Source organism: Littorina saxatilis, linkage group LG8 (assembly GCF_037325665.1).
Source record: "Littorina saxatilis isolate snail1 linkage group LG8, US_GU_Lsax_2.0, whole genome shotgun sequence".
NCBI lineage: Eukaryota > Metazoa > Mollusca > Gastropoda > Littorinimorpha > Littorinidae > Littorina > Littorina saxatilis.
This window is the reverse complement of record NC_090252.1, coordinates 64,343,026-64,487,204: the sequence shown is the minus strand read 5'-3', so window position 1 is coordinate 64,487,204 and position 144,179 is coordinate 64,343,026. Positions and strand designations below refer to the sequence as shown.

General features: G+C 44.3%; 6 protein-coding genes and 2 long non-coding RNA genes across 11 annotated transcripts in view; 7 read left to right on the top strand and 1 right to left on the bottom strand.

The window, feature by feature from the left end:
- Window positions 1-14,167, top strand: part of LOC138974137 (uncharacterized) — a 17,424-nt gene extending 3,257 nt beyond the window's left edge. The window contains exons 3-6 of one of the 4 annotated variants that reach the window (XR_011458328.1): window positions 2,578-2,696; window positions 6,618-6,873; window positions 9,826-11,699; window positions 13,356-14,167. Coding sequence is in view for 1 of the 4 variants with exons in the window: in XM_070346827.1 (XP_070202928.1) it covers window positions 2,578-2,696; window positions 6,618-6,873; window positions 9,826-10,136 (686 nt within the window). In the remaining 3 variants the exon portion in view is untranslated. Of the gene's footprint in view, window positions 1-2,577; window positions 2,697-6,617; window positions 6,874-9,825 lie in introns of all 4 variants that reach the window. The other 3 variants (XR_011458327.1, XR_011458326.1, XM_070346827.1) reach the window with 3 other exon arrangements.
- A 4,637-nt stretch (window positions 14,168-18,804) lies between these two features.
- On the top strand, window positions 18,805-46,272 carry LOC138974810 (uncharacterized). Its single transcript, XM_070347537.1, has 5 exons — window positions 18,805-18,903; window positions 23,215-23,631; window positions 37,041-37,162; window positions 41,851-42,112; window positions 45,911-46,272. The coding sequence occupies exons 1-5, from the start codon at window positions 18,846-18,848 to the stop codon at window positions 46,270-46,272; spliced, it is 1,221 nt and encodes a 406-aa protein (XP_070203638.1). The 5' UTR covers window positions 18,805-18,845.
- A 6,308-nt stretch (window positions 46,273-52,580) lies between these two features.
- On the top strand, window positions 52,581-66,817 carry LOC138972437 (uncharacterized). Its single transcript, XM_070345090.1, has 4 exons — window positions 52,581-52,621; window positions 57,810-57,931; window positions 59,984-60,245; window positions 65,324-66,817. The coding sequence occupies exons 2-4, from the start codon at window positions 57,887-57,889 to the stop codon at window positions 65,683-65,685; spliced, it is 669 nt and encodes a 222-aa protein (XP_070201191.1). The 5' UTR covers window positions 52,581-52,621; window positions 57,810-57,886; the 3' UTR covers window positions 65,686-66,817.
- Window positions 66,818-68,995: 2,178 nt separating this feature from the next.
- LOC138974134 (uncharacterized) lies at window positions 68,996-105,575 on the top strand. Its single transcript, XM_070346823.1, has 5 exons — window positions 68,996-69,102; window positions 71,426-71,839; window positions 75,888-76,009; window positions 82,244-82,502; window positions 105,009-105,575. Exons 1-5 carry the CDS (start codon window positions 69,045-69,047, stop codon window positions 105,368-105,370), a joined length of 1,215 nt encoding a protein of 404 aa, XP_070202924.1. The 5' UTR covers window positions 68,996-69,044; the 3' UTR covers window positions 105,371-105,575.
- LOC138974132 (uncharacterized) lies at window positions 97,773-102,259 on the top strand. Its single transcript, XR_011458324.1, has 2 exons — window positions 97,773-97,873; window positions 100,355-102,259. It is a non-coding gene; the product is annotated as an uncharacterized lncRNA (long non-coding RNA).
- Window positions 97,862-104,487, bottom strand: LOC138974133 (uncharacterized). Its single transcript, XR_011458325.1, has 3 exons — window positions 103,968-104,487; window positions 102,471-102,530; window positions 97,862-99,694 (listed from the first exon to the last, which is right to left on the bottom strand). It is a non-coding gene; the product is annotated as an uncharacterized lncRNA (long non-coding RNA).
- A 5,250-nt stretch (window positions 105,576-110,825) lies between the features above and the next one.
- LOC138974807 (serine-rich adhesin for platelets-like) lies at window positions 110,826-116,707 on the top strand. Its single transcript, XM_070347535.1, has 6 exons — window positions 110,826-110,886; window positions 113,266-113,676; window positions 114,477-115,579; window positions 115,928-115,980; window positions 116,261-116,519; window positions 116,648-116,707. The coding sequence occupies exons 1-6, from the start codon at window positions 110,826-110,828 to the stop codon at window positions 116,705-116,707; spliced, it is 1,947 nt and encodes a 648-aa protein (XP_070203636.1).
- A 6,560-nt stretch (window positions 116,708-123,267) lies between these two features.
- On the top strand, window positions 123,268-142,128 carry LOC138974135 (uncharacterized). Its single transcript, XM_070346825.1, has 3 exons — window positions 123,268-123,399; window positions 135,299-135,557; window positions 141,701-142,128. The coding sequence occupies exons 1-3, from the start codon at window positions 123,292-123,294 to the stop codon at window positions 142,060-142,062; spliced, it is 729 nt and encodes a 242-aa protein (XP_070202926.1). The 5' UTR covers window positions 123,268-123,291; the 3' UTR covers window positions 142,063-142,128.
- The last annotated feature ends 2,051 nt before the right edge of the window (window positions 142,129-144,179 follow it).

Here is a 144,179-nt window from a genome sequence, read left to right as displayed (position 1 = left end):
GAAAGCACGAAAATGAGATCACGCAACACCACTTCTTCACACACTGCACTGGTTACCTATTCAAGCCCGCATTGACTACAAACTGTCCACCCTCTGCTTTAACTTCTTTTCTGGCTCGTCTCCTGCTTACTTCTCTGAACTCATCACCGTCTATTCCCCAGCAAGACAACTCCGTGCCTCTTCTGACTGTCGCATCCTCACCATTCCACACACCAAAACCAAAACATACGGACAACGCACTTTTACTTTCTGCGCACCCACACAATGGAATTCTCTCCCCTTTCACATCCGCCACTCTCAGTCACCCCAAGCATTCAAACGAGCACTTAAAACGCACCTCTTCAAGAAATACAACCCCTGATTTTGTTTTCTCAGTCCATCAGTAGGCTACATGTAGTGTATTTGTTGTTTTAGTGATAATGTGATAATGTATATAAACATCTTGGGCTGTTTTCAGTATTGTTGATAACATGTTCTGTTTGATTAAGGGTATTCAGCTGGTATTTCCTTGTTTTCACTACCTATTTTATTCATGTTTTTATTACTTAGTTAGTGGAATAATCTTTTGTAATGTATGTTTGATGGTGTATGCTTTTAATTAGGCGTTGCTGACTATGAATGTAAATGTAAATGCTTGTATAACTGTGTTTTAATTTCAAATGTGTCATGCGCAAAGAGCATACTTGTAAAGTTATGATGTTGCGCTATATAATAGCTCATTTATTATTATTATTATTATTATTATTATTATTATTATTTCAGCTGAAATTGCCGCTAGCAGACTGGCCTCGGATAGCTTATTCTATTCAGCTAACATGCATGGTTAAAAGTGTACAATCCAAGGACTGTTGTAACCCCGTCCTGTGTGTAATGTGTGCAGTGAACGCAGGGCCCATCACAACAGGGCCATCCAATGTACCTCTCAGAGAAAAACAAATGTGGACTTTGGACCCCTGCCTTCAGTTGGAACCCCCCCCCCCCCCTCAAACGAACTTGGTGCGGCCCTGCACCATGACCCTGTTGTAACCCTGTCCTGTGTGTAATGTGTGCAGTGAACACAGGGCCCATCACTATGACCCTGTTGTAACCCTGTCCTGTGTGTAATGTGTGTAGTGAACCCAGGGCCCATCACCATGACCCTGTTGTAACCCCGTCCTGTGTGTAATGTGTGCAGTGAACCCAGGGCCCATCACCATGACCCTGTTGTAACCCCGTCCTGTGTGTAATGTGTGCAGTGAACCCAGGGCCCATCACCATGACCCTGTTGTAACCCCGTCCTGTGTGTAATGTGTGCAGTGAGCCCAGGGCCCATCACTATGACCCTGTTGTAACCCCGGCATGTGTGTAATGTGTGCAGTGAGCCCAGGGCCCATCACTATGACCCTGTTGTAACCCCGTCCTGTGTGTAATGTGTGCAGTAAACACAGGGCCCATCACCATGACCCTGTTGTAACCCCGTCCTGTGTGTAATGTGTGCAGTGAGCCCAGGGCCCATCACTATGACCCTGTTGTAACCCTGTCCTGTGTGTAATGTGTGCAGTGAGCCCAGAGCCCATCACCATGACTCTGTTGTAACCCTGTCCTGTGTGTAATGTGTGCAGTGAGCCCAGGGCCTATCACCATGACCCTGTTGTAACCCTGTCCTGTGTGTAATGTGTGCAGTGAACCCAGGGCCCATCACCATGACCCTGTTGTAACCCCGTCCTGTGTGTAATGTGTGCAGTGAACCCAGGGCCCATCACCATGACCCTGTTGTAACACTGTCCTGTGTGTAATGTGTACAGTGAACCCAGGGCCCATCACCATGACCCTGTTGTAACCCCGTCCTGTGTGCAATGTGTACAGTGAACCCAGGGCCCATCACCATGACCCTGTTGTAAAACTGTCCTGTGTGTAATGTGTGCAGTGAACCCAGGGCCCATCACCATGACCCTGTTGTAACCCCGTCCTGTGTGTAATGTGTGCAGTGAACCCAGGGTCCATCACCATGACCCTGTTGTAACCCTGTCCTGTGTGTAATGTGTGCAGTGAACCCAGGGCCCATCACTATGGCCCTGTTGTAACCCCGTCCTGTATGTAATGTGTGCAGTGAACCCAGGGCCCATCACTATGACCCTGTTGTAACCCTGTCCTGTGTGTAATGTGTGTAGTGAACCCAGGGCCCATCACTATGACCCTGTTGTAACCCAGTCCTGTGTGTAATGTGTGCAGTGAACCCAGGGACCATCACCATGACCCTGTTGTAACCCCGTCCTGTGTGTAATGTGTGCAGTGAACCCAGGACCCATCACCATGACCCTGTTGTAACCCCGTCATGTGTGTAATGTGTGCAGTGAAACCAGGACCCATCACCATGACCCTGTTGTAACCCCGTCATGTGTGTAATGTGTGCAGTGAACCCAGGGCCCATCACCATGACCCTCTTGTAACCCCGTCATGTGTGTAATGTGTGCAGTGAACACAGGGCCCATCACCATGACCCTGTTGTAACCCCGTCCTGTGTGTAATGTGTGCAGTGAACCCAGGGCCCATCACTATGACCCTGTTGTAACCCTGTCCTGTGTGTAATGTGTGCAGTGAACCCAGGACCCATCACAAAAAAACTGTTGAACACGTCAGGAACTGGATGCAAGGTGGGGCAGACACTTACAATGACCTGTGGCCAGTTTGTTGGAGCAGAAGACAATTCCTCGCAGGTAAAATCGACAGTTGTGACCTACAGACACATGTATTGACAGACAGATATATATAGAGAGAGATGTATAGGCAGACAGATATAAATACCGACAGATGTATAGAGAGACAGATGTATAGAGAGACAGATGTATAGAGAGACAGATGTATAGAGAGACAGATGTATAGAGAGACAGATGTATAGAGAGACAGATGTATAGAGAGACAGATGTATAGGTAGACAGATGTATAGGTAGACAGATGTATAGAGAGACAGATGTATAGGTAGACAGATGTATAGAGAGACAGATGTATAGAGAGACAGATGCTTAGAGAGACAGATGTATAGAGAGACAGATGTATAGGTAGACAGATGTATAGAGAGACAGATGTATAGAGAGACAGATGTATAGAGAGACAGATGTATAGAGAGACAGATGTATAGGTAGACAGATGTATAGAGAGACAGATGTATAGAGAGACAGATGTATAGAGAGACAGATGTATAGAGAGACAGATGTATAGGTAGACAGATGTATAGGTAGACAGATGTATAGAGAGACAGATGTATAGAGAGACAGGTGTATAGAGAGACAGATGTATAGGTAGACACATGTATAGGTAGACAGATGTATAGATAGACAGATGTATAGAGAGACAGATGTATAGGTAGACAGATGGTTAGGTAGACAGATGTATAGATAGACAGATGTATAGAGAGACAGATGTATAAGTAGACAGATGTATAGAGAGACAGATGTATAGAGAGACAGATGCTTAGAGAGACAGATGTATAGAGAGACAGATGTATAGGTAGACAGATGTATAGAGAGACAGATGTATAGAGAGACAGATGTATAGAGAGACAGATGTATAGAGAGACAGATGTATAGGTAGACAGATGTATAGAGAGACAGATGTATAGAGAGACAGATGTATAGAGAGACAGATGTATAGAGAGACAGATGTATAGGTAGACAGATGTATAGAGAGACAGATGTATAGAGAGACAGATGTATAGAGAGACAGATGTATAGAGAGACAGATGTATAGGCAGACAGATGTATAGAGAGACAGATGTATAGGTAGACAGATGGTTAGGTAGACAGATGTATTGGTAGACAGATGTATAGAGAGACAGATGTATAGAGAGACAGATGTATAGGTAGACAGATGTATAGAGAGACAGATGTATAGGTAGACAGATGTATAGGTAGACAGATGTATAGAGAGACAGATGTATAGAGAGACAGATGTATAGAGAGACAGATGTATAGAGAGACAGATGTATAGGTAGACACATGTATAGGTAGACAGATGTATAGATAGACAGATGTATAGGTAGACAGATGTATAGGTAGACAGATGTATAGGCAGACAGATGTATAGAGAGACAGATGTATAGAGAGACAGATGTATAGAGAGACAGATGTATAGAGAGACAGATGTATAGAGAGACAGATGTATAGAGAGACAGATGTATAGGTAGACAGATGTATAGGTAGACAGATGTATAGGTAGACAGATGTATAGAGAGACAGATGTATAGGTAGACAGATGTATAGGTAGACAGATGTATAGAGAGACAGATGTATAGGTAGACAGATGTATAGAGAGACAGATGTATAGAGAGACAGATGTATAGAGAGACAGATGTATAGAGAGACAGATGTATAGAGAGACAGATGTATAGAGAGACAGATGTATAAGTAGACAGATGTATAGAGAGACAGATGTATAGGTAGACAGATGTATAGGTAGACAGATGTATAGAGAGACAGATGTATAGAGAGACAGATGTATTGAGAGACAGATGTATAGAGAGACAGATGTATAGGCAGACAGATGTATAGGTAGACAGATGTATAGGTAGACAGATGTATAGAGAGACAGATGTATAGAGAGACAGATGTATAGAGAGACAGATGTATAGAGAGACAGATGTATAGAGAGACAGATGTATAGAGAGACAGATGTATAGGTAGACAGATGTATATGTAGACAGATGTATAGAGAGACAGATGTATAGGTAGACAGATGTATATGTAGACAGATGTATAGAGAGACAGATGTATAGAGAGACAGATGTATAGAGAGACAGATGTATAGAGAGACAGATGTATAGAGAGACAGATGTATAGAGAGACAGATGTATAGAGAGACAGATGTATAGAGAGACAGATGTATAGAGAGACAGATTCTTAGAGAGACAGATGTATAGAGAGACAGACGTATAGAGAGACAGATGCTTTGAGAGACAGATATATGGGTCATTCTCAGAGTCATGGCCCAAAAGCGTGACATTCTCACATTGTCATTGAAAAATAAAGTTCAAAGAAAATCGTTGAAAACTTCATGTGCAATATAATAGGGTGTGATAAAACTATAAGTGGACAAAAACCTCAAAGACACGAGTTGGTTTCCCTTATTTGGAGCGGCAAAGTACGTAACCGTCCAAAACCATGTTCGGTCGAGGCATTGACAATTATTTTGACAGACACGGAAGTTAAACTGCAAGTCTCGCGCTCAATAATAACCAACCATTTCGACTGTTGTGAGCATTTCTGGTTCCAGGCTCATGACAGTATGAAATTGTGTTCAAGTAGTTAAAAAAAAAAGTTCATTATTTAATTAAATGCAAAACCGTCTTGTTCGGTCGAGGCCAAAATGTGTGACACCAAGACCTCCCCTGAGATTCGTGTTGCAATTACCGGCAAACAAAACTATATATTTTGTAACAAAAGCTGTGTTTGTGTAGCAGTAATGTGTACAAATAAAGTGTCCCTGCAAGGTAGATCCAACACATTGTTATTGTGTGCCCATGAGTGGTTATCTGGGCCGGATAATTTGTGACACGATGCCTCGACCGAACAGCATTTTGGGCCCTGTCAAATTACTGTGTAGACGACGATTTTTTTAAACGCATATTGTGGTCATAAACATGCACATAATCTCTTTACACCTGTACACTTTGTTTGCACTCTTCACTCTTAGTTTACTGGAGATAAACGTCTGTTTTTCGTCAAGAGAGGAATGTCACAAAATGGCGGCTTTCAATCAGCCGATTTTGAGCAAACTAATATGTCAAACAAATTTGCAATGAAAAAGTCAAATTTGCGTTGAAAACATATAATTGTATTCCTTGAGACACAATACAGATACAGCATGTAGTTGATTTGATGGAAAATGATGGCTGTAAACCTTTCACGAATTAGGTCACCCCCCTCTGGGACAGTAATCTGAGAATGACCCATATAGGCACACAGATGCATAGGCAGACAGATGTATAGAGAGACAGATGTATAGGCAGACATAATTATATATAGAGAGACATATGTATAGAGAGACACATATATAGGCAGGCAGATGTATAGAGAGACATATGTATAGAGAGACACATATATATAGGCAGGCAGATGTATAGAGAGACAGACACACGTATAAGCTGACAGTTATAGGGGTATTGTAATGGTTTGTTGAGTAATTAGGATTACAACCCAAAGACAAGTTCGACGGCGTCAATCTCATCCAGTGTGACAGGAGCAATTTTAGAATAAGCAATTTACGAAGTTTCTGCTAGTCTATCTTCTGTGTTGTAAAACACACTAAGGGTTGTCTCTCGTTCACAGCACAACTGGGTCTGGGACACACTAAGGGTTGTCTCTCGTTTACAGCACAACTGGGTCTGGGACACACTAAGGGTTGTCTCTCGTTCACAGCACAACTGGGTCTGGGACACACTAAGGGTTGTCTCTCGTTCACAGCACAACTGGGTCTGGGACACACTAAAGGTTGTCTCTCGTTCACAGCACAACTGGGTCTGGGACACACTAAAGGTTGTCTCTCGTTCACAGCACAACTGGGTCTGGGACACACTAAAGGTTGTCTCTCGTTCACAGCACAACTGGGTCTGGGACACACTAAAGGTTGTCTCTCGTTCACAGCACAACTGGGTCTGGGAATTCAAGGACAAGAACGATACAGACTGGCAGTCCTACGCCGTCATAGGAAACCCCACAGCGGACATCACGGAAAGTCAACCGCCATCAACACACCCGACGTGCTACAAACATCATTCCAGTTCACTGTCACGACGGGTGACCCCTGAGGACTCTGAACGACAGTACCGGTGTTATGTGAACGGCAAAGTGACTGGCCAAGGCGTAGACAAGGCAAAGATTCACTCTGTGCAGGTCTCAGGTAGGCTGACACGTTTATCATAACCCTGTAGTCAATGCGAGTACAAGGCAAAGGTTCACACTGTTGTCTCTGTTCAGGCCCCAGGTAGGCTGACACGTTTATCATAACCCTGTAGTCAGGGCAAGTACATGCATAGCGTCATGAACTAGCAGTCAAGGCCAGTACCATTAGAACGTCATGAACTAGCAGTCAAGGCCAGTACATGTATAGCGTCATTAACTAGCAGTGAAGGCGAGTACATGTAAAGCGTCGTTAACTAGCAGTCAAGGTCAGTACAATTAGAACGTCATGAACTAGCAGTCAAGGCCAGTACATATAAAGCGTCATTAAATAGCAGTCAAGGCGAGTACATGTAAAGCGTCATTAACTAGCAGCCAAGGCGAGTACAATTAGAACGTCATGAACTAGCAGTCAAGGCGAGTACATGTAAAGTGTCATTAACTAGCAGTCAAGACGAGTACGTGTATAGCGTCATCAACTAGCAGTCAATGCAGTGAATGTACAGCGTCATTAACTAGCAGTCTAGGCCAGTACATGAACAGCGTCATTAACTAGCAGTCAAGGCGAGTACATGTACAGCGTCATTAACTATCAGTCAAGGAGAGTACATGAACAGCGTTACTAACTAGCAGTCAAGGCGAGTACATGTGCAGCGTCATGAACTAGCAGTCTAGGCGAGTACATGTGCAGCGTCATTAACTAGCAGTCTAGGCGAGTACATGTATAGCGTCACTGATTAACTAGCAAGTTCAAGTTTTATAAGTCCATAACCCATGGGGGCATTTTGAACAATAAATACAATCAATACAATCATGATACATGCTAATATAGTAAATAAAAAAATAAAGAAATACAAAAAATATGAAAAACTGTTACAAATTCTATTGATAAAGTCCAAAATATTCTTCAGCAATTTCTTTTTCTTAGTAGCAAACAACTTTTTAAATTTAAGTGCATTAGGTTTTTTTCCAATAGTAAGGTGGTAACAACTCAGCTCTTTCTTCCTTGAAAACATCACAGACAAATAAATAATGGAATTCATCACCTATGTCTTGTGATACACATTTGGTGCAAGTTCTTTCTGACCTCGGGATGTTAAGATAACGTTCTTTCTATACAGGCAAATTGTTGTTTAATGTTTTGAACTTCATCATTGAAACACATTGCTGATATGGCAGCATATTCTTCACATGCAAAAATATCTTTAAACATTTGATAATTCCAAAACATTTTTTTTTTCCAATTTCTGTAAACCATCTATGGATATACTGGTCATACAAGCTTCTTTATACTTTCTTTTTAAACCATGCGCTTGAGTATTGAACATTTTCTTGAAAAGTCCAAAGGCCAGAGAGACCAATTTAATTTAAGTTTTTTTCAATAAAACATAAGTAATTAGATTCAATCATCTTGTTGATATACAATTTATAAGTAAAAGTATATCAATTTATACCAATAGCAAAGCATTCTACATTTCATATTAACATCTAGTGGATATCTTCCAAGTTCACCAAATATCATAGCATTTGGAGTAGATTTTTTTAGTTTGAAAACAATTTTATAAAAACGCAATTGAAGTTTAGTAGAATGTTCCCAGGAACCAAAACCCCATACTTCACATCCGTACAGTAAAATTGGAGCAATCATTTTATCGAACAGGTCAACTTGTATGTCCACAAGCAGTGACAATTGTCTACTAGTACGCAAAAGATCAAACATTGCCCTTGAGGCACGATCATATAGATTCTTCTGTGCGACTGAACATTTATTATTATAATTAATCTTAAGGCCCAAGTACATTACACCAAATACTATCGATTAAATTGCCATTATACGTAAACAAAGGTTTATTTCTAATTTTACCTCCGGAAAAACTATAACTTTCGTTTTGTTTACATTAATATTTAGACGCCATTTTAAACAGTATTCGTGCATTTTGTTTAAACATTCTTGCAGTTTTTTTTTTCAGACTCTGAGCAGATCACAGTATCATCCGCATACAGTAATAAAAACATTTGAAACAAAGCATTTACATCAGTATCATCCATTCCAACCACAATAGCCTCTCTTGACATAGCAGTCAAGGCAAGTACATGTGCAGCGTCGTTAACTAGCAGTCAAGGCGAGTACATGTAGAGCGTCACTAACTAGCAGTCGAGGCCAATACATTTAGAGCATAATTAAATAGCAGTCAAGGCGAGTACATGTAGAGCGTCACTAACTAGCAGTCAAGGCGAGTACATGTATAGCGTTATTAACTAGCAGTCAAGGCGAGTACATGTAGAGCGTCACTAACTAACAGTCAAGGCGAGTATGTGTAGAGCGTCACTAACTAGCAGTCAAGGCGAGTACATGAACAGCGTCACTAACTAGCAGTCAAGGCGAGTACATTTAGAGCCTAATTAAATAGCAGTCAAGGCCTGTACATTTAGAGCACCACTAACTAGCAGTCAAGGCGAGTACATAAACAGCGTCATTAACTAGCAGTCAACGTGAGTACATTTAGAGCCTAATTAAAACATTTAGAGCGCCACTAACTAGCAGTCAAGGCGAGTACATAAACAGCGTCATTAACTAGCAGTCAACGTGAGTACATTTAGAGCGTCACTAAATAGCAGTCAAGGCACGTACATGAACAGCGTCATTAACTAGCAGTCAAGGCGAGTACATGTACATCGTCGTTAACCAGCCCGCCAATTTACTTAATGTAGCGCCAAAAAGTAGACATGAAACCATGTAGGTATAACTTTGCCTTTACGTCTGCTATAGAGTCACATCTTAGAAGGTGAACATAAAGCAATTATGCCGACAGATTACCATTTGTAGTTTGTTTCTGTTTTGTTTTTATCAATATTATAAGCCTTTACATGATTTGTCATCAATTTATCGTTTTTAAAGTCTTTCGTTTGGCAACATTCTAAAAATAAGGATTTTAATTGAAATATTCAACAGGCAACACAGGCAAGGCGACTGATTCACAAGTCAGCGCTACGAACTGGCTGGCAGTCGGTCTTGGTGTGGCGGGAGCTGTTGCCTGTCTCGGTGTCGGTCTCGGCGTCGCGCTCCACAGCAAGAGGAAAGAGAGCGGTCAACAGAGCATGACACCAGCCAGCTCATCCGCCCCTCCTCCTCCTCCTCCCGCTGGCGGGAACATGAAGACCGCCATGAACACCGGTGACACTGCACACGTCGGTCAGTCTGGACAAGACCCGAACGACGATATATACGATGATGCTAGCGAGGCCACATCCGATGCAACTTAATGCTGAACCTATTCCGGCTTGTCTTGACATTTAGTTTCAACTCACATGCATAATCAACAGATTCATAGCACTGCAGACTTAGCTAATCCAGCTGTAAACGAAAGAATCACCTTGAAGTTTTCTCTGATATTTTGTTAAATTAGAACTTACAAACTTTACAGACTTTCACAGTGCGATGACTCCAAGACAAGATGTACAGCTGGCTTACCCTCACAAGATATCAAGGTCAGTATAGGATCGAGCTGACATACAACACACACCTGTAGGATTGATTGATAACGTCCAGACACAGTGAAGGTACATTGGATCCTAGTCGGATAGTTCAGGTCACATTGGAACTATTCCACTTTGCACGAGAAAAAGGTCACGTGCTGCAAATTTAAAATACAATGAGTCTTTAATCCAATGACAAAAAAAGAAAGGGTACTGCGTAACATGCAACTAACACGTGCAATCATGTTTTCCTTAAAAATCTCAGATTGCCTGGGGGATAATTTGCTTTTAATCCATGTTTGTACAAAAACACATTCAAAAACAAAACAGCAATAAAAACAACGTAATAAGCAAAGAAATCAGTTTTGACCAACAACGAAGCTACAAGAGATCAGAACAGCTCACGGCACCAAAAAGACCTCCGACATGACGAGATGCTGCCTGGTTGGGAATGTCCACAGTTCACGTGTATAAGTTGATACATTGACAGTGCTGTCCGTCGTTCGTCTCGTCCTGTGGGGACGACCAACATAGCTACGGCTCTACGAATACCAAGAGAGATGAGAGTGAGAGAAAGGTCACAGCTACGGCTCTACGAATACCAAGAGAGATGAGAGTGAGAGAAAGGTCACAGCTACGGCTCTACGAATACCAAGAGAGATGAGAGTGAGAGAAAGGTCACAGCTACGGCTCTACGAATACCAAGAGAGATGAGAGTGAGAGAAAGGTCACAGCTACGGCTCTACGAATACCAAGAGAGATGAGAGTGAGAGAAAGGTCACAGCTACGGCTCTACGAACACCAAGAGATATGAGAGTGAGAGAAAGGTCACAGCTAAGGCTCTACGAACACCAAGAGATATGAGAGTGAGAGAACGGTCACAGCTAAGGCTCTACGAACACCAATAGATATGAGAGTGAGAGAAAGGTCACAGCTAAGGCTCTACGAATACCAAGAGATATGAGAGTGAGAGAAAGGACACAGCTAAGGCTCTACGAACACAAAGTGATATGAGAGTGAGAAAGGTCACGGCTAAGGCTCAACCAATACCAAGAGATATGAGAGTGAGAGAAATGTCACAGCTAAGGCTCTACGAACACCAAGAGAGATGCGAGAGAAAGGTCACAGCTAAGGCTCTACGCATACCCAGAGATATGAGAGTGAGAGAAAGGTCACAACTAAGGCTCTACGAATGCCAAGAGATGTGAGAGAAAGGTCACAGCTAAGGCTCTACGAACACCAAGAGAGATGAAAGAGAAAGGTCACAGCTAAGGCTCTACGAACACCAAGAGAGATCGGAGTGAGAGAAAGGTCACAGCTCAGGCTCTACGAATACCAAGAGAGATGAGAGTGAGAGAAAGGTCACAGCTAATGCTCTACGAACACCAGTAGATAATTATGAGAGTGAGAGAAAGGTCACAGCTAAAGCTCAAAGAATACCAAGAGAGATGAAAGTGAGAGAAAGGTCACAGCTTAGGCTCTACCCTGACAGCACCAGGTAATGATTGATTGCACCCTGACAGCACCAGGTCATGATTGATTGCACCCTGACAGCACCTGGTCATGATTGATTGCACCCTGACAGCCCCAGGTAATGTGTTATTGCACCCTGGCAGCACCAGGAAATAATTGATTGCACCCTGACAGCACCAGGTCATAATTAATTGCACCCTGACAGCACCAGGTAATGATTGAGTGCACCCGGGCAGCACCAGGTAATGATTGATTGCACCCTGACAGCACCAGTTCATGATTGATTGCACCCTGACCACACCAGTTAATGATTGATTGCACCCTGACAGCACAAGGTCATGATTGATTGCACACTGACAACACCAGGTCATGATTGATTGCACCCTGACAGCCCCAGGTAATGATTGATTGCATCTGACAGCACAAGGTACCCTGACAGCACCAGGTAATGATTGATTGCACCCTGACAGCACCAGGTAATGATTAATTGCACCCTGACAGGACACGGTAATGATTCATTGCACCCTGACAACACCAGGTAATGATTGATTGCACCCTGACAGCACCAGGTAATGATTGATTGCACCCTGACAGCACCAGGCAATGACTGATTGCACTCTGGCAGCACCAGGTAATGATTGATTGCACCCTGACAGCACCAGGTAATGATTGATTGCACCCTGACAGCACCAGGTAATGATTGATTGCACCCTGACAGCACCAGGTAATGATTGATTGCACCCTGACAGCACCAGGTAATGATTGATTGCACCCTGACAGCAACAGGTAATGATTGATTGCACCCTGACAGGACACGGTAATGATTGATTGCACCCTGACAACACCAGGTAATGATTGATTGCATCCTGACAGCACCAGGTAATGATTGATTGCACCCTGACAAGACAAGGTAATGATTGATTGCACCCTGGCAACACCAGGTAATGATTGATTGCACCCTGACAGCAACAGGTAATGATTGATTGCACCCTGACAGCAACAGGTAATGATTGATTGCACCCTGACAGGAACAGGTAATGATTGATTGCACCCTGACAGCACTAGGTAATGATTGATTGCACCCTGACAGGACAAGGTAATGATTGATTGCACCCTGGCAACACCAGGTAATGATTGATTGCATCCTGACAGCACCAGGTGATTGATTGCACCCTGACAGCACCAGGTAATGATTCATTGCACCCTGACAGCACCTGGTAATGATTGATTGCACCCTGACAACACCAGGTAATGCTTAATTGCACCCTGACAACACCAGGTAATGATTGATTGCACCCTGACAGCACCAGGTAATGATTGATTGCACCCTGACAGCACCAGGTAATGATTGATTGCACCCTGACAGCACCAGGTAATGATTGATTGCACCCTGACAGCACCAGGTAATGATTGATTGCACTCTGGCAGCACCAAGTAATAATTGATTGCACCGTGTACAACACATTAGTCATGACAAGGAGAACTGGTCGACTGTTTGAAATGAAATATTGCAGAATGTGTTTCTTCTTGCAGAAAATCCCAACACTGACGATGGACTGATCATGAGAGATATGGGTGTGGCTTCACTGTACTCACTATCCCAATAATATTGACCTGTACATATTTTACTCGTCAAACGAAACTAGGCTAAATCTTTGATGTGGGGGTATGTTTGTCAGAACCACTGATTCCGTAATGGAAGCGATTCATACCCCTACCAACTGAATGTTGTCCAGTTTAAGTCAGTGTGATTTTATTGCCGAATCTCGTGTGCCAAAGTAAACTGCTATTTAGAGTTTTAGGAGTATATGCAGTTTCTGTCTCAGTGTATTTACACTACCTGATGAAAATCAAGCTGTTGCTTGCACTGGTTTGAGATATAATATAAATGTGTACAATGTAGTATAATTAATGTCTTGTTCTTTTGGCAAGTAGTACGTATAATAAAACATGGAGGTTGATGCACTTTTTGTAGAACTGTTTTCAGTGTGCAGATCAGAGTCAGTAAGACATAAGTATCTTGAGATTTTGAGGATGTATTAAGAATTGTGAATGTTTTTTTCGTTTTTTAGATTTATACATTTAATGGAGTGTTTAAATCTGTTTAAAAAAAGGTATTTGAAGTAATGTCGAACCCCAGACACAGCCTGCCGTTGAACAACGTCCAACAAGTGTTAAGCCTCAAAGGAAAGTCGATTAAGGACGAAAATAAGATTTGAGTTTTGCAGTTTTAAAAACACTGTTTCAGCGTGCAGTGTATAATCCGAACACTGTAATTATATATATACCCGTTGGCGCCGTTTTCTTTTACACATGGGGACATCTAATAAAACTGTCAGAACAAGTCTCTAGCTGTATTGGTTTCCCTGTGTGTAATGCTTATTTCACAAATATCTATCTTTCTGGTGTTTCTGTCTGTTTGACATTAAAGCTCCTCTGTCTCTGTTTGTCCTGTCTGTCTGCCTAACTGCCTGCCTGTCTGTCTGCCTATCTGTCTGCCTGTCTGTCTGCCTATCTGCCTGCCTGTCTGTCTGCCTAACTGCCTGCCTGTCTGTCTGCCTAACTGCCTGCCTGTCTGTCTGCCTAACTGCCTCCGGTCTCGATTTTGATATCACTGTCTCAACAGACCATAGCAGAAGATATCATCACACAGTCCGTCAATATTGGGTACTGTCTGCCTTTACCGCCACAGCAGAATAACAACATAACTGTAGTTAAAAAAACAAAGGATTACTGTACTCACCGATACAAAGACGACACTAAAATTTTCGCTTCTGGAAGCTTCATCAGGAAAAACAAGAACACAAAAGACAACAAAAAGCAGACGCAACACGGAACGAACAAGGTTTGAAAGAAAATGGAGGGGAAACACGCAAAAGGGGGAAGAAACTCTAGGAACGGAAATGAGTGAAAGGGAAGAGAAGTGGTTGGATGACGTCAAGGGCACAGGCATACAGACTAAAAGTAATACACATTCATAAAAGGGGGGGGGGGGGGGGGGGACTTGATTTTAGTCCAACTCAGAGAAACTGACAAGAAGTGTTACAAAATGGAATGATTTTCCCTGAACTATATAACCGCACATTATTTAATCGCCTGCGCAGGTAGACTGGTGGAGTGAATAGGATTCGATCAAACTTTCGCACAAAAAAACTCCTCTTTTCTTTGAATAACTGAAGAAAGGAGGAATAAAGAGGTTACAAACCTCGTCTCAGTGATTATTATAAATAATGGTCTCAGTTCGCGGTCATGGAAAAGCTCGCTGAAACTCGCATTTTTCATGATCCGCTAACTTCGACCATTATTTTTAATAATCACTGAGCATGTAACCTCTACTTCTCGAATCACTGTAAAATGCCCCATATACTTCAACATAACATGATACAATTTAGTGTGCAAGTCAGACTAATCAAAATATGCTTTAGATTTATCTGTTTCGAATTGGTGAGAGCATTATTTGAAGCACACCAGGAAACTAAAGAAGCTTATCAAAAACAGATTGAAAATAAGTGAAATTATCAACTTCCACGAAAAGAAAACTTGTGATATTTTTTTTTAAATCTCGAAGGCTAGTTATAGGTTATTTTCAGCAAGCTTCTGAATGTATGAATGAAAATATAATTTAGCTTTAATTTTCTTCGATATGTTGAAGGTGGTCCATATCAGGGGACTCGCACATACTTTGAGATGTTGCTATTATATTTTGTTTGCAGTAGAAACTCGGGGTCAACACTGCTAAAATGTAACAAATACGATCTTAGCTGTCATATGTTGCAATATGTTATAAAAGCTCTGGCTGTGGACAGAAACGAGTCTGTTTTAGGCGGCAAATTTAGAGTGGACCCTGCCAAAAGTGAAAAAAGAGAAAAAGCCTAACTGTTTTGAGGTTTGTGTTTCTGCAACTGTTTTGACATGTGAAAGTTATCCAGAGAGGGTGAATACAGCCAATGAAATTGTTTTGAGCACTATAGCGCCGTTAGTTTGTCAGAACAGGAGGTGGTCCTTATTAGGAGCCGGTCCATATTAGAAGCCCTTCCCCTACTAACCACCGATGGGCACTGACGTTATTTCTCAAACATGAATTGCCCTGAATGAGAAAAGAAAGATTAGGGTATGAAATAGATTTCTAAGTCAAAAGACAACTTTTCATCACGAATAAGACTCTATGCGTTACTTTATTTGGTGTTTAACGTCGTTTTCAACCACGAAGGTTATATCGCGACGGGGAAAGGGGGGAGATGGGATAGAGTCACTTGTCAATTGTTTCTTGTTCACAAAAGCACTAATCAAAAATTTGCTCCAGGGGCTTGCAACGTAGTACAATATATTACCTTACTGGGAGAATGCAAGTTTCCAGTACAAAGGACTTAACATTTCTTACATACTGCTTGACTAAAATCTTTACAAAAATTGACTATATTCTATACAAGAAACACTTAACAAGGGTTAAAAGGAGAAACATAATCCGTTAGTCGCCTCTTACGACATACTGGGGAGCATCGGGTAAATTCTTCCCCCTAACCCGCGGGGGGGGGGGGGGGGGGGGGGGGGGAGTTCAAAGTTCAATCAGCAGTACTTTGGATCACAGGCACTCGTCACGAGGTGGGCGGGGCCTATGTCTTGGATGTCACTTGTGATGGACAGGGGGTCTTTTCTTATGGTTTATACAGGGCCGGACCAAATGAGTTGTAAGGGGGGGTTCCTCCATTTTTGGGGGGGCAAATCAACGAAGTGGCGAAGCCACAAGCGCGCGCCTGCAAAGCAGGCGCGCGAACTAGGGGGGTCCGGGGGCATGCTCCCCCGGAAAATTTTTGAAAAACGGTTAAAATCTGTGCAATCTGGTGCATTCTGGGCCTTGTTTTGAGGGTTAAGAGCAGCATTGTTTTGGTGCTAAAACTAGTAAAAAAAAAAAATACTCAAAGCAAGGTACATGCTTTTTCCAGGGGTGGGGTTCCGGAACCCCTGGAACCCCCCCCCCCCCCTGGGTCCGGCCCTGTTTATACAAGGTATGACACTGAGTCTCTCGACCTCGTCGGCAAACTTCGCATTCCTTAGCAAAGCAAAACAACGGCTATGATAAAATCAAGCAGACATTAAACTATCGGACATTGACAGATTTATACCAAATAGACGTTGCTACTGCTGTCATTTTGCAAAACGGCACGGATTTTGACAAACAAAAACCCACGTTGCTCTAGACGGAACGGAAGTTACTAATGAATTATTTCCCGCGTCTTCAGCAGAACTTGGTCACAACCATCGCTCATATGTTTCGTGACGTTCAACAACAGGCTTTGAATTAGTTCATCGCGGCAGTAAACACACAATTCTTTCATCTCTGCTCGTGGTTGTGAAACAAATCTACAACCCCTGACAAAACAGACTTTCCAGTTTTCGAAAACCATACGAAGACTTGATGCACTGGTCACATTGGCCGAATCAGCTATATATTTTCTCTGGTGAATCCATGGTTCCCAACTCGATCACAAGGATAAGACAATCTAAAGTTTTGTCATCATTTTCACGAGTTTTCATTCACAAACACCTGGGAAATAAATCTCATGTTCCCAATGCAATAAATCGAGGTGGTGAATGGGTTTGAGCTTTCAGGTGAAACGTGGATTGTCAAAGTAAAAGCCAATCAGGCTGATTGTTTGATGTGTGGAACCATCGCGGCTTTGGATTTGTGTTTCCGAGGACAACGATTGTAAGCATTCACTCTCAAAGACCCAATCAATGTTGATAATTACCGCGGCGACTCATGGTCAATTTGCAACTTATCTCTGTAATCGCAAAAATCCACAACGAAAAGTCATAAACACTTGAAAAGAAAAGAAATATGCTCAACACTTACTGAACTCACACGTATGATCGCAGCTCTGTACATTTTCAGACTGGAAGAAAAGCGTCAACAAGCTGCGTTTGACGTCACATACAAGGTTGACGTGTTATCTCGAGCTACTGTGACGATGCTTTGTGGCCCGGAGTTGGATTCTAAAAATTCGTCTCCCTGTGGGTTATTGTGCATATTGTTTCACAACCAAAATGATGACAAAAACGATGTTTGGTGGGTTGTCGTCAGACCAGCATTTTGTTGTTGGTCCTCGGGGAGCATATCGCCTTTTGTCTCATATTTATCAACCGCGGCCTTCGGCCTTGGTCGATAAAGATGAAACAAAAGACGATATGGTCCCCTTGGACCAACAAAAAAGCTGGTCTGTCCACAAGCCATCAGACATCTTATAATGTTTGCATCCCATTATCTGAAAGTTGCAAGAAGAATCAAGGAATAGGAAAGTTGGCGGTGAACAGACTGACGACCGCCGCTGACAACTTTTTAATTATGCCTGGTCACGGGGTCACATGCGCAAGAAGCATGCGCAACCTGTCTGTCGTCTGCTGCAATCTCGGTTTCTGATAACTCCACGACTTCCGTTCCGTCTAGAGCAACGAAGAGAGTTTTACCTTGTAATAGTAGTAGTCTTGAGAGCGCACAGGCCTTGCCCACTTTGATCCCGACCCGCTCGTGACGAGTGCCTGTGCTTTGGGTGGGAGGGGGGATACTTTAGTTTACTTTATTTGGTGTTTAACGTCGTTTTCAACCACGAAGGTTATATCGCGACGGGGGGAGGGGGGATAGTCAGTATGGAGTTTATGTGAGATAAACAAGGCCGGCTGACGTCCTACCCATAGCCGCATGTCTTCTTCTCTTCAGTGCGAATAGATCCACCAACACTCACTCATTTCATGAAAACAGCTCATGTTATTCCGCTATTGCATCTATAGGCCTACCCTAAAACTAGTCATGTTATTTTACTATGCTGAAATGGAACAGACATTTTTGCAGAAGCCAACGCATTCCTCTTCATCACGATCGCTCTCCAGAATCCAATTAGGTGGCGTCTTGGCTAGCGCGACGTGTACAACTTGGAAAATGTATGACGTAAAACCTCAAGCTGATGACGTTATAGGTACAGGATGTCGTACACGTTCTACAAAAAAAAGTCTCAACTAGTAACACAAATGGCACCGCACGTTTTTCATGTCTTGTTGACAGCCCTGCTGTGTTTCCTGCAAACGGGTAAGCATTTTGTATTCTCAGTGATTCTAAACCTATGCTGCTGTTCTTATGCCACTGTTCTTTGCTGTTGTGTTTCAGCGAGGATGACCAAACTGAGCTGTTCATGCAAAATGTGCAAAGTAGCGTTTTGTAATTTAAGGGAAAGCTGTCAGTAGGCCTATTCTTTAATCTATAAAGCTGCTTTGTGTGTGTGTGTGTGTGTGTGTATATATATATGTGTGTGTGTATGTGTGTGTGTGTGTGTGTGTGTTTGTGTGTGTGTTTGTGTGTGTGTGTGTGTAACACCGCGCACAGACCGAACACACCTGGAGACGTCTCAGTGGTACAACGTAGAAGACTCGTATTAGCTTCCCCGTTGTTTGCTGCTAGATTTGATCAACAAATAGATAGCAGGCGACGCTTGTTAAGGGATGCGATTTTGCAGGTGCTAGATCTAGACAATCCTTACGATCTTAATAACATAGACCAGGATCATCAGGATTGTGCAGACAAGCGCAGTCTTTTTCGCCACATGAAAGCGACGAAAGCAGTATTAGCAATGCGCAAGCAGCAAGTGTACTAAACTGAGCAAAAAAGTGATTGCACCCATTTTTGTACCCCAACTAAAACATTCAACCCCGTGTCATTTTCTTCAAACTTTATATGCCATTTAAGACGCTTCACTTGGCTACCTTGCACACTTTTCGGATCAAAGATGTCTGTTCAAAGTATCACGTGACCACCACCGAAGTAAGGGTACCCCCCAAATCGACCTGACAAAAACGTCAGATACCAAGTCAGATACCAATTAAAAAAATCGACACAAATTTTAATTCAGAATAGGCGCAACTTGGCAACTTTTACATACAAGAGGAAAGAAAAATCATGTAGCTATCCAGAACATGTTGTTTTGTTTTGCTATATTGCGTATCTCTTGTGTTATGGCATTTCTACTGATGCAGGTGTGGAACGCACGAGCAGTAGAAAACAAGAGGATTTTGCGTCCATTTTGACGAGTATCATGATAAAAAGCGCTTTATTTCAGCAAAGCCTAAATGGATTGATTCGAAACTTTCAGGAGCTGAAGTCTACAGGCGAGACTTACCCTGGGTGAAAAGTTGGATCACTACATGCTTGTTCTCAGATGTTATGCACTCTTCAGAAAAAAAAGGTTTTTAAACCCGTCACAGGTTTGAGAATTTACATCCTAAAAATTAATGACTTTGCATGCATAAAGACAAATGGTTGTTACAAGAACTGTCAAAGTTTCATTTGAGTATGACGACTGACGGACATTTACTAGCCATGTAAACACACGAGAAAAAAAATGGAACGTTCAGGCTGTTTGCTATTGACTGGGGTTATCGCTGAATGCCTCTCAAAACATGCTGCAGTCACGGATGACTGGACATGGCTGTCGCACTGTGATCCTTCAAAAATATTTGATCGTGTTTACAGGACTAGGAAACGTAAACTAGTGATTGTATTTATATGAAACTTTGGCAGTATTTGTAACATGTATTTTGTCTGCACGCCTGCAAAGTCATGATTTGTTTTATGTAAACTTAAAACTTATGACACGTTTTAAAATATTTTCCGGAAGATTGCATATCATCTCAACAAATATTTGTAACGATGCGACATTTTACCGGACGTACGTCTCGTATGTAGACTTAAGATCCTGAAATTTTTGAAGCAATCCATTCCGGTGTCACGAAATTCTCTTTCGCCGAAATATTTTGTTCTCCCCCACCAACACGTTTCACTGATTTTTGTACCGAAAACAATTCTTATGCAAAATCATCCTCTGACTACGGGTTGGGTAAGTTTGGGAATGGGCTAGGTATGTAAACAGTTTTAAAATGCGTCAATTTCTGGCGATGTTTGTGAACGAAGATTTCGAATTTCCGCGGACGGCGTCGATTGAATTCTTAGTTCACAAACATCGCCAGAAATTGACGCATTTTAAAACTGTTTACATGTACCTAACCCATTCCCAAACTTAATTACAGTGAAGTCCGGATGTAGTGATAGCCCTCGGGACCAAATTTTTTTATCACTACATCCGGACTATCATTACACCAGGACGTCCGGTTATAGTGATATTTTTGTAGGTTTTATCACTACATCCGGACGTCCGGTTATAGTTCTATTTTTGTAGGTTTTATTACTACATCCGGCCAATCGCTTGTAGTTGTAGTGATATCTTCAAAGCTTTTATTGCTACATGCGGCGGCACATTTGGTAAACTAGCCTCAAGGCAGTAACAAGGTGATTTTGGAACCACTATTGATTTCGTTGTGTGACGTTTCTTCTGTCGTCTTTGTCAGGCTTGCAAATGTCCTGTGTTAACCTACCCCCGTCCTGGCAGTTCAACAGCCGGTGTGTGTGTGTGTGTGTGCGTGCGTGCGTGCGTGTGTGTGTGTGTGTGTGTGTTTTAGAGAGAAAGAGAGAGAGAGAGAGAGAGAGAGAGAGAGAGAGGGGGCCACTTAGAAATAAGCGTTAAATGAAAATTTGTCAGATTGTCACCATTTTTCACAATAGCGCATACTGTTGACTGTGCAACCTTGTACTTCTTTGCAATTTCCGTCTGTGTACCTTGTTTTCTTTCAATGTCTTTCAAGAGATCAATTTTCCGCTTCAGGGTAAGCACAGTGCGTGGCTGGCTTTTGCTCGCCATTTTGGTAAAGGGAGATTACTCTCGAACATTATCACTACAGCCGGACTTTAGCTTCCCCGGGACGTGAAAATAGTATCACTACAAGCGGACTATCACTATATCCGGACTGAAAACTATCACTACAACCGGACTAAGTTAACAAAGAACATGAACAACTGGGACCGGGACCCAGAAATTCTATTGCTACAGCCGGACTATCACTATATGGGTCTATCACTACAGCCGGACTTCACTGTACCCCTAACCCGAAGTCAGAGGATGGTTTTGTCGAAGAACTGTTTTTGGTACTTCTTCTTCTTCTTCGTCGTCGTTCGCTCAGACAATTTTTGGTACAAAAATGAGTGAAACGTGTTGGTGGGGGAGAAAAACATATTTCGGCGAAAGAAAATGTCGTGACACCGGCACTGCTGACATAGAGCGCTTTTTGTCCTGGTACCCCCAAAACTGACGCAAAAACCTCTCGTTATCTACTGCTCGTTTCCTGTGCAGTGTTAACACTATGGTGTTGCAATGTTTCCTGTGTGGTGTTTACACTATGGTGTTGCAATGTTTCTTGTGTGGTGTTAACACCATGGTGTTGCAATGTTTCCTGTGTGGTGTTAACACCATGGTGTTGCAATGTTTCCTGTATGGTGTTAACACCATGGTGTTGCAATGGCAGTGTGTACCTAAAGGCTTTCGTGCTGTGATTTAGATTGTATTGTGTTGTACTTGTTATTAGGTTTTTAGGTGTTAGTGTACATCGCGGAGATCAGAACAAGAAAAGACGGCATTTCATTTCCGTGTACACGCATTATTCCAATATAATAGCTACTTGTGCAGCTTTGCCTAATTAGGTTACCATTTAAAAAGCAATTGAACGAAGCCTGGTCTATGCATATTTGACTTCTGAAAATACATGAGTGGGCGCCTTTTAAGTTTACCTGGGGCAGTCGCACTAATTGCTTGACAAACGCAGGCGCGCACAGCGATTGTCGACACGACTGCAATAGTAAACAGTCTAGCGTATAGTGATACTTCAAGCGATTGTCGACACGACTGTAATAGTAAACAGTCTAGCGTATAGTGATACTTCAAGCGATTGTCGACACGACTGTAATAGTAAACAGTCTAGCGTATAGTGATACTTCAAGCGATTGTCGACACGACTGTAATAGTAAACAGTCTAGCGTATAGTGATACTTCAAGCGATTGTCGACACGACTGTAATAGTAAACAGTCTAGCGTATAGTGATACTTCAAGCGATTGTCGACACGACTGTAATAGTAAACAGTCTAGCGTATAGTGATGCTTCAAGCGATTGTCGACACGACTGTAATAGTAAACAGTCTAGCGTATAGTGATACTTCAAGCGATTGTCGACACGACTGTAATAGTAAACAGTCTAGCGTATAGTGATACTTCACTGTCGAAGACTTCCCTCTGATGCGTAGCTGTAGTGAAGATGTTAATATGTAGTTTTCCGTGATGTGTTTGGGTGTGTCAAAGTGCTTGGCACTTGTAGAATCGAATAAACACTTTAACAGTACGAACAACAACACTGACATGTTGCCGCACTGTTAATCCGTCAAAAACATTGTCTGTTTAAACATATAGAACACAAAGTTACTAAGCTAACTCAACATGTCCCTCTTGGTGTGTATTATTGCAGGTGATTGTGGAAATATTGCCGGCCTCACTACGATCATTACCACCCCAAATCCACCAAGAGTGACCTTGACCCCAAATGTGTCTCACAGCATTATTATCGCATGTATAGCATCTTCGGTTGATACGAATCAGGAGGTGTTTGCCATAAACATTCAGCGAGTGCTGCATGCCAATCCCAATGCTGACCCTGTGGTGCTAGCAGCAGCATTATCAACTCGTCACCAAGGCAATGCAGAATTGCAAGCTTCGGCACCTCAGGGATCCAATGTAACTGGCAGTCTAGGGGAGAAAACCGTCACCCTGACCTTGAACAGAGCAAACTGTTGTGATTCTGGAAAGTACATCTGCACTGCTTCTTCATTGGACAACGCCACTAAAACTAGATATTACGCGAGTGATACAAATATTTCGATCCAAGGTGAGTGGATTTGTTTTAGCAAATCTTTACGGTAGTAAAGCACATCCATTACAAACGACTTGAACTAAGCAGGAAAAATAACTTACCACTTGCTCAAATTTAAACAAACAATGGATCAAGATATTATCTTCTTATTTCTCGTATTTTACATGCACGTGTCTTATAAAGTCTTTTTTGGACAGTACAAAGTCAGTGAAACATTTAGAGTTCATTCATTAACAATTTTGATTTTTGATTTTATTGCATTTCAGTTGAAATTAATGGCCGCTAGCAGACTGGCCTCGGGCAGCTTATTCTATTCAGCTATCATGCATGGTTTAGGGTGTACAATCCAAGGGGACATTTGGGGATTTTTTTCTTGCGAATTGGACCTTAAACAGCTCAAGGGGCATTTTCTGTACTGTAATGTAGATTAATCTATAAGGATTTGCGCGAAAATGCCAAGAACCTATTCTCAAATAAACAAATACATTTTAATCGGCGAGCGGTTTTCTTGTTCCACTTTTCTGTGGCAGTTAGTCATGACTTCTGTTCCTAATCATTTTGTTTAGTCCTGGGTGGCCGAGTGGTAACGCACTTGCGCTCGGAAGCGAGAGGTTGCGAGTTCGACCCTGGGTCAGGGCGTTAGCAATTTTCTCCCCCCTTTCCTAACCTAGGTGGTGGGTTCAAGTGCTAGTCTTTCGGATGAGACGAAAAACCGAGGTCTCTTCGTGTACACTACATTGGGGTGTGCACGTTAAAGATCCCACGATTGACAAAAGGGTCTTTCCTGGCAAAATTGTATAGGCATAGATAAAAATGTCCACCAAAATACCCGTGTGACTTGGAATAATAGGCCGTGAAAAGTAGGATATGCGCCGAAATGGCTGCGATCTGCTGGCCGATGTGAATGCGTGATGTATTGTGTAAAAAAATTCCATCTCACACGGCATAAATAAATCCCTGCGCCTTGAATATGTGCGCGATATAAATTGCATAAAAATAAAAAAATAAAAAATAAATCCCTGCGCTTAGAACTGTACCCACGGAATACGCGCGATATAAGCCTCAAATTGATTGATTGATTGATTGATGGGTAAGCATTTGTCGAAGCAGATAAAAGTCGTTGGATTCAGGAAGTAAGACCTGTAATGTATCAAACGCATGCAATGTCCGTGTTGCACGGAGCTAGATGACATATGGAAAAGCAGAAACAAACACAGTGTCATTAGAATAATACACATGGTCTCGAAAGACTACCAAACACAACATTTTGATTTGTAAAATGGAACGCTCAAACACAAAGTTTAAGATACTCCTTGTGTGTGTTGTAATCTTTACCAAACCCCGAACTGATATATGTCGCTCTTTGGGCGATTCCAAATCTCTACCTCAAGCAACAGTGCGTGAAACGCAAGCTCCTCTCAGGACTGAAAAACGAGACAGTAACAAAACAGAGACTGCGGCAAAAGTGAAGTCTCAGTTAGAAAACGCTACCTTTTTTTTTTTTTTTTAATTTTTTTTGGACCTCAGTTGCATGCAGGATGCTTCAACCCATATTTTTTGACCGATTTTTTTTGTTTTTTTTTTGAGGCGGGGAGCATCCTTCTACCTTGGTCTTTTTCTTTATAACATAATCAACTTTATATTATACAAAACATAAACTTCTGTCTAATGTTTAACTCTAATTCCAATAAAATACGTAAGTCTAACTTCTTCCCATACTTACATTTTCCTATGGTCATTTTTATATTTAGTCAAGTTTTGACTAAATATTTTAACATCGAGGGGGAATCGAAACGAGGGTCGTGGTGTATGTGTGTGTGTATGTGTGTGTGTGTGTGTGCGTGCGTGTAGAGCGATTCAGACCAAACTACTGGACCGATCTTTATGAAATTTGACATGAGAGTTCCTGGGATTGATATCCCCATACGTTTTTTTCATTTTTTTGATAAATGTCTTTGATGACGTCATATCCGGCTTTTCGTGAAAGTTGAGGCGGCACTGTCACGCCCTCATTTTTCAACCAAATTGGTTGAAATTTTGGTCAAGTAATCTTCGACGAAGCCCGGGGTTCGGTATTGCATTTCAGCTTGGTGGCTTAAAAATTAATTAATGACTTTGGTCATTAAAAATCTGAAAATTGTAAAAAAAAATAAAAATTTATAAAACGATCCAAATTTACGTTTATCTTATTCTCCATCATTTGCTGATTCCAAAAACATATAAATATGTTATATTCGGATTAAAAACAAGCTCTGAAAATTAAATATATAAAAATTATTATCAAAATTAAATTGTCCAAATCAATTTAAAAACACTTTCATCTTATTCCTTGTCGGTTCCTGATTCCAAAAACATATAGATATGATATGTTTGGATTAAAAACACGCTCAGAAAGTTAAAACAAAGAGAGGTACAGAAAAGCGTGCTATCCTTCTTAGCGCAACTACTACCCCGCTCTTCTTGTCAATTTCACTGTCTTTGCCATGAGCGGTGGACTGACGATGCTACGAGTATACGGTCTTGCTGAAAAATGGCAGCTACTTGACTAAATATTGTATTTTCGCCTTACGCGACTTGTTATATTTAGTCAAGTTTTGACTAAATATTTTAACATCGAGGGGGAATCGAAACGAGGGTCGTGGTGTATGTGCGTCTGTCTGTCTGTGTGTGTGTGTGTGTGTAGAGCGATTCAGACTAAACTACTGGACCGATCTTTATGAAATTTGACATGAGAGTTCCTGGGTATGAAATCCCCGAACGTTTTTTTCATTTTTTTGATAAATGTCTTTGATGACGTCATATCCGGCTTTTCGTGAAAGTTGAGGCGGCACTGTCACGCCCTCATTTTTCAACCAAATTGGTTCAAATTTTGGTCAAGTACTCTTCGACGAAGCCCGGGGTTCGGTATTGCATTTCAGCTTGGTGGCTTAAAAATTAATTAATGACTTTGGTCATTAAAAATCTGAAAATTGTAAAAAAAATAAAAAAAATATAAAACGATCCAAATTTACGTTTATCTTATTCTCCATCATTTGCTGATTCCAAAAACATATAAATATGTTATATTCGGATTAAAAACAAGCTCTGAAAATTAAATATATCAAAATTATTATCAACATTTTTTTTTCGAAATCAATTCAAAAACACTTTCATCTTATTCCTTGTCGGTTCCTGATTCCAAAAATATATAGATATGATATGTTTGGATTAAAAACACGCTCAGAAAGTTAAAACGAAGAGAGGTACAGAAAAGCGTGCTATCCTTCTTAACGCAACGAATACCCCGCTCTTCTTGTCAATGCCACGGGCGGTGGAGTGACGATGCTACGAGTATACGGTCTTGCTGCGTTGCGTTGCGTTCAGTTTCATTCTGTGAGTTCGACAGCTACTTGACTAAATATTGTATTTTCGCCTTACGCGACTTGTTGTTATTAAAATACAATAATTTATAAAATAAATTTGATTGTTTTTTAAATTTTCATTCCAAAAACCAAATAATATATCTGTTTCATTCAAAGTTATATTATAATAAATTTGCTTATAAATAAAGTCTTTACATAGTTTCCAAACGTTCCTCACCTCTTGACAATGAAAAAAGAAGTGCTCAAGTGTATCCGGTTCATTACAAACTTCACAATTATTAGTTTGACATAAACCCATCTTGTTTAGTAAAATATTCGTTGGGTAAATTCTGTGTAAAATTTTCCAATGAAGCAGACGCAGTCGTTCTTCTTTTGTACAATTAACAGCTAACAGCCAGTATCTTGATTCCAGAACAACATTATGCTTTCTTTGCCAAAAAGAACAGGCGCTCGGAGTTTGTACCTCGAAATTAACCAAAACAGTTCTTATTTCCCTTGGTGTAATATTACCAATACGAGTCAAACCCTGCAACAGAACATATCGGTATGGCAATGCGTTAATCAAGTTTTGTTTTAAGTGCTGTACATAACGCATTATACTCAAATTGTCTGGCTGGTTTATAACCAACCTTTTGACATAATTCTTCAAATGAAATCATGTCACGATTTCATTCACGACATCCTTTACATGATAAATATGACATTTAATAAAATCTTTGAAAAAGAGGCATTTATGTTTATATTGTATATTCATGTTGTTCCATATACATTAATTCATCAATGGAACAGGTGTGGCATCATACTTTTCATACAACATGTGTTTGTTGTCTAGCCAGGTTAACAATACTTGTCTCCAAAAGACCGATCTGCAGTTAACAACGCCAACCAGCTTCTTGGAGGATGCATTAGAGTCAAAACAGGACAAACCATTACCCAAACTTGAAAAAACATATCTACGAATGACAGACCAGTAATTGTCTGTAGAGTTCTGCAGACCAATAGCCCACGACATCATAATGAGTTGTGCATATCCACAACATTTATCATATTTGATCCACCATTATCTTTTAATTTACACATAATTGTTCGTTTTACTTTTTCAAACGCCCGTGTATTTAAATGTTTTTTCTTCCAAATAAACGTGAACAAAATGGAATTAATTTGATGTAAAACATGATAAGGCACTGCTAGAGACTGGAAAATATAAACGAAACTGACATATAAGAAAGGTTTTAACAATGCAAATTTTACCTTGCAGTGATGTTGTTACAAATTCACACCTATAGGACAAATGTCCTGAGCTCTTCGGCAGCAATAGGACATTTGGCCGCTTTCAGAAATATCAATAGGACATCATAGTGTTGTGGAAAACACTGTACATGGCTCCAAAATCATGTGCACACACACATATATGCACCGAACATGTTGGCATACATTGTTTTATTAATTTAGTTTCAAATAGGACACACACAAAAAGAAACAAACTAAAAAGCAACCAAAACGGTCAGCACTCTTTTTGTGATTGTCTCACAAACTGCATGATTTGACTAGAACATGAAATACTGAGAACATTTTAAAAAGTCCGTTTCAACACAGATTTGACAAAGCAGTATGGTCTCTTTGCTGTCAAGGTCTAACCAACCAAACAGGGTCAGCCATAAATAGTTAAAAGACCGTTTCTGCGAATTTCCTGCTGTGCCGACACCATGTCCTGTACAACAGACAAAACTTCTCTTTCCGTGGTTGTGTCACGTTTCAGCGGCGACACTGTCATTTTCAAGAATGACGCTCGCCGTGTTTTCACCTGTTATTGACCCAAACGGAGCACAGGATGCCGTTGAAAAGCCAAAGGTGTTCAGCTTTTGTTAAACTTTGGCAGGCCTTCGTTTTTATTTCAGTGGCATAATTGAATGCGCTTCGTGAAAATGTCTCGAACTGAAACCAAAAGCAGACGCAAGACTTATAGTTGTTGCGACCCATCTCGTCATCGGCGCTTTTCCGGAAATGACCTGCGCTTTGTTGGAATTCTAACAATGGCCGCCATTGCAGGAATTCCAACTTTGCGCTACGCGATTCTAGAAATGTACCGCGCGCATAGTGAGAATTCTGCTCTTTCTTAGAATGCGATGTAAAATGATACAAGTCATGATGGCCTATGATGATCCTTGTGTTTTAATGTGACCAATGCTTAGTCTTGAAAAAACAGATGCATTGTATAACGCACCAAACCAACCGAATTACAAAAAGCAAAAACACTTTTTTTTTCTTTTTTTTTTTTTTTTCCGGAGATCAGACATTGTTAATCACACATGTGCGTGCGTTATCGGAAGTTTTTTTTAATTCTTATTAAGTTATTATTGCTTTCCTTCCGTCTCACTCTTTCTCTCGGCTTCACACTCAATGGACAGTAAACAGATCATGGACAATTTTTTTTTTTTTTTACATTTACCCTCTCTCTCTCTCTCTCTCTCTCTCTCTCTCTCTCTCTCTCTCTCTCTCTCTCTCTCCCTCTCTTACTCCACTTGTCCACGCACCAGCTCTCTCTCTCTCTCTCTCTCTCTCTCTCTCTCTTTCTCACACTTGTCCACACAACATCTCTCTCTCTCTCACTCTCTCTCTCTCTCTCTCTCTCTCTCTCTCTCTCTCTCACTCACTCCCTAGTCTGTCTTTCTCTGCATCCACTTTCTTTCTCTTCGACTTGTCTGTTTTTTTCTGAATTTTGTTCTTCGGATTCTTCTGTCTTCTTCTTTGTTCTTCTTTTTTGTTTCGTCTCTCTCTCTCTCTCTCTCTCTCTCTCTCTCTCTCTCTCACTCTCTCACTCTCTCTCTCTCTCCCTCTCTCTCTCTCTCCTCTCCCCCATACTCTGTCGGTCTCTCTCACCCTCTCTCCTATAGTCTGCCAAACTCTCTCTCTTTCTCTCTCCCTCTCTCTCTCCCTCTCTCTCTCTCACTGTCTCCTCTCGTTCTATCTTCTCTCTCTCCACTTACTATTTTTAATACATTTTGTCCTATATTTTCTTCCGTCATCATTTCTCCTTTTGTTACCTAACGTTTCTTTATTTCAATTTCACGGATAGCAACACATATGCGAGTCACAAGTCAATTATTTTTCTTAAACTTAACTCTTTTTCAAAAATACATCCGATCTCTAAAGGGGTACCGTATCTATAAATACCTATGCACATTTTTGCAATCAAGATCAGCAAATTGACATAGTTTGCTTCAGCGGATCGATGAAATAGAATTCCTTTTAACTAGGCCAAATAGGGCATCCCGCACATCAACATGAATTCTTTTTGAAAATGTGTATCTTGAAAGGAAAATATCGAATATCGCCCTGTCCGAAGGAATGGAGTTCTTATCGGACAATGACCGCGCTCAGTTCAAAACGATAGGACATCTGACCGCCATGCGGCTATGTGAATCGGACATTTGTGACCCTCCACCACGGAATGAGTCGCATGTCACCTTTGCATGGTTTTCATATTTTTACATTTTTCTAAAGAGTTTTTTATGCTCTATCCAGTGGTGAAAACCGTTTTAGAAAAGAGCGAAAACTGTTTGAGTTATAAGCCTGTGACTTAGGTGACCCTCACACCGTTACCAGACACTCCCCGGACTTGTCTTAAGCCTAGCGCAGAACCGCGCGAGGTGACATGCGACTCATTCCGTGGTGGAGGGTCACACTTGAGCCTTTCAATCGGTCTATGTCCGATGTCCGACGCCTAACGACATCCCTGCCTTGTATACTTAAGTTTCTTCTGGACCAATTAAAAATTATTTGTTGCATACGTTGAATTTTCTTAGACCAGTTGTCTTCAATTGATGAAAAAACAATTCCAACGATTTTTACTTTCCGTTTCCATTTAAGACCAAAATATTGGTCAGTACAGTATTTGTTTGACCCAATCCACATGGCTTCAGTTTTATTTACATTCACTTCTAAATTGGAAACAGTTTTAAACATGTTTAAAATATGTAATGCTCTTTCTAAATCTCTTTGATCATGTAAAAAAAAGGGTGACATCATCGGCATATAAGAGCAGTTTTAGGACCCTCATTGGTGATACCTCAAAAGGTGACATGGGTAGCCGGATACCCTCAACATCTTCATCTGAACGAATCTTAATTGCTAACAATTCAAGGGCTATAATAAATGCCATCAGCGAGAATGGACATCCTTGACGGATGCCTGATTCCACAGGGAAATGCTCAGAAATCCACCCTGTATAATTAATACAACTTTGACTGTTATTCATGATAACCGAAGACCATTTCTTAAAATTGTCTCCAAAACCAAACTTATCAAAAGCAAACAAAATAAAGTCTTTGGATATGCTATCAAAAGCGCGTCGAAAATCAACTGCCAATAAAACTCCAGGTTTATCCATTGTATTCATAATATCTATGGTCTCATCAATAAGTCTAATCATTGTGCTAATTTTCCTACCTGATTTTCATGAATAATATCACCAATTACAGTTGAAAGTCTTCTTGCCAGACATTTTGCGAGGATCTTGTAATCTGTGTTAGTCAGAGATATGGGTCTCCAATTCCCGAGATCATCTCTGGGTAGTTCTTTCCCTTTATGGATTAATGTCAGGACAGCTTGTTTTTGAGTGGTCGATAACTCGCCATTAGCAAAGGATGATATAAAGGAAGCATGAACTACATCCCTAATCTTCAGCTAAAATACTTTATAAAAACAGGTAGTGAGGCCATCTAGACCTGGGGCTGAATCGTTATTTAATAGTTTCAGAGCAACTGTTAATTCCTCTTTGGTAATATCAGAATCTAGATTGCCTTTTTGGTCATTGGAGAGAAACGGTATATTCAAATCTTGTACAAATTCCAGTGCACTCACTTCGTTAAATTCAGATCGTTTTTCATATGCATCTTTAAAAAAAACGTACCTGTTCTTTCATAATTTCTTGCTGTGTATTTACTACCCTGCCATCTTTTGTTTGCAACCGGTCCATAATTTTCATATTGGCTTTACTTTTTTCCAAGTTCAAAAAATATTTGGTGTTTTTCTCCCCTTCTTCTATAAACTGGACACGGGAACAAACTTGGGCACTTTTGGCTTTTTCCAGTGACAGTACCTCAAGCTCTGATTTAATATTTTCTCTCTTTATCAAAAGCGTCTCATCCTGTGGTTTATTGGCTAATAGTGTATCAGATTCATCTAATTCCCTCTGAAGAGAAACACAATAATTAGTTTGTTTTCGTTTCCTTCCTGCTGCATAGGCTGTACACAAATCACGCATTCGTACTTTCAATAATTCCCATTTTAAGTGAGCATTCGTATCCATATTTTCTAATCAAAAGGCATCAATCAAATCATTCATCAAATCAACAAAAAATGTGTCACTCAATAATCGGTTATTGAATTTCCAATAAGAGGGACCACGTTTGATATTTACAAACTGAATTTTGAGTTCAAGCAAACGATGATCTGTGTGTGGTACTGACAAAATATTACAAAAAAGGGTTTTATCAAATAAATGATCAGAAATGAAAATATAATCGAGACGACGGGCTATAAAGGGATTCTTCCTACTCCAGGAAAACTCCTTTTCATCTGTGTGAAACAGGCGCCATACATCATTTAAGACATAGCTCAGGGGATATAGCTCAGTTGGTAGCGCGCTGGATTTGTATTCAGTTGGCCGCTGTCAGCGTGAGTTCGATCCCAGGTTCGGTGGAAATTTATTTCACAGAGTCAACTTTGTGTGCAGACTCTCTTTGGTGTCCGAACCTCCCCCCGTGTACACTACATTGGGTGTGCACGTTAAAGATCCCACGATTGACAAAAGGGTCTTTCCTGGCAAAATTGCTTAGGCACAGTTAATAATTGTCTACCTATACCCGTGTGACTTGGAATAATAGGCCGTGAAAGGTAAATATGCGCCGAAATGGCTGCAATCTACTGGCCGTATAAAATTTCATCTCACACGGCATCACTGCAGAGTGCCTAGAACTGTACCCACGGAATATGCGCGATATAAGACTTAATAATAATGGACATTTGCTATAGCGCATAATCATGTATATGCTCAATGCGCTTTACAATAACTAGAATTAACATAACTAATAATAAAACCATACACAATGAACAAGACCCACAATCTACATAACATAGCATACTCAGCATACTCCATGCAAGCAAACACAAAAGCTTAACACACTCCAAGCACGCAAGACCAAGCAAACAGGGTAAAGACAAAACAAAGTCATACAAGCAAAACCATACAAGCAAAATTAATACCGAACTCCATGCAAACAATACTCAAAACTCAAAAGAAAAAACATGACAAAGCAACGGAATGAGAAAAAGCCATATATATACATACAAATTCAAAACACTCCATGCACGCAGGGGGGGGGGGGGGGGGGGTATCATGTGTATGCAAGTGAAAAAAGATGCGTTTTCAGGCCTGTGCGGAAAGAGCCAGAGGAGGCAGAGTGACGAAGAGTGACAGGGAGAGAGTTCCAGACGAGAGGAGCAGAAACAGAAAAAGAGCGCTCACCAAAAGATTTAGTGTTGACTCTCGGAGTGGAAAGGATAGAGGTGTCTGCTGAGGAGCGGAGTGTCCTGCCCGGTGTGTATGTCTGAGTCATGTCTGTGAGGTATGCGGGTCCTGTCTGTGTGAGTGCACCATAGGATAGGCATGCGATTTTATACTTGATGCGTGACTCTATTGGAAGCCAGTGCAGTGCTTGGAGATGAGGGGAAATGTGTTTGGACTTGCGGACTCTGAGGACCAGGCGTGCAGCATTGTTCTGAAATTTCTGTAACCTGTTTAGGAGGTACTGGGGGCAGCCATACAGCAGTGCATTACAATAGTCCAGTCTGGAAAGAATGAATGCAGAGACTAGAGTCAGAGCTGCTTCTTCAGAAAGGTAATGGCGTATCGAGCCAATGCGGCGGAGTTCAAAGTTGACGGCACGAGTGATGTTTTGTACCTGTGCGTTCATAGTTAGGTGGGAGTCTAGTGTGACACCCAAGTTCTTCACTGAAACCGAGAAGGGGACAACTGCATTGCCTATTGTGATGGACTCTGGGAGCTGGATGGAGGTAGACATGCGTGGAGAGGAGGCAGCCATGACTTCCGTTTTCTCATCATTTAATTTTAGCTTGTTAAATGTCATCCAGGATTTAACGTCCAGGATGCATTCTTGCATTGAGTGCATCAGAGTGTCGAAACTCTTGAGATCAGCAGACTTCTGAAGTTGCGTATCATCTGCATAAGAATGACGGAGAACTGAGTGTGAGGCCATGATGTCAGCGAGGGGTGTGGTGTATAACACAAACAATACCGGCCCTAGGACTTATTGATTGATTGATTGATTATTATTGAAGAATTGCTGGAAATTTACCACACCAACCGTTTTATGCTTTTCTCCACTTACAATATCTAAATCGTTATTGAAAACAAAATTAAAATCACCACAGATTATTTTCTCACCATCTAAATTTTCTAAATACTCATTTACTTGTTTCCACAATTGACTTTTTTCCAAAGAATTATTAGGAAAATAAACGTTCACCACGTAAAAACAATTGTTATCCGAATTAATTTTCACACATAATATTCTTTCTGTTTTAAACATTATTTCCACATCACAACTGTAACTCTTTTTCATTAGGATCATGTGTCCCATTCTTTGACATGTAAGTGATGAGTGATACACTTTTCCACCCCATTCTCTCTCCCACTGGTCTTTTACATCGTCAGTAATGTACGATTCTTGCAAACATATTAAATCATACTTTCTTTTTTTAAATAAATCAAATACTTATCTTCTTTTTCTTTTGTTGCACAATCCTCTCACATTAAGAGAGCATATTGAAACGCCATTCATTACACAAGTCTATCATAATGTCGCAAAAAACATATCGTTGTCCTTTAACATAGCCAAGTCGCGAGGCACGTGAAAGCACACGTAAACACGGGGGCGCGGTCACGGGTTACGGGTCAGCATAGCGAACTGTCCGCACCCTGTGAGTTGCTGAGTTCGTTTTCAGGCCTGATGCACGTGTCATTGTTTGCATCGCTAGTGTTGTCGGATGTGCGTGACACTGACAGCCTCGCATGTTTCGTGTTCTGCGTTGTCGGGCTCATGTTTTGTTGTGGAGATCCGGAGCGTGATCGTTGTCGCTTCGCTGAGCTGCCGTCTCTTTTACTAAATCCGTGCAGGGTGCGCTTCCCAGAGATATGTTTAGGCTTCGTCGTCCTAGAACGACCTCTGTCTCTGCTGGGAGAGGTACTGGGAAAACGCTACCTGAAACACACATAACAGAGCACAAACACGCTTATTGTAAGACATTCCTGGTGTGTCGTGATCCCCAACGGGAACTGGATAGCACGATTAGAGATTTGTTTTGTGTCTATTATACCCCTTTAAGATGTTGAGCCATTTCCAAGTAAAGCGACCTACCCAATGAGCCCGTCTGACGCAGGACAGACCTGGATTGCAGAACGTCTCTTTGGGAGTCACTTAAATGACAACGCTGTATCTCAACAAGTAACAGACCTTGATTTTCAACTTTGATCATACAGTATGTACATGTTCTAAGGACATTGCAGTCTTATTCTCGTTGTGTAATTGTAGTCTTTGCGCCCTAACTCTCATTTGGATTCCGTCTGTTAAAATAAGCCAATATTTGATAGGTACAGTGTTGACCCAAGGCTGTTCGTGTGTTATTACGAGAGAGTCGGCATTCGATGCAGCACTCATGCCTTATTTACTTTGAAAGTTGCTCTCATTTCAGACAAATGACGCGACCACCTGCCCAATTTTGAGGATGCACTGCAAGAGTGATGCAAAAGACCATATCTATCTATCTATTTATCTATCTATCTATCTATCTATCTATCTATCTATCTATCTATCTATCTATCTATCTATCTATCTATCTATCTACCTACTTACCTACATATCTAGCTATCTATCTACCTACCTATCTATCTATCTATCTATCTACCTACCTATCTATCTATCTATCTATCGATATATCAATTTATACTCTCAATTAATACTTTATCTATATATCTATCTAGCTGGATCTCGCATTGTTTATGATCTGCTAACTTCAACCAATATTTTTAATATTCAATGCGACTTGAGTTTCAGACCGATAGATTGAACCCAGGGCTAAATACCATGACCCTGTTGTAACCCCGTCCTGTGTGTAATGTGTGCAGTGAACCGAGGACCCATCACCATGACCCTGTTGTAACCCTGTCCTGTGTGTAATGTGTGCAGTGAACCCAGGGCCCATCACCATGACCCTGTGGTAACCCTGTCATGTGTGTAATGTGTGCAGTGAACCCAGGGCCCATCACCATGACCCTGTTGTAACCCCGTCATGTGTGTAATGTGTGCAGTGAACCCAGGGCCCATAACCATGACCCTGTTGTAACCCCGTCCTGTGTGTAATGTGTGCAGTGAACCCAGTGCCCATCACTATGACCCTGTTGTAACCCCGTCCTGTGTGTAATGTGTGCAGTGAACCCAGGACCCATCACTATGACCCTGTTGTAACCCCGTCCTGTGTGTAATGTGTGCAGTGAACCCAGGACCCATCACTATGACCCTGTTGTAACCCCGTCCTGTGTGTAATGTGTGCAGTGAACCCAGGGCCCATTACTATGACCCTGTTGTAACCCTGTCCTGTGTGTAATGTGTGCAGTGAACCCAGGACCCATCACTATGACCCTGTTGTAACCCTGTCCTGTGTGTAATGTGTGCAGTGAACCCAGGGCCCATCACTATGACCCTGTTGTAACCCCGTCCTGTGTGTAATGTGTGCAGTGAACCCAGGGCCCATAACCATGACCCTGTTGTAACCCCGTCCTGTGTGTAATGTGTGCAGTGAACCCAGGGCCCATCACCATGACCCTGTTGTAACCCCGTCCTGTGTGTAATGTGTGCAGTGAACCCAGGACCCATCACTATGACCCTGTTGTAACCCCGTCCTGTGTGTAATGTGTGTAGGGAACCCAGGACCCATCACTATGACACTGTTGTAACCCCGTCCTGTGTGTAATGTGTGCAGTGAACCCAGGGCCCATCACAATAAAACCGTTGATCACGTCAGAAACTGGATGTTGCTCTGTTGGACAGACGCTTAGAATGACCTGTGGCCAGTTTGTTGGAATAGACGACAACTCCTCGCAGGTAAGATCGACAGCTGCGACCTTCAGACACATGTATGAAGAGACAGATACATAGGCAGACAAATGTACAGACAGACATATATATAGAGAGACAGATAATATAATATAGACAGACAGATGAATAGGCAGACAGATGCATAGAGATGTATAGGTAGACAGATGTATAGGTAGACAGATGTATAGGTAGACAGATGTATAGGTAGACAGATGTATAGCTGGACAGATGTATAGAGAGACAGATGTACAGAGAGACAGATGTATAGAGAGACAGATGTTTAGGTAGACAGATGTATAGGTAGACAGATGTATACGTAGACAGATGTATAGGTAGACAGATGTATAGATAAACAGATGTATAGAGAGACAGATGTATAGGTAGACAGATGTATATGTGGACAGATGTATAGGTAGACAGATGTATAGGTAGACAGATGTATAGGTAGACATATGTATACGTAGACAGATGTATAGAGAGACAGATGTATAGATAGACAGATGCTTAAAGAGACAGATGTATAGAGAGACAGATGTATAGGCAGACAGATGCATAGAGAGACAGATGTATAGAGAGACAGATGTATAGAGAGACAGATGTATAGAGAGACAGATGTATAGAGAGACAGATGTATAGAGAGACAGATGTATAGGTAGACAGATGTATAGAGAGACAGATGCTTAGAGAGACAGATGTATAGAGAGACAGATGTATAGGTAGACAGATGTATAGAGAGACAGATGTATAGAGAGACAGATGTATAGAGAGACAGATGTATAGAGAGACAGATGTATAGAGAGACAGATGTATAGGTAGACAGATGTATAGAGAGACAGATGTATAGGTAGACAGATGTATAGAGAGACAGATGTATAGAGAGACAGATGTATAGAGAGACAGATGTATAGAGAGACAGATGTATAGAGAGACAGATATATAGGTAGACAGATGTATAGAGAGACAGATGCTTAGAGAGACAGATGTATAGAGAGACAGATGTATAGGTAGACAGATGTATAGAGAGACAGATGCTTAGAGAGACAGATGTATAGAGAGACAGATGTATAGGTAGACAGATGTATAGGTAGACAGATGTATAGAGAGACAGATGTATAGAGAGACAGATGTATAGGTAGACAGATGTATAGAGAGACAGATGTATAGAGAGACAGATGTATAGAGAGACAGATGTATAGAGAGACAGATGTATAGAGAGACAGATGTATAGGTAGACTGTATAGAGAGACAGATGTATAGGTAGACTGTATAGAGAGACAGATGTATAGGTAGACTGTATAGAGAGACAGATGTATAGGTAGACTGTATAGAGAGACAGATGTATAGGCAGACAAGTGTGAGGGAGAACTCAGAACTGTGTTACCAACGGATAAAGGTTGAAGGCTTAGCCTTATCTTTCAACCTGTCCTTTAAACATGTACTGGCAACGCTTGTCAAACCTCTGTGGTGTGAGATACACTAAGGGTTGTCTCTCGTTCACAGCACAACTCGGTCTGGGACACACTAAAGGTTGTCTCTCGTTCACATCACAACTGGGTCTGGGACACACTAAAGGTTGGCTCTCGTTCACAGCACAACTGGGTCTGGGACACACTAAAGGTTGGCTCTCGTTCACAGCACAACTCGGTCTGGGACACACTAAAGGTTGGCTCTCGTTCACAGCACAACTTGGTCTGGGACACACTAAAGGTTGTCTTTCGTTCACAGCACAACTGGGTCTGGGACACACTAAAGGTTGTCTCTCGTTCACAGCACAACTGGGTCTGGGACACACTAATTTTGTCTCTCGTTCACAGCACAACTGGTTCTGGGACACACTAAAGGTTGTCTCTCGTTCACAGCACAACTGGGTCTGGGACACACTAAAGGTTGTCTGTCGTTCACAGCACAACTGGGTCTGGGACACACTAAAGGTTGTCTCTCGTTCACAGCACAACTGGATCTGGGACACACTAAAGGTTGTCTCTCGTTCACAGCACAACTGGGTCTGGGACACACTAAAGGTTGTCTCTCGTTCACAGTACAACTGGGCCTGGGACACACTAAAGGTTGTCTCTCGTTCACAGCACAACTGGGTCTGGGACACACTAAAGGTTGTCTCTCGTTTACAGCACAACTGGGTCTGGGACACACTAAAGGTTGTCTCTCGTTCACAGCACAACTGGGTCTGGGACACTCTAAAGGTTGTCTCTCGTTCACATCACAACTGGGTCTGGGGATAACTATAGGTTGTCTCTCGTTCACAGCACAGCTGGGACTGGGACACACTAAAGGTTGTCTCTCGTTTACAGCACAACTGGGTCTGGGACACACTAAAGGTTGTCTCTCGTTCACAGCACAACTGGGTCGGGGACACACTAAAGGTTGTCTCTCGTTCACAGCACAACTGGGTCTGGGACACACTAAAGGTTGTCTCTCGTTCACAGCACAACTGGGTCTGGGACACACTAAAGGTTGTCTCTCGTCCACAGCACAACTGGGTCTGGGGCACACTAAAGGTTGTCTGTCGTTCACAGCACAACTGGGTCTGGGACACACTAAAGGTTGTCTCTCGTTCACAGCACAACTGGGTCTGGGACACACTAAAGGTTGTTTCTCGTTCACAGCACAACTGGGTCTGGGACACACTAAAGGTTGTCTCTCGTTCACAGCACAACTGGATCTGGGACACACTAAAGGTTTTCTCTCGTTCACAGCACAACTGGGTCTGGGACACACTAAAGGTTGTCTCTCGTTCAGAGCACAACTGGATCTGGGACACACTAAAGGTTGTCTCTCGTTCACAGCACAACTGGGTCTGGGACACACTAAAGGTTGTCTCTCGTTCACAGTACAACTGGGCCTGGGACACACTAAAGGTTGTCTCTCGTTCACAGCACAACTGGGTCTGGGACACACTAAAGGTTGTCTCTCGTTTACAGCACAACTGGGTCTGGGACACACTAAAGGTTGTCTCTCGTTCACAGCACAACTGGGTCTGGGACACTCTAAAGGTTGTCTCTCGTTCACATCACAACTGGGTCTGGGGATAACTATAGGTTGTCTCTCGTTCACAGCACAGCTGGGACTGGGACACACTAAAGGTTGTCTCTCGTTTACAGCACAACTGGGTCTGGGACACACTAAAGGTTGTCTCTCGTTCACAGCACAACTGGGTCGGGGACACACTAAAGGTTGTCTCTCGTTCACAGCACAACTGGGTCTGGGACACACTAAAGGTTGTCTCTCGTTCACAGCACAACTGGGTCTGGGACACACTAAAGGTTGTCTCTCGTCCACAGCACAACTGGGTCTGGGGCACACTAAAGGTTGTCTCTCGTTCACAGCACAACTGGGTCTGGGACACACTAAAGGTTGTCTCTCGTTCACAGCACAACTGGGTCTGGGACACACTAAAGGTTGTCTCGCGTTCACAGCACAACTGGGTCTGGGACACACTAAAGGTTGTCTCTCGTTCACAGCACAACTGGGTCTGGGACACACTAAAGGTTTTCTCTCGTTCACAGCACAACTGGGTCTGGGACACACTAAAGGTTGTCTCTCGTTCACAGCACAACTGGATCTGGGACACACTAAAGGTTGTCTCTCGTTCACAGCACAACTGGGTCTGGGACACACTAAAGGTTGTCTCTCGTTCACAGTACAACTGGGCCTGGGACACACTAAAGGTTGTCTGTCGTTCACAGCACAACTGGGTCTGGGACACACTAAAGGTTGTCTCTCGTTTACAGCACAACTGGGTCTGGGACACACTAAAGGTTGTCTCTCGTTCACAGCACAACTGGGTCTGGGACACTCTAAAGGTTGTCTCTCGTTCACATCACAACTGGGTCTGGGGATAACTATAGGTTGTCTCTCGTTCACAGCACAGCTGGGACTGGGACACACTAAAGGTTGTCTCTCGTTTACAGCACAAATGGGTCTGGGACACACTAAAGGTTGTCTCTCGTTCACAGCACAACTGGGTCTGGGACACACTAAAGGTTGTCTCTCGTTCACAGCACAACTGGGTCTGGGACACACTAAAGGTTGTCTCTCGTTCACAGCACAACTGGGTCTGGGACACACTAAAGGTTGTCTCTCGTCCACAGCACAACTGGGTCTGGGGCACACTAAAGGTTGTCTCTCGTTCACAGCACAACTGGGTCTGGGACACACTAAAGGTTGTCTCTCGTTCACAGCACAACTGGGTCTGGGACACACTAAAGGTTGTCTCTCTTTCACAGCTCAACTGGGTCTGGGACACACTAAAGGTTGTCTCTCGTTCACAGCACAACTGGGTCTGGGACACACTAAAGGTTGTCTCTCGTTCACAGCACAACTGGGTCTGGGACACACTAAAGGTTGTCTCTCGTTCACAGCACAACTGGGTCTGGGACACACTAAAGGTTGTCTCTCGTTCACAGCACACCCGGGTCTGGGACACACTTAGGGTTGTCTCTCGTTCACAGCACAACTGGGTCTGGGACACACTAAAGGTCGTCTCTCGTTCACAGCACAACTGGGTCTGGGACACACTAAAGGTTGTCTCTCGTCCACAGCACAACTGGGTCTGGGACACACTATTGGTTGTCTCTCGTTCACAGCACAACTGGGTCTGCGACACACTAAAGGTTGTCTCTCGTTCACAGCACAACTGGGTCTGGGACACACTAAAGGTTTTCTCTCGTTCACAGCACAACTGGGTCTGGGAATTCAAGGACAAGAACGCTGCGGACTGGCAGTCCTACGCCGTCATAGGAAACCCCACAGCGGACATCACACAACGTCAACCGCCATCAACAGACCCGTGCTACAAACATTATTCCAGTTCACTGTCACGACGGCTGACCCTTGAGGACTCTGAACGACAGTACCGGTGTTATGTGAACGGCAGGGTGACTGGCCAAGGCGTGGACAAGGCAAAGGTTCACCCTGTCGGCACTTTACAGGCCCGAGGTAGGCTGACATGTTTATCATAACACTGTAGTCTAGGCGAGTACATGACAAAGGTTCACCATGTCGGCACTTTACAGGCCCCAGGTAGGCTGACATGTTTATCATAACATTGTAGTCAAGGCTAGTACATGACAAAGGTTCACCATGTCGGCACTTTACAGGCCCCAGGTAGGCTGACATGTTTATCATAACATTGTAGTCAAGGCTAGTACATGACAAAGGTTCACCATGTCGGCACTTTACAGGCCCCAGGTAGGCTGGCATGTTTATCATAACATTGTAGTCAAGGCTAGTACATGACAAAGGTTCACCATGTCGGCACTTTACAGGCCCCAGGTAGGCTGACATGTTTATCATAACATTGTAGTCAAGGCTAGTACATGACAAAGGTTCACCATGTCGGCACTTTACAGGCCCCAGGTAGGCTGCCATGTTTATCATAACCCTGTAGTCAAGGCGAGTACATGACAAAGGTTCACCATGTCGGCACTTTACAGGCCTCAGGTAGGCAGACATGTTTATCATAACCCTGTAGTCAAGGCTAGTACATGACAAAGGTTCACCATGTCGGCACTTTACAGGCCTCAGGTAGGCAGACATGTTTATCATAACACTGTAGTCAAGGCGAGTACATGACAAAGGTTCACCATGTCGGCACTTTACAAGCCCCAGGTAGACTGACATGTTTATCATAACCCTGTAGTCAAGGCTAGTACATGACAAAGGTTCACCATGTCGGCACTTTACAGGCCCCAGGTAGGCTGACACGTTTATCATAACATTGTAGTCAAGGCTAGTATCATAACATTGTAGTCAAGGCTAGTACATGACAAAGGTTCACCATGTCGGCACTTTACAGGCCCCAGGTAGGCTGACATGTTTATCATAACATTGTAGTCAAGGCTAGTACATGACAAAGGTTCACCATGTCGGCACTTTACAGGCCCCAGGTAGGCTGACATGTTTATCATAACATTGTAGTCAAGGCTAGTACATGACAAAGGTTCACCATGTCGGCACTTTACAGGCCCCAGGTAGGCTGACATGTTTATCATAACATTGTAGTCAAGGCTAGTACATGACAAAGGTTCACCATGTCGACACTTTACAGGCCCCAGGTAGGCTGGCATGTTTATCATAACATTGTAGTCAAGGCTAGTACATGACAAAGGTTCACCATATCGGCACTTTACAGGCCCCAGGTAGGCTGACATGTTTATCATAACATTGTAGTCAAGGCTAGTACATGACAAAGGTTCACCATGTCGGCACTTTACAGGCCCCAGGTAGGCTGCCATGTTTATCATAACCCTGTAGTCAAGGCGAGTACATGACAAAGGTTCACCATGTCGGCACTTTACAGGCCTCAGGTAGGCAGACATGTTTATCATAACCCTGTAGTCAAGGCTAGTACATGACAAAGGTTCACCATGTCGGCACTTTACAGGCCTCAGGTAGGCAGACATGTTTATCATAACACTGTAGTCAAGGCGAGTACATGACAAAGGTTCACCATGTCGGCACTTTACAAGCCCCAGGTAGACTGACATGTTTATCATAACCCTGTAGTCAAGGCTAGTACATGACAAAGGTTCACCATGTCGGCACTTTACAGGCCCCAGGTAGGCTGACACGTTTATCATAACATTGTAGTCAAGGCTAGTATCATAACATTGTAGTCAAGGCTAGTACATGACAAAGGTTCACCATGTCGGCACTTTACAGGCCCCAGGTAGGCTGACATGTTTATCATAACATTGTAGTCAAGGCTTGTACATGACAAAGGTTCACCATGTCGGCACTTTACAGGCCCCAGGTAGGCTGACATGTTTATCATAACATTGTAGTCAAGGCTAGTACATGACAAAGGTTCACCATGTCGGCACTTTACAGGCCCCAGGTAGGCTGACATGTTTATCATAACATTGTAGTCAAGGCTAGTACATGACAAAGGTTCACCATGTCGGCACTTTACAGGCCCCAGGTAGGCTGACATGTTTATCATAACCCTGTAGTCAAGGAGAGTACATGACAAAGGTTCACCATGTCGGCACTTTACAGGCCTCAGGTAGGCAGACATGTTTATCATAACCCTGTAGTCAAGGCTAGTACATGACAAAGGTTCACCATGTCGGCACTTTACAGGCCTCAGGTAGGCAGACATGTTTATCATAACCCTGTAGTCAAGGCGAGTACATGACAAAGGTTTACCATGTCGGCACTTTACAGGCCCCAGGTAGACTGACATGTTTATCATAACCCTGTAGTCAAGGCTAGTACATGACAAAGGTTCACCATGTCGGCACTTTACAGGCCTCAGGTAGGCAGACATGTTTATCATAACCCTGTAGTCAAGGCGAGTACATGACAAAGGTTCACCATGTCGGCACTTTACAGGCCCCAGGTAGGCTGACATGTGTATCATAACATTGTAGTCAAGGCGAGTACATGTTGTGTGTTTTCCGTCCTTCGTGGTTCAAGATGACTGCAGTCTCAAGGTTCGCTTGGATGCCTGGTTCAATTAATCCTGAGGTGTTTGATGAGGTCTATCTTTGCCAGGAAACCACTATGACAAGGGAAGGTTCAGCTATTGGGGTACTGGCAGCTGTGGCTTTGTGGAGTGTACGCTTTTACTCTGCAACAGCAGTTGTGTATTCAGCTCTCTGGGCATCACAGCAAATCAGATTGTGCCGATTCGGTGTGATCTGGGCAAGCCGCTAGCTCTCCGGGCATCACAGCAAATCAGATTGTGCCGATTCGGTGTGATCTGGGCAAGCTGCTTTCTGGAGTCAACCTGAATGTCGAAGTCGTTCAGGGACGCGTTTAGGGTGTCTTTAAATGTACCTTTTGTTTTTCCCTCCAACAGCACGATATGGGATGCAGTGATCTGGCATGCAGCAGGCATGCCCAACTGACATGTCTTTTCCCCAGCGTTGGTTCCTAAGTCAGTGTCAAGGCACACTACTCATCAAAATCTGTTTCCCAGCGTTGGTTGTTAAGTCAGTGTCAAGGCACACTACTACTCTAAGTCTCTTTCCCAGCGTTGGTTCTTAAGTCAGTGTCAAGACACACTACTGCTCAAAGTCTCTTTCCCAGCGTTGGTTCTAAGTCAGTGACGGGCGCAGTGGCGTGGTGGTAAGACGTCGGCCTCCTAATCGGGAGGTCGTGAGTTCGAATCCCGGTCGCTGCCGCCTGGTGGGTTAAGAGTGGAGATTTGTCCGTTCTCCCAGGTCAACTTATGTGCAGACCTGCAAGTGACTTAACCCCATTCGTGTGTACACGCAAGCACAAAACCAAGGGCGCACGGAAAAGATCCTGTAGTCCATGTCAGAGTTCGGTGGGATATAGAAACACGAAAATACCCAGCATGCTTCCTCCGAAAGCGGCGTATGGCTTCCCAAAAGGCGGGGTAAAAACGGCCAGTCATACACGTAAAATTCCACTCGTGCAAAAACACGAGTGTACGAGGGAGTTTCAGCCCACGAACGCAGAAGAAGAAGAAGAAGGTTCTAAGTCAGTGTTAAGGCACACTACTGCTTAAAGTCTCTTTCCCAGAGTTGGTTCTTAAGTCAGTGTTAAGGTACACTTCCACAACTGCTCAAAGTCTCTTTCCCAGAGTTGGTTCTTAAGTCGGTGTTAAGGTACACTTCCACTACTGCTCTAAGTCTCTTTCCCAGCGTTGGTTCTTAATTAAGTCAGTGTCAAGGAAGACTACCGAAGTTTAGATCTGAAGATTGAATTGAAACAATCTGAGCAGTTATACAAATACAAATAAAAGTATTTCATTTTCTTTCCAAGGCGACGAGGAGAACGGCAAGAGCGAGACAGGCGACAAGGACAACAAAGAAAAGACCGAGACAGAGGTCAAGGCCAACAAAGAAAATGCATCACAAGCCAGCGCTACGAACTGGCTGGCGATCGGTCTTGGTGTGGCGGGAGCTGTTGCCTGTCTCGGTGTCGGTCTCGGCGTCGCGCTCCACTGCAGGAGGAAAGCGAGCGGTCAACAGAGCAGCCCCGGGACCGCTATGAACACCGGTGACACCGCACTCGTCGGTCAGTCTGGTCAAGAACCATACGACGCTATAGACGATAATGTCAGCGAGGCCAGTACAGCGTCTGACGCCGACACGGCCAGTGATGCCTCGTCCGATGTAGATTAATGCTGAACCCATTCCGGCTTATGTTGACATTTAATATCAAGTCACATGCGCAATCAAAAGCTTCATATTACTGTAGGCTGTCCATCTGTAAACGAAACAATCACCTTGATGTTGTTTAATCTAGAACTTATAAACTTTAAATTTACAGATGTTCGCAATGCAATGATTCCAAGACAAGATGTACAGCTGGCTTACCCTCACAAGATATCAAGGTCACTATAGGATCGAGCTGACATACATCACACACCTGCAGGATTGATTGATAACGTCCCGTTATAGTGAACTGATATTTGAGCGAGAGCGGGAGATCATGTGTTTGTTATTTATATTGCACATACCGGGGGTGCGTCGTATTAGCATTTTCATTTCTTGTTTAGTTAGAGCGTTGGAATTTATTACACTTCCATGATTTGGTGACGTCCAGCTATGATCCAAGTCTGATAAACCCACGTTAAAATGCGATGTGGGGTTATGTTCCGGACATAACATCAAAAGAAATGCTTGTAGGGTCCAACGTTTTGGAATCTATAGTTTTTCCCCTTCACACACTTTCGGGGTTCGATGAACTCGAGACGTGACCCAAGTCTGGCTGATCCTGGTATAATGTTAGGTCACAGTGACGCCCCTGGTATAATGTTAGGTCACAGTGACGCCCCTGGTGTAATGTTAGGTCACAGTGACGCCCCTGGTATAATGTTAGGTCACAGTGACGCCCCTGGTATAATGTTAGGTCACAGTGACGCCCCTGGTGTAATGTTTGGTCACAGTGACGCCCCTGGTGTAATGTTAGGTCACAGTGACGCCCCTGGTATAATGTTAGGTCACAGTGACGCCCCTGGTGTAATGTTAGGTCACAGTGACGCCCCTGGTATAATGTTGGGTCACAGTGACGCCCCTGGTATAATGTTAGGTCACAGTGACGCCCTTGGTAGGACATTATCATTTGCTTGAAAGTTTGGCAGTAGATCAGCAGTCAGTTTGCGTCAGGTTGATACTTTTTGTGACGAAGGTGAGGCATACGAGCGGGTGGTCTTCTTGTTAGCTGTGGCACCATACATGTTGCAATCAGTGTTGGGACTGTGTTAATTCAACTTAACAGGCTTGAACAGAAAAGCACTTTTTATAAATTTTTGTTTTACTTATAGTAAACTTTTATAATATATAAAAGCTGCAATTATAAGCGGCGTTATTGTTTAGGCCTTTCTATTGTTTTTGTGGCTATTATATTAGTGCAAACCTGTTTATATCAGATGTATTCATTGAACAGATTATTACTCGGTATTTCAATGCCGTGATTTGTCATAACACAATGTCGTCGTCTTTCAGTCGAAAAAACCCACACAGAAACTACTTTTGATGTTTTCACTGTCCGTGCTTGCGTGAGTTCGTGCGGGACTGTTTTCGTGCGTGCGCACGTGCTTGGGTGCTCGCGCGGGTGCGTGCGCGCGTGTGTATTGTGTGTGTGTGTGTGTGTCAGGGGCGGATCAGTTGCTTTGCAAGGGGGGGTGCACTTTGAATCGAAAGTGAATGTGATGGGCGCGAAGCGCCCCAATTTGCTAGGGGGGTCCGGGGGCATGCTCCCCCGGAAAAAATGTTGGCCCAAAGAAGCAAAATGGTGCCATCTGGTGCCATTTGAACTTAGAAATGGTCAAAGAATCAGCTTTCTAAAAAATTTTAAAAAAATTTCACATTTCGTCGGTTCCTGAGCAGCTCTGTTCGTGTTCGTGTGGTCTGCGTTCTATCGATTTTAATGTTAGAGATGCGTTAACTTGACAACTGCCCTTGTTCTTCCGTTCACTTTGTATCCGTTTAGAAAGGTCAGTCAAATGTCACCGTAATCAAATGTATTCGAAATCATGTTGACACTCCTAACACGGATACGCATTGACCAACCACTGAATGAATGGCACCGAAGTCATTTCTCAACAAAAAAAAAGATTTCCCTGGATTCCCTCCGATTTAGAGAATTTGAAGGCTCCTTTTGTAAGATGACGGCCTATAAACGGTTAATTGATGAAAGGAAGTAACGGTTGCAAGTTGGTGCCGATATAGTTTTAGCTAAGACGTGTACCTGTACATCTATCTATGACGTCACCATACAAGTACTGGAAACTTGGTCCAACAGATTCTCCTTACCTGGAAAAGCAACGCGAGGCAAACGATGTACGATTCACTCTGAGAGAGAAATGTGTGCTGGAATACTTTCTCTCTTCATGTAGTTATATAGGTATGACGTCAGCCGGGCGGCAGCATAAATAAACTCCAGACTGAATGCTTACCCGCCAATTTCATAACAAGTTACAATTATATTTTATCTCGAGAGAAAAAAGCATGTCAAGGTCTTGCAAGTGAAGCTAATTTGTGATAACGTTTGGTAGATTTTACCCCAAAATACGATTCATTAGAAAACGCACCGAATGGTTATTACGTCCCTTGAATGAGAAACGAAAGACTAGGCAATGAAGGAGATTTCTAAGTCAAAAGACAACTTTTCATCACGAAGAAAGACTCCATGAGTGGAATACGGGGTCCAAAGTTAGATCAGCAGTACTTTGGATGGGAGGGGGGATAGTCAGTATGGAGTTTATGTGAGATAAACAAGGCCGGCTGACGTCCTACCCATAGCCGCATGTCTTCTTCTCTTCAGTGCGAATAGATCCACCAACACTCACTCATTTCATGAAAACAGCGCATGTTAATCCGATATTGCATAGCCTAGGCCTACCCTAGAACTAGTCATGTTATTTTACTATGCTGAAACGGAACAGACATTATACAGAAACCAACGCATTCGTCTTTATCACGATCGCTCTCCAGAATCGAACTACATGTCGTCTTGGCTAGCGCGACGTGTACAACTTGGCAAACGTATGACGTAAAAGCTGAAGTTGATGACGTTATACGTACAGGATGTCCTACAGGTTCTACAAAAACAGTGTTATCTGGAAAACAATGTCACCGCACATTTCTCATGTCTTGTTGACAGCCCTGCTGTGCTTGCTGCAAACGGGTAAGCATTTATATTGTCTGTACTTCCAAACTTACGCTGACGTTCTTATGCCTGTGTCCATATGCTGCCGTGTTTCAGGGAGGATTACCGAACTGAGCTCTGCATATCTGGAGCGAGTGTTTGTGTAAGTGTTTGCGTTTGTGCAGGCGGGGGGGGGGGGGGTGCATGCTTGTTCGTGCGTGTGTTTGTGTGTGAGCGTGCGTGTATGTGTGTGTGTGTGTGTGTGTGTGTGTGTGTGTGTGTGTGTGTGTGTGTGTGTGTGTGTGTGTGTATGCGACTGATTTTCTGTGCGTGCGTGCATGCGCGAATGTGTGTGTGTGTGTGTGTGTGTGTGTATGTGTGGGTTTGAGTGTGTGTGTGTGTGTGTGTGTGTGTGTGTGTGTGTGTGTGCGAGTGATTGTCTGTGCAAGTGATTGTCTGTTTGTGCGAAATTATTGTAAAGGTTTTAGAAAAACACAGGTACAGCTAGTCTTACCTATAAACCTGGTTTCTGTGTGTGTGTGTGTGTGTGTGTGTGTGTGTGTGTGTGTGTGTGTGTGTGTGTGTGTGTGTGTGTGTGTGTGTGTGTGTGTGTGTGAATGATAACGAAAGGCTTCGAAACGGCTACACCGAACGAGACGGGAATTTCAGGGTATGTTCCTTGCCACTTGAGTCGTGTCATGGGGTACTTTTGGAAAACCAAACCTGAAAGGAGTCGTTAAAAACAACGAATAACAGTGTATCCTAAGATCATGCCAGTCTGAGCTGACCAAACTTGGGTCACATCTCCTTACAATGTCGTCAATTTATTTCGTCACTGTCTTGCTGCGTCATGTCAACACAAGACTGAATTGGTACGCGAAATGTTCCATTCTTCAAATCAGCTTTCGTAATCCCTGATCGTTTGACTGTTGAGAAAAGCATCGTCATACATTGCGGTCAGCTGAATATGAAAAGAAAAGGAAGCCTGCAGAAGGAGATTTTGCTCTTTCAAAACACTCTGAAAAAAAATTCTTCCTTGAAAAAAAGGGGCAGAACACACGTCGCGTTAATAAGCTTATTGAGGGTATTCTTTCTTTGAATTCCATTTTTGAATTGCCGTGGATCTGTTTGCGACTATTTTTAGAGCTGTGCCTTAAAAGGAAACGGTACACTCTCGAAGAAGTCTGGATCGTTTGCTCCGGAACTGCAACGACGATATGGCAAAACCAAAACATCTGGATCAATGTGCGGAAACAGGCTGGTAGAGTCACATTTTTTTGTATAGGGTTTGGAAGAACTGCTCATAATTTACATAGCGCTCCGGCCCAGTTTTGTTTTTGTCGTTATTTGTTTTGAGCGACGCATGAGTAGCACGCCGGAGGAAGGAGTACGAGATGCCAACATATAATGCACTATGCATGCACTTTTCTTGTCGGTCGGATATAAACAATAGAAGCTCCAGTCGGAAGAGTTTCAGACGGAAACATTGTTCCTCTGTCACCAGATCATTGCCTCTGGGACAGAACTGACCCTTATGTACATCCCCTCACACACAGGGATCAGAGGCAATGATATGGCTGACTGAGCAGCAAAAGAGGCTGTCACAGATCAAGCAGCATTTCATGACCTAAAATTAACAAAGACGGAAGCAAAACACAAAATGGCCAAAGTTGCCTGGTGTAACTGGGACACAGAACTAAAAACAGAAGGCAATTGATGCCCATGGTTGGCTGATTCTGCCCCGACAAACAAAACAAAACAGGCCTACACTCCCCACCCCCCTCCTTAAAATACTTCGCAGAATTCACACGGATGGATGCGCTTACAAGTTCTTTCCCCGTTTCTGTGAATGTGGACAGTTGCTATCTATTTTACACCTCTTTGACCGCTGCCAATCACTCCAACAAGATTTCCGCAACCCTTGTCAACGAACACAAACTGAAACCCCATGAGGTTTTAGATAAACATTGCACGCTTCAATGGAAGCCAGCATACACCCTGTGTCACTCAATATATAAGGCCGAAATAGGACATCTGTTCTGAAAACCTCATCCCCTTTCCTCCTTCCCACCCCTCAATCCTCTCTCCCACCGACCCCCCCCCCCCCTCCCCTCCCACGCCCAACAACTAAAGCGCCTAAAACACAAAGCATAGCTCTACTCCATTGATCAAACAAGGTTTAAGCACATACTGCCCTCCTACCTAAACTTAAGTTCTCCATTCTGATATATTATTTTAGCAAGTTATTTCAATATTTTCCTTTGGCTAAATTAAGATTCGTTTAAAAAAAAAAACAAAAAAAAACTTACTCAGCCACAAATATAAACATATTCTACATACATAAAAAGCAAATAAGCCTACAAAACCGCTCCAGTCCAACCATATTCCGCGTACACAATCATTACTTCCATCCCCATTTTGAAATATCGCAACAACAGACTTCCAGATATATAACACGATCATATGTGTTCTCTGTTTGCATGTTTGTCCAGTGTCTTGTCCCCACATAAAGCACATTAACTCTACCTGTCCCACGATAGGCCAAATGGTTCTAAGAGGACGTTACAACTAATTATCATCATCAAGCTACAGTCACTGAAGGCCCACAGGAGCAAGATAGTGAAAGATCGGCCACAGTTCTCTGCAGCGCGTGCAGGTCCATCACGTGACACAGTGTTGGTAAGAAAATAACTTTGCTGTGACGTGTGTGTTACCTCATTCATTGACAAGATTAGCAAAATCATACTCTTTTTTCCCCTCATCCTTGAACAGTGGGTCAGTTGCTTTATCTTTGAACCCTTCAGTTTTCTTGCTTTGTTAATCAAGCGATAGCAATTAGTTTACACACGTACGTGTGTGTTAATAATCCGTGCATTGGCAGCTGTATCAAAGGCTTGTATCACTAACTCAACATGTCCCACTCGGTGTGTATGATTGCAGGTGATTGTCAAATTGCCGGCCCCACCTCGATCAGAACCACCCCAAGTCCACCACAGCTGACCTTGACTCCCAATGTGTCTGACGATGATGGAGAACAATTTATTTTTGAATGTAAGGCATCTATCATTGGATCAGGAGAAAATGTGGTGTTATTAAACATTCAGCGAGTGCTGCACGCCAATCCCAATGCTGACCCTGTTACGATAGCAGGAGCATCATGCTTAGCAAACGGGGGACAGGCAGGTTTGCCACCCAGGGCACCTCAAGGAGCCAGTGTGACTGGCGGTCTCGGTCAGAGTCAGGCCCAGAAGTCCGTGACACTGACCCTGAACAGAGTAGGCTGTGGTGATGCCGGGACGTACTACTGTAAAGCTTACACACAGGATACCAGCTTTAATTCCAAGAGATATGAGAGTCAGATAAATTTTACAGTTCAAGGTGAGTGGTTTTCTATCATACCTTTACTTGTGCCAATCATTTCTCATGATACCGGCTATTCAGACTTGGTCGTGTAACGGACGTTTTCTTCCACACGAGATTACGTTGATCGTCTAACGAAGCCGTTAGGCCGAATAGGTATCAGCTATTCGAGTGTGGGAGAACGCGTCTGTCACACGACCAAGTCTGAATAGCATTTCATGTGTCACAGCTTCAACAGAGGAATTTGTGAACAGAAAAAACGAGTAACAGCGGGAGGAATGAAAGCCATGTGTGCATTTTTGGTCTTTTGGAGGAACGAGTGCGAGTTTGATTCCGTTCTTGCCATGCCCCAAAGCGTGTAAAGGCCCAAGCTACACGATCGGTTTCGCACGTACGTTTGAGGCGGACGGCTCAGACCTGATCGTCTCAGAGGAACGGAACGCTTGCCACACCATGCTCCTGAGACGTACGAGGTGAAGGTCCCACATTTGACGTCTGCTGCATAGACAGCAGGAACAGGTCTCGATGTTGCTGGTTTTTATAATTTTTACTTCCATGGTTCCATAGATTCCAAATCGTCGCCAAGATTCAGGTTGATGAGATATTTTGGTTCCGAATCGGCAAGTTTTGATGCTGAGCTGACCGCCATTTGCAAAGTGGGTGTCGACTGAAAGACGTGCGCTCAATGGCCGGAGGATGCTTGCCATCCGTTCGGATTAGATCCAGCTGTATTTCGAACGGACAGGCCGAGCCGGATGCTGTCAAGCGTGTGAGACGTACGGTTCGGATGCCACACGATCGGTTTGTGGTCAGTTTCGGGCGGTCGGTCTCAAACGTAGGGGCGAAACCGATCGTGTATCTTGGCCTTAACATACAATCTTGCACACGTTTGTTATTGTAGGGGAAAAGAAGTAAAGCGTGAGAAAAAGCACATATGTTGCAGACGACTTGAACTAAACATGAAAAGTTACAAACCATTTAATAAAATGCATATAAAAAATGGAAAATATGACGTCATTAATCATCATCACAATTTATTGCACTGTAGATCATGTGCCGTCATTCCATGCTTTCATTCAGGAAGGCAGTTTATCTGCCGAAATATTGATAAATAAAAGTACCCAACCTGGTTACTGTTTTTTGTATTTTATTTAAACAATGGAACAATCAGATGTTTGGTGGCTTAGTGTAAGACCAGCTTTTGTTGTTGGTTAGAGGGGAGCATATAGCATTAAGTCTTCAGTTTCATTTTTATCGACCAAGGCCGAACTCTAACCAAGACTTCTTGCATATGTAGTCTCTGTGATGACTCTTTTTCAGTGATGTTTGACGTCCAGGCCGACAGATTGAACCCAGTGCCATTCACCATGACCCTGTTGTAACCCCGTCCTGTGTGTAATGTGTGCAGTGAACCCATGACCCATCACCATGACAATGTTGTAACCCCGTCCTGTGTGTAATGTGTGCAGTGAACCCAGGGCCCATCACTATGACCCTGTTGTAACCCCGTCCTGTGTGTAATGTGTGCAGTGAACCCAGTGCCATTCACCATGACCCTGTTGTAACCCCGTCCTGTGTGTAATGTGTGCAGTGAACCCAGGGCCCATCACCATGACCCTGTTGTAACCCCGTGCTGTGTGTAATGTGTGCAGTGAACCCAGGGCCCATCACTATGACCCTGTTGTAACCCCGTCCTGTGTGTAATGTGTGCAGTGAACCCATGACCCATCACCATGACCCTGTTGTAACCCCGTCCTGTGTGTAATGTGTGCAGTGAACCCAGGGCCAATCTCCATGACCCTGTTGTAACCCAGTCATGTGTGTAATGTGTACAGTGAACCCAGGGCCCATCACCATGACCCTGTTGTAACCCCGTCCTGTGTGTAATGTGTGCAGTGAACCCAGGGCCCATCACCATGACCCTGTTGTAACCCCGTCCTGTGTGTAATGTGTGCAGTGAACCCATGACCCATCACCATGACCCTGTTGTAACCCCGTGCTGTGTGTAATGTGTGCAGTGAACCCAGGGCCCATCACTATGACCCTGTTGTAACCCCGTCCTGTGTGTAATGTGTGCAGTGAACCCAGGACCCATCACCACGACCCTGGTGTAACCCCGTCCTGTGTGTAATGTGTGCAGTGAACCCAGGGCCCATCACCATGACCCTGTTGTAACCCTGTCCTGTGTTTAATGTGTGCAGTGAACCCAGGGCCCATCACCATGACCCTGTTATAACCCCGTCATGTGTGTAATGTGTACAGTGAACCCAGGGCCCATCACCATGACCCTGTTGTAACCCCGTCCTGTGTGTAATGTGTGCAGTGAACCCAGGGCCAATCTCCATGACCCTGTTGTAACCCAGTCCTGTGTGTAATGTGTGCAGTGAACCCAGGGCCAATATCCATGACCCTGTTGTAACCCTGTCCTGTGTTTAATGTGTGCAGTGAACCCAGGGCCCATCACCATGACCCTGTTGTAACCCCGTCGTGTGTGTAATGTGTACAGTGAACCCAGGGCCCATCACCATGACCCTGTTGTAACCCCGTCCTGTGTGTAATGTGTGCAGTGAACCCAGGGCCAATCTCCATGACCCTGTTGTAACCCAGTCCTGTGTGTAATGTGTGCAGTGAACCCAGGGCCAATATCCATGACCCTGTTGTAACCCCGTCCTGTGTGTAATGTGTGCAGTGAACCCAAGGGGAATCTCCATGAACCTGTTGTAACCCCGTCCTGTGTGTAATGTGCGCAGTGAACCCAGGGCCAATTTCAATTACCCTGTTGTAACCCCGTCCTGTGTGTAATGTGTGCAGTGAACCCAGGGCCCATCACCATGACCCTGTTGTAACCCTGTCCTGTGTGTAATGTGTGCAGTGAACCCAGGGCCCATCACTATGACCCTGTTGTAACCCCGTCATGTGTGTAATGTGTACAGTGAACCCAGGGCCCATCTCCATGACCCTGTTGTAACCCCGTCCTGTGTGTAATGTGCGCAGTGAACCCAGGGCCCATCTCCATGACCCTGTTGTAACCCCGTCATGTGTGTAATGTGTGAAGTGAACCCAGGGCCCATCTCCATGACCCTGTTGTAACCCAGTCCTGTGTGTAATGTGTGCAGTGAACCCAGGGCCAATATCCATGACCCTGTTGTAACCGCGTCCTGTGTGTAATGTGTGCAGTGAACCCAGGGGCAATCTCCATGACCCTGTTGTAACCCCGTCCAGTGTGTAATGTGCGCAGTGAAACCAGGGCCCATCACCATGACCCTGTTGTAACCCAGTCCTGTGTGTAATGTGTGCAGTGAACCCAGGGCCCATCACCATGACCCTGTTGTAACCCCGTCCTGTGTGTAATGTGTGCAGTGAACCCAGGGCCCATCACCATGACCCTGTTGTAACCCCGTCATGTGTGTAATGTGTGCAGTGAACCCAGGACCCATCACCACAACCCTGTTGTAACCCCGTCCTGTGAGTAATGTGTGCAGTGAACCCAGGGCCAATTTCAATGACCCTGTTGTAACCCCGTCCTGTAGGTAATGTGTGCAGTGAACCCAGGGCCCAGCACCATGACCCTGTTGTAACCCTGTCCTGTGTGTAATGTGTGCAGTGAACCCAGGGCCCATCACTATGACCCTGTTGTAACCCCGTTCTGTGTGTAATGTGTACAGTGAACCCAGGGCCCATCACCATGACCCTGTTGTAACCCTGTCCTGTGTGTAATGTGTGCAGTGAACCCAGGGCCCATCACTATGACGTATTGACCCTGTTGTAACCCCGTCCTGTGTGTAATGTGTACAGTGAACCCAGGGCCCATCACCATGACCCTGTTGTAACCCCGTCCTGTGTGTAATGTGTGCAGGGAGCCCAGGGCCCATCACCATGACCCTGTTGTAACCCCGTCCTGTGTGTAATGTGTACAGTGAACCCAGGGCCCATCACCATGACCCTGTTGTAACCCCGTCCTGTGTGTAATGTGTGCAGGGAGCCCAGGGCCCATCACCATGACCCTGTTGTGACCCTGTCCTGTGTGTAATGTGTGCAGTGAACCCAGGGCCCATCACCATGACCCTGTTGTAACCCCGTCCTGTGTGTAATGTGTGCAGTGAACCCAGGGCCCATCACTATGACCCTGTTGTAACCCCGTCCTGTGTGTAATGTGTACAGTGAACCCAGGGCCCATCACCATGACCCTGTTGTAACCCTGTCCTGTGTGTAATGTGTGCAGTGAACCCAGGGCCCATCACTATGACGTATTGACCCTGTTGTAACCCCGTCCTGTGTGTAATGTGTACAGTGAACCCAGGGCCCATCACCATGACCCTGTTGTAACCCCGTCCTGTGTGTATTGTGTGCAGGGAGCCCAGGGCCCATCACTATGACCCTGTTATAACCCCGTCATGTGTGTAATGTGTACAGTGAACCCAGGGCCCATCACCATGACCCTGTTGTAACCCCGTCCTGTGTGTAATGTGTGCAGGGAGCCCAGGGCCCATCACCATGACCCTGTTGTGACCCTGTCCTGTGTGTAATGTGTGCAGTGAACCCAGGGCCCATAACCATGACCCTGTTGTAACCCCGTCCTGTGTGTAATGTGTGCAGTGAACCCAGGGCCCATCACCATGACCCTGTTGTAACCCCGTCCTGTGTGTAGTGTGTGTAGTGAACCCAGGGCCCATCACTATGACCCTGTTGTAACCCCGTCCTGTGTGTAATATGTGCAGTGAACCCAGGGCCCATCACCATGACCCTGTTGTAACCCCGTCCTGTGTGGAATGTGTGCAGTGAACCCAGGGCCCATCACTATGACCCTGTTGTAACCCCGTCCTGTGTGTAATGTGTGCAGGGAGCCCAGGGCCCATCACCATGACCCTGTTGTAACCCCGTCCTGTGTGTAATGTGTGCAGTGAACCCAGGGCCCATCACCATGACCCTGTTGTAACCCCGTCATGTGTGTAATGTGTACAGGGAGCCCAGGGCCCATCACTATGACCCTGTTGTAACCCTGTCCTGTGTGTAATGTGTGCAGTGAACCCAGGGCCCATCACTATGACCCTGTTGTAACCCCGTCCTGTGTGTAATGTGTGCAGGGAACCCAGGGCCCATCACCATGACCCTGTTGTAACCCCGCCCTGTGTGTAATGTGTGCAGTGAACACAGGGCCAATCTCCATGACCCTGTTGTAACCCCGTCCTGTGTGTAATGTGTGCAGGGAGCCCAGGGCCCATCACAATAACACCGCTGATCACGTCAGGTACTGGATGTTGCTCTGTTGGACAGACACTTAGAATGACCTGTGGCCAGTTTGTTGGAGTAGACGACAACTCGTCGCAGGTAAGATCGACAGCTGCGATCTTCAGACACATGTATGAAGAGACAGATACATAGACAGACAGATGAATAGGCAGACATATGTATAGGCAGACAGATGTATAGAGATGTATATGTAGACAGATGTAAATTTGGATGTTTCAATTTAAAATCGTTATATGACAACCCATCGACTCTCATCAAGTGACCGACTGTAATAATGCCGTTTTCCATCCAATTTCTGTTAAAAAATAACCTTTTTATCAATGCAAATAATTATGTACATTATAATACAGACGCTCTGAAGCAAAATCACCCAAGGAGATGGGGACACATTTGCATGCAAAATGCTTATAATGTTTGAAAACATCTCTCCAGAAAGGATTCTGAACTCTTTGCATCAATATGTTTCCAAACTCACCTCCTCTCTTGTAAATGTTATGTACAAGTGGACACAGAGCTTGTAGAAGTTTAGTTACTTTTCCTTCACTACAAAGGACTCGCTGTAACCATGATATCTTCAGAGCTGACAAAAAGCATTTCAAATCCACCATTTTAAGCCCCCCCTCTTCAAACGACTGATATACTGTTGTTCTCTTTATTCTATCTTTCTTACCATCCCATAGAAATGAAAATAATAACCTATTCAAATCAAACAAAAACTTATCATCAGGGTCTGGTAAACTCATACACAGATGAGTTAACTTAGACAGCGCCAAACTCCTAATAACTGTTATTTTTCCAAAGGGGGTTAAATTTCTTCTGGACCAGGACCTGAACAAATTCTCAATTTCTACCAATTTATCTTCATAATTAAGGGGTATAATGTCATCTAAGTTGACTGAAAAAACAATGCCAAGAGTTTTAAATGTTACAGGGTTCCAACTGAGCATAAGTTTCGGCATGAATTTAATATTACAATTTTTATGTGAGCCTATCCAGACTGCCGTGGTTTTCTCATAATTCATTTTAAGACCGGATATAGAGGCAAATTGCTTCAAAACGTTCATACATGCACATGAAGGTTGAAGGCTTAGCCGTATCTTCCAACCTGTCCTTTAAACATGTACTGGTAACGCTTGTCAAACCTCTGTGGTGTGAGACACACTAAGGGTTGTCTCTCGTTCACAGCACAACTGGGTCTGGGGCACACTAAAGGTTGTCTCTCGTTCACAGCACAACTGGGTCTGGGACACACTAAAGGTTGTCTCTCGTTCACAGCACAACTGGGTCTGGGACACACTAAAGGTTGTCTCTCGTTTACAGCACAACTGGGTCTGGGGCACACTAAAGGTTGTCTCTCGTTCACAGCACAACTGGGTCTGGGGCACACTAAAGGTTGTCTCTCGTTCACAGCACAACTGGGTCTGGGACACACTAAAGGTTGTCTCTCGTTCACAGCACAACTGGGTCTGGGACACACTAAAGGTTGTCTCTCGTTCACAGCACAACTGGGTCTGGGACACACTAAAGGTTGTCTCTCGTTCACAGCACAACTGGGTCTGGGACACACTAAAGGTTGTCTCTCGTTCACAGCACAACTGGGTCTGGGACACACTAAAGGTTGTCTCTCGTTCACAGCACAACTGAGTCTGGGACACACTAAAGGTTGTCTCTCGTTCACAGCACAACTGGGTCTGGGACACACTAAAGGTTGTCTCTCGTTCACAGCACAACTGGGTCTGGGACACACTAAAGGTTGTCTCTCGTTCACAGCACAACTGGGTCTGGGACACACTAAAGGTTGTCTCTCGTTCACAGCACAACTGGGTCTGGGACACACTAAAGGTTGTCTCTCGTTCACAGCACAACTGGGTCTGGGACACACTAAAGGTTGTCTCTCGTTCACAGCACAACTGGGTCTGGGACACACTAAAGGTTGTCTCTCGTTCACAGCATAACTGGGTCTGGGACACACTAAAGGTTGTCTCTCGTTCACAGCACAACTGGGTCTGGGACACACTAAAGGTTGTCTCTCGTTCACAGCACAACTGGGTCTGGGACACACTAAAGGTTGTCTCTCGTTCACAGCACAACAGGGTCTGGGACACACTAAAGGTTGTCTCTCGTTCACAGCACAACTGGGTCTGGAAATTCAAGGACAAGAACGATACAGACTGGCAGTCCTACGCCGTCATAGGAAACCCCACATCGGACATCACACAACGTATACCGCCATCAACAGACCCGTGCTACAAACATCATTCCAGTTCACTGTCACGACGGCTGACCCTTGAGGACTCTGAACGACAGTACCGGTGTTATGTGAACGGCAGGGTGACTGGCCAAGGCGTGGACAAGGCAAAGGTTCACCCTCTCGGCACTTTACAGGCCCCAGGTAGGCTGACATGTTTATCATAACATTGTATTCAAGGCGAGTACATGACAAAGGTTCACCATGTCGGCACTTTACAGGCCCCAGGTAGGCTGACATGTTTATCATAACCCTGTAGTCAAGACGAGTACATGACAAAGGTTCACCATGTCGGCACTTTACAGGCCCCAGGTAGGCTGACATGTTTATCATAACCCTGTAGTCAAGGCGAGTACATGACAAAGGTTCACGATGTCGGCTTTTTACAGGCCCGAGGTAGGCTGACATGTTTATCATAACATTGTAGTCAAGGCAAGCACATGACAAAGGTTCACCATGTCGGCACTTTACAGGCCCCAGGTAGGCTGACATGTTTATCATAAACCTGTAGTAAAGGCGAGTACATGACAAAGGTTCACCATGTTGGCACTTTACAGGCCCCAGGTAGGCTGACATGTGTATCATAACCCTGTAGTCAAGACGAGTACATGACAAAGGTTCACCATGTCGGCACTTTACAGGCCCCAGGTAGGCTGACATGTTTATCATAACCCTGTAGTCAAGGCGAGTACATGACAAAGGTTCACCATGTCGGCACTTTACAGGCCCCAGGTAGGCTGACATGTTTATCATAACCCTGTAGTCAAGGCGAGTACATGACAAAGGTTCACCATGTCGGCACTTTACAGGCCCCAGGTAGGCTCACATGTTTATCATAACCCTGTAGTCAAGACGAGTACATGACACAGGTTCACCATGTTGGCACTTTACAGGCCCCAGGTAGGCTGACATGTTTATCATAACCCTGTAGTCAAGACGAGTACATGACAAAGGTTCACCATGTTGGCACTTTACAGGCCCCAGGTAGGCTGACATGTGTATCATAACCCTGTAGTCAAGGCGAGTACATGACAAAGGTTCACCATGTCGGCACTTTACAGGCCCCAGGTAGGCTGACATGTTTATCATAACCCTGTAGTCAAGACGAGTACATGACAAAGGTTCACCATGTTGGCACTTTACAGGCCCCAGGTAGGCTGGCATGTGTATCATAACCCTGTAGTCAAGACGAGTACATGACAAAGGTTCACCATGTCGGTACTTTACAGGCCCCAGGTAGGCTGACATGTTTATCATAACATTGTAGTCAAGGCGAGTACATGACAAAGGTTCACCATGTCGGTACTTTGCAGGCCCCAGATATGCTGACACGTTTATCATAACATTGTAGTCAAGGCGAGTACATGACAAAGGTTCACCATGTCGGTACTTTACAGGCCCCAGGTAGGCTGGTGCACTTACCTTGATCGTGGTGTGGAGGCTTGCGTGCCTTGACAACCTCCGGAGCTATGTCGGCGGGGACCTCGTGTCCCTGGTAGGTCCAACCATGCCGAACAGATCCGCGTGAGGTAGAGGCCAGACTAAAATGTGTACCCTGGTCCTCCAGGTTGGGGGTTCAGCTTAGGGCCAACAACTCTAACTGGTAAAACCGAGTGAGTTACAGAAACAGCGACACGCTGCCCGACACGCCACCAGGCGTGAAAGGCAGTAAGTAAGTAAGTAAGGTAGGCTGACATGTTTATCATAACCCTGTAGTCAAGACGAGTACATGACAAAGGTTCACCATGTCGGTACTTTACAGGCCCCAGGTAGGCTGACATGTTTATCATAACCCTGTAGTCAAGACGAGTACATGACAAAGGTTCACCATGTCGGTACTTTACAGGCCCCAGGTAGGCTGACATGTGTATCATAACACTGTAGTCAAGACGAGTACATGACAAAGGTTCACCATGTCGGCACTTTACAGGCCCCAGGTAGGCTGACATGTGTATCATAACACTGTAGTCAAGGCGAGTACATGACAAAGGTTCACCATGTCGGCACTGTACAGGCCCCAGGTAGGCTGACATGTTTATCATAACATTGTAGTCAAGACGAGTACATGATAAAGGTTCACCATGTCGGCACTGTACAGGCCCCAGGTAGGCTGACATGTGTATCATAACATTGTAGTCAAGGCGAGTACATGCTGTGTGTTGTCCGTCCTTCGTGGTTCAAGATGACTGCAGTCTCAAGGTACGCTGGGATGCCTGGTTCAATGAATCATGAGGTGTTTTATGAGGTCTATCTTTGCCAGGAAACCACTATGACATGCAGGGCGCACAATGGAAGGTTCAGCTATTGGGGTACTGGCAGCTGTGGCTTTGTGGAGTGTACGCTTTTACTCTGCAACAGCAGTTGTGTATTCAGCTCTCTGGGCATCACAGCAAATCAGATTGTGCCGATTCGGTGTGATCTGGGCAAGCCGCTAGCTCTCTGGGCATCACAGCAAATCAGATTGTGCCGATTCAGTGTGATCTGGGCAAGCTGCTAACTCTCTGGGCATCACAGCAAATCAGATTGTGCCGATTCGGTGTGATCTGGGCAAGCTGCTAGATCTCTGGGCATCACAGCAAATCAGATTGTGCCGATTCGGTGTGATCTGGGCAAGCTGCTAACTCTCTGGGCATCACAACAAATCAGATTGTGCCGATTCGGTGTGATCTGGGCAAGCTGCTAGATCTCTGGGCATCACAGCAAATCAGATTGTGCCGATTCGGTGTGATCTGGGCAAGCTGCTAGATCTCTGGGCATCACAGCAAATCAGATTGTGCCGATTCGGTGTGATCTGGGCAAGCTGCTTTCTGGAGTCAACCTGAATGTCGAAGTCGTAAACGGTTGAGTATGTTAGACATATTTCACTTCATGTGATTAACAGCAAATTTGGCGTAAATGGACATTTGCTTTTGCTTAACAAAACCTGATACAGAGCCACCGTGAAAAAAATAAGAAATCATTAGTTTTTTTTAACAATTTTCAAAATGGCCGCCAATGAAAAGGGTATTTAGGCATTTTTGATGCTACAAGACATTCTCTTGCAATAGAAACTAACACAGAAACATTTTTAAACAAAATAATACATGTATTGTTGGTTCAGAGAATGATTGGACGGTGTGGGTGGCAGGGTTGAAGAATTTGTGGATTACCTAAACTGTGCAAAAAAAATATATTGCACCAATTTTCATACCAAAACGAAAACATTCATTCCTGTGCCGTTGTATTCAATGTATGCTATTGAGGGCACTCAACTTGGCTATCTGGAACACTTTTAAGATAAAAGGTGGCCTTTACATGGGTTATTTGACCGCCACCCAAATAAGGGTACCGCCAAAATAAAACTGATAAAAATGTAATGTATCAACTCAAAAGTCGACTAAAATTCATAATCGCTGTATTTAGAAAACGTTGTTTGTTCTCATGTGTTTACACAAAACTAGCACATTCCGGCAAGTGGCCATACTAAAAAAACAACTTTGGCAGTACTTGAAACAACCATCTGTCATAAATACATGCGAAGTCAAAAATATGTGGGATGTAAGTCAACAAACCTGTGGCAGTTTTAAAATTATTATTTCATGAAGATTCGAAAGTGTACTCAAACGGTTGAACTACGCCTCGTGTGTAGACACACATTCCTGCTTTTGAAAGTTTGATCACAACACTGTAAAGACATCGGGAGTGGTGTTTTTGTCGGGCGGGGATATAGCTCAGTTGGTAGCGCGCTGGATTTGTATTCAGTTGGCCGCTGTCAGCGCGAGTTCGATCCCAGGTTCGGCGGAAATTTATTTCACAGAGTCAACTTTGTGTGCAGAATCTCTTTGGTGTCCGAACCACCCCCCGTGTATACTACATTGGGTGTGCACGTTAAAGATCCCACGATTGACAAAAGGGTCTTTCCTGGCAAAATTGCTTAGGCACAGTTAATATATAATTGTCTACCATACCCGTGTGACTTGGAATAAGGCCGTGAAAGGTAAATATGCGCCGACATGGCTGCAATCTACTGGCCGTATACAATTTCATCTCACACGGCATCACTGCAGAGCGCCTAGAACTGTACCCACGGAATATGCGCGATATAAGCCTCATTGATTGATTGATTGATTGAGTTAATAATTGTCTACCTATACCTGTGTGACTTGGAATAATAGGCCGTGAAAGGTAAATATGCGCCAAAATGGCTGCAATCTACTGGCCGCATAAAATTCCATCTCACACGGCATCATTGCAGAGCGCCTGGAACTGTACCCACGGAATATGCGCGATATAAGCCTCATATTGATTTTTATTTCCAGCTGGTCATCCTACTATTTGGGCTACCCTCTCTCAGTTTTTGACTCTACCCCTCCCCACCTCAGCCGTTTAGAGACTTGTGGAAGTCCTTAACGTAGGCAGGACTAATTATCATGCCATGAACAATCTCTTTCTCCTCGCCTTTTATTCAAAGTTCGTTTAATCTGTTTAAAATCACCAGCGTGGCGATCATGATTTCCTTACTTGTAATCAACAGATAGATCTAGATCTATCAGTATCAAAATCCAGCTAATGAGCTATTGCAAGATTAAACAAAGTCTCTGCATTTCAGCGTTTCACCCGATGAATAACAGACCCCAGGGGAGAATTAAACATTAATATGATGTGACATTGGTGAATGAATGCGTATTCTTGAAAACTTACCTTCAGAAACGTTGTTTTCGCTCAAATCAAAACACGCAATGTTGCGGAGGCCGCCATCTTGTATGTTCATGCTGCGGATATAAAACATTCTAAAAACGATTAAATTAAATACCAGAACACAAACATACCCATAAGAGTATTTATTTCATGCATGTGTTATCAGCAGACAACTTCTGGTGCATGGTGAACCATTGAATTTTACATTTGCTGAGTTGGGAATATTTACTGCTGAGCGCTTTTGGTACGAACTTCGTCTGCTGTAAATGCAGCCTTTTATTCACTATCAAAAACAAAAAAACTGATTTCTGAAGTGGCTCTGTATCTGAAATCCCTTAAATAATTATAAGGAACAATATCACAAAGTATGATGTTTGTTGCAAGATGTGAATGATTGATTAGTGCGTCTGCAACATACGAGCCCCACTATCAGTGTTAAGGTACACTTCCAAGGTAGACTACCGAAGTTTAGATCTGAAGATTGAATTGAAACAATCTGAGCAGTTATACAAATACAAATAAAAATATGTCATTTTCTGTCCAAGGCGACGAGGAGAACGGCAAGAGCGAGACAGGGGTCAAGGACAACAAAGAAAAGACCGAGACAGAGGTCAAGGCCAACAAAGAAAATGCATCACAAACCAGCGCTACGAACTGGCTGGCGATCGGTCTTGGTGTGGCGGGAGCTGTTGCCTGTCTCGGTGTCGGTCTCGGCGTCGCGCTCCACTGCAAGAGGAAAGCGAGCGGTCAACAGAGCAGCCCCGAGACCGCCATGAACACCGGTGACACCGCACTCGTCGGTCAGTCTGGCCAAGACCCATACGACGCTATAGACGATAATGCCAGCGAGGCCAGTGCAGCGTCTGACGCCAACACGGCCAGTGTTGCCTCGTCCGATGTAGAATAATGCTGAACCCATTCCGGTTTATGTTGACATTTAATATCAAGTCACATGCGCAATCAAAAGATTCATATTACTGCAGACTGTCCATCTGTAAACGAAACAATCACCTTGAAGTTTTCTCTGATGTTGTTTAATCTAGAACTTACAAACTTTAAATTTACAGATTTTCACAATGCGATGATTCCAAGACAAGATGTACAGCTGGCTTACCCTCACAAGATATCAAGGTCACTATAGGATCGAGCTGACATACACCACACACCTGCAGGATTGATTGATAACGTCCCGTTATAGTGAACTGATATTTGAGCTAGAGCGGGAGATCATGTGTTTGTTATTTTTATTGCACATACCGGGGGTGCGTCGTATTAGCATTTGCATTTCTGGTATAATGTTAGGTCACAGTGACGCCCCTGGTATAATGTTAGGTCACAGTGACGCCCCTGGTATAATGTTAGGTCACAGTGACGCCCCTGGTGTAATGTTAGGTCACAGTGACGCCCCTGGTATAATGTTAGGTCACAGTGACGCCCCTGGTATAATGTTAGGTCACAGTGACGCCCCTGGTGTAATGTTAGGTCACAGTGACGCCCCTGGTGTAATGTTAAGTCACAGTGACGCCCCTGGTATAATGTTAGGTCACAGTGACGCCCCTGGTGTAATGTTAGGTCACAGTGACGCCCCTGGTATAATGTTAGGTCATAGTGACGCCCCTGGTGTAATGTTAGGTCACAGTGACGCCCCTGGTGTAATGTTAGGTCACAGTGACGCCCCTGGTATAATGTTAGGTGACAGTGACGCCCCTGGTGTAATGGTAGGTCACAGTGACGCCCCTGATATAATGTTAGGTCACAGTGACGCCCCTGGTATAATGTTAGGTCACAGTGACGCCCCTGGTGTAATGTTAGGTCACAGTGACGCCCCTGGTATAATGTTAGGTCGCAGTGACGCCCCTGGTATAATGTTAGGTCACAGTGACGCCCTTGGTAGGACATTATCATTTGCTTGAAAGTTTGGCAGTAGATCAGCAGTCAATTTGCGTCAGGTTGATACTTTGTGTGACGAAGGTGAGGCATACGAGCGGGTGGTCTTCTTGTTAGGTGTGGCACCATACATGTCGCAATCAGTGTTGGACTGTGTTAATTCAACTTAACAGGCTTGAACAGAAAAACACTTGTTTTAATTTTGTTTTTACTTATAGTAAACTTTTATACTATATAAAAGCTGCATTTATAAGCGGCGTTATTGTTTAGGTCTATTGTTTTTGTGGCTATTATATTAGTGCAAACCTGTTTATATCAGATGTATTCATTGAACAGATTATTACTCGGTATTTCAATGCCGTGATTTGTCATAACACAATGTCGTCGTCTTTCAGTCGAAAAAACCCACACAAAAACTACTTTCGATGTTTTCACTGTCCGTGCTTGCGTGAGTTCGTGCGTTCGTGCGCACGTGCTTGGGTGCTCGCGCGGGTGCGTGCGCGCGTGTGTATTGTGTGTGTGTGTGTGTGTGTGAGGGGCGGATCAGTTGCTTTGTAAGGGGGGGTGCACTTTGAATCGAAAGTGAATGTGATGGGAGCGAAGCGCCCAAATTTGCTAGGGGGGTCCGGGGGCATGCTCTCCCGGAAAAAATGTTGGCCCAAAGAAGCAAAATGGTGCCATCTGGTGCCATTTGAACTTAGAAATGGTCAAAGAATCAGCTTTCTAAAAAAAATTAAAAAAAATTTCACATTTCGTCGGTTCTTGAGCAGCTCTGTTCGTGTTCGTGTGGTCTGCGTTCTATCGATTTTAATGTTAGAGATGCGTTAACTTGACAACTGCCCTTGTTCTTCCGTTCACTTTGTATCCGTTTAGAAAGGTCAGTCAAATGTCACCGTAATCAAATGTATTCGAAATCATGTTGACACTCCTAACACGGATACGCATTGACCAACCACTGAATGGCACCGAAGTCATTTCTCAACAAAAAAAAGATTTCCCTGGATTCCCTCCGATTTAGAGAATTTGAAGGCTCCTTTTGTAAGATGACGGCCTAAAAACGGTTAATTGATGAAAGGAAGTAACGGTTGCAAGTTGGTGCCGATATAGTTTTAGCTAAGACGTGTACCTGTACATCTATCTATGACGTCACCATACAAGTACTGGAAACTTGGTCCAACAGATTCTCCTTACCTGGAAAAGCAACGCGAGGCAAACGATGTACGATTCACTCTGAGAGAGAAATGTGTGCTGGAATACTTTCTCTCTTAATGCAGTTATATAGGTATGACGTCAGCCGGGCGGCAGCATAAATAAACTCCAGACTGAATGCTTACCCGCCAATTTCATAATAAGTTACAATTATATTTTATCTAGAGAGAAAAAAGCATGTCAAGATCTTGCAAGTGAAGCTAATTTGTGGTAACGTTTGGTAGATTTTGCCCCAAAATACGATTCATTAGAAAACGCACCGAATGGTTATTACGTCCCTTGAATGAGAAACGAAAGACTAGGCAATGAAGGAGATTTCTAAGTCAGAAGACAACATTTCATCACGACTAAGACTCCCTGAGTGGAATCTGGGGTCCAAAGTTCGATCAGCAGTACTTTAGATGGGAGGGGGGATAGAGGGCCCCAAAGGGGGGGGGGGGGGGGGGGTATCATCACGATCACGGGAAGGGAAATTTTAGCTTTCACGATCACAGTTACCTTGAGTTTTGTTTTCACGATCACAAACACCTTGACGAATAGAGGATCATAGAGTGATACAGCTGTGAAAAATGTACGTTGAAAATAAAATGCTTTGCAATAATGCCCATCACGATCACGAAAACAAATGACGATCATGATCACGAGACTTGATTTTTTTGTCATCATAGTCACGGATCACGGGCGAAGTCCCATCACGATCACAGAAATGGAAATTTCGGCAATCACGGTCACAGAAAGATCAAAAAACGCCAATCACGATCACGATTTTAAACCCTTTGGGGCCCTCGGGATAGTCAGTATGGAGTTTATGTGAGATAAACAAGGCCGGCTGACGTCCTACCCATAGCCGCATGTCTTCTTCTCTTCAGTGCGAATAGATCCACCAACACTCACTCGTTTCATGAAAACAGCTCATGTTAATCCGATATTGCATAGGCCTACCCTAAAACTAGTCATGTTATTTTACTATGCTGAAACGGAACAGACATTCTACAGAAGCCAACGCATTCGTCTTTATCACGATCGCTCTCCAGAATCGAACTACATGTCGTCTTGGCTAGCGCGACGTGTACAACTTGGCAAACGTATGACGTAAAAGCTGAAGTTGATGACGTTATACGTACAGGATGTCCTACAGGTTCTAAAAAAAAAAGTGTTATCTGGAAAACAATGTCACCGCACATTTCTCATGTCTTGTTGACAGCCCTGCTGTGCTTGCTGCAAACGGGTAAGAATTTATATTGTCTGTACTTCCAAACTTACGCTGACGTTCTTATGCCTCTGTCCATATGCTGCCGTGTTTCAGGGAGGATTACCTAACTGAGCTCTGCATATCTGTCTGCCTGTCTGTCTGTCTGTCTGTGTATCTCTCTCTGTAGCTCTCTCTATCGCTTCATCTCTCTTTTTCTCTCTCTCTCGCTTTCTCTCTCTTTCTCTGTCTGTCTCTCTCTTTCTATCTCTGTCTCTGGCTCTCTCTCTTTCTTTCTTTCTCTCTGTCTCTCTCTCGCTCTGTCTCTGTCTCTCTCGCTCTCCTCTCTCTCTCTCTCTCTCTCTCTCTCTCTCTCTCTATCTATCTCTCTCTCTATCTCTCTTTGTTCCAAGCAAAATCGCCCGAGCGTTTCTCGAGTATTGGTTCTAAATTATGGACAGCACTTGAAGGACAGCATCTTTGTAAGATAACTCTATGAGCCTATGACAGTCACATGAAAACGCGGGTATAACCGACGCGATGACATCATACGATGATAGTTAATACGTACACGTTTTATTTTACGGCCTCAGGGTCAAACCATTATTAGCGGCAAAGTCTATACCGAGTTATGCTGATGAAAAAACCCAATGCCGACCGCCCCAAAGGAGGAAATCACACCTTATCGAGATACCCTTTATCACCCGAGCGTGACTGTCTGTAACATGTTACAACCCACTTGCCAGAACAACTGAAGCAAAACCTTTACTCGCCAGTGGTGCGGAACTTCACACAATAAAAGACTGCTTCAGTGGTCTGGTCGTAAAACACTCACTCCTTGCATGCGAGGTCGTATCTTCGCTTTTCATTAGTTTAAGCAGCTTTTGATAAGAACGAAAATAGAAAACCCGATCATTTAATGATCTTCAACCTTCCACATGTAACTTTCATGTAACTGAGTCATTTAGACACATCTTGTTTTATGATAATTATGAGAAATAAAGGGATGTAGGTTCTCTGAATATATTCAAAATGTGCATCAAGAGCAGTTGAGAATTTTTTTTAATTTTTTTTTTACTGCCTTTCACGCCTGGTGGCGTGTAGGGCAGCGACGTTGAGAATTATGAGAAACCAAAACTCCGGCACCTGGGAGAATAAAAAGCATTGAAATACAAAACAATTAACAAAGCAAATTTGAAAGCGATTTGTGTAAAGTCACTTGTTCATTTCAATGCTTGTTGTTCTCTCAGGTGCCTGTTGCTTGTTGTTCTCTCAGGTGCCTGTTGATTGTTGTTCTCTCAGGTGCCTGTTGCTTGTTGTTCTCTCAGGTGCCTGTTGATTGGTTCTGCGTAACTCTCACCTAGTCTCGTTGCACGTTTTTAGAGCACTTACGTCCCTTTGTTACTAAGATTACGGCGCGCTGGCTCATTTGATGAGAAAAAGGCAAGTTTGGGAATGTGTTATGATATATTGCATATCTAGCAGACAGATTTACACAAACTGAACATGCTAGATCCGTATATTTGCACACATTAAGAGTATGACACACAAACTGAAGGATACAGAACCCACGGGAAATGGGAGCGTACACCAAGTTTTATTAAGGAGGGTTTGGCACCGTATCCCAAAATGTGAGGGTACTGTTATAAAAGGCCGTATTGTGCCGCAGTACGTCATAGTACAACAAACCCCAAATAACAAAACATAGGGGAGATATAGTTTAACGCTTTGAATATAAAATTGCTTCGTCTAGTGCAGTGTACATTTACAGGCAAAGGCAAATGGCCGAAATGTAATCCATAATGCCGCACTTCCTACCAGAAAACACAATCTACATTCCCGTAAAGGCAAAGAATACACATGTATATTGTGTTACGTAGCTGCATTGAGGAGTATCGACTCATTATATTTCATGTTACTGTTAATCGATTTACTTGCAATTTAGCCAACCAAACATGTCTTTAATGCAGCAACATACATGCATCTGTTGAAGAATTGCTGCAAGACCCAGCGAAAATGGCGATATAGGCATTAAACCGGGTGTACCCCTTCCTCAGGCGTGAGTTATGTTTGAGCAAGGATTGAGAATATTACCCACTTTGACACTGTAATCACAATAGCACACGGCAACACAATTTCCATTACGTGTTGTCGGTCTAATGCTTTTAAACAAATGCTGGCGTATTGAGCAAACTCTCAATGAATGATGCATGTGTTGTTGATGAAAAGAGTGACGAAGATTCGCATCGACAGTTCTATTCATTGTTCATGTAAGTTTGTGTCAGCGATCAGTGCGTTTGCATTTGAATTAAATGCATGTGTCACTTAATCAACAGTTCCCTCTGGTTGTGTTATGTTGCAGGTAATGGTCAAGACGACCCCACTACCATCACAGTCACCCCGGCAACACTGACCATGAGGCCCAATGTGTCAGACAGTACTGGGGGACAGGTCACAATATCGTGCAGGGCATCTTCAGTGGGTGATGGTGATTTACTGACAGTCATCAACATTAAGCGAGTGCTACCCGCCAGTCCTAACGCTGCCCCTGTCTTGGTAGCGGCAGCTTCTCTGCCAGATGATACGGATGCAGTGTTGAAGCTGACGTCACTTCAAGGCTCTGCCACTGTGACTGGCGGTCTCACTGACAAGACCATCACGCTGATCCTGAACAGAGCCAACTGTGGTGATGCTGGCATGTACATCTGTACTGATACTATAGTATCTGGCGGTATAGCTAAGACGTACACAGCTTCCGGAAATCTGACAATTGAAGGTAACTATATTTGTCATCAAATGAAAATTTAGAAAGTGGGACACTTAAAACACAGGATATCTTGAGGTCCTACACTGACACACGTATTTCAAACATTGTAATATAAATGCTGTGTAACCATAGTTTTAGTTTTATTCAGTTTATAACCAATTGTATGTCTCTCTCTCTCCGTCTCTCGGTCTCGAATAGCATTAACTGCTGAAGAGACGATAAACAATAATAACCGTCTCTCTCTATCTCTCAGTTTATGTTTATTTGCGTGTTTGCTTACTTGTCGATTGTTTGCTGGTTCGTTCGTTTACTTTGTTTATTTGAGTAGACATTTGTATTAGAAGTAAGGATCGGTTGTAAGAAAATGCGTCACCTTTAAATCTCTATCCTTGAAAAATAAAGTTCCTTCATCATCATCATCATCATCATCATCATCATCATCATCATCATCATCATCATCATCATCATCATCATCGTCGTCATCATCATCATCATCATCATCATCATCATCATCATCTCTCCCCTCCTCTCTCTCTCTCTCTCTCTCTCCTCTCTCTCTCTCTCTCTCTCTCTCTATCTCTCTCTCTCCTCTTGCTCTCGCTCTCTCTCTCTGATTTCATTATATTATGTTGGTTATATGCGTGCGGATGTGTTAGTGTGAATGTAAAGGGCACGTTGTAAGATTAGGCCCTTGGCTTAAAATGTTTACCCTTTATGTCAATAAAATGTTCTAAGTCTAAGTCTAAGTCTCTCTCTCTCTCATATCTTATACAACTCTTCAAATCATCTCCGTCATATTATTCAAACACTCGAAATAATCTTGCCTTGTCAAGGCCCCGCATCGATTTGTTTAAAACGAGTTTTTCTTATTCTGGTGCGTTCCTTTGGAATTCACTACCTGTAAATATCAAGTCATGTCTGTCATTATCTTCTTTTAAAAGACAGCTCCGAAAGCACCTCTCTAACGACTAAGTCGGTGTACAGTTTGTGCGAATGTGTGTGAGGATGTGTGAAAGAGAAAGTGTATAGTATGCTTCCATTAACAAGCACACTTTTGAATTTTTTTTAAATATTTTTACTTTGTTATACTTTTCCCTACATAATTTTGTTTTATTTGATTTTTTGTGTGTGATTTATTTTTTATTTTTTATTCTTCAATGTGTTCTTTGTTTCATGTGTGTATCATAGTAGGGACTAGCTGTAAGAAAGGACCATATGGACCTAATGCTATCATCCCTCGGTAATAAAGTTTTCGAGTTCGAGTTCGAGTTCTTTCTCTCTCTCTCTCTCTCTCTCTCTCTCTCTCTCGCGCTCTCTCTCTCTCTCTCTCTCTCTCTCTCTCTCTCTCTCTCTCTTTCTCTCTCTCTCTCGTTGACATTCACACCCGCACTCAACAACGCATATATACCAACGCACACACACACGGTCCCCATGCAAGTATGCAAATGCACGCATGTACACAGGGGGAGGGGGAGGGGCCTGGAAGGATTAAGGGAACAAAAAGTGTCAGAACCAGCTGCTGTAGAACAAATAACTGTTGAACACGGTCTATTAGTATCGTCTTTAATACACTAATTAAGGGAATTTCACAATATTGTGTGTGAAGAGAGACACCGTATATGCATTCGAGTTGCTAAACTGAGAAAACATGACCTGTAATCACGTCAACAAAGCAGCAAGGGAGTAAACTCTAAACTTTTAGCCAATGCTCCGCTGTGGGTAATTACCTCCTCTGCCTTTAATTGCCCAGATATGGATGCGCTTCCGCTAAATCCCAAGTCCAATTCTCGCTTCTAAAAAAGCTAAACCAGCCACTGGAAATTCACCTTCTCTCCAAGAATCACGCTTTTGGTTTTCCTTTTATATGTATAAGCTTTCGACTTTATTGTCCTTCAGACTGTGTACATATGACTTACGCTCAAAAATAATTCCTTTTAAGTATATGACCCTGTTGTAACCATGTCCTGTGTGTAATGTGTGCAGTGAACCCAGGGCCTATCACCATGACCCTGTGGTAACCCCGTCCTGTGTGTAATGTGTGCAGTGAACCCAGGCCCCATCACCATGACCCTGTTGTAACCCCGTCCTGTGTGTAATGTGTGCAGTGAACCCAGGGCCTATCACCATGACCCTGTGGTAACCCCGTCCTGTGTGTAATGTGTGCAGTGAACCCAGGGCCCATCACTATGACCCTGTTGTAACCCCGTCCTGTGTGTAATGTGTGCAGTGAACCCAGGCCCCATCACCATGACCCTGTTGTAACCCCGTCCTGTGTGTAATGTGTGCAGTGAACCCAGGCCCCATCACCATGACCCTGTGGTAACCCCGTCCTGTGTGTAATGTGTGCAGTGAACCCAGGCCCCATCACCATGACCCTGTTGTAACCCCGTCCTGTGTGTAATGTGTGCAGTGAACCCAGGACCCATCACCATGACCCTGCTGTAACCCCGTCCTGTGTGTAATGTGTGCAGTGAACCCAGGACCCATCACCATGACCCTGTTGTAACCCCGTCCTGTGTGTAATGTGTGCAGTGAACCCAGGGCCCATCACCATGACCCTGTTGTAACCCTGTCCTGTGTGTAATGTGTGCAGTGAACCCAGGGCCCATCACCATGATCCTGTTGTAACCCAGTCCTGTGTGTAATGTGTGCAGTGAACCCAGGGCCCATCACCATGACCCTGTTGTAACCCTGTCCTGTGTGTAATGTGTGCAGTGAACCCAGGGCCCATCACCATGACCCTGTTGTAACCCCGTCCTGTGTGCAATGTGTGCAGTGAACCCAGGGCCCATCACCATGACCCTGTTGTAACCCCGTCCTGTGTGTAATGTGTGCAGTGAACCCAGGGCCCATCACCATGACCCTGTGGTAACCCCGTCCTGTGTGTAATGTGTGCAGTGAACCCAGGGCCCATCACCATGACCCTGTGGTAACCCCGTCCTGTGTGTAATGTGTGCAGTGAACCAAGGGCCCATCACCATGACCCTGTTGTAACCCTGTCCTGTGTGTAATGTGTGCAGTGAACCCAGTGCCCATAACCATGACCCTGTTGTAACCCCGTCCTGTGTGTAATGTGTGCAGTGAACCCAGGGCCCATCACCATGACCCTGTTGTAACCCCGTCCTGTGTGCAATGTGTGCAGTGAACCCAGGACCCATCACTATGACCCTGTTGTAACCCCGTCCTGTGTGTAATGTGTGCAGTGAACCCAGGGCCCATCACCATGACCCTGTGGTAACCCCGTCCTGTGTGTAATGTGTGCAGTGAACCAAGGGCCCATCACCATGACCCTGTTGTAACCCTGTCCTGTGTGTAATGTGTGCAGTGAACCCAGGGCCCATAACCATGACCCTGTTGTAACCCCGTCCTGTGTGTAATGTGTGCAGTGAACCCAGGGCCCATCACCATGACCCTGTTGTAACCCCGTCCTGTGTGCAATGTGTGCAGTGAACCCAGGACCCATCACTATGACCCTGTTGTAACCCCGTCCTGTGTGTAATGTGTGCAGTGAACCAAGGGCCCATAACCATGACCCTGTTGTAACCCAGTCCTGTGTGTAATGTGTACAGTGAACCCTGGGCCCATCACTATGACCCTGTTGTAACCCAGTCCTGTGTGTAATGTGTGCAGTGAACCCAGGGCCCATCACCATGACCCTGTTGTAACCCCGCCCTGTGTGTAATGTGTGCAGTGAACACAGGGCCCATCACCATGACCCTGTTGTAACCCAGTCCTGTGTGTAATGTGTGCAGTGAACACAGGGCCCATCAATATGACCCTGTTGTAACCCTGTCCTGTGTGTAATGTGTGCAGTGAACCCAGGGCCCATCACCATGACCCTGTTGTAACTCCGTCCTGTGTGTAATGTGTGCAGTGAACCCAGGGCCCATCACCATGACCCTGTTGTAACCCCGTCCTGTGTGTAATGTGTGCAGTGAACCCAGGGCCCATCTCCATGACCCTGTTGTAACCCCGTCATGTGTGTAATATGTGCAGTGAACCCAGGGCCCATCACCAAGACCCTGTTGTAACCCCGTCCTGGGTGTAATGTGTGCAGTGAACCCAGGGCCCATCACAATAAAACCGTTGATCACGTCAGGAACTGGATGTTACTCTGTTGGACAGACACTTAGAATGACCTGTGGCCAGTTTGTTGGAGTAGACGACAACTCCTCGCAGGTAAGATCGACAGCTGCGACCTTCAGACACATGTATGAAGAGACAGATTCATAGACAGACAAATGTACAGACAGACATATATATAGAGAGACAGATAATATAATATAGACAGAAAAATGAATAGGCAGAAATATGTATAGGCAGACAGATGCATTGAGATGTATAGGTTGACAGATGTATAGGCAGACAGATGTATAGGCAGACAGATGTATAGGCAGACAGATGTATAGGTAGACAGATGTATAGGCAGACAGATGTATAGGTAGACAGATGTATAGGTAGACAGATGTATAGGCAGACAGATGTATAGGTAGACAGATGTATAGGTAGACACATGTATAGGTAGACAGATGTATAGGTAGACACATGTATAGGTAGACAGATGTATAGATAGACAGATGTATAGGTAGACAGATGTATAGGTAGACAGATGTATAGGCAGACAGATGTATAGGCAGACAGATGTATAGAGAGACAGATGTATAGGTAGACAGATGTATAGAGAGACAGATGTATAGGTAGACAGATGTATAGATAGACAGATGTATAGGTAGACAGATGTATAGGTAGACAGATGTATAGGCAGACAGATGTATAGGCAGACAGATGTATAGAGAGACAGATGTATGGGTAGACAGATGTATAGAGAGACAGATGTATAAGTAGACAGATGTATAGGTAGACTGATGTATAAGTAGACATATGTATATGTAGACAGATGTATAGGTAGACAGATGTATAGAGAGACAGATGTTTAGATAGACAGATGTATAGATAGACAGATGTATAGAGAGACAGATGTATAGAGAGACAGATGTATAGGTAGACAGAGGTATAGGTAGACAGATGTATAGACAGACAGATGTATAGGCAGACAGATGTATAGAGATACAGATGTATAGGTAGACAGATGTATAGGTAGACAGATGTATAGAGAGACAGATGTATAGAGAGACAGATGTATAAGTAGACAGATGTATAGAGAGACAGATGTATAGAGAGACAGATGTATAGAGAGACAGATGTATAGAGAGACAGATGTATAGGCAGACAGATGTATAGATAGACAGATGTATAGAGAGACAGATGTATAGGCAGACAGATGTATAGAGATACAGATGTATAGGTAGACAGATGGTTAGGTAGACAGATGTATAGAGAGACAGATGTATAGAGAGACAGATGTATTGGAAGATAGATGTATGGGTAGACAGATGTATAGGTAGACAGATGTATAGAGAGACAGATGTATAGAGAGACAGATATATAGGTAGACATATGTATAGAGAGACAGATGTATAGAGAGACAGATGTATAGGTAGACAGATGTATAGAGAGACAGATGTATAGAGAGACAGATGTATAGAGAGACAGATGTATAGAGAGACAGATGTATAAGTAGACAGATGTATAGAGAGACAGATGTATAGGTAGACAGATGTATAGAGAGACAGATGTATAGAGAGACAGATGTATAGGCAGACAGATGTATAGGTAGACAGATGTATAGAGAGACAGATGTATAGGTAGACAGATGTATAGAGAGACAGATGTATAGGTAGACAGATGTATAGATAGACAGATGTATAGGTAGACAGATGTATAGGTAGACAGATGTATAGGTAGACAGATGTATAGGCAGACAGATGTATAGAGAGACAGATGTATAGGTAGACAGATGTATAGAGAGACAGATGTATAGAGAGACAGATGTATAGGTAGACAGATGTATAGGTAGACAGATGTATAGGTAGACAGATATATAGAGAGACAGATGTATAAGTAGACAGATGTATAGAGAGACAGATGTATAGAGAGACAGATGTATAGAGAGACAGATGTATAGGTAGACAGATGTATAGAGAGACAGATGTATAGAGAGACAGATGTATAGGTAGACAGATGTATAGAGAGACAGATGTATAGGTAGACAGATGTATAGGTAGACAGATGTATAGGTAGACAGATGTATAGGTAGACAGATGTATAGAGAGACAGATGTATAGAGAGACAGATGTATAAGTAGACAGATGTATAGAGAGACAGATGTATAGGTAGACAGATGTATAGAGAGACAGATGTATAGAGATACAGATGTATAGGTAGACAGATGGTTAGGTAGACAGATGTATAGAGAGACAGATGTATAGAGAGACAGATGTAAAGGTAGACAGATGTATAGAGAGACAGATGTATAGGTAGACAGATGTATAGGTAGACAGATGTATAGAGAGACAGATGTATAGGTAGACAGATGGTTAGGTGGACAGATGTATAGGTAGACAGATGTATAGGCAGACAGATGTATAGGTAGACAGATGTATAGAGAGACAGATGTATAGAGAGACAGATGTATAGGTAGACAGATGATTAGGTAGACAGATGTATAGGTAGAGAGATGTATAGAGAGACAGATGTATAGAGAGACAGATGTATAGGTAGACAGATGTATAGGTAGACAGATGTATAGGCAGACAGATGTATAGAGAAACAGATGTATAGATAGACAGATGTATAGAGAGACAGATGTATAGAGAGACAGATGTATAGAGAGACAGATGTATAGGCAGACAGATGTATAGAGAGACAGATGTATAGGTAGACAGATGGTTAGGTAGACAGATGTATTGGTAGACAGATGTATAGAGAGACAGATGTATAGAGAGACAAATGTATAGAGAAACAGATGTATAGGCAGGCAGATGTATAGAGAGACAGATGTATAAGTAGACAGTTGTATAGGTAGACAGATGTATAGAGAGACAGATGTATAGAGAGACAGATGTATAGAGAGACAGATGTATAGAGAGACAGATGTATAGAGAGACAGATGTATAGAGAGACAGATGTATAGAGAGACAGATGTATAGAGAGACAGATGTATAGAGAGACAGGTGTATAGAGAGACAGATGTATAGAGAGACAGATGTTTAGAGAGACAGATGTATAGGCAGACATATGTATAGAGAGACAGATGTATAGAGAGACAGATGTATAGAGAGACAGATGTATAGAGAGACAGATGTATAGAGAGACAGATGTATAGAGAGACAGATGTATAGAGAGACAGATGTATAGAGAGACAGATGTATAGGTAGACAGATGTATAGAGAGACAGATGTTTAGATAGACAGATGTATAGATAGACAGATGTATAGAGAGACAGATGTATAGGTAGACAGATGTATAGGCAGACAGATGTATAGGTAGACAGATGTATAGAGAGACAGTTGTATAGGTAGACAGATGTATAGAGAGACAGATGTATAGAGAGACAGATGTATGGAGAGACAGATGTATAGAGAGACAGATGTATAGGCAGGCAGATGTATAGAGATACAGATATATAGAGAGACAGATGTATAGAGAGACAGATGTATAGAGATACAGAAGTATAGAGAGACAGATGTATAGAGAAACGGATGTTTAGGCAGACATATGTATAGGCAGAGAGATGTACCGGCTGACCGTTTTACAGGCAGACAAGTATAAACGGAGACAGAACTTTGAACTCATAACTGTATTACCAAAGTATTAGCCTTATCTTTTAACCTATCCTTTAAACATGTACTGGTAACGCTTGTCGAACATCTGTGGTGTGAGCACAACTGGGTCTGGGACACACTAAAGGTTGTCTCTCGTTCACAGCACAACTGGGTCTGGGACACACTAAAGGTTGTCTCTCGTTCACAGCACAACTGGGTCTGGAACACACTAAAGGTTGTCTCTCGTTCACAGCACAACTGGGTCTGGGACACACTTAGGGTTGTCTCTCGTTCACAGCACAACTGGGTCTGAGACACACTAAGGGTTGGCTCTCGTTTACAGCACAACTCGGTCTGGGACACACGAAAGGTTGTCTCTCGTTGACAGCACAACTGGGTCAGGGACACACTAAAGGTTGTCTCTCGTTCACAGCACAACTGGGTGTGGGACACACTAAAGTTTGTCTCTCGTTCACAGCACAACTGGGTCTGAGACACACTAAGGGTTGGCTCTCGTTTACAGCACAACTCGGTCTGGGACACACGAAAGGTTGTCTCTCGTTGACAGCACAACTGGGTCAGGGACACACTAAAGGTTGTCTCTCGTTCACAGCACAACTGGGTCTGGGACACACTAAAGGTTGTCTCTCGTTCACAGCACAACTGGGTCTGGGACATACTAAGGGTTGTCTCTCGTTCACAGCACAACTGGGTCTGGGACACACTAAAGGTTGTCTCTCGTTCACAGCACAACTGGGTCTGGGACATACTAAGGGTTGTCTCTCGTTCACAGCACAACTGGGTCTGGGACACACTAAAGGTTGTCTCTCGTTCACAGCACAACTGGGAGATAGTGATCAAGGGGGAGGTCGTAGAGAAGGTAGAGCAGTATAAGTATTTGGGGGTGATTATAGACAATAAGTTGACATGGAAACCAAACTCTCATGCCCTTGTGAAGAAACTCCACTCTCGCCTGTACTTTTTGAGAAAACTCAGGTCTTTTAGCATCAGACAAGAAATCCTTCAGATGTTTTACACTTCAACGTGCAATAGTGTGTTGTACTTTGGCTCCGTGTGTTGGGGTGGCAACATCAACAAGCAAGACAGGGATAGATTAGATAAATTCATCAGGAAAGCAAGTGGGGTGGTTGGGAGGAAGCAGGACAATTTCACATCAACACATGAACGACGACTGACTGACAAGGTACAGAAGATTTTGGCTGACGACTCGCACCCACTCAGACCGGAATTTGACAGTAGACGGACAGACAGGAGCAACAGATTCAGACAACCAACCGCAAGATCCACACGCTACAGAAATTCGTTCATTCCATCTGCAATTCACATCTTCAATTCTCAGGTGGGGCGGTAGATGCTGGTGTTGTCGCTCTGATGCACGGGGTCAGTGTTCTGTATTGTTTCAGTATTGTTGATTTTGTTTTGCATTCTACTCTCTTAGACAATATGTGATAACCGGCAAGGTGCTGACTTTCTTTTGTGCATTGTTGATGGTGAATGCATGTTAATTTATTTTTAATATACTTTCTTATGTGATAACCAATGTGCTATATTTTCTCAGGACAAAGAACAAATGTTTATTTTGAATGTTTTATGTATGTTATTATTACGGACACAAACGCTCAGCAATGTAATTTCTCTTTTAGAGATTAATAAAGTTATTGTATTGTATTGTATTGTATTGTATTGTTCACAGTACAACTGGGTCTGGGACACACTAAAGGTTGTCTCTCGTTCACAGCACAACTGGGTCTGGGACACACTAAAGGATGTCTCTCGTTGACAGCACAACTGGGTCAGGGACACACTAAAGGTTGTCTCTCGTTCACAGCACAACTGGGTCAGGGACACACTAAAGGTTGTCTCTCGTTCACAGCACAACTGGGTCTGGGACACACTAAAGGTTGTCTCTCGTTCACAGCACAACTGGGTCAGGGACACACTAAAGGTTGTCTCTCGTTCACAGCACAACTGGGTCTGGGACACACTAAAGGTTGTCTCTCGTTCACAGCACAACTGGGTCAGGGACACACTAAAGGTTGTCTCTAGTTCACAGTACAACTGGGTCAGGGACACACTAAAGGTTGTCTCTCGTTCACAGCACAACTGGGTCAGGGACACACTAAAGGTTGTCTCTCTTTCACAGCACAACTGGGTCTGGGACACACTAAAGGTTGTCTCTCGTTCACAGCACAACTGGGTCAGGGACACACTAAAGGTTGTCTCTAGTTCACAGTACAACTTGGTCAGGGACACACTAAAGGTTGTCTCTCGTTCACAGCACAACTGGGTCAGGGACACACTAAAGGTTGTCTCTCTTTCACAGCACAACTGGGTCTGGGACACACTAAAGGTTGTCTCTCGTTCACAGCACAACTGGGTCTGGGACACACTAAAGGTTGTCTCTCGTTCACAGCACAACTGGGTCTGGGACACACTAAAGGTTGTTTCTCGTTCACAGCACAACTGGATCTGGGACACACTAAAGGTTGTCTCTCGTTTACAGCACAACTGGGTCTGGGACACACTAAAGGTTGTCTCTCGTTCACAGCACAACTGGATCTGGGACACACTAAAGGTTGTCTCTCGTTCACAGCACAACTGGGTCTGGGACACACGAAAGGTTGTCTCTCGTTCACAGCACAACTGGGTCTGGGACACACTAAAGGTTGTCTCTCGTTCACAGCACAACTGGGTCTGGGACACACTAAAGGTTGTCTCTCGTTCACAGCACAACTGGGTCTGGGAATTCAAGGACGTGAACGCTGCGAACTGGCAGTCCTACGTCAAAGGAAACCCCACATCGGACATCACACAACGTCAACCGCCATCAACAGACCCGTGCTACAAACATCATTCCAGTTTACTGTTACGACGGCTGACCCTTGAGGACTCTGAACGACAGTACCGGTGTTATGTGAACGGCAGTGTGACTGGCCAAGGAGTGGACAAGGCAAAGGTTCACCCTGTCGGCACTTTACAGGCCCCAGGTAGGCTGACATGTTTATCATAACCCTGTAGTCCAGGGGAGTACGTACATGACAAAGGTTCACCATGTCGGCACTTTACAAGCCCCAGGTAGGCTGACATGTTTATCATAACCCTGTAGTCAAGGCGAGTACGGACATGACAAAGGTTCACCATGTCGGCACTTTACTGGCCCCAGGCAGCCTGACATGTTTATCATAACCCTGTAGTCAAGACGAGTACATGACAGAGGTTCACCATGTCGGCACTTTACAAGCCCCAGGTAAACTGACATGTTTATCATAACCCTGTAGTCAAGACGAGTACATGACAGAGGTTCACCATGTCGGCACTTTACAAGCCCCAGGTAAGCTGACATTTTATCATAACCCTGTAGTCAAGACGAGTACATGACAGAGGTTCACCATGTCGGCACTTTACAAGCCCCAGGTAAGCTGACATTTTATCATAACCCTGTAGTCAAGACGAGTACATGACAAAGGTTCACCATGTCGGTACTTTACAGGCCCCAGGTAGGCTGACATGTTTATCATAACACTGTAGTCAAGGCGAGTACATGACAAAGGTTCACCATGTCGGCACTTTACAGGCCCCAGGTAGGCTGACATGTTTATCATAACATTGTAGTCAAGGCGAGTACATGACAAAGGTTCACCATGTCGGCACTTTACAGGCCCCAGGTAGGCTGACATGTTTATCATAACATTGTAGTCAAGGCGAGTACATGACAAAGGTTCACCATGTCGGCACTTTACAGGCCCCAGGTAGGCTGACATGTTTATCATAACATTGTAGTCAAGGCAAGTACATGACAAAGGTTCACCATGTCGGCACTTTACAGGCCCCAGGTAGGCTGACATGTTTATCATAACATTGTAGTCAAGGCGAGTACATGACAAAGGTTCACCATGTCGGCACTTTACAGGCCTCAGGTAGGCTGACATGTTTATCATAACACTGTAGTCAAGACGAGTACAAGGCAAAGGTTCACCATGTCGGTACTTTACAGGCCTCAGGTAGGCTGACATGTTTATCATAACACTGTAGTCAAGACGAGTACATGACAAAGGTTCACCATGTCGGTACTTTACAGGCCTCAGGTAGGCTGACATGTTTATCATAACATTGTAGTCAAGGCGAGTACATGACAAAGGTTCTCCATGTCGGCACTTTACAGGCCCCAGGTAGGCTGACATGTGTATCATAACCCTGTAGTCAAGACGAGTACATGACAAAGGTTCACCATGTCGGTACTTTACAGGCCCCAGGTAGGCTGACATGTTTATCATAACATTGTAGTCAAGGCGAGTACATGACAAAGGTTCACCATGTCGGCACTTTACAGGCCCCAGGTAGGCTGACATGTTTATTATAACATTGTAGTCAAGGCGAGTACATGACAAAGGTTCACCATGTCGGTACTTTACAGGCCCCAGGTAGGCTGACATGTTTATCATAACACTGTAGTCAAGGCGAGTACATGACAGAGGTTCACCATGTCGGCACTTTACAGGCCCCAGGTAGGCTGACATGTGTATCATAGCATTGTAGTCAAGGCGAGTACATGACAAAGGTTCACCATGTCGGCACTGTACTGGCCCCAGGTAGGCTGACATGTTTATCATAACCCTGTAGTCAAGGCGAGTACATGACAAAGGTTCACAATGTCGGCACTTTACAGGCCCCAGGTAGGCTGACACGTTTATCATAACACTGTAGTCAAGGCAAGTACATGACAAAGGTTCACCATGTCGGCACTTTACAGGCCCCAGGTAGGCTGACACGTTTATCATAACACTGTAGTCAAGGCAAGTACATGACAAAGGTTCACCATGTCGGCACTTTACAGGCCCCAGGTAGGCTGACATGTTTATCATAACACTGTAGTCAAGGCGAGTACATGATAAAGGTTCACCATGTCGGCACTTTACAGGCCCCAGGTAGGCTGACATGTTTATCATAACACTGTAGTCAAGGCGAGTACATGATAAAGGTTCACCATGTCGGCACTTTACAGGCCCCAGGTAGGCTGACATGTTTATCATAACACTGTAGTCAAGGCAAGTACATGACAAAGGTTCACCATGTCGGCACTTTACAGGCCCCAGGTAGGCTGACATGTTTATCATAACATTGTAGTCAAGGCGAGTACATGATAAAGGTTCACCATGTCGGCACTTTACAGGCCTCAGGTAGGCTGACATGTTTATCATAACATTGTAGTCAAGGCGAGTACATGACAAAGGTTCACCATGTCGGTACTTTACAGGCCCCAGGTAGGCTGACATGTTTATCATAACATTGTAGTCAAGGCGAGTACATGACAAAGGTTCACCATGTCGGTACTTTACAGGCCCCAGGTAGGCTGACATGTGTATCATAACACTGTAGTCAAGGCTAGTACATGACAAAGGTTCACCATGTCGGCACTGTACAGGCCCCAGGTAGGCTGACATGTTTATCATAACATTGTAGTCAAGGCAAGTACATGACAGAGGTTCACCATGTCGGTACTTTACAGGCCCCAGGTAGGCTGACATGTTTATCATAACCCTGTAGTCAAGACGAGTACATGACAAAGGTTCACCATGTTGGCACTGTACAGGCCCCAGGTAGGCTGACATGTTTATCATAACATTGTAGTCAAGGCGAGTACATGACAAAGGTTCACCATGTCGGCACTTTACAGGCCCCAGGTAGGCTGACATGTGTATCATAACCCTGTAGTCAAGGCGAGTACATGACAAAGGTTCACCATGTCGGCACTGTACAGGCCCCAGGTAGGCTGACATGTTTATCATAACATTGTAGTCAAGGCGAGTACATGACAAAGGTTCACCATGTCGGCACTTTACAGGCCCCAGGTAGGCTGACATGTTTATCATAACATTGTAGTCAAGGCGAGTACATGACAAAGGTTCACCATGTCGGCACTGTACAGGCCCCAGGTAGGCTGACATGTTTATCATAACACTGTAGTCAAGGCGAGTACATGACAAAGGTTCACCATGTCGGCACTGTACAGGCCCCAGGTAGGCTGACATGTTTATCATAACCCTGTAGTCAAGGCGAGTACATGACAAAGGTTCACCATGTCGGCACTTTACAGGCCCCAGGTAGGCTGACATGTGTATCATAACATTGTAGTCAAGGCGAGTACATGCTGTGTGTTGTCCGTCCTTCGTGGTTCAAGATGACTGCAGTCTCAAGGTACGCTGGGATGCCTGGTTCAATGAATCATGAGGTGTTTTATGAGGTCTATCTTTGCCAGGAAACCACTATGACATGCATGGCGCACAAGGGAAGGTTCAGCTATTGGGGTACTGGCAGCTGTGGCTTTGTGGAGTGTACGCTTTTACTCTGTAACAGCAGTTGTGTATTCAGCTCTCTGGGCATCACAGCAAATCAGATTGTGCCGATTCGGTGTGATCTGGGCAAGCTGATAGCTCTCTGGGCATCACAGCAAATCAGATTGTGCCGATTCAGTGTGATCTGGGCAAGCTGCTAGCTCTCTGGGCATCACAGCAAATCAGATTGTGCCGATTCGGTGTGATCTGGGCAAGCTGCTAGCTCTCTGGGCATCACAGCAAATCAGATTGTGCCGATTCGGTGTGATCTGGGCAAGCTGATAGCTCTCTGGGCATCACAGCAAATCAGATTGTGCCGATTCGGTGTGATCTGGGCAAGCTGCTCTCTGGAGTCAACCTGGATGTCGAAGTCGTTCAGGGACGCATGTCACGTTTCAATATATCACTCAAGGTGATTATGAACCGGTTAATTACTACTAATTAACTAACCACACCACGATCCACTCTCGCAGTCATACAATTAAATAGAGTCAACAAAAGTATAAGTTTCAGACGCCTGTTTATGTATAAACTCTCCACCTCCCTCGAGCCTTCACTCAAAATATGTTCCTTTTACGTTCTCAACACGTAAAAAACCAGTGTTCACTGACAAAATGCCAGTAGTATGTAGAAAATTATAGGAACACGCTGAACCCGTGTAAATATAGTTAAATGAGAATGTTCTGTCCGAAAAGCCCTAGTTCGTGCAGGTGTCACACACCCCACGTTGTCACTACTCCAATGAAATCATAGATACGAAAAGACAACGGTGGTCAACGGGGTGCGTACGACATGGTGCACTTAGCTTTATCTCTGCTGCTGCTGCTTAGCCGGTATGCTGGTTAGTCGGTTCGCTGGTTAGCCGGTCCGCTGGTTAGCCGGTCCGCTGGTTAGCCGGTCCGCTGGTTAGCCGGTTCGCTGGTTAGCCGGTCCGCTGGTTAGCCGGTCTCCTGGTTAGCGTAGCCTCAACAGTTCCCGCCAGAGTCAGCCGTGCAGATGTTACAGGTACGTAACGAACGAACGAAACGAACGAACGAAACGAAGGAAGGCTGCAAACAGAAAGCATCGGTGCACTAAACATGTCAGCTACCCCTCACCCACCACCTTAAAACATGTCATCTTTAAATATCTCATCGAGCACGTGGGCCTGCACAAAACTGACTTTTTACAACAACAAAACAGCCATTTTCCGTCCTTCTCTCCCTATCTGCAAAAACCATATACAGATTAGTATTTTAGCGTCACAGAGAGTAAATTATGCGCTAACCTGGAAAGAACAACAGAGAGTATTTCATTCCACAACACAGACTCATCAACAGCGTTAAATAATGATTTATTACCTCAAAAGCCTATGATTGTAACTCTCAATGGAAGCAAAGTCCGCCTCCTCCCTGGAACAGTCTCTGTTCGTCAACAGTGACCCAAAACGTCCAGAACCCCTTGTCGAATCCTTATGCGAAAGCCATCGCCGACGAAGGAAATTTGACGACTTGTCCTCAGCAAAATACGTGGCAGAGGAAAGGAATAACTTGTGGAAGTTCCCCTAGAGTGCCGAATATGATACTCGGTGAAAAACCATCATACTCTAGTAACTGTGTGTTAGGTCCTTCCCCTTCTGCCGCTGGGTGTCAAGTGTGTCGTCCTTGAGTCTCTGACAGACCACCTAGCCAAATCCACGTGACTGACCTTGTCACCAAACCAGTCCAGCTATACACAGTTTTGCCTCCCCAAGCAGGAAAAAAGACACGAGAAACTCAATCCCTGAAAATCCCGTGCGCGCTGTCAGCGAAAAAAACCGTCAGCCCTATGACAGCAGAAACCTGCACTGTGAAGCTCGTGCGTTTCAAAACATCCGTGCTCGGGAGCACTGTCAGCAAAAACTCTGCTGTGTCCAATATCACGCACAGGCGCTTTCTATCATACATTGACCCAGAACAGGCACTCCACTGAGTGACGCTTTCTTGGTCTCTGTCACCCGATCGTGACACACCTCCCCTCTTCAAGACGAAACCTCGGTTTCGCTCACAGTCATGTTCTCCTCTACAGCCCGAGAGAGAAAGTCAGCTCCAACATTGTTGGCGCCCGGAATGACGCGTACCGTGAATTGGTACGGTTGGAGAATCAACGCCCAGCGCATAAGTCTGGCGTTTGCCAACCTTGCAACCTGAAGATATTGCAGAGGTTGATGGTCCGTCTCCAGACAGAAAGGTCGTCCGTACAGGTACGCTTCGAACTTCTGGATGCCCCAGACAATGGCGAGACACTCGCGTTCAACCGTTGCATACGCTGCCTCGGCCGAGGTCAGCTTACGGCTGGCGAAGCAAACAGGGTGCAAAAACCCCTCTGTCTCCTGAAGCAACACTGCCCCAAGTCCCTTCCCTGAAGCGTCTGTCCTCAGCACGAAGTCCTTGTTCAGGTCTGGTAGTCGGAGAATAGGCTGACTGGTGAGTCGCCTCTTCAGGGTGTTGAATGCGGAGCTACATTCCTCAGTCCACACTACAACGGTCGGTTGTAGTTTCTTGGTAAGGTTGGTCAGTGGTAGAGCGATTTCGGCAAAGTGCGGGATGAAGCGTCTATAGAAGCTGGCTAGGCCCAGGAAAGACCTGACTTCTTTCTTCGTGCGCGGTGGCTCCGCCTCCCGAATCTTCTGGATCTTGTCGTCCTCTGGAACGAGCAATCCCTCGCCGACAACATGACCCAGGAAAGACAATTCCCGGAATCCCAAGTAGCACTTGGACGGTTTAGCTCCCAGATTTCCGTCCTTCAACCTTCCGAACACGTCGCGCAGGGCGTCGAGATGTTCAGTCCATGTCTCTGTCGCGATCAGCACATCGTCGATGAAACTGCTGATGTCCTCGCGCTTCAATGGTTCCAAAAGTTTCCTCATCATGCGAGTGAAGACGGCACCTGCATTCTGTAGACCAAAAGGCATGACTGTCCACTGGAACTGGCCGAATGGAGTGGTAAATGCAGTCTTTGGGCGATCTTCCTCGGCAACTGGAATTTGCCAGTATCCCTTGGTGAGGTCCAGTTTGGAAAAGTACTTGGCCTTGGCCAAGTGACTGAAGAGGTAGTCCACATCAGGCATGGGTTCCGCGTCAAACGCCGTAATCTTGTTCAGCTTCCGGTAGTCGACACAGAACCTGACGCGTCCATCCTTCTTCTTCACAAGCACAATTGGTGAACTGTAGGGAGAGTTCGCTGGCTCGATGACGCCCAACTTCGTCATGTCGGCGATTTCCTTCCTGACCACCTCCTTCTGGGCATGAGGCATGGGATACTGCTTCGTCCTCACTGGCTGTTTCTCCAGCAAGTCGAAGGTAAACTCCTCTAGATGCGTCTGAAGTGGTATGTCTGTAAGGACCCGTGCTGCATCCTTCAGGATCTCTTGCAGGTCCGCCTGCTGGTCGTCCCCAAGATCAGGTGAGATGTGCACGTCCGTGAGATCCTCACTAGCCTCCAGCGGACAAACTGGTACCCGTCCTCCTCCCTGTTCTTCCGTTGTCTCGTCCATCACGACAGCAACTGCTTCTGTCACTTTGTCCTTTTCCCCGTAGGCAGTCCTCTCTATGTAGGCGCGCAGCAGGTTGGCGTGGTACAGGCGTGCTTTCCCGTTCATGACGATCCTGTAGTCGTTTTGGCCCACTTTCGCTGTCACCTCAAAAGGTCCTTGCCACTGCAGTTGTAGCTTGTTGTGTTTGACAGGTAGAAGTAGCAACACCCGTTCTCCAATCTTGAAGCTGCGCGGCCGTGCCTTGCGGTCGAATCCTCGCGCGTAACGCTGTGCTGCTCTTCCCAGGTTCTCTTGAGCCAATTTGCAGGTCTCTTCAATCCTGTTCCTGAGTTCTACTATGTAGGTCGCTGTCGTCTGCACCTCCTCGTCAGCTTCTTCGTCCGTCCAAGCCTGACGCAGGATAGCCATGGGACCGCGTACCTGTCTGCCGTACAACAACTCAAATGGGGAAAAACCCAAGCTCTCCTGAGGAACCTCGCGGTATGCAAAAAGCAATGCTGGGATGTACCTGTCCCACGTGCGTGGTTTCTCCTGAGCTAGTTTCCTCAGCATGGTCTTCAAGGTGCCATTGAACCTTTCCACCAGTCCGTTGCACTGAGCATGGTAAGGAGTGGTGAAGTGCTGCTCCAGTGATAGCAGTCGTGCTGCCTCCGCCATCACTCCTCCCGTGAACTGCGTGCCTCTGTCGGTGAGTACCTCTGATGGAATTCCCAGCCGGGACCACATAGTAACCAGAGCCTCAGCTACTCGCGTGGCTTCAATCGATTTCAGAGGGATCGCCTCTGGGTATCGAGTAGCGTAGTCCACCATGGTCAAAATGTATCTGTTTCCGTCCTCAGACGCAGGCAAGATGGGCCCGATGATGTCCACTGCCACCCGACGAAAGGGTTCGTCGATGAGCGGCATCTTCTCTAAGGGGACCTTCCTCACCCTTCCTTTGGCAACCACCTTCTGGCACTTATCGCAGGACGCACAGAAACGTCGGACATCCGTGCAGATGCCTGGCCAGTAAAAGTGGCGCCAGACACGATCCGTGGTCTTCTTGGTGCCAAGATGACCTCCCAGAATCGAGTCGTGTGCCGTTGCCATGACACCCTCGCGAAACTCGCGAGGCACGACAACCTGTTTGAATGCACCTTCTTGGTTGCTAAACTCACGGTAGAGCAACTTCTTGTCCCTGAGGAACCTTGACCTCCCATGCTTCCCGCTCAGCTTCACCTTCCCCGACTTCGCGTGCTCCCGAGGAGTCGCTAGTGTCGGATCAGATGCCTGAGCCTTCGCGAGAAGCGCGGGGGTCACGTTCCCCAGGGCAGCTCGTGCAGCAGGTAGGGGTTTGAGAGGTTTGTCCTCTCGCTCCGCCTGTGCCCGCGTGAGCACTGAAATGACGTCGGGAGACCGATAAACGGGAACCTCCCTGGTGACGCCGTCCACAAACTGAACCCGGTTTCCAATGAGCAGGTCGCATGGAGGATCGTCCATGACGACGGCCACAATGGTCCCCGTGAACAACGGGGTTACGACCTTGATCACTGCCGTGTTCAAGTCGTAAGCGTGAGATGCCTCGGCCATTCTCACCCTGATGCTGTCTCCTGTGTAGGCCATAGCTGGAACTAGACTCGCCCGAACCACTATCATGTCTGCCCCTGTGTCCCGCAGACCTTCGCCCTTCACTCCGTTAACGTAGACGTTGCAGTGGGGCTGGAAATGTTTCCTGGAGCACGGAACGCAGAGTTGTGGGATGGTGCATGAGCTCGTGACGTCCCTGAACTCCTCACTGCCAACGAAGTGAACGCCCTTCTGGTCAGCCTGTCTCTTGTGGCAGTCCTTCTTCACGTGGCCCCGCTTGTTGCAGTAGTAACACTGGATGTCAGTTCTGGAACTCGATCCCTTGTGTCCCTGATCGTCCTTCCCGTCCTTGGGTCCTGAAGAACCCGAATTTCCCGTTTTTCCTGGCCGTGAGCCTGAAGATTTGCCGGAGATCGCCTGGGCGTCCTCGTGCACTCTGATCCAGTCGGCTGCCTCCTGAGTAGTCTTGGGCTGGTGCTCCTGCACGAAGGTCACCACCTCAGGTCGCAGGCTGGACATCAGTTGTTCCATGACTATGAGGTCGGCAAGGTCGTTGACGGTCCAGTCCTTTTCGGCCATCTCCACCCAGCGCCGCAGGTAGAGGTTAAGGCGTGCCACAAACTGATGACTCAGCTCGCCGCTCAGTCTCTTGCTGTTACGCAGACGTCGTCTGTAGGCTTCAGCAGTCAGGTTGAAGCGCTGGAGTAACGCCTTCTTAAGTGCCTGATAGTCTCTCGCCTCGTCGTCCTCCAAAGCGTTGTAGAGCTGCAATGCGCGTCCCTTTAAGCAGGTGCTAAGGCGGCTAGCCCACGTGGCCTCTTCCCACTTCTGGTCAGATGCAATGCGCTCAAACCGGCGTAAAAAGTCGTCGAGCTCGTCCTTGTCATCGTCGAACGTCGGCAGTCTCGTACGGTCGGCAACAAACGTCGGCGCGCTAGCCTGAGTAAGCGTACCCTTCTCGGCCTGTAGCCTAGCTAGCTCTAGCTGGTGATCGCGATCCGCCTGATCCTTCCGGTCTAGTCTGTCACGTTCGTCTTTCTTTTCCTGTCTGTCTCGTTCTCTTTCTTGTCTGTCAAGTTCGTCTTTCTTTTCCTGTCTGTCTCGTTCGTCTTTCCTTTCCTGTCTGTCACGTTCTTCTTTCCTTTCCTGTCTGTCTCGTTCAGCCTGTCGTTCCCTTTCTTGTCTGTCAAGTTCGTCTTTCTCTTTCTTGTCCTGTCGGTCACGTTCGGCCTGTCGTTCTGCCTGTCGTTCCCTTTCTTGTCTGTCAAGTTCGTCCTTCTTGTCCTGTCGGTCACGTTCTTCTTTTCTTGTCAGTCGCTCAAATTCTTCCTTCCGTTCCACTTCTAAGCGTTTTAGAACGCTTCGGGCTCTAACGCGTGCGTCTCGCTCAGTCGGTTGCTCACTACCAGGAGTCTCGAAAGTTATTCTCCTCGTCGGAGATCCCCCTGTGGCCATGGTTAGTTTTAGCAAAGCTTTATTACCAAAATAAGTCTAACGCAGCTATAGCTAGAACACGCGGTGATGAAATGGATACAAAAATCCAGCAACCGGAAAATGCAGAAGAAAAATCCAAACGGTGTAGAACAAAACGCGTAGCCTACTTTATGGCTGCTTTTTGCGGTAAAACAAAATGTTTCCCACAGCCGTGGCCTATTTTATCGGCTGTTTTTTGCGGTGAAACAGAGTGTCTCCCACAGCCTTGGTTAGGACAGAAGTCCTCGGACCCTTCCCCCCCAAAATTCCAACAAAGTCAAAATATGGAGAAAAATCCAAGTAAAACAAGACGGTAGAAATGTAACCTGTTACAGAATGCGAGACAATGTAGAGAAAACTGAGTAAAACGAATAACAAATCCGCTAACCCCGCTCAGCTCTCTGCAACGGAAAACTCTGAACGTACAACAACAAAGATTCACAAACAAAGGAAAGGGAAGTAATCACAGTTAGCGCATACAATAACTCACAAATTACAATTTACATTTCCTGCAAGATGTGAATCGCTTAAGGTGTGGTATATGATCAAAACTATACAAAAAAGGGTAGCACCAAGCAGAAAATAAGTCGAGCACTGACGAGATTATCTGCTCTTAGTTATCCTTAATTGGTGGGTCTTTATCAGTTGGAAATTAACTGAGTAAATCCCGGCTTGGCCCCCATGTGTCACGTTTCAATATATCACTCAAGGTGATTATGAACCGGTTAATTACTACTAATTAACTAACCACACCACGATCCACTCTCGCAGTCATACAATTAAATAGAGTCAACAAAAGTATAAGTTTCAGACGCCTGTTTATGTATAAACTCTCCACCTCCCTCGAGCCTTCACTCAAAATATGTTCCTTTTACGTTCTCAACACGTAAAAAACCAGTGTTCACTGACAAAATGCCAGTAGTATGTAGAAAATTATAGGAACACGCTGAACCCGTGTAAATATAGTTAAATGAGAATGTTCTGTCCGAAAAGCCCTAGTTCGTGCAGGTGTCACACACCCCACGTTGTCACTACTCCAATGAAATCATAGATACGAAAAGACAACGGTGGTCAACGGGGTGCGTACGACATGGTGCACTTAGCTTTATCTCTGCTGCTGCTGCTTAGCCGGTATGCTGGTTAGTCGGTTCGCTGGTTAGCCGGTCCGCTGGTTAGCCGGTCCGCTGGTTAGCCGGTCCGCTGGTTAGCCGGTTCGCTGGTTAGCCGGTCCGCTGGTTAGCCGGTCTCCTGGTTAGCGTAGCCTCAACAGTTCCCGCCAGAGTCAGCCGTGCAGATGTTACAGGTACGTAACGAACGAACGAAACGAACGAACGAAACGAAGGAAGGCTGCAAACAGAAAGCATCGGTGCACTAAACATGTCAGCTACCCCTCACCCACCACCTTAAAACATGTCATCTTTAAATATCTCATCGAGCACGTGGGCCTGCACAAAACTGACTTTTTACAACAACAAAACAGCCATTTTCCGTCCTTCTCTCCCTATCTGCAAAAACCATATACAGATTAGTATTTTAGCGTCACAGAGAGTAAATTATGCGCTAACCTGGAAAGAACAACAGAGAGTATTTCATTCCACAACACAGACTCATCAACAGCGTTAAATAATGATTTATTACCTCAAAAGCCTATGATTGTAACTCTCAATGGAAGCAAAGTCCGCCTCCTCCCTGGAACAGTCTCTGTTCGTCAACAGTGACCCAAAACGTCCAGAACCCCTTGTCGAATCCTTATGCGAAAGCCATCGCCGACGAAGGAAATTTGACGACTTGTCCTCAGCAAAATACGTGGCAGAGGAAAGGAATAACTTGTGGAAGTTCCCCTAGAGTGCCGAATATGATACTCGGTGAAAAACCATCATACTCTAGTAACTGTGTGTTAGGTCCTTCCCCTTCTGCCGCTGGGTGTCAAGTGTGTCGTCCTTGAGTCTCTGACAGACCACCTAGCCAAATCCACGTGACTGACCTTGTCACCAAACCAGTCCAGCTATACACAGTTTTGCCTCCCCAAGCAGGAAAAAAGACACGAGAAACTCAATCCCTGAAAATCCCGTGCGCGCTGTCAGCGAAAAAAACCGTCAGCCCTATGACAGCAGAAACCTGCACTGTGAAGCTCGTGCGTTTCAAAACATCCGTGCTCGGGAGCACTGTCAGCAAAAACTCTGCTGTGTCCAATATCACGCACAGGCGCTTTCTATCATACATTGACCCAGAACAGGCACTCCACTGAGTGACGCTTTCTTGGTCTCTGTCACCCGATCGTGACAACGCATTTAGGGTGTCTTTAAACGTACCTGTTCTTTTGCCCTCCAACAGCACGATATGGGATGCAGTGATCTGGCATGCAGCAGGTATGCCCAACTGACATGTCTTTTCCCTAGCGTTGGTTCCTAAGTCAGTGTTAAGGCACACTACTGCTCAAAGTCTTTTTTCAGCGTTGGTTCTCAAGTCAGTGTCAAGGCACACTACTGCTCAAAGTCTTTTTCCCAGCGTTGGTTCTTAAGTCAGTGTCAAGGCACACTACTCCTCAAAATCTGTCTCTCAGTGCTGGTTCTTAAGTCAGTGTCAAGGCACACTACTCATCAAAATCTGTTTCCCAGCGTTGGTTGTTAAGTCAGTGTTAAGGCACATTTCCACAACTGCTCACAGTCTTTTTCCCAGCGTTAGTTCTTAAGTCAGTGTCAAGGCACACTACTCCTCAAAATCTGTTTGCCAGCGTTGGTTCTTAAGTCAGTGTTAAGGCACACTACTGCTCAAAGTCTCTTTCCCAGCGTTAGTTCTTAAAGTCAGTGTCAAGGCACACTACTGCTCTAAGTCTCTTTCCCAGCGTTGGTTCTGAAGTGAGTGTCAAGACACACTACTGCTCAAAGTCTCTTTCCCAGCGTTGGTTCTAAGTCAGTGACGGGCGCAGTGGCGTGGTGGTAAGACGTCGACCTCTTAATCGGGAGGTCGTGAGTTCGAATCCCGGTCGCTGCCGCCTGGTGGGTTAAGAGTGGAGATTTTTCCGTTCTCCCAGGTCAACTTATGTGCAGACCTGCAAGTGACTTAACCCCCTTCGTGTGTACACGCAAGCACAAAACCAAGGGCGCACGGAAAAGATCCTGTAATCCATGTCAGAGTTCGGTGGGATATAGAAACACGAAAATACCCAGCATGCTTCCTCCGAAAGCGGCGTATGGCTGCCCAAAAGGCGGGGTAAAAACGGCCAGTCATACTCGTAAAATTCGAGGGAGTTTCAGCCCACGAACGCAGAAGAAGAAGAAGAAGGTTCTAAGTCAGTGTTAAGGCACACTACTGCTCAAAGTCTCTTTCCCAGAGTTGGTTCTTAAGTCAGTGTTAAGGTACACTTCCACAACTGCTCAAAGTCTCTTTCCCAGAGTTGGTTCTTAAAGTGTAACTAAACAAGCAAAAAGGAAAAACATCGTTCAGCAACCTTTACACTTTGATATGAAGAAGGGCCCCATATACTGTCGAACTGCGAAAAAAAAAATTTTTTCTCTCACTCGGACACTGTTTGACGGACATGTGAAGTGCGCGCCAGGAACGACAATCTTCTTAGTTTACCTGATTAATGCCCTTAATTTTTGGTTCTGGTACTTTCAGTTCCGGCTGTTGTCATCAATCTACCAAAATAAAAGATCAAACGGAGTTTTCGATTTTTATTTCATGGTTCAGAAAAATATTGCTTATTTTCTGAAGTCAACCGTTTTAGCGAATCTTTCTTTGATTCTTAAAAGTCATTTCAGATTTTTGAAAAATAGTTAACGGTTAGTAATTACCAATACATCGTAAACAAACATATCGATTGGTTTTGGTAAGAAGACACAAGTGCGATGAATGTGGTACCAGTATTTTTGTGGTAAGTAAGGATGCATTTCTTTGCTGTAAGCACATTTACAATGCACATTTAATCTGTTTAGCAACATAAACGAAAGCATGGTACAGTGCCGCTTGTTTGTGGTCTATCTTTTCGCGGCAGATGCGTAACAATTAGGGTCTCAGTTGGAAAAAGCTGCTCGGAACCAGAGCAGATTTGGCTTGGGTTCTTTGAGTGTGAATGCTCGACGAGTGGCTTGACATTACTGTAGCCTACTTGAAACCATCATCTGTTTCTGAATTTGTCATCAGTTATGATTGAGCAGTCTCATAGGAATCGTCCATAAAATGTTAAACCGAAAAAGGGCAGACGATTCTGAATCACACAGGCTGCTGTACAAAATCAGATCTAAAACGATATTTTGAACTGCGACGTCTGCGTAAATGCCCTGTAACAAAATACCTTGTCCTGGTCATGTGTATACACATCAGCTTCTATTGGGAAGATCAGTATTTTATATTAATCACAAATACAAGATTAGAAATAGTTCTGAAGATCGCCTTTGATTTCAGTTTCAGCGGCAAACTAGCAGATCTGTCCAAACCGGCATCGTTTCATGGTTGAAACTTGAATAATCCCAAATAGATCTGAGTGGGGGTAAGTTTTATAGTATTTCAATTTTTTATGGCAGTTTTATTTAAAGATAGTGTAGTGGATGTCTCTGGTGAAGACTACAGTTATATGAATTTTTTGTTGTAATATTAAAATGATTGTTCTTTATTTACACAATTGAATAATTTGTATTTATTTGTTTGCAGATGACGGCATACTGAGTGCTCCAAGAACATACGCCTGCTGGCATTTTGTGTCTTTTCTGAAAACTTCGAGGCAAGCAGAAGTCACGGTCCTGGCCACACACACACAATGACATGAACAAGAAATGATATTTTTTCATGGGCATATCCAGTATTAAAACTTTATTACCATGCAAACGCAACGATTAGAATTTAGAGAAGGTCATCGGTCACACACACACACACACACACACACACACTGGGCGGATCCGGCCTTTGTATTCTAAGTGACGATTTTGGAAAGAAGTTGGCTAATTAGTTTGCTCAGGTTGCGCCAGATCTATCAGTTGTCCTTGTTGTGATTCAAATTTTTCTTCTTAATATATTTACTTTTTTGGAAGGTGTATTAGGGGATGTTTCTTGGCTCGGATTCATCCATTTTCCTTGTTTTTATCAGCATTTGTCGGACCCCCCCCCCCCCCCCCCCCCCTCCCCCCAAGGAGGTTGAACGCTTCGCGTCTTCAACTAAACGCTTCGCGTCGTCAAATTGTCCATAAAAGAAATTTGGAAACTCCCCCTTAAAAATGATGTGATCCGCCCCTGCACACACACAAACACACACAAATAGAGAAGTAATAAATGGATACAGTTTTTCTTTATTAAAATTACAATCAGATGTGGTCGTAGAACAGGCGCTGTAAACAAAACCTAGCATGATATACCACTTGTGTGATGTTTCGGTCAATATCTTTATTTTCCTTTCAGAAATACATTGGCGTGTTGAATGTCAAGGGAAGTGATACAAATGCTGCAGCGGGCTATCAAGAACGCGAAGGCAAACAAGGTAAATACCTACTTCTGACATTAGTTTACTTATTAACTCTTTCTATACTGGCCATTATCTCCCCAGTCTCTCCCCAGAAACTGGCCATTTGCATGGGTTTGTAAAAAAATTCTCAAAAATAAACAAAACAAGATGCAGCCTTCAAACTCATAGGTTTTATTGTGAATATATTGCTAAAACATATGCCAAAGTTTGGTTTCATTGTTGTGAAAAAAAATAAAAATATGATGTCCAGAATTTATGGGTATATTTTACGCAATACGAAAAAGGGGGTATGTATTTTGACTTAGAAGCATTTTTTCTTATGAAGGCTCTGTTTGCAACAAAACTGTTTCTGTTTACTTGTATGAAGATTGTGCTTACACAAAAACATAACAAATACAAACTGATTTTCCATTTGGGGGTCATGTAAGCATTGTGAACATGTCCGAAAAATTTGATCACACACCATGTGGTCGACATGCAGACCTGAACGGCCAGTGTATGGTGGCAGAGTTGGAAAATAGGAAAAGTCTTGATGCCAATCCTTCATCAAAAACCGAAGAAAATCGTCATTGTAATAAGTTTGCTTTATTCTAAATCAAACGACTAGGATAGATGACAGACACAACGACAAACACATTCAATTCTATGTAAAACATACACAATGCTCACGTTAACAAGCTGGCCATAACAATGTGCCCATCGTGCATGAAGTGTGGCTTTGGTCGGATCAGTAGCCGTGCTTTGTCTGCGATACTAAACATGAAATTTTGTTAAAGCGACGATTTAGCAATGTTGTTGTTGCTGCTGCTGCTGTCTGTTCTTGTCACGACATCTCGTTTTTTCCCTCCTGATTCTGAGAAGAAGCTGTTTAATTGTGATATCAGGCCTAGGAACCCCTGATTTTCACTTGGAGCATTCTCAAAGAAAATTAGCGTATGTTAAGAAAAATGAGTGTTCTCCACACTTTGTCTTTTGTTGTTCGTTGTCGTTGCATGTCTACCGTTCCACAGCCACCTACTATAGCTGATGGGGTCTATGTCGACCAAAAGAATGGGATTCACTGTAAGACTTTCAAATTGGCAATCTTGTATACAGGGAATACCACAGGGTGTAGTTCCTGTAGCGTTTTGCTAATATCAATGAAAGTCACGTGATGCTTAGCGACATCGTTAGAATTTGATGTTTTTCGATCTTTTTTTGATATTTCTTAGAAATTCGAGTATGGTTTGCAAGTTTTATTGAAAAACTGCACCCTGTGGGTTCCCTGTATACTAGATTGCCAATTTTAAAGTCTTAGGTATACAGGGAATCCACCTACAGGAACTTGACCTACAGAGAATCCCACTCTTTTGGTCGACATAGACCCCATCAGCCCTACTATAAGTGCAAGTGTTAAATGACGTATTTCCACAAAAGACAGCTTGCAGAGAATCATGTGATGCCAATGACAGGTAGGACATGTGGTAATACATACTACGTTTTGGAACCAGGGAAAATGCAGCACAAATTATTTATCAACCAAATTGATTGACTTGTGCACCACGACACAAGTTTTCTTTGATCCATAAAAGGTCTTTTGCCAGAAAAATTGCTCTGAACATCAAGTACCCTGCAAGTTGTCACACATTTACATTATTGAAATAAAAAGAAAACACACCAGTAACCAGGTTAGGTACGTTAATATCTATAATCAATATCTCGGCACGTTACTGCCTTCTTCGGGATGGTAAGCTGAAGATTATTGAACAAAATAATCGGTTTAGATTGTATACTTTGATTCCTGAACGAAGAAGCAGAGGTACTGCATACAACTAGGACTGTAATATCAGCTTTTGCCTGAAACACACACACATACACTTATAAAATTAATGCAATGTCATTGTATGAAGCCAGAACAATCACTAACTTACATAGTTGGTCACACAATTACCCATCACTGAACAATAAATCGAAGTCGGGTGGATTCAATGACTAAAGCAGTAAAGGCTTTGAAAAAACCCTTATCACAAAACATCCCCCCCCCAAAAAAAAAATTAACAAAATAAATAAATGAAATAAAACAGGTTGTGTATATAGCGCAGTAAACACCATGCAGGTACAAGCAAAGATTTGACAGTGATTATCCTTGTTTTATATAGCACACATTTTCTAGTTTTGATCTCTCTCTCTCTCTCTCTCTCTCTCTCTCTCTCTCTCTCTCTCTCTCTCTCTCTCTCTCTCTCTCTCTCTCTCTCTCTCTCTCTCTCTCTCTCTCTCTCTCTCTCTCTCTCTCTCTCTCTCTGGAAAGTAATTTATTGAGGGTTATTTGCGTTTGTATACACATTGGTGATTCGTAAACTATGTTGAAAGAGATTGTCAAACAATATTATATGGGGTGTCTTAAAAAAAATGTATATCAACAAAATCTGTCATTATTATCAGGCACACGGTTTTAACAAAGCTATGTCACGGAATGCAACATAAGTGGCTTAAAAAGTCGTGTTTTTGTGTGTGCAGGATATTCGCTAGGACAGGACCTCAAGCTGAACCAGCACAACAGCGATGCATTCTTCCATGGCTTCCACAAAAGTCTTTCACCTATAGCGGGCATTGCATACAGATAAATTCTTTAGACCAATTATACCTCTGTTCCCATGTTAAACATGGAATAATTCTGGACAAATGCGAGGACGTTAGCTTTTTTTTAATTTTATTTTTTTTATCATTTTACTTATCATTAAAACTTGTTTAGATTTCGATTCGTAAACCATTTACAGTAATCCTTTGTTTTTTAACTTTGTTCATCTTACCACAGTCACTTCGTTGTTTAGATTTATCATTAAATTTGTTACCATTATGCAGGAAAAATGTAGAATAAAACCAGGAGAGCTTTCGGTAGAAGATATTTCCTGTGTCAAAAGTTAATGCTTATTCTGATTGATGGGTGCTCCAAACTAAGTTATTTTGACTGCCTTATTCGAATTCATTTCCAAGACAGGGCTGAGAAGTGGAGAAGCTTAGGAGAATATCGTAAAAATTGTCTGGGTGTTTATGCAAAACTTTCGAATATGTCAGATTTTACTTTAGAGATTTTAAATACTGTTAACTGACAGAAATGCTATAACTTCTACACCAATTGACTGGATAACTTCATATTCAGCATACTTAAACTTGATTTTATGCATGTGCAGTTCACAAAGTGGCAAATTTGTAGGTTAAATTATCTAACTTTTGCATCACCAATGACACCAACGCTTTCGTGTCTGAGGATTGCCCTGAACCTAGCTGTAACTGCATGCTTTCTTCAGGTCATCGATAGCCTGGGGGTTGAAGGGGATGTTTTTACATACTCAGACATTCAAAATAATCAAAAAGGTAAAAGCCTGACGGGTTTAAATTAGGTAAAATTGGCTACTGCTCAATGTCAAAACTCGTTCTGTTTAATCGACCCCCGAATTTGGAGAAAAAAATTAAAATTGCACAAAAGTCAGACCATTCAATTTACAAAATTGCCACTTACTGGAAAGGCAGAACATAAACTGAAGATAATGAATACCATATATAAAATAATTGGTTCAACAGATGCAGAAGTAATTTGCATGGTTGTGGGTGTCCTTTTTAGGGGGGTCAACCCTGTAGAAGAGACGATTTTCTTTAATTATCAATCCGTAATATATTGTTTGTTATGCATACAAGATTAACATTGACAAATACTTCAAGACTCCTCATTGATCTTAAGAAATGTTGTGGTTTTTTTTGTTACTGACTGATTCACTTTCTATTCACTTTACTCTACATAAGTCACAACAAGAAAAGCAAGGGAGGTAATTTCTTGGGAAGAGGTAATTCTCTCCCCTCAGAACGATTGTTACATAGTTTGTTTGATTTTGTTCCCTTCTAATAAGTATTATTTAAAATAGATCTTTACATCTTGATGTGAAAGGCGCAGTACCCCCCTCCCCCCAGGATGTTAAATTCTAGGTTGTGTCCATGTAAAATCCTGATCCTAGTCAAGATCCGAGTTGGTTTTTCATGCAACTGTGCCTCTTTATGCCACTCAATTAGACATACTTTGCAATCCATAATTGCACGAAACTAAGTACAGGAAATACGTTGTTGTCGTGTTTTTAATATTACATAATGAAATAAAAAATGTCAACTGGTTTCGTGTTGGGCTTTCTCTCTCTGTCTGAATCTCATAATTACTTACTTCTGAGGCCTGAAATGTGTTGCAGGCATTGTTCAGCTTACATTTATTGTTACAATTTTTGTGGATATGTTATTAAGTGTGTCTGTGTTTCTATCATTCGTTATCAGTGTGGTTAAAAAAAAAAAGCACACGTCAAAGTAATTTACCCTTCATCATTATCAAAACATGCAGATACAGGTAATAAATATTTGTGATACTTTAAACAAATACAATGTTTGTTTGTTGCGTTTTTTTCTTTTTTTCAGAGCAAACACACATCGTATTTGTTCAAACGTGTATATTCTGCACTTTCTAATACCCTGCATGGATCTCCAAATCAAGAATAATGAAAAGGCGTCTAATAGCCCTGCAGCACTCACACGAACATGATAGAAGCTTGCATGCATGCACCCAGGCTCGCTGTCTTCGGCTAAAAGAGCTTACCGTTGGATCTTCGCTCAGACAAATGTAGCTGTCTTGTCCACTTGCTCCTGTCGCATAGATCTGCAATGTGCAACATCATTTTTGATTAATAAGTCTGAGGCACAGACAAACACACACGCGCGCACATTTGCGAGAGAATGCACGTCAGTCTATTCAATCAAACAGTATAAAAACATACCACAGACGTGGTGGTGGAAACTGGACATTCGCCGAAAAACAAAATCAAGAGATTCATTTGTGTGTGTGTATGTTTAATCAAAAGTTCATCTTGCGCACATTCAGTCTGTATGTAACAGGACCCATACCGTAAAAACTTCGAACAGATCTATTAAATTCTGAAATCCCTGACAAGGTTTTTTTCCAGTCATCTGTATCTGACCGAAGTAAAAACAAGTCGCGTAAGGCGAAAATACAATATTTAGTCAAGTAGCTGCCCTTTTTCAGCAAGACCGTATACTCGTAGCATCGTCAGTCCACCGCTCATGGCAAAGGCAGTGAAATTGACAAGAAGAGCGGGGTAGTAGTTGCGCTAAGAAGGATAGCACGCTTTTCTGTACCTCTCTTTGTTTTAACTTTCTGAGCGTGTTTTTAATCCAAACATATCATATCTATATGTTTTTGGAATCAGGAACCGACAAGGAATAAGATGAAAGTGTTTTTAAATTGATTTCGAAAAACAATTTTGATAATAATTTTTATATATTTAATTTTCAGAGCTTGTTTTTAATCCGAATATAACATATTTATATGTTTTTGGAATCAGCAAATGATGGAGAATAAGATAAACGTAAATTTGGATCGTTTTATAAATTTTTATTTTTTTTTACAATTTTCCGATTTTTAATGACCAAAGTCATAAATTAATTTTTAAGCCACCAAGCTGAAATGCAATACCGAACCCCGGGCTTCGTCGAAGATTACTTGACCAAAATTTCAACCAATTTGGTTGAAAAATGAGGGCGTGACAGTGCCGCCTCAACTTTCACGAAAAGCCGGATATGACGTCATCAAAGACATTTATCAAAAAAATGAAAAAAACGTTCGGGGATTTCATACCCAGGAACTCTCATGTCAAATTTCATAAAGATCGGTCCAGTAGTTTAGTCTGAATCGCTCTACACACACACACAGACACACACACAGACACACGCACATACACCATACCCTCGTTTCGATTCCCCCTCGATGTTAAAATATTTAGTCAAAACTTGACTAAATATAAAAAGCAGCCAGTACACGCATGGCCCCTTACACGACAATACATATGTGGCGAAAAAAGGAATCGAGAGGGGGGGAACAAGGAATAAATTAGATCCAGAAATAATTCCACTTCATCAAAGTCTCTTTTCAAGTGTGAAGTGATCAGATACTGTGGTAAAGATACGTGCTTAGTATCACAAATAAAAATACAAGCCCTAGGGTTTTAAATCAAGGAAACAATTAAAGTTAAGGAAAGATCAACAGAAATGTCGAGAACATGTAAAATATTGTACTTACAATCTGTTTCAGCATGCTCTTCGAATAATAATCTCCCAGTCAGCCTCGTGCTTACGACTTCGACAGGATGTTGCCTCTCACGCTGAGCCAGTACTGGAGTTAATTCAAAGGCCAGAGATGCAGTACAAGCACATTAGTTAGATCCAATTCATTTGCATTGCTACCTTGCCCAATTTATGGCTATTTCTGTTGGTAACATCACACATGTGGCAAGCAGTGCTTGTTGCCGACTCTGCTGGGACAGGGAGCAGACGATTTTATTTAGGAACCAAATTCTGATTGGTTAAAACATAAAACCGGAACTCAAAGTACCACTTGTTCTTTGGAAGTATCAAATCAAGAACAGATAAGCAGGTAAATCTGAAATGGGTTCAACACTTTTAAAAAATCGTAGTAAATCAGAAAACACAGTAAACGTTGGAAAAATCGTCCAGTATCGCTTCTACAGGTCTATACTTGGACAAAACATAAAGCAATTCAGTAAAGCTGACACTTCAAAATGTCTGTTTAGTTACACTTTAAGTCAGTGTTAAGGAACACTTCCACTACTGCTCAAAGTCTCTTTCCCAGAGTTGGTTCTTAAGTCAGTGTTAAGGTACACTTCCACTACTGCTCAAAGTCTCTTTCCCAGCGTTGGTTCTTAAATCAGTGTTAAGGCACACTACTGCTCAAAGTCTCTTTCCCAGAGTTGGTTCTTAAGTCAGTGTTAAGGTACACGTCCACTACTGCTCAAAGTCTCTTTCCCAGCGTTGGTTCTTAAGTCAGTGTTAAGGCACACTACTGCTCAAAGTCTCTTTCCCAGAGTTGGTTCTTAAGTCGGTGTTAAGGTACACTTCCACTACTGCTCAAAGTCTCTTTCCCAGAGTTGGTTCTTAAGTCGGTGTTAAGGTACACTTCCATACCTGCTCAAAGTCTCTTTCCCAGCGTTAGTTTTTAAGTCGGTGTTAAGGTAGACTACCGAAGTTTAGATCTGAAGATTGAATTGAAACAATCAGAGCAGTTATACAAATAAAAATAAAAATATTATATTTTCTTTCCAAGGCGACGAGGAGAACGGCAAGAGCGAGACAGAGGTCAAGGACAACAAAGAAAAGACCGAGACAGAGGTCAAGGCCAACAAAGAAAATGGATCACAAGCCAGCGCTACGAACTGGCTGGCGATCGGTCTTGGTGTGGCGGGAGCTGTTGCCTGTCTCGGTGTCGGTCTCGGCGTCGCGCTCCACTGCAGGAGGAAAGCGAGCGGTCAACAGAGCAGCCCCGGGACCGCCATGAACACCGGTGACACCGCACTCGTCGGTCAGTCTGGCCAAGACCCATACGACGCTATAGACGATAATGCCAGCGAGGCCAGTGCAGCGTCTGACGCCAACACGGCCAGTGTTGCCTCGTCCGATGTAGAATAATGCTGAACCCATTCCGGCTAATGTTGACATTTAATATCAAGTCACATGCGCAATCAAAAGATTCATATTACGGTAGGCTGTCCATCTGTAAACGAAACAATCACCTTGATGTTGTTTAATCTAGAACTTACAAACTTTAAATTTACAGATTTTCACAATGCGATGATTCCAAGACAAGATGTACAGCTGGCTTACCCTCACAAGATACCAAGGTCACTATAGGATCGAGCTGACATACATCACACACCTGCAGGATTGATTGATAACATCCCGTTTTTGTGAACTGATATTTGAGCTAGAGCGGGAGATCATTTGTTTGTTATTTTTATTGCACATACCGGGGGTGCGTCGTATTAGCATTTGCATTTCTGGTATAATGTTAGGTCACAGTGACGCCCCTGGTATAATGTTAGGTCACAGTGATGCCCCTGGTGTAATGTTAGGTCACAGTGACGCCCCTGGTATAATGTTAGGTCACAGTGACGCCCCTGGTATAATGTTAGATCACAGTGACGCCCCTGGTGTAATGTTAGGTCACAGTGACGCCCCTGGTATAATGTTAGGTCACAGTGACGCCCCTGGTATAATGTTAGGTCACAGTAACGCCCCTGGTGTAATGTTAGGTCACAGTGACGCCCCTGGTGTAATGTTAGGTCACAGTGACGCCCCTGGTGTAATGTTAGGTCACAGTGACGCCCCTGGTGTAATGTAGGTCACAGTGACGCCCCTGGTGTAATGTTAGGTCACAGTGACGCCCCTGGTATAATGTTAGGTCACAGTGACGCCCCTGGTATAATGTTAGGTCACAGTGACGCCCCTGGTGTAATGTTAGGTCACAGTAACGCCCCTGGTATAATTTTAGGTCACAGTGACGCCCCTGTTATAATGTTAGGTCACAGTGACGCCCCTGGTATAATGTTAGGTCACAGTGACGCCCGTGGTGTAATGTTAGGTCACAGTGACGCCCCTGGTATAATGTTAGGTCACAGTGACGCCCCTGGTATAATGTTAGGTCACAGTGACGCCCCTGGTGTAATGTTAGGTCACAGTGACACCCCTGGTATAATGTTAGGTCAACGTGACGCCCCTGGTATAATGTTGGGTCACAGTGATGCCCCTGGTGTAATGTTAGGTCAAAGTGACGCCCCTGGTATAATGTTAGGTCACAGTGACGCCCCTGGGGTAATGTTAGGTCACAGTGACGCCCCTGGTATAATATTATGTCACAGTAACGCCCCTGGTGTAATGTTAGGTCACAGTGACGCCCCTGGTATAATGTTAGGTCACAGTGACGCCCCTGGTATAATGTTAGGTCACAGTGACGCCCCTGGTATAATGTTAGATCACAGTGACGCCCCTGGTGTAATGTTAGGTCACAGTGACGCCCCTGGTATAATGTTAGGTCACAGTGGCGCCCCTGGTGTAATGTTAGGTCACAGTGACGCCCCTGGTATAATGTCAGGTCACAGTGACGCCCCTGGTATAATGTTAGGTCACAGTGACGCCCCTTGTATAATGTTAGGTCACAGTGACGCCCCTGGTGTAATGTTAGGTCACAGTGACGCCCCCGGTATAATGTTAGGTCACAGTGACGTTCCTGGTGTAATGGTAGGTCACAGTGACGCCCCTGGTATAATGTTAGGTCACAGTGACGCCCCTGGTATAATGTTAGGTCACAGTGACGCCCCTGGTGTAATGTTAGGTCACAGTGACGCCCCTGGTATAATGTTAGGTCGCAGTGACGCCCCTGGTATAATGTTAGGTCACAGTGACGCCCTTGGTAGGACATTATCATTTGCTTGAAAGTTTGGCAGTAGATCAGCAGTCAATTTGCGTCAGGTTGATACTTTTTGTGACGAAGGTGAGGCATACGAGCGGGTGGTCTTCTTGTTAGCTGTGGCACCATACATGTCGCAATCAGTGTTGGACTGTGTTAATTCAACTTATACAACTCCTGCAATGCAACCGAGGGGTGGATTAAATCTAGTTGATTAATTTTAGACAAGTGAGAAATTAGAACGAACTACTTTGATTACACCAAAAATCACACGTGGATTATTCGAAGTAAGAATAAAGAGGGCTAAAAAATAATCAACACTAGAATTTATTTTTAGAACATTTGAAACCCAGACGATTGGACCCTGTTGCGGAAGAATACGTACAACGTTGACTCAAAACTGTAACAACAATGGCTGACGTGTATGAAGTACACGCATACCTCGCCAGGTTTGTTTCTGTGACTATAGTCGACAGACGATGCCATTTGCTTTGTGTGTGTTTTTGTTGTTGCTTACTGTACGTGTAAAATCCAGTTCTTTAACAGGCAACAAACCTTGCAAATTTCCAGAAGCTGCAATCTGAAGCGACCTATCTCTGATTCTAGCAGACGATCTCTCCAATGTTTAACACAAAATCAGCAAACTCTCCTGTCACATAGAACGTCCATTATATAGTGCAATGTTGAAATGAAGTTACCGGTCTGAAACATTTAGTCGTTTCTTCTGAAACAATCCTTGGTCTCTTATCATCTACAGATTTACCGCAGCCTTCACCACGCGAATTCACAACAGAAGTCAGACTTTCGAACATATACAATCTACGTAGGCAAGCACAATACGTCATGACGTCATATGATTCCTAGCATATTGACGTAATGCTAAACATCCGGTTATCCCGAGTTTTCTCCGTAATATATGTCCGTGGGTTTTTCAATGTTCGGTTATTTCCGTGGCTTCATGCGGAAAGGGAACCGTCGTCTGCTATCAACGACATGGACCATTCTGGTCCTTGGTGCTGACAAAAACATGATTTTAACACAGAATGTAATGTCAGAATAGCTATATAAACGCTATTGTGTTTTAATCGTAGCAATGGGGTCCGATATTTAGACCAGACAAGTATAATGCCGACGAGTCGGAGACTAAGAATAAAGTAAAAGAATAGGGACTATTTGAATGACGCGCATTTGACACTCTGAGTGATTAGGCTGAAATGAAATTGCGTACAAAATGTCGTCTGCATGACTGCATGTTCGACCCGTGTTGTTCGTTGTATAAATAGCTTAAACAATGACGACAACTCGTTGATTACTGGAAAATAAACCACTCGTGGGTATTTGCAGCCGCTTGGTAATTCACTCGTGTGCTCCGCACACTCGTGAATTACCAAGCGGCTGCAAATACCCACTCGTGGTTTATTTTCCAGTAATCAACTCGTGGTCATTGTTTAAGCTCTATTTAACAGGCTTGAACAGAAAAACACTTGTTTTAATTTGTTTTTACTTATAGTAAACTTTTATAATATATAAAAGCTGCAATTATAAGCGGCGTTATTGTTTAGGCCTTTCTATTGTTTTTGTGGCTATTATATTAGTGCAAACCTGTTTATATCAGATGTATTCATTGAACAGATTATTACTCGGTATTTCAATGCCGTGATTTGTCATAACACAATGTCGTCGTCTTTCAGTCGAAAAAACCCACACAGAAACTACTTTCGATGTTTTCACTGTCCGTGCTTGCGTGAGTTCGTGCGTTCGTGCGCACGTGCTTGGGTGCTCGCGCGGGTGCGTGCGCGCGTGTGTATTGTGTGTGTGTGTGTGTGTCAGGGGCGGATCAGTTGCTTTGCCAGGGGGGGTGCACTTTGAATCGAAAGTGAATGTGATGGGCGCGAAGCGCCCAAGTTTGCTAGGGGGGTCCGGGGGCATGCTCCCCCGGAAAAAATGTTGGCCCAAAGAAGCAAAATGGTGCCATCTGGTGCCATTTGAACTTAGAAATGGTCAAAGAATCAGCTTTCTAAATTAAATTTTTTTTTTTTTTCACATTTCGTCAGTTCCTGAGCAGCTCTGTTCGTGTTCGTGTGGTCTGCGTTCTATCGATTTTAATGTTAGAGATGCGTTAACTTGACAACTGCCCTTGTTCTTCCGTTCACTTTGTATCCGTTTAGAAAGGTCAGTCAAATGTCACCGTAATCAAATGTATTCGAAATCATGTTGACACTCCTAACACGGATACGCATTGACCAACCACTGAATGAATGGCACCGAAGTAATTTCTCAACAAAAAAAAGATTTCCCTGGATTCCCTCCGATTTAGAGAATTTGAAGGCTCCTTTTGTAAGATGACGGCCTAAAAACGGTTAATTGATGAAAGGAAGTAACGGTTGCAAGTTGGTGCCGATATAGTTTTAGCTAAGACGTGTACCTGTACATCTATCTATGACGTCACCATACAAGTACTGGAAACTTGGTCCAACAGATTCTCCTTACCTGGAAAAGCAACGCGAGGCAAACGATGTACGATTCACTCTGAGAGAGAAATGTGTGCTGGAATACTTTCTCTCTTAATGCAGTTATATAGGTATGACGTCAGCCGGGCGGCAGCATAAATAAACTCCAGACTGAATGCTTACCCGCCAATTTCATAATAAGTTACAATTATATTTTATCTAGAGAGAAAAAAGCATGTCAAGATCTTGCAAGTGAAGCTAATTTGTGGTAACGTTTGGTAGATTTTGCCCCAAAATACGATTCATTAGAAAACGCACCGAATGGTTATTACGTCCCTTGAATGAGAAACGAAAGACTAGGCAATGAAGGAGATTTCTAAGTCAAAAGACAACTTTTCATCACGAATAAGACTCCATGAGTGGAATCTGGGGTCCAAAGTTCGATCAGCAGTACGTTAGATGGGAGGGGGGATAGAGGACCCCAAAGGGGGGGGGGGGGTGTATCATCACGATCACGGGAAGGGAAATTTTAGCTTTCACGATCACAGTTACCTTGATTTTTGTTTTCACGATCACAAACACCTTGACGAATAGAGGATCATAGAGTGATACAGCTGTGAAAAATGTACGTTGAAAATAAAATGCTTTGCAATAATGCCCATCACGATGACGAAAACAAATGACGATCCGATCACGAGACTTGATTTTTTTTGTCATCACGGATCACGGGCAAAGTCCCATCACGATCACAGAAATGGAAATTTCGGCAATCACGGTCACAGAAAGGTCGAAAAACGCCAATCACGGTCACGATTTTAAACCCTATTTGCCAATTTGGGGCCCTCGGGATAGTCAGTATGGAGTTTATGTGAGATAAACAAAACTGGCTGACTTCCTACCGATAGCCGCATGTCTTCTTCTCTTCAGTGCGAATAGATCCACCAACACTCACTCGTTTCATGAAAACAGCTCATGTTAATCCGATATTGCATAGGCCTACCCTAAAACTAGTCATGTTATTTTACTATGCTGAAACGGAACAGACATTCTACAGAAACCAACGCATTCGTCTTTATCACGATCGCTCTCCAGAATCGAACTACATGTCGTCTTGGCTACCGCGACGTGTACAACTTGGCAAACGTATGACGTAAAAGCTGAAGTTGATGACGTTATACGTACATGATGTCCTACAGGTTCTACAAAAAAAAGTGTTATCTGGAAAACAATGTCACCGCACATTTCTCATGTCTTGTTGATAGCCCTGCTGTGCTCAGTGCTGCAAACGGGTAAGAATTTATATTGTCTGTACTTCCAAACTTACGCTGACGTTCTTATGCCTCTGTCCATATGCTGCCGTGTTTCAGGGAGGATTACCTAACTGAGCTCTGCATATCTGTCTGCCTGTCTGTCTGTCTGTCTGTGTATCTCTCTCTGTAGCTCTCTCTATCGCTTCATCTCTCTCTTTTTCTCTCTCTCTATCGCTTTCTCTCTCTTTCTCTGTCTGTCTCTCTCTTTCTATCTCTGTCTCTGGCTCTCTCTCTTTCTTTCTTTCTCTCTGTCTCTCTCTCGCTCTGTCTCTCTCTCTCTCTCTCTCTCTCTCTCTCTCTCTCTCTCTCTCTCTCTCTCTCTCTCTCTCTCTCTCTCTCTATCTATCTCTCTCTCTATCTCTCTTAGTTCCAAGAAAAATCGCCTGAGCGTTTCTAGAGTATTGGTTGTAAATTATGGACAGCACTTGACGCAGAGCACCCTTGTAAGATAACTCTCCGAGCCTACGTCAGTCATATGAAACCGCGTGTATAACCGACGCGATGAAATCATACGATGATAGTTGATACGTACACGTGTTGTTTTACGGCCTCATGGTCAAACCATTATTAGCGGTAAAATCTATCCCGAGTTATGCTGATGAAAAAAACAATGCCCCCAAAGGAGGAAATCACACCTTATAGAGATACCCTTTATCACCCGAGCGTGACTGTCTGTTAAATGTTACACCCACTTGCCAGACCAACTGAAGCGAAACATTTGCTCGCCATGTGGTGCGGAACTTCACACGACAATAAAAGACTGCTTCAGTGGTCAGGTCGTAAAACACTCACTCCTTGCATGCGAGGTCGTATCTTCGCTTTTCACCAGAGAACCACTTCATCAAGTTCAAGCAGCTTTTGATAAGAACGAAAGTAGAAAACCCGACCATTTGATGATCTGCAACCTTCCACATGTAACTTTCATGTAACTGAGTCATTTAGACACATCTTGTTTTATGATAATTATGAGAAATAAAGGGATGTAGGTTCTCTGAATATATTTATTCAAAATGTGCATCAAGAGCAGTTGAGAATTTTTTTTAATTTTTTTTTTACTGCCTTTCACGCCTGGTGGCGTGTAGGGCAGCGACGTTGAGAATTATGAGAAACCAAAACTCTGGAACCTGGGAGAATAAAAAGCATTGAAATACAAAACAATTAACAAAGCAAATTTGAAAGCGATTTGTGTAAAGTCACTTGTTCATTTCAACACTTGTTCTTTCAGGTGCCTGTTGATTGTTGTTCTCTCAGGTGCCTGTTGCTTGTTGTTCTCTCAGGTGCCTGTTGCTTGTTGTTCTCTCAGGTGCCTGTTGATTGGTTCTGCGTAACTCTCACCTAGTCTCGTTGCACGTTTTTAGAGCACTTACGTCCCTTTGTTACTAAGATTACGGCGCGCTGGCTCATTTGATGAGAAAAAGGCAAGTTTGGGAATGTGTTATGATATATTGCATATCTAGCAGACAGATTTACACAAACTGAACATGCTAGATCCGTATATTTGCACACATTAAGAGTATGACACACAAACTGAAGGATACAGAACCCACGGGAAATGGGAGCGTACACCAAGTTTTATTAAGGAGGGTTTGGCACCGTATCCCAAAATGTGAGGGTACTGTTATAAAAGGCCGTATTGTGCCGCAGTACGTCATAGTACAACAAACCCCAAATAACAAAACATAGGGGAGATATAGTTTAACGCTTTGAATATAAAATTGCTTCGTCTAGTGCAGTGTACATTTACAGGCAAAGGCAAATGGCCGAAATGTAATCCATAATGCCGCACTTCCTACCAGAAAACACAATCTACATTCCCGTAAAGGCAAAGAATACACATGTATATTGTGTTACGTAGCTGCATTGAGGAGTATCGACTCATTATATTTCATGTTACTGTTAATCGATTTACTTGCAATTTAGCCAACCAAACATGTCTTTAATGCAGCAACATACATGCATCTGTTGAAGAATTGCTGCAAGACCCAGCGTAAATGGCGATATAGGCATTAAACCGGGTGTACCCCTTCCTCAGGCGTGAGTCATGTTTGAGCAAGGATTGAGAATATTACCCACTTTGACACTGTAACCACAATAACACACTGCAACACAATTTCCATTACGTGTTGTTGAGAATGTCGGTCTAATGCTAAACAAATGCTGGCGTATTGTGCAAACTGTTTATCAATGATTCCTGTGTTGTTGATGAAAAGAGTGACGAAGAGTCGCATCGACAGTTCTATTCGGTGGCCTTCTATTCATTGTGCATGTAAGTTTGTGTCAGCAATCAGTACGTTTGCATTTGAATTAAATGCATGTGTCACTTAATCAACAGTTCCCTCTTGTTGTGTTATGCTGCAGGTAATGGTCAAGACGACCCCACTACCATCACAGTCACCCCGGCAACACTGACCTTGATGCCCGATGTGTCAGACAGTACTGGAGGACAGGTCACAATATTGTGCAGGGCATCTTCAGTGGGTGATGATGAGATAATGACAGCCATCAACATTGAGCGAGTGCTACACGCCAGTCCTAACGCTGACCCTGTGCGGGTAGTAGCAGCTTCTGTGGTAAATACGGATGCAGTGTTGATGCTGACGTCACTTCAAGGCTCTGCCACCGTGACTGGCAGTCTCAATGGCAAGACCATCACGCTGACCCTGAACAGAGCTAACTGTGGTGATGCCGGCATGTACATCTGTAATGGTGGTTCAGTATTAGACGGTGGAACCAAGAGTTACACATCTTCCAGAAATCTGACAATTGAAGGTAACTATATTTTTTCTTTAAATGAAAAGTTAGAAAGTGGGGCACTTAAAACACAGGACATCTTGAGGTCCTACACTGACACACGTATTTCAAACATTGTAATATAAATGCCGTGTAACCATAGGTTTTGTTTCATCCGGTTTTTAACCAATTTTATGTCTCTCTCTCTCTCTCCGTCTCTCGGTCTCGAATAGCATTAACTGCTGAGGAGACGATAAACAATAATAACCGTCTCTCTCTCTCTCTCTCTCTCTCTCTCTCTCTCTCTCTCTCTCTCCGGCATGTACATCTGTAATGGTGGTTCAGTATTAGACGGTGGAACCAAGAGTTACACATCTTCCAGAAATCTGACAATTGAAGGTAACTATATTTTTTCTTTAAATGAAAAGTTAGAAAGTGGGGCACTTAAAACACAGGACATCTTGAGGTCCTACACTGACACACGTATTTCAAACATTGTAATATAAATGCCGTGTAACCATAGGTTTTGTTTCATCCGGTTTTTGGGATAGGGAACAACGTGCCGGCCAAGATGACTAGTGTTATTACTAGGTCTCGCACGAACAAATCACTTGAAGTGATTGAACTGAAAAGAGACCCAAATGAAATTACTTTTAAAAGCGACAGTAGACTTCTTCCAGTTTGGAAAGCTGTGCTGCGACACAGATACCTTGTTAGTTTACGATCCCAGGGCTATGAAGCAACCTGGGAGGATTTCTCAAGGATTGAAAAGAAACTACACCCAGTCCATCATGACTACGACGATTCTGAGTCGCTAACTGTGGTGTCCTTCCCTCCAGATGTTGTGCAGACGACAGTGCGTCTGTACAGTGGTGGTCACAAGCTACTTGTGATGCACATCTACGCCACCAACACAATACTGGTACAGGGAAAGCAGTGCATCGCGTGGGTGAAGGACGAGTTCCAACGCCTGCAGGCTGTTGTCCACATTATGGCCGAGCTGTCCTCCGTCACCACTGAGGCCGTGACCACAGCTGTCAAGGACGTCACCCTTGTCCCCCCTCCACTTACTGCTGGGGACAGCGGTACCAACACCGAAAACTGCAATGCCAAAACTGACACCTCTGCTTTCAGCACAGCCCCCACTGTCAGTAGCGAGGACGGTACTAGTACTACCCGTGTCAGTGGTGTCGGGGCGGCTATCACCAACGGCAGTGCCGATCCAGGGGTCAGCAATGCTGACAGCGCTGCTATTGATGACGAAGTTCCCACGGGTACCACTGACAGTACCAACACCCTTGTCCCCCCTCCACTTACTGCTGGGGACAGCGGTACCAACACCGACAACTGCAATGCCAAAACTGACACCTCCGCTTTCAGCACAGCCCCCACTGTCAGTAGCGAGAACGGTACCAGTACTACAAGTGTCAGTGGTGTCGGGGCGGCTGCTATCACCAACGGCAGTGCCGATCCAGGGGTCAGCAGTGCTGACAGCGCTGCTATTGATGACGAAGCTTCCACGGGTACCACTGACAGTACCAACACCAACCTCAGCAACAACGAAACGGACACGGCATCACTTCTGCATCTACGAGACACGCTAGACGCACTGGTCACCGAATTCCGTGACTACAAAGTGCAAGTGTCACGCGAGTTCCGTGTCATTGAACAGCAGCATGAACGAAAGCTGCTGGATTTGCAAGAACGTCAAGAGGCCAGCGACAAAGAGACAGATTCTCTCCGCAAACGATGTCAGTCACTTGAAGACAAAATCAAAGAACTTAAACGTTTAGATAAAAAGTCCATCCGTAATGAAACTTCGTCCAACCACCCGCAAGCAGACGACCGTGACGTCTCCGGGCAATCTGATGCGAAGCCAATTCAGACATTGATCAACAATGGGCGCTACGCTCAACCCTCGGGTCGCTCCACCGTGCCAACTGTATCCTTGGACCGTACAGTGTCTGATACTGGGTCGCCGCCCACCTCCCCGAAGCAGGAAAGAGTTTACAATGCTCTTCTGTCAGAGAAAGACTATGTGCCCCATACACCGACATTGCGTCTCCCCCCGTCATGTAAGACATTACTGATAGGAGACTCAAACCTGAAACACATAGACAGGAGACGACTAGACAGATCAGGCCAAACACAGATTAGAACATTTAGAGGAGTAAACATAGCACAGCTAACACAGATTATTTGTACAGGAGCTATCTTCCCACAGGTAGGGAAACTTCTCCTAAATGTTGGCACTAATGACTATGGGGCTCAAGATGTTGACATTGTACAGGAGTACAAAAAGCTATTAGAAGCCATTGCCACCCATTTCCCCACAGCCACAACGTTTGTCGCAGCCATCCCACCGCAGAGTCACCACAAAAGGAATGAAAAAATCTCCAAGATAAACAGTGAACTGGCAAACATTTGTGGAGAGAACGTATCCTTTCTGTACGTCTCTGAAGTCCGTTTGGAAAAGGGACCAACAAGGGAAGATAAACCCTGGCCTTCTTGCGGACAAAGTCCATTATTCCGCGAGAGGACTGTCATTGTTGCTGCGAGAAGCAAAAGCGGTGCTTTATGAAGCAAGCACTGACACTAAAAAGGAACACGCATCCTACGCCAGCGTGACCAAACAGAACACAAGAACGTCGCCATCTGAACAAGGCCTGCAGCGACCATCCCAAGTCGCCCCTTCTAACAAGGCAGACGAGCGACAGCACAGCGACCAGGACCAGCGCAACCACAAGCCTGCTGCTCGTCCGGCTCCGTGGCAGACTCTGCATACCCAGGAGCGGATGCAGCAGGCACCACAGCGACACCCGTCAACCGGACAGCCGCCACTCCCCATGTGGTTGCAACATCAAGCAATGAGTGATGACCCTGTGAGTCACACTCAACACATGCCCCCATCACCACATATGCCTTTCTCATCAATGTATAATCCCTACTATCCTCCATTCCCTTACCCACCTCCCATGTACTATGCACCTGGCTACCCTGCTCCTCACAGACAATATGGAGCGCCCTGGGTCACCCCATCGTCACACTTCACCGCTCCCTGGGCAAGTAGCCCTCAAGTCGCTTGACACCTGCCATTATCTGTTTAACGAGAGTGGAGTAGTGTGTGTGTGTGTGTGTGTGTGTGTGTGCGCACGCACACATGCTTGAGTGTGAAAGAAATAAGTGAGAGAGAGAGAGAGAGGAGGAGGAAAGGAAAAGAGCAAAAACCAATCAAAAACTGTTCCCTTTCTTGTGACCGGACTTTAAAACACGTGCTGGTGCACTGTGACTGTTCCCTTCCCAGATGATTTGTTTTCTGATCTTCAAACAAATAAATCTTCAGAATTGTGGTCGACGTTTACCGCGGTTTAACTGTGTTTTGCGGTGTCAAACGTACTCGTGTGTTTAATGAGAACATTAATTGATTCACCAGAACATTTTGTGTTTCATCAGAACATTATGTGTTTCATCAGAACATTGAGCTCGCTAAAGTGAGTTTGGCTGTTGTTTAAGACACTGTGTTACCCTTTCTTAGTTGACCTGGATTGCTTTACAACGGACCTTGTTGCCTCCAGTGTGTGAAACCGGTTACGGCCACGCAATCTTCGATTCAGTGTTTGAGGCATAATCGTGCCCCCTCCGCCTCCCTTCCTATTATATAAAGTGAAGACCGGGCGGCTGCGCTTGTGTTTACTGCATTGTCTTCGTATTTTTGCAAAGGCCCTTGTCCTAGGTTTGGGGATTCACTGATTGTAACCTCCCTTTAATTTTTCAATTTTTGGTCAAGTTTCTTCCCTTCATTAATTTTGATCTTATATCAGAGTAATTGTTTGTGTGTGCGCGTGTATGTGAGTCATTAGGGCTGCGCAACTGTCTCACTTTCTCTTCTTTTTTTGTTTGTTTGTTCAATCTTCTTCCCATTTTGTGCTTGAATTTTTGCATATTTTGTTGTTGCTGTTAAATTGTTCTAATAATTATCACACTTTTATTTAATGTCAACGGCGGATTCTTCTCTCCGTATCGGGCATTTGAACATTTACCATTTAGTCAACAAAGTGCCTGATGTTTGTGTATTTTTGAACAAACAACCACAGCTCGTACATCTTTTTGGTGTTTGCGAAACACGTCTAGATTCGCGTGTTTCGGACAGCCTGATTGATATTCCAAATTACTCTGTTTTACGACGCGATAGTGCACAAACTGGCCAAACAGGTATTGCTCTGTATGTCCATCGGTCTATTGCTGGCATTGTGAAGCGAAGGGCCGATCTTGAAGATGAAAATGTGGAATGTTTGTGGGTGGAGTTGAAAAATGGTAAATCCTCGCCTTTGTTAATATGTTATATATATCGGAATCCTGCTGAAACATCAAGTTGGAATGATGATTTTGTTTTAATGATGGACAGAGCAAAACGTCATGATGAGAATGTACTATTGCTTGGTGATTTTAACATTAATTTACAGAGACCCCAAACAACTTGGGGCTCAACCACTGCTCTATTTGGTCTTCACCAGCTAGTTAAAACCCCTACAAGAGAAACCAATAATTCATCTACCCTTATTGATCACATTTATACTGATAATAAGACCACTGTTTCAAATGTACAAGTAGTACACTCCACTTTCAGTGATCATTATTCTGTTTTTTGCTCGGTTGTTCTGAGATTGCCCAAATCACAGCATAAAGGTCATACAACTATCGAGTACAGAAGTTTTAAATACTTTGACGAGTCTGCCTTTTTCTGTGATCTTAATCGAGCGCCATTTCAAAGCGTATTTAATTGCAGTAACGCAGATGATGCTTGCGATCTTTTCCATGAGATTTTGTGTTCCATTATTGATAAACACGCTCCACTACGTCAGCATAGGGTGAAACATCCCCACCTGCCCCCTTGGTTGACATCGGACATTATTGAGGCTATGGCGTTGCGTGATTTCTTTAAAGAACATAACATGAAAAGCGAGTACAAATTACAAAGGAATGAAGTGTTGAAAACGGTAAGGCAAGCAAAAGCAGATTATTTTAATAAATTGCTTTCTGATAAGAGAGATACTTCTACAATTTGGCGAGCAATGAATGAAGTTCTTGATAAATCTCGAAAGAGATCGACCAATTCTCCGTCACAAATAACTCCAGAAGATTTTAATCAACACTTTATTTCGCTCGCAGAGAAACTGAAAGCCTGTCTCACGCAGAATGAGTCCCTTGATATTGATGTCTCTCTAGAAAAATTAAAAACATTTTGTGGACGAAAGTTGACTCAAAACGAAACGTTTTCTATTCCACCCATTACTGTCCACGAGGTTGGAAAACTGATAGAACAGATGGCGAATAAAAAGTCAATGGGTCCCGATAAGATTCCTGTCCGGTTGCTCAAACTTGCTTTACCATACATAATTGATTCACTGACTTATGTCTACAACCTTGGCATACAACAAAACGTTTTTCCCTCTATTTTAAAATGTGCCAAGGTAGTGCCACTCCCAAAAAGCAAGGATCTTACGGACCCTAACAACTTTCGACCAATTTCCCTCTTACCTGTTTTATCTAAGCCTTTGGAGAAGCATATTCAGAAATATTTACTGGAATATATGGAACGAATGAATTTGTTTCATCCATTTCAGTCTGGATTTCGCTCTAAGCATTCATGCCACACTGCTCTCAGCTCTTTATGTGAAACTTGGTTATCAGCTATTAATGAGTCCGAAGTAACAGGAGCGTTATTCCTGGACTTTAAAAAAGCCTTTGACCTTGTAGACCACTCCTTATTATTAAAGAAATTACAATGCTACTTAAAAGATGACTCTGCTTGTGCCTTCTTCGAATCATATCTTTCAAAACGGACACAATATGTATTCATCAACTGTAAAACTTCGTCGAATGATTTTGTCAAAAGTGGTGTGCCTCAAGGGTCTGTATTAGGACCTATATTGTTCTGTATTTATATAAATGATTTACCTCTTCATGTGTCAGATGAGAAAGTAAGATGTGAGTTCTTTGCGGATGATTCATCAATCCACACCAGTCAGAAGTCTTTGGTAGCCGTCAACCAATCTCTTCAAAAAAGTATAGATGAGATGACAGAATGGTGCACCACTAATGCAATGGTTATTCACCCTGTTAAGACGAAAAGTATGGTGATTACAACTAGACAAAAACACCAATTAAAACCCTTACAACTTCAACTGTCAATTGATTCAACTCAAGTGCAACAAGTTAAAGAGCATAAATTATTAGGGGTTACCGTTGATCAAGAATTGAAATGGCAAACTCACTTGAGTAAAATTTGCAAATTAGTATCTAAAAATTTGTACTTATTGTCTAAATTAAGACATTATGCCGATGTGGAAGCACTCAAGTTGTTTTATTACGCTCACATAATGCCCCATATCAACTTTGCTTCAACACTTTGGGATAACTGCAGTGATGTTCATCTCAAACGACTCAATTCTCTTCATCGCCGTGCTGCAAAACTAATTCTGCATGAGTCAAATAAGCCAACAGATGATAAATTAAAGCTCCTTAATTTCCTTCCCTTGAAAGATCAGTTGACGCTAAACAAGGCTGTCTTTATGTACAAAGTAATTAACAATAATGTTCCTGGATATTTAAAATCACATTTCAGACATGCCACAAAAAGATATGGGTCCCAGAACCTGATTCCCCCCATCCCTCGTCTAGACTTGTATAAGTCAAGTTTAGCCTTCTCAGGAGCATCTCTATGGAATTCCATACCCCTACCCCTCCGAAATGCCTCTTCTGTGAAAACGTTTAGGCGCCAGTTTCATTCCCGCTTAATGGGTAAATAGAACACTTTTCATGTCTGATTTTTTAGTGCTTTTTACATTTAGTCAAGTTATGTTTGTATTTTGATTTGTTCTTTATGTGTAAGTATTGATAATGATATACATGCGAATGATTGGGACAATTCCTCCCCACATTTGTTTTCTCCCTTTTGTTATTAGTTGTTTTGGATGTTTATATGCAATGCATTATTGCAACTATGCTGCAATTTCCACACTACATGTTTTTCCCATTTTTGAATGTGTATACAAAACCATAACCCTTTTCTTATTACTATTTACATTATATACGTCTGTAAGTAACAATAACCTTGTCAATTTTACTATCTATATTATGTGCGTCTGTATTAAGTGTTTGTATAAGGGACAGGTTGTAAGATTAGGCTTTGCCTAAAACCTCTATCCTTTGGTAATAAAGTTCAGTTTCAGTTTCAGTTTCAGTTTCTCTCTCTCTCTCTCTCTCTCTTTCTCTCCCTTTCTCTCCCTGTTGTAACCCCGTCCTGTGAGTAATGTGTGCAGTGAACCCAGGGCCCATCACCATGACCCTGTTGTAACCCCGGCATGTGTGTAATGTGCGCAGTGAACCCTGGGCCCATCCCCATGACCCTGTTGTAACCCCGTCATGTGTGTAATGTGTGCAGTGAACCCAGGGCCCATCTCCATGACCCTGTTGTAACCCCGTCCTGTGTGTAGTGTGTGCAGTGAACCCAGGGCCCATCACCATGACCCTGTTGTAACCCCGGCATGTGTGTAATGTGTGCCGTGAACCCAGGGCCCATCTCCATGACCCTGTTGTAACCCCGTCCTGTGTGTAGTGTGTGCAGTGAACCCAGGGCCCATCACCATGACCCTGTTGTAACCCCGGCATGTGTGTAATGTGCGCAGTGAACCCTGGGCCCATCCCCATGACCCTGTTGTAACCCCGTCATGTGTGTAATGTGTGCAGTGAACCCAGGGCCCATCTCCATGACCCTGTTGTAACCCCGTCCTGTGTGTAGTGTGTGCAGTGAACCCAGGGCCCATCACCATGACCCTGTTGTAACCCCGTCCTGTGTGTAATGTGTGCAGTGAACCCAAGGCCCATCACTATGACCCTGTTGTAACCCCGTCCTGTGTGCAATGTGTGCAGTGAACCCAGGGCCCATCCCCATGACCCTGTTGTAACCCCGTCCTGTGTGCAATGTGTGCAGTGAACCCAGGGCCCATCACTATGACCCTGTTGTAACCCAGTCCTGTGTGTAATTTGTGCAGTGAACCCAGTGCCCATAAACCTGTTGTAACCCCGTCCTGTGTGTAATGTTTGCAGTGAACCCAGGGCCCATAACCATGACCCTGTTGTAACCCAGTCCCGTGTGGAATGTGTGCAGCTAACCCAAGGGCAATCACCATGACCCTGTTGTAACCCCGTCCTGTGTGTAATGTGTGCAGTGAACCCAGGGCCCATCACCATGACCCTGTTGTAACCCCGTCCTGTGTGTAATGTGTGCAGTGAACCCAGGGCCCATCACCATGACCCTGTTGTAACCCCGTCCTGTGTGTAATGTGTGCAGTGAACCCAGGACCTATCACCATGACCCTGTTGTAACCCCGTCATGTGTGTAATGTGTGCAGTGAACCCAGGGCCCATCACCATGACCCTGTTGTAACCCCGTCCTGTGTGTAATGTGTGCAGTGAACCCAGGGCCCATCACCATGACCCTGTTGTAACCCCGCCCTGTGTGTAATGTGTGCAGTGAACACAGGGCCCATCAATATGACCCTGTTGTAACCCTGTCCTGTGTGTAATGTGTGCAGTGAACCCAGGGCCCATCACCATGACCCTGTTGTAACCCCGCCCTGTGTGTATTGTGTACAGTGAACCCAGGGCCCATCACTATGACCCTGTTGTAACCCAGTCCTGTGTGTAATGTGTACAGTGAACCCAGGGCCCATCACTATGACCCTGTTGTAACCCCGTCCTATGTGTAATGTGTGCAGTGAACACAGGGCCCATCACCATGACCCTGTTGTAACCCAGTCCTGTGTGTAATGTGTACAGTGAACCCAGGGCCCATCACTATGACCCTGTTGTAACCCCGTCCTGTGTGCAATGTGTGCAGTGAACCCAGGGCCCATCACCATGACCCTGTTGTAACCCCGTCCTGTGTGCAATGTGTGCAGTGAACCCAGGGCCCATCACCATGACCCTGTTGTAACCCCGTCCTGTGTGTAATGTGTGCAGTGAACCCAGGGCCCATCACCATGACCCTGTTGTAATCTCGTCCTGTGTGTAATGTGTGCAGTGAACCCAGGGCCCATCACCATGACCCTGTTGTAACCCCGTCCTGTGTGTAATGTGTGCAGTGAACCCAGGGCCCATCACCATGACCCTGTTGTAATCTCGTCCTGTGTGTAATGTGTGCAGTGAACCCAGGGCCCATCACCATGACCCTGTTGTAACCCCGTCCTGTGTGTAATGTGTGCAGTGAACCCAGGGCCCATCACCATGACCCTGTTGTAATCTCGTCCTGTGTGTAATGTGTGCAGTGAACCCAGGGCCCATCACCATGACCCTGTTGTAATCTCGTCCTGTGTGTAATGTGTGTAGTGAACCCAGGGCCCATCACCATGACCCTGTTGTAATCTCGTCCTGTGTGTAATGTGTGCAGTGAACCCAGGGCCCATCACCATGACCCTGTTGTAACCCCGTCATGTGTGTAATGTGTGCAGTGAACCCAGGGCCCATCACCATGACCCTGTTGTAACCCCGTCCTGTGTGTAATGTGTGCAGTGAACCCAGGGCCCATCACCATGACCCTGTTGTAACCCCGTCATGTGTGGAATGTGTGCAGTGAACCCAGGGCCAATCACCATGACCCTAAAACCGTTGATCACGTCAGGAACTGGATGTTGCTCTGTTGGACAGACACTTAGAATGACCTGTGGCCAGTTTGTTGGAGTAGACGACAATATCTCGCAGGTAAGATCGAAAGCTGCGATCTTCAGACACATGTATGAAGAGACAGATAATTATATAGACAGACAAATGTATAGACAGACAGATCTAGAGAGACATATCTATATATATATATATCTATATATATATATATATATACGACTAGTGTCTGTCTGTCTGTCTGTCTGTCTGTCTGTGCGCGATGCACGGCCAAAGTTCTCGATGGATCTGCTTCAAATTTGGTGGGCTTATTCAGAGAGACCCCGGACACAACCTCATCGATGAGATATTTCAACACGTGCTCTCAGCGCGCAGCGCTGAACCGATTTTGGTTTTTCTCTGGATCCATTCCCAGTAACTCTTCCTTATCTTCTCCAGTGTTTTCAGCGTTTATCTCCCTTCCTTCGTGTGGCTTCAATCCATATTCCCGTTACTACGTTACTCTTTTTAGAATGTCACGATTGCACCCGTAAGTTGTTCTTACTGTAAAAGTAAAAAGGTCGAATCAATTTATAGCCATGCGAAAAATACACTGTCATCTATCTCTATATATTTATAGATATAGATATACATATATATATACGGCTTCTCTGTGTGTGTGTGTGTGTGTGTGTTTGTGTGTGTGTGTGTGTGTGTGTGTGTGTGTGTGTGTGTGTGTGTGTGTGTTTGTGTGTGTGTGTGTGGGCAACACCTGTGGATTGTAGAGTTCTGTTTGTGATGTGGTCTAGCGGCATTGGTGTGTCAGTAAGTTCAAGCCTTCCTTCGAGAAGCCATAACAGTTAATCTCAATCCCGTTTGAGTGGACTTCGCCTTCAAAGGTGATTGTGGTGTTTAGGCACTCAGTTACATTTGGCGTCGTCAACAGCGATGGGACTCGACATGAAATGTTAAGGCCACTGAATCATTTTCGTGCTGTTCCCATTCCACCTGGTAGTGACCTAAGTTCATTCAAAGGGGGTCGAGTGTGACAGGGAGACTACCGTCGCCCTTTACAGCAGACTCTGCAGAGTTGTTCGCCTAAGAAGTTGTGGGCTTTCCTTGCATGTACCCGTAACTTACTGTAAAAGTGAAAAGGTCGAATCAATTTATAGCCACGCGAAAAATCCACTGTCATCTATCTCTATATATTTATATATATAGATAGATATACGGCTTCTGTGTCTGTGTCTATGTGTGTGTGTGTGTGTGTGGAGGCAACACCTGTGGATTGTAGAGTTCTGTTTGTGATGGGGTCTGGCGGCTTTTGTCTGTCTGTATGCCATGTTCATGTCATGTCGTGTTCTGTCACGTGCATGTCATGTCACACTCAGCACGAGTAATTCACTGCAGTTGCTGGCCCGTAGAGTGCGTTCTTTCACAAGCAAACATGCTGATTACATAGCGACTGCTTTAACGCACCTCGAGCTTACATAGCCAAGTCAGTGCTCAAATAGCGATTTTCTCCCGAATTCCTGAGGGTAAAGGGGGACAATCACATTTTCGTTGTGTCTTAAACACACGACACAGCTCCCTCTGCTCTTGGCGTGGGTCCAGAAAGGGGGCTAGCTGCCCTTGGTGGCGTTCCCACTCGCCCTGCAGGAGTCCTCGTGTTTCTCGGGAGAGAAGTGAAAGTCGCTAGAGGGGTGAGCTTCAGCTCACTCTTTGTCTAGGGACGCTTTTGTTACCCTGCTTTTATCCTGCCTTTTTAACCCTGAGCTGTTTGGCTTGTTTTTTCTTGGTGACCGTACCGTACCTTGTAAGTGATGAGCCAAGTTGCTAAACACAAACTGCCAAACACCACCTTTGCTGATAGGCGGGAAACGTTCATCTGGGTAGATAACTACCTTCCAACGGACACCACTGCTCTGAGGGAGCAAGATTGGTCCCTTAATATGGACCAAACAGCAAGCGGTTCTGACCGCGCCCCAGATATTCCCATGGAATCACTGAATGAGACTGACCGGGCCAGCCGGACTGGTCAGTCCCCAAAATCCAAACAGCTTAATAAAGCAATCACCAATGAGAAAACCAGCATATCTTCTCCTTTCAAGAGAAAGAGATTGCGGGAGGACGACCCTGAGGGGGGGCAGAGCTCTCCGGAATCTCTTCTCTTCCGGGATAGCCCCCCACGCTCTCAGATTACTGATCATTTTGAGGAAGACTTCACCGAAGTCAATCGTAAGAAGCCCAAAAAGAAAAAGAAGCAAAAGGTCCTCTGCGAGGGTCCCCCTCTTCAGGGAAACACAGGTATTTCCCATGCAACATCTGCCCGGGGGGTCGACACCTCCCAACCCCTAACTGAATCACAAGAAAACCAGACAACTCAACAGCCACTACCACCTGCCAATACACACACACACACAAAACAAAGACCCCGAAGAAAACTTCTTTACCAACCCAAGCAACCTCCTCCCTCCTTCTTAGAGTTCCCCGTGGTGGTGCAGGACCTGAAGGAGGGACCTGCAACATTGCAGGGACTCGGCCTCAGGAGGAAAAAAACTTTTGACCTTGCCATCGGCGAGGTCAAAGAAATACGCATGCTGGCAGCTGGGAGCGTCCTGGTAGGGTGCTCCTCATCATCACAACAAAACAAGCTATTGAGGCTGGACTCGATCGGCGGCATCAAAGTGAAATGCCACCGTCCGGAGGTAACAACCGAAGGTGTCATTAAACGCATACCCACAATACATTCAGGAACAGACCTGTCTGAGATGGCAGTGGGCGTGCGCGTCCGGATGGAGGATGGGAGTCTTGTAGAAAAGGGCCCCTCCTCGGTTCGATCTTTTCGCCGTCTTCTCCTTAGGGATGGGAAACCGTCTCAGGCGGTCCGTGTCACGTTTACAACGGCAATTCTTCCAGACAGCGTCGTTCTGGAGAGTGAGGTGTACGGCGTCGAACCCTACACTCCTCCAGTGCGGCGCTGTACGAAGTGCCAGAGACTATCGCACCTAAAACAACAATGCAAATCAAAAGTGCAGATCTGCCCCCGATGTGGCTCCAAGGGCCACGACGGAGCGACGTGCACCAAGGCCAAACATTGCGTAAACTGCAAGGGCGAGCATTCCGCCGCTTATCTTGGATGCCCGGAAATGAGACTGAGGCTGCAGGCCAATAAGATCAGGTCGGCAGCATACATACCATATTCTGAGGCCCTGGATCGGGCGCGGCGCGAGCTCGCCAAACAACAAAATAAAACAGCGACTGCCCCAGCGGAAATGAGGGACTCCTTCTGGCGTCCCCCTCCGCAACCGATCCGGCGGACCTCAACCCCCCGGTCCGGGTACTCTTTGGCTGTCCAGAGACCCCCCCTGGGTGGGCAAGTAAATAAAATACAAGAAATCAAAAACAAAATGTCCGAACATGACAATACACTCCTTCCAGTTCATGCGGACAGTTCTGCTGCAACCGCGAAGCACCAAACAACTTCGCAAAATCCAAATCCTGGCCCCCAGGCGCCCTGTAAGTCTCAGACGGCTCGGGCAGAGGCGCCGCTTCATGGGACCCCCGGGTTAAAGGCCTCCCTCCTACGCAAAGCCCAGAACAGGAAGGAGGACTCGAAAGAAGAGCAGCTCTTCGAGAGGTTGATGGGGAGAATGGAGGAGGGATTGGCCCAGAGATTCAGAGAATACAAACTTAAAACTGAACAGGAAATAAAGCAGCAGATGAGGGAGGAGCAGGAGAAGGCAGAGCTTGAGCTAGCCGACGCTGCACTAGATAAGCTAAAAACAGGAGAGCAATATGCAAATTTAAATGAACAACAAAGAGGCCTTCAAGGTTTCATCGAGCAGTGCCTCGGCTTCATGGTTAAGGCCAGACAGATGCAGAGTCCTCTCGACCTGATCGACTCCCTCTCAGCTACATACACACAACTCTCCAACACCAAGGTTGAACGCTTCATTCCGGGCGGCGCCACTCTGGCGCTGGGCGCTCTTGCTGGTGCCAAGCAGTTGTCCGTGACGGATATGAAAGCTGTTAAAACCACTTTTTAACCTATTTTAAATCTGCCCTTTAACTTACCTTCTTTGTGCGTGTTAAAATGGCTGAACAAGGTGAAAGCGGTCACGGATTTATCATATTACAGTGGAACTGTCGCTCTATCAACTCTAACTTCTCTCAGCTATATAATTATATATCAAATCACTCTGCTGACATCTTAGTTATCCAGTCAGTCAAGAGAAAACGCTCCCTACTGCCTTCTATAGATGGTTTTGACTTCCCTCCCATAGTAGAGCAAAAGGGCTCAGGGCAACTCATTCAAACAGCTATTTATCTAAAGTCTTCCTTAAATTACAAACCCTTTGCACCTCTCATCCCTAGTTCAGAAAATCTCAGTACATGTGCTGTTGAAATCGAAATAAAAGGATCCAAAAACCTCAACATAGTTAACATATATTACCCCCACGGGTGTAATAAAAAAGGAACTACCGACTGGCTAAAATCCCTGGATCATGGCAGGGCACACTGGTGCGTGATGGGTGATTTTAATAATCACCACCCTCTGTGGGACTCTGCTAACCCTAGATACAAACATGCCAATAGCAACCTTGCTGACGTCATTTTGGAAACTGACTTTTGTATACTAAACGATGGCTCGGCAACCAGACTTCCAGACAGAGCTGACCATTCCCCGTCAGCAATCGATCTCTCCCTTTGCTCAAATGCCATAGTCACTGACATCGACTGGAACGTTTTCCCGGACGCCCTCGGCTCCGATCACTTACCCATTGTTCTTACCTTCCGCCACTTCGCCCCTAATCGCAATAACTCGGAGGTCAGAAAAAAGTACAATTACAAACAGGCAAATTGGGACAGCTTCCGTGCGGAGCTCGAGGGTGTCAGGGAGGAAACTCTCCTTACGGATGACATCGAAGCCTCTTACAATAACATACGTCAATGTATACTCACTGCTGCCAATAATCACATTCCGCTTAAATCAGTAAATCCTAACTGTAAGGCCAAAAGGAATGAGTGGTGGAATGCAGACTGTGATGAAGCCTTGGCAAACAAGCGATATCACATTAGGACATATCTCAGGCACTGCTCAGACGCTAACTTCACGAATATGAAGTCAGCTGAAATACAATTTAACCAGATCACCGCTGAGGCTAAACTTCAAAACTGGGAAAACTTTGTCCACAAAGAAACTAAAGATTACAAAGACTGTGGCAAAATCTGGAAGAAAATCCGCAGATTTAAATGTAGATACAGAACTAAAGAAAAGCCACTACTATCGGGTGATAAAATGACCACAACTGACTCTGAAAAGGCAAACCTATTAGCAGATACCTTTGCCAAAAATAGTCAATCAAAATCCCTAGATACTGAACGACTCAATTATAGGTTAGATCAGGAGAAGGGTTTCACATACCCCCCAGATGACAACCAGTTGCCTATAAACTGCATGTTTAAGGCAAAAGAAGTCCAAAACGCCATCTCTTCTGTGAAAGACCCAAAAAAATCCACAGGTTTAGACCCAATATCATATCACATGATAAAACATCTACCACCTAACTTTGTTAAGTTGCTCACTCAGTTTTTCAACCTATGCTGGTTAAAGGATACTATCCCCGCAGCGTGGTCAGACTCACAAGTAGTAGCAGTATTGAAGAGCGGAAAACCGGGCAATCTACCTGGCAGTTACCGCCCCATATCACTAACCCCCCACCTCAGCAAGATCTTTGAGCGTGTGGTGAACCAGAGGCTGGAGTTCCACCTCAATAAACACAATATCATTCCTACATGCCAGGCAGGTTTTAGGCAAGGTCGTTCGTGTGCGGACCACATTGTGCACGTCACTGAAAAAATCAAAAAGACCTTGGCACATAGTAATAATTCTCTTCTTGGAACCTTCTTTGATATTAAATCTGCGTACGACAGCGTCTGGCATGCTCGTCTACTCCTAAAACTCGGCAGAATCGGTGTCTCTGGCCACATGTACCAATTCATCAAAAACTTCATCAGCAATCGCAAGATGTCTGTCCGGGTGGGCTCTTCGGTGTCCGAAACCCATGCGCTGGACATGGGGGTTCCCCAGGGCAGTATCATCGCGCCAAACTTATTCAGCATCATGCTCTATGACATTACTTCTGTTAAGGTTGACGGTGCCAGTGTACTTCTGTATGCGGACGACCTCGCCTTAATAGACACTAATAGACCACGCCATAACAGAGTTACCAACACTGTTGACTTATCTTCTTACCAAACTAAAATCGACAACCTCTGTCAATATATGTACACCAACGGCTTCCAACTAGCCTCAAATAAAACAGTCTTTCTTGTTGTCTCCCGTAGACAACTGTACAGGAACTGCAGTATAAAGATAGGTTGTGATATTATCAAACCGAGCTCAGAAGTTAAGTTCCTCGGCGTTATCATCGATACCCGACTTAACTGGACCAGTCATATCGAACATCTGATCAATAAGGCCAACAAGGATCTTTATATCATACGCTACCTGGCGTCCCAATCCTGGGCCAGAGGGCGTAAGTGTGTCACAGAGGTAGTGCGGGCATTAATTCGCTCCCGCCTCCTTTACGGGTGCGAAGCTTATTTCGCGACGCGCCCGGCGCTCATGAAAAAACTGGCTATTATAGAGTGCAGGGCGCTCAAAATAGCTCTGGGACTCTCCCAACAAGCGAGTAAGAGTCGAGTCTACAGCGAGTGTGGGTGGCTGCCCCTTGTGGATGAGATAAAACTCCGTTCAGCTCAGTATGCTGTCAGAGCCCACGCGGTAGAGAACTCTGCCTGCGAGGTCCTGACTGACTTTTTTACTCAGCACCAAAATTATGAGGCCAACACCAAACATAGCACTCAACTCTTGGCCAAAACGCTACCCTTATCCGACACAGTAAACCGCATTCTAGCCGATAGCGGGGTGAAGGTCAGTGAGCTGGCCAGGGTCCCCCCGCCCTCCTACCCGCCTTGGCTTGAGGAAACCCCTACTATCATATACGACAGTGAAGATAATACTACCAAAAAAGATAACCCCGTCTACCTAGCTACTGTTACAAAAGAAACCCTAAACTACAAATTCTCGGAGCATTTAAAAGTCTTTACTGACGGATCCAAATTTGCAGACGGCAGCGTTGGCTGCGCCTTTGTGATCCCAGATCTCAAAATCTCAAGGAAATATACTCTTAATAAAGACATCTCCATATTCTCAGCCGAGCTATTTGCCTTGCTCATGGCATGCACTTTTATAAATGACCTCCCAGTCACACCGCGTGCGGTAGTTTTCTGCTCTGACTCGCGCTCTTCATTACAAGCTCTGCATCGAAACACATCAAATCGGGCAGAGCTACAAAGAGAAATCCTCTTTATATGTCACCAGTTAATCTCATCCGGCACATCCGTATCATTTCTCTGGGTCCCCTCTCACGTAGGGGTCCGGGGAAATGAACTGGCGGATGTCGCTGCCAAAGAAGCGGCAGAATCTAGCCCAGCTAACACTAACATCGGCTACTCAGTAACCGAGTTCTACAGTAAAATCCGTAAACTCATTCGAATTCAGTACGTAACATCTCTGTCCTATCAACCCATTGATATGAACGATCTACACCCCGATCTCCCAACAAACCTCCTCACTATCTTCAGACGCCTCCGTGCCGGCGGCTGCCGCTTCCATATCTTTAACAAGTCCTGCCATTGTGGAGAACCCTATTCATTTCAACACATTTTCGCTCCATGCGCTACAAATAGAATTACCTTTAAAACCTTATATGACCATATGCAGCTCCATGGTCTGAGTCCCCAGGATTATCTGCGCAGTAGCAGTTCTCTAGGCTGGTCACACAGCTTGCTGCTGTGCCGACTGGTCAGGGACTCGGACATGGGGCTGTGGGTATAACTAAGCCCAGATTATCACATCAGCGTGTTTCAGTTTGAGGTCGAGTGGCTCCCGCCATCCCTCCTGATTCCAGCGACTACCTTCTAGACAACATATCCTCACCCAAGGCCCACTAGTCGCCAAACTGTACATATTGTTTTTATTACCACGGCCTTCGTGGCTTACATCTTAATCCTTTTATTTGTAAAAAGTTTTGAGATTTATTGTTCGTGTTCCTCTTACTTGCTCATCTATTTGGTTTTATTGGTGATCCTGAAAGGTTCCACTTTTTAACTCGATTTGAAATAAAATAAAAATAATATTACAAGCCCGTTATTCAAGATATAGAATACAGACTTATAATTCTTACCAAGAAACATCTTAACTACTTTTCATTTTAACAAATTCCACAGAGCATTATCAACTCAACCCCACCCCCTGCCCTCCTCTCCTTATTTTTTGTTTCTTTCTTTCCTCTTTTTGAAAGCGGACAAACACTCAAGTCCTTAATGGCTCAAAACCGTAGGACTTTTAATATTAATTTTAACTGTCTGTATGTTCTGGCATTTGAGAAGCCATAACAGATAATATAGGGCTTAGAAATAAGCTCTAAAATTCTCAATCCCGTTTGACAGGACTTCGCCTTCAAAGGTGATTGTGGTGAACCGCCACGCTTTCTGTCTCTGTCTCGCGATTCTAGTATTCCTCTAGTAATATATATATATAGACAGACAAATGTATAGACAGACATATATAGAGAGACAGATAATATATATAGACAGACAAATGAATAGGCAGACAGATGCATAGAGATGTATAGGTAGACAAATGTATAGGTAGACAGATGTATAGAGAGACAGATTAATAGGGAGACAGATGTATAGGTAGACAGATGTATAGGCAGACAGATGTATGGGTAGACAGATGTATAAGTAGACAAATGTATAGGTAGACAGATGAATAGGTAGACAGATGTATAGGTAGACAGATGTATAGGTAGACAGATGTATAGATATACAGATGTATCAGTAGACAGGTGTATAAGTAGACAGATGTATAGGTAGACAGATATATAGAGAGACAGATGTATCTGTAGACAGGTGTATAAGTAGACAGATGTATAGGTAGACAGATGTATAGGTAGACAGATGTATCAGTAGACAGATGTATAGGTAGACAGATGTATCAGTAGACAGATGTATAGAGAGACAGATGTATAGAGAGACAGATGTATAGGTAGACAGATGTATCAGTAGACAGATGTATAGGTAGACAGATGTATAGAGAGACAGATGTATAGAGAGACAGATGTATAGAGAGACATGTATAGAGAGACAGATGTATAGAGAGACAGATGTATTGAGAGACAGATGTATAGAGAGACAGATGTATAGGTAGACAGATGTATAGGTAGACAGATGTATAGGTAGACAGATGTATAGAGAGACAGATGTATAGAGAGACAGATGTATAGGTAGACAGATGTATAGGTAGACAGATGTATAGAGAGACAGATGTATAGGTAGACAGATGTATAGAGAGACAGATGCATAGAGAGACAGATGTATAGAGAGACAGATGTATAGAGAGACAGATGTATAGGCAGGCAGATGTAAAGGTAGACAGATGTATAGAGAGACAGATGGTTAGGTAGACAGATGTATTGGTAGACAGATGTATAGAGAGACAGATGTATAGAGAGACAGATGTATAGAGAGACAGATGTATAGGCAGACAGATGTATAGAGAGACAGATGTATAGGCAGACAGATGTATAGAGAGACAGTTGTATAGGCAGACAGATGTATAGAGAGACAGATGTATAGGTAGACAGAGGTATAGATAGACAGATGTATAGAGAGACAGATGTATAGGTAGACAGATGTATAGGTAGACAGATGTATAGGTAGACAGATGTATAGAGAGACAGATGTATAGAGAGACAGATGTATAGAGAGACAGATGTATAGAGAGACAGATGTATAGAGAGACAGATGTATAGAGAGACAGATGTATAGGTAGACAGATGTATAGAGATACAGATGTATAGAGAGACAGATGTATAGAGAGACAGATGTATAGAGAGACAGATGTATAGAGATACAGATGTATAGAGAGACAGATGTATAGATAGACAGATGTATGGAGAGACAGATGTATAGAGAGACAGATGTATAGAGAGACAGATGTATAGAGAGACAGATGGTTAGGTAGACAGATGTATTGGTAGACAGATGTATAGAGAGACAGATGTATAGAGAGACAGATGTATAGGTAGACAGATGGTTAGGTAGACAGATGTATTGGTAGACAGATGTATAGAGAGACAGATGTATAGAGAGACAGATGTATAGAGAGACAGATGTATAGAGAGACAGATGTATAGGTAGACAGATGTATTGAGAGACAGATGTATAGGTAGACAGATGTATAGGTAGACAGATGTATAGGTAGACAGAGGTATAGATAGACAGATGTATTGAGAGACAGATGTATAGGTAGACAGATGTATAGGTAGACAGATGTATAGAGAGACAGATGTATAGAGAGACAGATGTATAGAGAGACAGATGTATAGAGAGACAGATGTATAGAGAGACAGATGTATAGAGAGACAGATGTATAGAGAGACAGATGTATAGAGAGACAGATGTATAGAGAGACAGATGTATAGAGAGACAGATGTATAGAGAGACAGATGTATAGAGAGACAGATGTATAGAGAGACAGATGTATAGGTAGACAGATGTATAGAGAGACAGATGTATAGAGAGACAGATGTATAGGCAGACAGATGTATAGAGAGACAGATGTATAGGCAGGCAGATGTATAGAGAGACAGATGTATAGAGAAACGGATGTTTAGGCAGACATATGTATAGGCAGAGAGATGTACCGGCTGACCGTTTTACAGGCAGACAAGTATAAACGGAGACAGAACTTTGAACTCATAACTGTATTACCAAAGTATTAGCCTTATCTTTTAACCTATCCTTTAAACATGTACTGGTAACGCTTGTCGAACATCTGTGGTGTGAGCACAACTGGGTCTGGGACACACTAAAGGTTGTCTCTCGTTCACAGCACAACTGGGTCAGGGACACACTAAAGGTTGTCTCTCGTTCACAGCACAACTGGGTCTGGGACACACTAAAGGTTGTCTCTCGTTCACAGCACAACTGGGTCTGGGACACACTTAGGGTTGTCTCTCGTTCACAGCACAACTGGGTGTGGGACACACTAAAGTTTGTCTCTCGTTCACAGCACAACTGGGTCTGAGACACACTAAGGGTTGGCTCTCGTTTACAGCACAACTGGGTCAGGGACACACTAAAGGTTGTCTCTCGTTCACAGCACAACTGGGTCAGGGACACACTAAAGGTTGTCTCTCGTTCACAGCACAACTGGGTCTGGGACACACTAAAGGTTGTCTCTCGTTCACAGCACAACTGGGTCTGGGACATACTAAGGGTTGTCTCTCGTTCACAGCACAACTGGGTCTGGGACACACTTAGGGTTGTCTCTCGTTCACAGCAAAACTGGGTCTGGGACACACTAAAGGATGTCTCTCGTTGACAGCACAACTGGGTCAGGGACACACTAAAGGTTGTCTCTCGTTCACAGCACAACTGGGTCAGGGACATACTAAAGGTTGTCTCTCGTTCACAGCACAACTGGGTCTGGGACACACTAAAGGTTGTCTCTCGTTCACAGCACAACTGGGTCAGGGACACACTAAAGGTTGTCTCTAGTTCACAGTACAACTGGGTCAGGGACACACTAAAGGTTGTCTCTCGTTCACAGCACAACTGGGTCAGGGACACACTAAAGGTTGTCTCTCTTTCACAGCACAACTGGGTCTGGGACACACTAAAGGTTGTCTCTCGTTCACAGCACAACTGGGTCTGGGACACACTAAAGGTTGTCTCTCGTTGACAGCACAACTGGGTCAGGGACACACTAAAGGTTGTCTCTCGTTCACAGCACAACTGGGTCTGGGACACACTAAAGGTTGTCTCTCGTTCACAGCACAACTGGGTCAGGGACATACTAAAGGTTGTCTCTCGTTCACAGCACAACTGGGTCTGGGACACACTAAAGGTTGTCTCTCGTTCACAGCACAACTGGGTCTGGGAATTCAAGGACGTGAACGCTGCGAACTGGCAGTCCTACGTCAAAGGAAACCCCACATCGGACATCACACAACGTCAACCGCCATCAACAGACCCGTGCTACAAACATCATTCCAGTTTACTGTTACGACGGCTGACCCTTGAGGACTCTGAACGACAGTACCGGTGTTATGTGAACGGCAGTGTGACTGGCCAAGGAGTGGACAAGGCAAAGGTTCACCCTGTCGGCACTTTACAGGCCCCAGGTAGGCTGACATGTTTATCATAACCCTGTAGTCCAGGCGAGTACGTACATGACAAAGGTTCACCATGTCGGCACTTTACAAGCCCCAGGTAGGCTGACATGTTTATCATAACCCTGTAGTCAAGGCGAGTACGGACATGACAAAGGTTCACCATGTCGGCACTTTACTGGCCCCAGGCAGCCTGACATGTTTATCATAACCCTGTAGTCAAGACGAGTACATGACAGAGGTTCACCATGTCGGCACTTTACAAGCCCCAGGTAGGCTGACATGTTTATCATAACCCTGTAGTCAAGACGAGTACATGACAGAGGTTCACCATGTCGGCACTTTACAAGCCCCAGGTAAGCTGACATTTTATCATAACCCTGTAGTCAAGACGAGTACATGACAAAGGTTCCCCATGTCGGCACTTTACAGGCCCCAGGTAGGCTGACATGTGTATCATAACCCTGTAGTCAAGGCGAGTACATCACAAAGGTTCACCATGTCGGTACTTTACAGGCCCCAGGTAGGCTGACATGTGTATCATAACCCTGTAGTCAAGGCGAGTACATGACAAAGGTTCACCATGTCGGCACTGTACAGGCCCCAGGTAGGCTGACATGTTGATCATAACATTGTAGTCAAGACGAGTACATGACAAAGGTTCACCATGTCGGCACTTTACAGGCCCCAGGTAGGCTGACATGTGTATCATAACATTGTAGTCAAGGCAAGTACATGACAAAGGTTCACCATGTCGGCACTTTACAGGCCCCAGGTAGGCTGACATGTTTATCATAACCCTGTAGTCAAGACGAGTACATGACAAAGGTTCACCATGTCGGCACTTTACAGGCCCCAGGTAGGCTGACATGTTTATTATAACATTGTAGTCAAGGCGAGTACATGACAAAGGTTCACCATGTCGGTACTTTACAGGCCCCAGGTAGGCTGACATGTTTATCATAACATTGTAGTCAAGGCGAGTACATGACAGAGGTTCACCATGTCGGTACTTTACAGGCCCCAGGTAGGCTGACATGTGTATCATAACACTGTAGTCAAGGCTAGTACATGACAAAGGTTCACCATGTCGGTACTTTACAGGCCCCAGGTAGGCTGACATGTGTATCATAACATTGTAGTCAAGACGAGTACATGACAAAGGTTCACCATGTCGGTACTTTACAGGCCCCAGGTAGGCTGACATGTGTATCATAACACTGTAGTCAAGGCGAGTACATGACAAAGGTTCACCATGTCGGTACTTTACAGGCCCCAGGTAGGCTGACATGTGTATCATAACACTGTAGTCAAGACGAGTACATGACAAAGGTTCACCATGTCGGCACTTTACAGGCCCCAGGTAGGCTGACATGTTTATCATAACCCTGTAGTCAAGGCTAGTACATGACAGAGGTTCACCATGTCGGCACTTTACAGGCCCCAGGTAGGCTGACATGTTTATCATAACACTGTAGTCAAGGCGAGTACATGACAAAGGTTCACCATGTCGGCACTTTACAGGCCCCAGGTAGGCTGACATGTTTATCATAACCCTGTAGTCAAGGCGAGTACATGACAAAGGTTCACCATGTCGGCACTTTACAGGCCCCAGGTAGGCTGACATGTGTATCATAACACTGTAGTCAAGACGAGTACATGACAAAGGTTCACCATGTCGGCACTGTACAGGCCCCAGGTAGGCTGACATGTTTATCATAACCCTGTAGTCAAGGCTAGTACATGACAGAGGTTCACCATGTCGGCACTTTACAGGCCCCAGGTAGGCTGACATGTGTATCATAACATTGTAGTCAAGGCGAGTACATGACAAAGGTTCACCATGTCGGCACTTTACAGGCCCCAGGTAGGCTGACATGTTTATCATAACATTGTAGTCAAGACGAGTACATGACAAAGGTTCACCATGTCGGCACTTTACAGGCCCCAGGTAGGCTGACATGTGTATCATAACATTGTAGTCAAGACGAGTACATGATAAAGGTTCACCATGTCGGCACTTTACAGGCCCCAGGTAGGCTGACATGTTTATCATAACATTGTAGTCAAGACGAGTACATGACAAAGGTTCACCATGTCGGCACTTTACAGGCCCCAGGTAGGCTGACATGTGTATCATAACACTGTAGTCAAGACGAGTACATGACAAAGGTTCACCATGTCGGCACTGTACAGGCCCCAGGTAGGCTGACATGTTTATCATAACATTGTAGTCAAGGCGAGTACATCACAAAGGTTCACCATGTCGGCACTGTACAGGCCCCAGGTAGGCTGACATGTTTATCATAACATTGTAGTCAAGACGAGTACATGACAAAGGTTCACCATGTCGGCACTGTACAGGCCCCAGGTAGGCTGACATGTTTATCATAACATTGTAGTCAAGGCGAGTACATGACAAAGGTTCACCATGTCGGCACTGTACAGGCCCCAGGTAGGCTGACATGTTTATCATAACACTGTAGTCAAGGCGAGTACATGCTGTGTGTTGTCCGTCCTTCGTGGTTCAAGATGACTGCAGTCTCAAGGTACGCTGGGATGCCTGGTTCAATGAATCATGAGGTGTTTGATGAGGTCTATCCTTGCCAGGAAACCCCTATGGCATGAATGGCGTACAAGGGAAGGTTCAGCTATTGGGGTACTGGCAGCTGTGGCTTTGTGGAGTGTACGCTTTTACTCTGCAACAGCAGTTGTGTATTCAGCTCTCTGGGCATCACAGCAAATCAGATTGTGCCGATTCGGTGTGATCTGGGCAAGCTGCTAACTCTCTGGGCATCACAACAAATCAGATTGTGCCGATTCGGTGTGATCTGGGCAAGCTGCTAGATCTCTGGGCATCACAGCAAATCAGATTGTGCCGATTCGGTGTGATCTGGGCAAGCTGCTAGATCTCTGGGCATCACAGCAAATCAGATTGTGCCGATTCGGTGTGATCTGGGCAAGCTGCTTTCTGGAGTCAACCTGAATGTCGAAGTCGTAAACGGTTGAGTATGTTAGACATATTTCACTTCATGTGATTAACAGCAAATTTGGCGTAAATGGACATTTGCTTTTGCTTAACAAAACCTGATACAGAGCCACCGTGAAAAAAATAAGAAATCATTAGTTTTTTATCAATTTTCAAAACGGCCGCCAATGGAAAGGGTATTTAGGCATTTTTGATGCTACAAGACATTCTCTTGCAATAGAAACTAACACAAAAACATTTTTTAAACAAAACAATACATGTATTGTTGGTGCAGAGAATGATTGGACGGTGTGGGTGGCAGGGTTGAAGAATTTGTGGATTACCTAAACTGTGCAAAACAAATATATTGCACCAATTTTCATACCAAAACGAAAACATTCATTCCTGTGCCGTTGTATTCAATGTATGCTATTAAGGCACTCAACTTGGCAATCTGGAACACCTTTAAGATGAAAGGTGAACTTTACAGGGGCTATTTGACCGCCGCCCAAATAAGAGTACCCCCAAAATCAAACTGATGAAAATGTAATACATCAACTCAAAAGTCGACGAAAATTCACAATCGCTGTAGATAGAAAACTGTCTAAACTTTGTTTGTTCTCATGTGTTTACACGAATAGCACCTTTTGGTAAGTGGCCATACTAAAAAAACAACTTTGGCAGTACTTGAAACAACCATCTGTCATAAATACATGCGAAGTCAAAAATATGTGGGATGTAAGTCAACAAACCTGTGGCAGTTTTAAAATTATTATTTCATGAAGATTCGAAAGTGTACTCAAACGGTTGAACGGGGCGGGGATATAGCTCAGTTGGTAGCGCGCTGGATTTGTATTCAGTTGGCCGCTGTCAGCGTGAGTTCGATCCCAGGTTCGGCGGAAATTTATTTCACAGAGTCAACTTTGTGTGCAGACTCTCTTCGGTGTCTGAACCTCCCCCCGTGTACACTACATTGGGTGTGCACGTTAAAGATCCCACGATTGACAAAAGGGTCTTTCCTGGCTAAATTGCTTAGGCACAGTTAATAATTGTCTACCTATACCCGTGTGACTTGGAATAATAGGCCGTGAAAGGTAAATATGCGCCGAAATGGCTGCAATCTACTGGCCGTATAAAATTTCATCTCACACGGCATCACTGCAGAGCGCCTAGAACTGTACCCACGGAATATGCGCGATATAAGACTCATTGATTGATTGATTGATTGAACTACGCCTCGTGTGTAGACACACATTCCTGCTTTTGAAAGTTTGATCACAACACTGCAAAGACATCGGGAGTGGTGTTTTTGTCGGGCGGGGATATAGCTCAGTTGGTAGCGCGCTGGATTTGTATTCAGTTGGCCGCTGTCAGCGCGAGTTCGATCCCAGGTTCGTCGGAAATTTATTTCACAGAGTCAACTTTGTGTGCAGAATCTCTTCGGTGTCCGAACCACCCCCCGTGTATACTACATTGGGTGTGCACGTTAAAGATCCCACGATTGACAAAAGGGTCTTTCCTGGCAAAATTGCTTAGGCACAGTTAATATATAAGTGTCTACCATATCCGTGTGACTTGGAATAAGGCCGTGAAAGGTAAATATGCGCCGACATGGCTGCAATCTACTGGCCGTATACAATTTCATCTCACACGGCATCACTGCAGAGCGCCTAGAACTGTACCCACGGAATATGCGCGATATAAGCCTCATTGATTGATTGATTGATTGAGTTAATAATTGTCTACCTATACCTGTGTGACTTGGAATAATAGGCCGTGAAAGGTAAATATGCGCCAAAATGGCTGCAATCTACTGGCCGCATAAAATTCCATCTCACACGGCATCATTGCAGAGCGCCTGGAACTGTACCCACGGAATATGCGCGATATAAGCCTCATATTGATTTTTATTTCCAGCTGGTCATCCTACTATTTGGGCTACCCTCTCTCAGTTTTTGACTCTACCCCTCCCCACCTCAGCCGTTTAGAGACTTGTGGAAGTCCTTAACGTAGGCAGGACTAATTATCATGCCATGAACAATCTCTTTCTCCTCGCCTTTTATTCAAAGTTCGTTTAATCTGTTTAAAATCACCAGCGTGGCGATCATGATTTCCTTACTTGTAATCAACAGATAGATCTAGATCTATCAGTATCAAAATCCAGCTAATGAGCTAAATATTGCAAGATTAACACGGTCTCTGCATTCCAGCGCTTCACCCGATGAATAGCAGACCCCAGGGGAGAATTAAACATTAAAATGATGTGACATTGGTGAATGAATGCGTATTCTTGAAAACTTACCTTCAGAAACGTTGTTTTCGCTCAAATCAAAACACGCAATGTTGCGGAGGCCGCCATCTTGAATGTTCATGCTGCGGATATAAAAAAATTCTAAAAACGATCAAATTAAATACCAGAACACAAAAATACCCATAAGAGTATTTATTTCATGCATGTGTTATCAGCAGACAACTTCTGGTGCATGGTGAACCATTGAATTTTACATTTGCTGAGTTGGGAATATTTACTGCTGAGCGCTTTTGGTACGAACTTCGTCTGCTGTAAATGCAGCCTTTTATTCACTATCAAAAACAAAAAAACTGATTTCTGAAGTGGCTCTGTATCTGAAATCCCTTAAATAATTATAAGGAACAATATCACAAAGTATGATGTTTGTTCCAAGATGTGAATGATTGATTAGTGCGTCTGCAGCATACGAGCCCCACTATCAGTGTTAAGGTACACTTCCACAACTGCTCAAATCTCTTTCCCAGCGTTAGTTCTTAAGTCAGTGTTAAGGTAGACTACCGAAGTTTAGATCTGAAGATTGAATTGAAACAATCTGAGCAGTTATAGGTAAAGGTAAAGGTATTCCCATAACCATCTGGTCGTAGGGGAGAGAGATGTTAGAGATCTCCACTTTTCTGGGGGCCAGCTTTTTATGAGGGCGGTGCCCATCTCCTCTCCCTCGCTGCCTTTGCCTTCCCCGGCCCTGAATAGGGTCAGGTACCCATTTCCAGCTGGGTGGACTGGAGAGCGCTCGGAAAAATCGGGTATTTGTATTTGTCCCCGAGTGGGGGACGAACCACGACCTCCAGCGTGAGAGGCAAGCGCTCTAACCACTGCGCCACTCCGCTCTCCGCAGTTATACAAATACAAATAAAAATATGTCATTTTCTGTCCAAGGCGACGAGGAGAACGGCAAGAGCGAGACAGGGGTCAAGGACAACAAAGAAAAGACCGAGACAGAGGTCAAGGCCAACAAAGAAAATGCATCACAAACCAGCGCTACGAACTGGCTGGCGATCGGTCTTGGTGTGGCGGGAGCTGTTGCCTGTCTCGGTGTCGGTCTCGGCGTCGCGCTCCACTGCAAGAGGAAAGCGAGCGGTCAACAGAGCAGCCCCGAGACCGCCATGAACACCGGTGACACCGCACTCGTCGGTCAGTCTGGCCAAGACCCATACGACGCTATAGACGATAATGTCAGCGAGGCCAGTACAGCGTCTGACGCCGACACGGCCAGTGATGCCGCATCCGATGTAGATTAATGCTGAACCCATTCCGGCTTATGTTGACATTTAATATCAAGTCACATGCGCAATCAAAAGCTTCATATCACTGTAGGCTGTCCATCTGTAAACGAAACAATCACCTTGATGTTGTTTAATCTAGAACTTATAAACTTTAAATTTACAGATGTTCGCAATGCAATGATTCCAAGACAAGATGTACAGCTGGCTTACCCTCACAAGATATCAAGGTCACTATAGGATCGAGCTGACATACATCACACACCTGCAGGATTGATTGATAACGTCCCGTTATAGTGAACTGATATTTGAGCGAGAGCGGGAGATCATGTGTTTGTTATTTATATTGCACATACCGGGGGTGCGTCGTATTAGCATTTGCATTTCTTGTTTAGTTAGAGCGTTGGAATTTATTACACTTCCATGATTTGGTGACGTCCAGCTATGATCCAAGTCTGATAAACCCACGTTAAAATGCGATGTGGGGTTATGTTCCGGACATAACATCAAAAGAAATGCTTGTAGGGTCCAACGTTTTGGAATCTATAGTTTTTCCCCTTCACACACTTTCGGGGTTCGATGAACTCGAGACGTGACCCAAGTCTGGCTGATCCTGGTATAATGTTAGGTCACAGTGACGCCCCTGGTATAATGTTAGGTCACAGTGACGCCCCTGGTGTAATGTTAGGTCACAGTGACGCCCCTGGTATAATGTTAGGTCACAGTGACGCCCCTGGTATAATGTTAGGTCACAGTGACGCCCCTGGTGTAATGTTTGGTCACAGTGACGCCCCTGGTGTAATGTTAGGTCACAGTGACGCCCCTGGTATAATGTTAGGTCACAGTGACGCCCCTGGTGTAATGTTAGGTCACAGTGACGCCCCTGGTATAATGTTAGGTCACAGTGACGCCCCTGGTATAATGTTAGGTCACAGTGACGCCCTTGGTAGGACATTATCATTTGCTTGAAAGTTTGGCAGTAGATCAGCAGTCAGTTTGCGTCAGGTTGATACTTTTTGTGACGAAGGTGAGGCATACGAGCGGGTGGTCTTCTTGTTAGCTGTGGCACCATACATGTTGCAATCAGTGTTGGGACTGTGTTAATTCAACTTAACAGGCTTGAACAGAAAAGCACTTTTTATAAATTTTTGTTTTACTTATAGTAAACTTTTATAATATATAAAAGCTGCAATTATAAGCGGCGTTATTGTTTAGGCCTTTCTATTGTTTTTGTGGCTATTATATTAGTGCAAACCTGTTTATATCAGATGTATTCATTGAACAGATTATTACTCGGTATTTCAATGCCGTGATTTGTCATAACACAATGTCGTCGTCTTTCAGTCGAAAAAACCCACACAGAAACTACTTTCGATGTTTTCACTGTCCGTGCTTGCGTGAGTTCGTGCGGGACTGTTTTCGTGCGTGCGCACGTGCTTGGGTGCTCGCGCGGGTGCGTGCGCGCGTGTGTATTGTGTGTGTGTGTGTGTGTCAGGGGCGGATCAGTTGCTTTGCAAGGGGGGGTGCACTTTGAATCGAAAGTGAATGTGATGGGCGCGAAGCGCCCCAATTTGCTAGGGGGGTCCGGGGGCATGCTCCCCCGGAAAAAAATGTTGACCCAAAGAAGCAAAATGGTGCCATCTGGTGCCATTTGAACTTAGAAATGGTCATAGAATCAGCTTTCTAAATTTAAAAAAAAAAATTCACATTTCGTCGGTTCTTGAGCAGCTCTGTTCGTGTTCGTGTGGTCTGCGTTCTATCGATTTTAATGTTAGAGATGCGTTAACTTGACAACTGCCCTTGTTCTTCCGTTCACTTTGTATCCGTTTAGAAAGGTCAGTCAAATATCACCGTAATCAAATGTATTCGAAATCATGTTGACACTCCTAACACGGATACGCATTGACCAACCACTGAATGAATGGCACCGAAGTCATTTCTCAACAAAAAAAAAGATTTCACTGGATTCCCTCCGATTTAGAGAATTTGAAGGCTCCTTTTGTAAGATGACGGCCTATAAACGGTTAATTGATGAAAGGAAGTAACGGTTGCAAGTTGGTGCCGATATAGTTTTAGCTAAGACGTGTACCTGTACATCTATCTATGACGTCACCATACAGGTACTGGAAACTCGG

Coding starts and splice junctions, on each gene's coding strand:
- LOC138974135 (XM_070346825.1), top strand. CDS start 123,292: ATGACCCTAAAACCGTTGATCACGTCAGGAACTGGATGTTGCTCTGTT. Junction 123,400..135,298: donor TAGACGACAATATCTCGCAG/GTAAGATCGAAA, acceptor TCTCGTTCACAG/CACAACTGGGTCTGGGAATT. Junction 135,558..141,700: donor CGGCACTTTACAGGCCCCAG/GTAGGCTGACAT, acceptor TTTCTGTCCAAG/GCGACGAGGAGAACGGCAAG.
- LOC138974810 (XM_070347537.1), top strand. CDS start 18,846: ATGGCACCGCACGTTTTTCATGTCTTGTTGACAGCCCTGCTGTGTTTC. Junction 23,632..37,040: donor TACAAATATTTCGATCCAAG/GTGAGTGGATTT, acceptor TAATGTGTGCAG/TGAACCCAGGGCCCATCACA. Junction 37,163..41,850: donor TAGACGACAACTCCTCGCAG/GTAAGATCGACA, acceptor TCTCGTTCACAG/CACAACTGGGTCTGGGAATT.
- LOC138972437 (XM_070345090.1), top strand. CDS start 57,887: ATGACCTGTGGCCAGTTTGTTGGAGTAGACGACAACTCGTCGCAG. Junction 57,932..59,983: donor TAGACGACAACTCGTCGCAG/GTAAGATCGACA, acceptor TCTCGTTCACAG/CACAACTGGGTCTGGAAATT. Junction 60,246..65,323: donor CGGCACTTTACAGGCCCCAG/GTAGGCTGACAT, acceptor TTTCTGTCCAAG/GCGACGAGGAGAACGGCAAG.
- LOC138974807 (XM_070347535.1), top strand. CDS start 110,826: ATGTCACCGCACATTTCTCATGTCTTGTTGATAGCCCTGCTGTGCTCA. Junction 115,580..115,927: donor GTCGCTCCACCGTGCCAACT/GTATCCTTGGAC, acceptor GACATTGTACAG/GAGTACAAAAAGCTATTAGA. Junction 115,981..116,260: donor CATTTCCCCACAGCCACAAC/GTTTGTCGCAGC, acceptor ATCCTACGCCAG/CGTGACCAAACAGAACACAA.
- LOC138974134 (XM_070346823.1), top strand. CDS start 69,045: ATGTCACCGCACATTTCTCATGTCTTGTTGACAGCCCTGCTGTGCTTG. Junction 69,103..71,425: donor GCTGTGCTTGCTGCAAACGG/GTAAGAATTTAT, acceptor GTTATGTTGCAG/GTAATGGTCAAGACGACCCC. Junction 76,010..82,243: donor TAGACGACAACTCCTCGCAG/GTAAGATCGACA, acceptor TCTCGTTCACAG/CACAACTGGGTCTGGGAATT.